This window comes from Panthera pardus, unplaced genomic scaffold, assembly GCF_024362965.1.
Source record: "Panthera pardus isolate Hobbes unplaced genomic scaffold, ASM2436296v1 HiC_scaffold_13, whole genome shotgun sequence".
Classification (NCBI taxonomy): Eukaryota; Metazoa; Chordata; class Mammalia; order Carnivora; family Felidae; genus Panthera; species Panthera pardus.
This window is the reverse complement of record NW_026526688.1, coordinates 95,967,444-96,111,622: the sequence shown is the minus strand read 5'-3', so window position 1 is coordinate 96,111,622 and position 144,179 is coordinate 95,967,444. Positions and strand designations below refer to the sequence as shown.

At 39.1% G+C, this 144,179-nt stretch overlaps 1 protein-coding gene across 1 annotated transcript; it reads right to left on the bottom strand.

Moving 5' to 3' along the window:
• Positions 1 to 40,824: 40,824 nt before the first annotated feature.
• On the bottom strand, positions 40,825 to 143,389 carry LOC128776455 (uncharacterized). The gene is given in 7 exon segments (XM_053900705.1): positions 40,825 to 41,981; positions 41,984 to 42,444; positions 42,508 to 43,273; positions 43,434 to 43,588; positions 47,459 to 47,691; positions 58,637 to 58,873; positions 143,244 to 143,389. Coding segments are annotated over 7 exon segments (2,781 nt in total). The 3' UTR covers positions 40,825 to 41,198.
• Between the last annotated feature and the right edge of the window lie 790 nt (positions 143,390 to 144,179).

The window sequence follows — 144,179 nt, the reverse complement described above, 5'->3', positions numbered from 1 at the left end:
AAATAGTTGGGCAGCAGCAGCCAGATAATTTTGGTGAATTTTCAGGGATTCTAACTTTTTGGTTGTGTTTGTTTTATCAATAATGGACCCTTTATAGCAGAAAAAAACAAGTCAAAAAGCACAACCCCTGCAAAAAACCTTCAGTGTAATAAGTTTTCATTATTTCCAGAGGAATGAGATTGGCTGAGAGCCTCCCCTCTTCACAAATTTAAAACAGGTAGCCATGCTATTGAAGAAAGTGCATTCTAAGAATGCTTCATGGAGTGACTTCTCTTATGTCTATGAGCTGGTTTTCTTATGTAGGCACTTTAGTTGGGGATTCAAGTAATCAGTGAATGTCTAAATCTACATTCTCCACAGAATCTGATCTCCCAGAGAACACTAAGAATTAAATATTAAACAGTGGCAATAATGCTAATCTCAAAGAGTATCTAAAGTTTAATGTGTAATTCTTACTATGCTCTAGGGTGCTCCCTCCAAATACCTGTGTGATAATAGTTACATGGGCAAGCCCATACTTAGCTACTCCTTTAGTTATGACACCTTCCAATTGTATAGCTCCTGAGAAACACTTTCACTGAAATAATCTCATTTAAACCTTTTAACAACCCTGTGTATTATATGTTATTATTATATTTTCACAAATGAGATCTAAGAGATTAGGTGATTTGCCCAAGTCTTACAACTAAATAAGTGTCAGAGCTGAGACTTCAACTATTACATATGAGTCCAAGTTCAGCACTTGCCACAGCCAGAGTTGCCCCCCCACACCATGTAATTACTTTCAACACATAGTTTCAAAAGAACATGGTAAGAAAAGTTTTATACATGTATCTATCATCACAAATAAAAGGAATTTTTAGTACCTAAGACAAGTCACAGTTTGGTGTAGACTGCCCTAAAGTTTAAAATGACATAATAATCAACCTGATTGGAAACAAAATAAAGAAGGTAGAGGGGTGAGAGTATAACTCGAGAAAAACAAAGTGGCTGTTTTTTACTGCTCAATTTTATTTGTTTAAAAACCTAAATATTTATGATTATTTAAAATTGTGTGAAGCCAATACTATGGTTTCAGCACAATGTTTAAGAGGTCTCAAGAGGGGCGCCTGGGTGGCTCAGTCGGTTAAGCGTCCGACTTCAGCTCAGGTCACAATCTCTTGGTCCATGATTTTGAGCCCCGCGTCGGGCTCTGGGCTGATGGCTCAGAGCCTGGAGCCTGCTTCGGATTCTGTGTCTCCCTCTCTCTCTGCCCCTCCCCCGTTCATGCTCTGTCTCTCTCTGTCTCAAAAATAAATAAACGTTTAAAAAAAAAAAAAAAAAAAAAAGAACTGTCATAAGATAACTCTAGGTTTAAAAAAATTAAAAAAAAAAAAAAGAGGTCTCAAGAATATTGGTCTGGGGGCCCTGGGTGGCTTGGTCAGTTGGGCGTCCGAGTTTGGCTCAGGCCATGATCTCACAGTTCATGGGTTCAAGCCCCGCATTGGGCTCTGTGCTGACAGCTCAGAGCCTGGAGCCTACTTCAGATTCTGTGTCTCCCTCTCTCTCTTCCCCTCCCCCACTCGCACTCTGCCTCTCTCTCAAAAATAAATAAAAACATTAAAATATATATATATATGTTTTCACCAACAGGGGGCAGTAGGCATTCTCCACTGGTTTCTTATGCATCATATAAGGACTCCTCACCTCCGAACACCCCACTTGAGGAGTCTAAGAGAAAAAAAAAATGCAATGAAGTGTGTTGACTTAGTGTAATTGTTTAAAGTACTCCTAAATGTCTAGGGCACTAAAGCTCTCTAGCAGAATGCATCATAGTATTGAATTTCTCTACAAATTTTAAATAAATTACAGAAAATGGGGAAAAGAAGTTCAAGAATGTGCAATTAAATTTCATTATTCAAAATCAGAGTAAGCCGTTTAAATACTTTTTATTATTGGAAGTTCAATTTGTACTTATTTCTAAACAAGAGATGCCAGAGTGTGCCAGGGACATTGATGGTAATAGTTAGTTTGCTCACTTTCTTTCTCTTTTTTTTTAATTTTTAAAAATATTTTATTTTTGAGAGAGAGAGAGCAAGAGAGAGAGAGAGAGAGAGAAACAGAGCACAAGCAGGGGAGGGGCAGAGAGAGAGGGAGACACAGAATCCAAAGGAGGCTCCAGGCTCCAAGCTGTCAGCACAGGGCCCAACATGGGGCTCGAACCCGCGAAATGGATTAACCGACTGAGCCACCAAATCACTTTTAGTCGCTCTCTAGAGAGAATTCTTGTCCCTCTACCTCACAAAAAAAAATGCTGAATAAAGAAAATCACACATTTATATCAGTCTGGGTAGTTGAGTTATGAGTTAATTGCTTCAAGGCTAGCAAAAATGGCAGAATGCCTGTATGGTACGGGTTATGTCACGTATAGTGAGAAAGGATGAGGAATGTAAGAAACAGAGGTAGCCCCCCAAAGAGGTGATATGCAGATAAAGCTGCAGCAGCCTGCCCTCCAAAGACTCTTGACTGACCCTTCCTCCTCATCTTCAGCCTCTAACCCTTCACTTTTCACATCTCCCCAAATACAATCAAGTGACATATAATACCTTAAGATGTAAAGTCTATCAGAAAGCACTGAGGTGTTTTAAGTTCTTGAGAGAATTTCAAGGAGAAACAGGCTAATACCTCAGGGCCCTTAGTTCCCAGGCTATGAGCTGATCCGAAAGCCAAAACTTAATTCACAGATAAGTCTCAGCATCTGTCACAGAAACATTTTAAATTGGACTGTGGAGTGCCAGAATACCTATTTCCCCCATTCACGGGAGGCAACACTCTCCAGTCCTGGACCAGACCCATAATTGTTACCTTTTAGGAGAATTACTTAAAAGTATGAGAAAAATAAGAAGTAGTGCTTCCTCGCCAAAAACGTTACAGGCTCTTTCAAGTGAATCATGATGAGAATGTATGGCCTTAGGCTTATAGGCTCTATAAAAGGCCAGAATTATTACAAGGTGGAGGCTTAAAAGTACACCTTAAAGAACAGCAAATGCATTCAATTGGGGGGTAATTTTAATGTTTGAGTGGGCATTAGTACTATGAATTAGATATAATCTAAAACAAAGGCACTTTCTTCTTTAGTATGCCATATTTGACATCTAATGTTATTCTGTCTCTGGGAACTGGATTCTGAGTTTTACAGATTCCCCCTGCCAAGTTCATGCCCCCTAGCTACCCCAGCATGACACTAGCGCTCTGCTGTCTGGATATGTCAGCATCACAGGAAGAATGCCCTAGCATCCAAACCATTACTGGTAAAGATCTTGGAAATCAGCTGGCCACTGCAGGGGAAGCAATTGAAGTTGTTAACTTGTTTTCTCCCAACACAAAAAAGGGCATTTCCTTTGTCCTCAATTGACCAAAAATGCTTTTAAATACTCAAGCAGGAACAGTTTGCAAGTGGCCCGTGTGCCCATGGTAGTTATCAATTCGAGTCCTGTTTCCCAGGTAGGAGAAGCCCATGTGTGCGGTTGCCTTTATGAAAGCACACCTCCTGCAGAGGTGTTGACAGGAAAGAGGAGGAAGGGAAAATAATGTGACCTGCTTTCACCAGGAAGCTTCAGATCATTTCCCTTTGTCTCCATGCCTCTTTGGGAGATTTTGATCCAATCTGCTGTGGTGAGAAGAAACTCTCAACATTAAAAAAAAAACAAAAAAACACAACTTTCATTTTCCTCCTAAGAAATGGAATTTTATTTCTGGATGACAAGGGCTTTGGAAGGCCATGGTGTGGTACATGAGTGATCTTTCACAGCTGTTGAACATCAGTAGACTACACATCCAAAGTATAGAGATAGTTCTTAAAATATCAGCCAAAGGAAGAGTTTAGAGAGAGCAGAATGTCTTTAAGGAACGATTGAATGTTATTGAATCTTTCAAATAATGGTGTAACCTTGGTGACAGAGCAACAATCTTCATGGGCTGTATTTATACAGCACTGAGTTCGTGGAGATAGCACAGGGGGGTCTGGCATGTGGGCCTCCTGTTAGCCATTTATCTATTATTAGTATTGTCCTATACCCATTATCTACTTTTTCTCCAATCCCTTGATACTCAGCAGAGATGCTTTAAGAATGTAACTTAATCTCCTGCCTAGCATGACCTAGAAGTACAGTAGTACAGTGACAGGAGGTTAACTAAGCACTTAAAGAAGGTGCTGTGGACATGGAGGTACAAGTTGGTGGAGGAACACTTCCCTTGATGACAGGGAAGAAGAAAGCTGAAATCCCAAAGTGCTTTCTGACATTTGCCACCCACACAAATTGATGAGTTAGTTAGTAAGGGCCTTTCTGCTTAATTAGAAATCAAACCAAAGACCCTGGTGTCATAATTTATTCTCCTGCAAAATGATGTGACCCAGAAGTTTTAGCCATAGCCACAGAGGAATTGGAGGTTGGCAAATGACTCTCCAACTGAAAACTTCAGACACAGGAGGGGCAGAGGGAAGAAAATGTATCATTAATAAACAGGATGAGGCAAGTGGGCAAACATTCACCTATGATGTCACCTGCTTCTATATGATGAAATATTACATAGCCGGCTTCAGAACACTATATATCATAGGATTCCATTTTTCATTACTTCAGCAATATGAGATACTAAATAAATGTTACATTATTTTTAATAGTTAAATTAAACAAAAGCCCAATTCTGTTTGTTGCAAGCCACAAATGAGTGAAGTACATGGTATGAATGTACCATGGTTTCCTCAACTACTGCCCTATCAGTGGGCACTGGAATTGGTCCCAGCTTTATAAACATCTTTGTTCATGGAACCTTACATATTGAACCTTTTAATCTTTTTAAATTTCAAACATATAGGGGAAAAAATAGTTGATAATCCAAAAACACTGAAGTACCTAACATTATTTTTTAAAGTTGTTAATGTTTTGTCATATTTATGTGAGTTTTTTTAAATGATTTTTTAAAAGCCTCTTTTTTCCTCTTCCATTCCACTTTTTTCCCTCCCTAACCACTATTTTATTTTACTTTATTTCATTTCATTTCATGTTTATTTATTTTTGAAAGAGAGAGAGAAACGGAGTGCAAGTCGGGGAAGGGCAGAGAGAGAGGGAGACACAGAATCCAAAGCAGGCTCCAGGCTCTGAGCTATCAGCACAGAGCCTGATGTGGGGCTCGAAATCATCAACCGTGAGATCATGACCTGAGCCGAAGTCGGATGCTTAACCAACTGGGTCACCCAGGTGCCCCTAACCACTATCTTGAATCAGCTATATATTGTTCTCATCCACATTTTGCTATGTATATATGGTTCTGTGTAATTAAAATTTTTTTTAATATTTTTTTTGAGAGAGAGAGACAGAGTGGGAGTGGGGGAGGAGCAGACAGAGAGGGAGACAGAGAATCTAATGCAGGTTCCAGGCTCTGAGCTGTCAGCACAGAGCCTGATGTGGGGTTCGAAATCATCAACCGTGAGATCATGACCTGAGCTGAAGTCGGATGCTTAACTGACTGAGCTACCCAGGCACCCCTCTGTAATTTTAAAATTTGTATAACTAGGTTCATACTTTAGGTATCTTTTGCAATTTGTTTTTTATTCAACATTGTGTCTTTTAAGACTTATCCACATTGACACATATAGCTCCAATTCTTTATTCTGACATATTGAGTGTAGCACAGTTTATGTATCTGATATTTACTTATAAAATACAATGTTATTCATATTGTTTCCAGTTATTCACTATTTTTTAATGCAATTTCTTTTTTTAATTTTTTTAATGTTTATTCACTTTTGAGAGTGAGAGAGAGAGAGAGAGAGAGAGCGCACAAGCAAAGGAGGGGCAGAGAGAGAGGGAGACACAGAATCTTAAGCAGGCTCCAGGCTCCAAGCTGTCAGCACACACTCACAAACTGCAAGATCATGACCTGAGCTGAAGTCAAACGCTTAACCGACTGAGCCACTTCAGTGCCCCTCCAGTTATTCACTATTACAAAGCATGCTTCATTTATTCTCCTCATACATGTCTTCTTGAGGTTCTAGTTGGTGTATATACCCAGCTATGAAGTTGATGGGTCAGCTACTATACTTTTCATCAACTTCACATGGTATTGCCAAACTTATACTAATTTGCACTCCTATAGCGTGTAAGAATTTGTTTCCCTACATTTTTGCCAATATATTTTCATCTTTGTCAGTCTTGTAATATGAAATGGTATCTTATTATAGCTTTTAGTTCACAGATTTCTAGAGAGGTAAGCATATTTTCAAACATTTATTGGCCATTTGGTTTTCCTCATGTGTGAATTTATATCCTTTGTCTATTCTTTTCCTCTTGGATTGGTTATCTTTTTCTCATTGATTGTGAAGAATAATTTGTAGTAGTTTGAATCATATGAATTTGCCATTTTTGTAGGTAAAAAATTACTGATTATTGGTAATTTTGTGTAGATAAAACAAATGTTTCTGGGTATTAATCTTTTTTTGAGAGAGAGAGAGAGCATGCATGCACAAGTGAGGGAGAGGGGCAGAGGGAGAGAGAGAAAGAGATAGAGATGAGAGAGAGAGAGAGAGAGAGAGAGAGAGAGAGAGAGAGAGAGAGAGAGAGAATCTTACGGAGGCTCCACACTCAGCATAGAGCCCCAAATGGGGCTCAATCCCAAGAACCTGGGATTATGACCTAAGCCAAAATCAAGAATCCGATGCTCAACCAAATGAGCCACGCAGGCACCCCTGGATATTAATCTTTTGATTGTTATATGAATGGCACCTATCTTCTGCCAGTTTATAACCTTTCTTTCAAATGTGTTCTGGACATCCGTTGGCATGTAGAAGTAAACATTAATAGAGGCAGTTTATCAACATTTTCCTTTATGTTTCATGCTTTTTCTGTGTCTTATTACAGGCATCTTTCCTTACCCTTATGCCATGATATATCTGTGGTATAGATTTCCCAGAAATGGGATTTCTAAGTTAAACGATATGTGTGTGTATGTATGTATATGTGTGTGTTTAAATTTTACTTAAATTTCTAGTGCTAATGTTTGTGTATTTCTTTCAAAAAACTATCTAATGAATGAGGAAAAAAATATTGTTATGTTAATTTACATTTCCCTGACAACTAGTGAAATAAAGCATCTTTTTATGGGTTTAATCATCATTTGGATTTGTTCATGTGGGAATTTTCTATTCATATTATTTTCCATTATGTCTGTTGCATTGTTTATCATTTCTTATTAATTTGTAGGTGTTGTTTGCATGTTATTGATATTAACCCCTTATCTGACGTATCTTTGCAAATTTCCCCTATTCTAGCATTTGTTTTAATTTTATCAATTGTATGTCTTTCTATACCAAAATTTTTACATTTTTATGTATCAAATATATCCATCTTTTATCACTTAAGTTTCTTTTTTAAAGTTTTTTTAAAAAATTCCAGTTAGTTGGGGCACCTGGGTGGCTCAGTCAGTTAAGTGTCCAACTTCAGCTCAGGTCATGATCTTGCTGTTCGTGAGTTTGAGCCCTGTGTCAGGCTCTGTGCTGACAGCTCAGAGCCTGGAGCCTGCTTCAGATTTTGTGTCTCCCTCTCTCTCTGTTCCTTCACCACTCGTGTTTTGTCTCTCTCTCTCTCTCAAAAATAAATAGACATTAAAAAAATTAAATTCTAGTTAGTTGACATATAGTGTAATATTAGTTTCGGGTGTACAATATAGTGATTCAACACTCCATACATCACCCAGTGCTCATCATGACAAGTCCCCTCCTTAATCCCCATCACCTATTTCACCTGTCCTCCCTTCCACCTCCCTCTGGTAACCATCAATTTCACTTCTAAACTTCTTGTGTTGATGTAAACTATATAATGGTCTCTTTGATCCATAGCTTATACATATAGTCTCCTGAAATTTCTTCTGAAATTTTGTTTACTTTTGAGTATTTAATCTTTCTTGAATAAAATTACCTATTTAGTGTGAGGTAGATGTTCAAATTGAAATAATTTTTGCATCACTAGGTATCCTGATATGTAAATAAAATCATATCAGGGTTCATCATATCACATAAATGTTACATGTTTGATTTGCTCCACAGCCCATAGGGAAAAGAATCATCACATGCCTATTTGTCTAAATCCATTTCAATGAGATTCAATTCCCTCCATCAGGATTGTTGGGAAATCTAATCTCAGTCATCTTTCAGGGAACTCCTTTCACCCATTTAGGGTCATAAAAGAACTCTAGGGTTTATGATCAAGGATAAATGGGGATGAAGTCCCTGATGATCCAGCAGTTGGGTTTATATCTGAGCACTTGGTCCTCCTGCCCACATAATCTGTTTGTGTGTTGGCAACTCCCCTGGCAATGTCTAGCTCTTCTGTGCAAGCCTTGGCACTGATATTTTTAGTGAGAGCCCCACTTGGGGTGCTGAGTTTCTGGCCTGCTAGACATACACATCCAATACCACTAGAGCCCCCAGTAGCTCCAGGGCTTTAGGAACATGCAACATCCCCATCCTATTGTCTTCTAGAAACCAGTTCTCCCTCCTTTCTCTCCCAAAGTTTGAGTCCCTCTACCTTCTTATTTTCTAAGTATGCAGCCTTGATCCCGGTTTAAATTCTTTGGCTTGAAAATCTTTGGGCTTGAAAAACAATGTTAGCAGTGGGGGTAGTGAGGGGTGAGGGTGCAATGGGGTGGTGAAGGAAGTATAGAGTTAAAAAAAGAGTCTAGACTTCATAAACAAAGACTGGCCAATCATTCGCTGGATAAGAAATCTCACTCTTTAGATATTCATTAGCTCATCTTCCATCCACCAAGAATAACCAGTATGCTTCTTCTAAAACAGCAGAAGCTTAATGATATGATTGAGTTTTCCTATCCTGCTGCATTAAATTGTTGACAGTTCATATATTAGAGCATATACTTTATATATATATGATATATTTATATAAAACATAAAATCTATTATATATTATATATTAAAATAAATTATATATTTATATATATGTATACTTGAAGAAGATCTAAAAGATGTATGCCAAACAATGTAAACATGTTGTTATATCTTTATTGCGGCTATCTCTAAAAGTTGGGAATTATGAAAACTTCTATTTTTTTATTTCTATATCTTTTGAATTATTATTTTCATCTTTGCAGTTAGAAGAATAAATATGTTTAGGAAAATGTCACAAAATGTTAGAAAGGATGTTGGCAGCACATGAAAACCTAAACAACACTTACAAAATCTTTCCAGATATTTACCCTCAGAAACACCCTTTTCAGATACTTGGGGGAAGGGAGCTATGAGGATCGCACGGTGACAAGGGAGAAATGTCTTACATATTCACAAAAGCTGTTAGGTATAATGAAAAGATCCCTGGCCTATTTGGGTTTTCTTCCCAGCTTTGCTGTGAGAGAACTGTGTAATTTTGGTAAGCCTCAATCTCTCCAGATGCTTTCTTAAAACTAGACAATCTCCAAAGTCCCTTCAGCTCTGGAATTTTATAATAAATATGATTTAGAGAATTTTGGTTGGTAGCTGTTACTCTAGTTGCGAGTATCATAGTGTAACTGGCCATAAAACATCCAAATTAGCTTTCTTTGAAAGGGTAGATGTATCTGCCTGCCATTCATTTAGCCCTTCCTGATTTGCAATGACCACTGAACTGAATGCTTACCAGAGCTTTTGCCTGGAAAATGCCCCACTGACTAGAGAGCTGGGATTTTGCCCCCAGTATCATCAGGAGCAAAAAATAGACTGCCACCAGACCCAACAGCTGGGCTGGCTCCTTCTGGGCAGCCTGCCAGCACGTGAGCACAGGAACACACTCACTGGGCACTGGGATCTCCACAAACATGCTCGCTTCTGCTCACTTTCTCTCCTTAGGCCCTCAAGGCCTGAGCAGCTGTGCAACTCATGTCCTGGTCACTGGGAAAAGCCACCTTGGTTCCATGGGGATGGCTCTGAGACACTGCTCTCCAAAGCTAATTGCATTTCTGTAATAGATTTGTTCTCAGTTTCTACCTTTTAATAATCTCACTGAGCTCTGCTCTGGGCAGCACAAATGGGTTTTTAGTCTCCTATCTGACCTAATTGAGTAGTTCTTTCAACAAGGTGGAAGGAGGATCTATTTCCACCTTTCCAATACCAAGCCCAACCCACCTTGTTGTTTGCCTTTCTAGCTGAGGTTTCTCAAAAATAGCATTTTGGAGAACTAGACCGAGGATAGTAAAAGATAATGCTGCTTCTCTATAAGAGAATCAATATTCTTTTATCCCTACAGATGAAACTGCTATTGCACTGGGTGGTTTGGACTAGAAATCATAGGATTTCAGGTCAGGTAGGGTTTCAGTGTCACATTATCCAACTAAATTTCCATATACTCTATTGGTTCATGTTAAAGTATGAGTATATAACCTGCCCTAGTTCTTGCTGACCAATCCAGTTTATGAGTATAATCTTTTAATTTATTAATCAACAAGTATTTACTGAACAACTGTGCCTTACTTAATAGTGGATAACAAGATAGAATATAATGATTCCTGAGTAGCTTGTAGAGTTAGAAATGCTTAGAACCAAAATGACAAAAGATTCAGTCTCATTTGAACCCAGAAAAGAAACCAAACTCCTCATTTCTCCTGTGCTTTTGGTGAGTTATGTTGCATATCCAGGCAAACTGTTGTGTTCTTTTAGTCTTCTGTTATGAGAGCCATAGGAATGGGGGAACAAAGACTATGGGAATATGGGGCCCTGCATGCATTTCAGTTATGAAAATTAAATATTTAATTAAATTAATTAAATTAATTTATATAAATTAAATATCTATCTCAATATATAGAGAGAGCCATTTTAATTGTGACGGTGATCCCGTCATTTCACCTACTGAGGGTATGTTTGAGAGAATGTGACCTGGAAGACATGTGGTGACTTACACTGCATTGACTATTCATATGAAGAGAAATGTAACTTTGTTTTCTATCACTGAGTACAATTTAACTCTCAAGCCCTCATTTCTGATACAATGTAAACATGTTGTTATATCAAAATAACTCAGTCCCTTCTAGTTTAATACTTTGTCTCTTTGGGTATATATTTGGGCAACTGCATTCTTCTCCTTACCATCCTTCTGCCCTTCTGCTCAGGAGAGACCCAAGGTATAGGTCTCATCTGAGCACCATTCTCTGGTCTTTGCTGACCTTCGCTGAGATGTGACTTTTTCCTTCCTAGAGTCTGGGCATTGTGACAGCATCCCAGTGCTTATGGTTGCCAATCCAGACTCCAAATCCACTGTCTACACATTGCCCTTGACCCAACCCAGGCCACTTCTGGTCCAATGGCCCTTCTGGTGCATGTCTGTGCCCTCCCTAGAGAACTCAGGAACCCTCAGCTGGGGATGGGAGAGTGAGGCTATTTTCAGACCCATCCCCACAGAGACTTTGATGCATTGGATTCCTTTGATTCAATGTTTGGGAGCTACAGGGCCATTAGAATTATTAAAAGCAAATGTAATTCATCAGTTACTATTTCAAAATAGCCTACATATTGATCCGCTGTTCTCTCAATCTGTCCTAGTTTATCAGATGCTGAATGCAATTCTGGTGTTTTAAAGATACATTTTCATCAACAATATTGCCCCTAAATGCAAGTCAACCATTTAATTTAGTGCCTAACCAAAGCCAGAGGAAACATTGCCTGAGTTGGATTTAGTTAGACGTGGTGTGTGTTGGTTTCCAGCAAGGTGCCCTCCTACAGGAAATACCACTACTTTTGCTGACTCATGATTTTCACCTTACTCTGATTTTTATGAATGTTTTATAATATTTTGAACATGTGACACCATAGAATCTGTGGTGAATCATTTGATTGCTAAAACAGGGTGCAGTGCTAAGAGAGAACTAATGACAGCAACCAGTTGGTTCTTGCGCATTGCTAGAAGCAGAATTTCTCTGCTGGAGTGTTTAGAGACACCCATTTAAGAAGCCCAGAGGGATGTGGTCTTTACCTACTTGCTGGAGAGCAGGGGCTACCTGTCTTGTCCCTCCTCTGAATCCCTGGAATGTAGCATTGTACTTTGCACATTTTGGGTGCTCCATATATTTGTTGAATAATTAATAAACTTCCAAACAGTTTTATCTCAGTGGGACATAGAATATGCTGGTTATTGAAGTAAAATAGCTCAGTCTGAGCAAAGCTAGTGGAACTTCCAAGAGAGCTGTTCATCAGAGATACTGACTTAAAAAAAAAAAAACAGGAAGTGGGGTATCTTGCTGGCTCAGTTGGTAGAGGATGTGACTCTTGATGTCTAGGTCATGAGTTCAAACCCCATGTTGGGTATAGAGATTGCTTAAAAAAACACCATTAAAAAAAAAGAGGGGTGCCTGGGTGGCTCAGTTGGTTAAGCATCTGACTGGCTCAGGGCATGATCTCACAGTTTGTGAGCTTGAGCTCTGCATCAGGCTCTCTGCTATTAGTGCAGAGCCCACTTGGGATCTTCTGTCCCTCTCTCTCTCTCTGCTGCTCCCCCACTTGCTTTCTTAAATAAACATTAAAAAAAAAGACATAAGGGGCGTCTGGGTGGTTCAGTGGGTTGAGCATCCAGCTTCAGCTCGGGTCATGGCCTCACAGTTTGTTAGTTTGGGCCCTGCATTGGGCTCTGTGCTAATAGCTCAGAGTCTGGAGCCTGCCTGCCAATTCTGTGTCTCCGGCTCTTGCTGCCCCTCCCCTCCTCACACTCTGTCTGTCTCTCTCTCAAAAATAAATAAACATTTAAAAAAAGAAGAAGACATAATACATCTTATACATACCCTGGATTAGAGTGCCTCTTTTGAATTTACAAGCCAGGCAAACTCCCATGATTCCTGACCTCTTGATTTTACATTAAAGAATTACAATTACGGGGTGCCTGAGTGGCTTAGTCAGTTGAGCATCCGACTTTGGCTCAGGTCGTGATCTCATGGCTCAAGGGTTCGAGCCCCATGTTGGGCTCTGTGCTGACAGCTCAGAGCCTGGAGCCTGCTTTGGATTTTGTGTCTCCCCCTATCTCTGCCCCTCCCCCACTCACTCTATGTCTCTCTCAAAAATAAATAAACATTAAAAAAAAGAATTAACGTTTACTTCATACAGAATATTCTGTGGTGCCTAGAATTTCAGCCAACTCATCCCACAGAAATATAGACACAATTCTTACAGAAGGCCTCTGAGTAACCCCATATAGCTCAAGCTGTGAATGATTCTCCTTAGCTCTCATTCAAAGCCATATTCATGCTTATATGCTAGGTATCTTTTAAAGGCCTACTTACATGGTTGCTTGACCCACAAAAATTTGAGGGTGCAAACCTCAGAGCAATGGGGAAGGCTGCCAAGGTGAGCGCGCAGGCTTCTGGAGATGTGGCCACTGAAGGAAAAGGAAGTAAAACTAAGGCCCAGACATGGAACTGAAACCCTGCTTATAGTGGGCATTTTCCCTAATGCAGCTTTCTTTCCTTTGAGGTACCTTTCCTCTTCTCTCTATGGTTCGGGTGTCATCATTCCAAGTGTAATGTCTCCCAACCCCAACCGCTGCAGAGGTAAGCGCCCCACTCAAAACACAGAGAATCATGAACTGGCACCAGAAGCAAGACACTTCTGAACCTTCCTAGCATAGAAGGATGTAAATGTGGGGCTGCTGATAGCCCCATGGAGAGATTCTCATTTGGAGGGTCTTTATGACAAGCAGCCATGCAAGTTAGAAAGAAAAGGTGTTTTGATGTCATCAGGCCCAGGTGCAGTCCCAAGGCTCTCATTCCTGTTCACCAGCTGAAATGAAAACTGGGATTGCTGATGTTTTTCCCCAGGCTGTTTTCAGTAGCTTTTGACATTTACACCTAATAGCCCTCATCAGACCCAGCACCTCTGGCTTCAGATAGCTGGGTAATCTGCCCACCCACCCTGCTTGCTTGTGCCCACCTCTCCCTGGCAGCACCTGCCTCTCCTCTGGCTTGACTCTTACAGCCATCTGGCTGCAGTCTGCTCTCCCTACCCCATGCCTGGAAGGACCTGCTCCCCCCACTCCTACCACCTCCTTCCTGCCCACTTAGATCACAGAATTCTCCCATGATTATTTCAGTCCACATTCATTTTTCACCTTCTCTAACTTCTTTTGCACTTTTTTCCTTCTCTCATAATTAGCAACTTGTTATATAGCGCCTCCTCCATCACTCCCCAACCTCTTATCCTGCTTTATTTTTCTTTATAACATTTAACATCCCTTGGGGTGCCTGTGTGGCTCAGTCGGTTAAGCATCCAACTTTGACTCAGGTCATGATCTCATGGTTCATGAGTTTGAGCCCTGCATTGGGCTGTGCACTGACAGTGCGGAGCCTGCCTGGGATTCTCTCTTTCTCCCTCTGCTCCTTCCCACCCCCTTCTCTCAAAATAAATAAACTTAAAAAAAACAAACAAACAAACAAAAAAAACCTTTAACATCCCTTGACATATTACGCGTATACATGACACTTTTTTGTCTGCTTATTGAGTTTTTGCCCGCTAGAACATCAGCGACACAAGGGCACAGGCTTATCCTAGCCCCCTACCTGGAAAATGATAGATGCCGGATAAGTATTTGTGAAATGAATTAGTGCAGTGCTGCTCTCTGATTATAATTAGAACACATTTTAGAATTCCTCTTTGGAAATCCCTCACAATCGGTTTGTGCTGCTTTGATAGACATAACTCACTCAGCCTTATGTCTTATCTTAACTTTATCCCTCTGCTAATTGTAAACTTGAAAGCAGAGATCAGTTCTTACTCATCTTTGTATCCTTGCTACTCCTCATACATACAGTTCCTTCTCATCCTAGGCCCTATCAAGAGTCTGCAGAATTTCCTGGGTGTGTGGATTCTCTCCGACTAGTCTTCATATATGCTATGGACAGAGCTTTGTCTTGAAATTCTCCTACGTCCCTAAAGGCACCATGCACACAGAGAACTGTTCCGAAAAGCATCATGACTTGCTAGAATGGTCTGAGAGCACACACTGAAGCATCACATGCCATCCATGGCCCAGTGTGTTGCAGTGACTTCAGATACACAGAGAATCATTGGAGAAAATTGACTCATTTCTCTTCCTCCGCAGGACAAGGCCTGAGATGTCCTGAGGACTGGATACCTCAGAGAGTTTGGACTAAGCCACCAGAGTGCACATCCATTCCAGATTCATTTTCCTCCCATCTCCAACACCATAATACTAATAACCACCAGTTATTAGTGCTGCTGCTGGTGAGTACTCACCAAAATGCCAGGAATTGATTTACTGCTTTGCATACATTTTGTCAATTAATTCTTACTTGAGGCGTGGACTATCATTATCTTCCTTTTACACAAGTGGAAACTCAGGCACAGAGAGATTAAGCAACTTGCCCAGGGTCACACAGTGAGTAATTAGTGAGACTAGGGTTTGAACCCAGACTGACTTCTCCAGAGCCTCACTGTTAATCTCTTTGCTCTGTTGCTGACATGTTATCTAGTTAACACATTCAGTGACAAAGGCTCTAGCAGCCAGATTAGCTTCCTGTTTAATGACTAATCCATAAAGGTAATATTATATGAAAAGTTTAAAACAAAACAAAATGAAAAATCACAGCTTGTCGTTGAGTGGCTCTTTCGCTGTGGTGTGCAAGGAATAAAAAAGACTACCGTGCATTACCTGAACCCAACACTCTCATAGTCCAAACTTCCACAAGCCCAGGTCTATCGATGTTTGAAATCTGCTTCTCAGTTCTGCATCTGTGATTTTATAATGACTTCCACATGCATTAGCATTCCATTAATTGGCTACCATATAGGAACAGTTGTCTTATGAAGTGAGGGGATTTTTTTTTCTTTTCTTTTCCATTAAAACCACAGGCCTACAGAATGAAAATGCTCAATCTAATGAGTGCAACCTGGAAAGTAATTTCATGGGCTGTAGTACTTTGATGGTGATAATTCTTGGATGTCAAAAGGATAAGGACACAGTTTTCTGCTTCTAATTTTATTCTTAGAAAATGATGATATTGAGCTATCCATAGAGTGCCCCTGTAGATTAATTCCAGTTTTTCTTTTGTAGAGGAGATTTAAAGGAAGTTTTAATCTGCTTTATATTTAACTCTTATCTCCACACTGTGAATTAAAAATAGAAAGCTGGACTAGCTAGTCTCACCTCCACAGACTCTCAGAGGGCTGAAGTTAGCCCAGGGGAAGGATGGGCTGAGAGCTGCTCCAGCTCTCTCTGGTTTAGCACCCCTCACTGACTTTCCCAATGTCCCCTTCTTTCTAATTTTCAAGCCAAGAACCTCATACTAACATGTCTGAAATGAGCAGTCCTTATTCTATGATTCTTATGGCATTTAGCATTTTGATCAGGAAATTTTTTTAAGTACTATTTATTTAAGTAATCTCTACACCCCGTGTGGGGCTCAAATTCATGACCCTGAGATCAAGAGTTGCTCACTCTTCTAACTGAGCCAGCCAGGTGCCCCAATCAGGTACTTTTCATTTGTCATAAAAAATCCTTTCAGAATCTGCAGACTTGGAAATTGTCTGCATCCTTTAATTGTTTCTTCTTAATCCATACTTGAGGTGGGAAGAGAGGTAAAGAGTACTTTAGGGGGCACCTGGGTGACTCAGTCGGTTGGGCATCTGACTTCAGCTTAGGTCACGATCTTGCAGTTCATGAGTTCAAGCCCCGCATCAGGTTCAGTGCTGACAGCTCAGAGCCCGGAGCCTGCTTAGAATTCTTGTTTCACTCTCTCTCTTTTTGTCCTCCCCCACTCATGCTCTGTGTGTGTGTCTCTCTCTCAAAAATAAATAAACATTTATAAAAATTTTTAAAAAGAGTACTTTAAGTTTTTTTTTTCTTTTCAGCTGGTGAAAACTGCTCTGGAGTACTTCCCCCTCCATTCCCCCCGCCCCATTTTCCTTATCTTCTCTCCTACTCTTTGCCCTCCCTTTTCCCATCTCACTTTTCCAAATCCCCTTGTTCCTTCTCCTTGTCTCTCTTCCCTTGCCATATCACCATCTGAGGCAGCAGGAAAGGCAAGAGGAGTTTAGGAGGTTGGGGGAGCAGGTGTCAGGGCAGTTCCTTCTTTCCTACCTGTCCAGCTCCTTCCTGAGCTTCAGAAATACAGTTGAGGGTCGGGGTGCCTGGGTGGCTCAGTCGGTTGAGCATCCAACTTCAGCTCAGGTCATGATCTCACCGTCTGTGAGTTTGAGCCCTGTGTCGGGCTCTGTGCTGACAGCATAGAGCCTGGAGCCTGCTTCAAATTCTATGTCTCCCTCTCTCTCTGCTCCTCTCCCACTCATTCTCTGTCTCTCTCTCCTTCAAAAATAAATTTTAAAAAAACATTTAAAAAATTTAAATTAAAAAAAAAAAAAGAAATACAGTTGAGGGTCACTGGTCCAAGAAGTAATCATGTAGTTAGTCAAGGTCAGAAAGGGTAGGAACCTCTACGATTCTGGGTTTCTGGCATTTTCAACCTGGCAAAGTTAGCAAGTCTGGTGAATTGTGGCTTGGAGAATTGTGGTAAGTGCAAGGAGAAAGCCAACAGCACAGTATGCAAGCAGAGCATCTCTGTACGTTATTCCTGCCCTCAATTCAAATATTCTCTCCCTCCAGCACTTTCTTCCTCCTGCATCTTACCCCAGGTGCATGTTTTCAATTCTAGAGTCTTAAACCAAAATACCAAAAGAGGCTATTTTATGCTTTGTTAATTGCAGAAAAGTACTGCTCTCAGGGGAAAAAGAGCCTTTATATCTTTTCTCTATTCCCTCCTCTTCACCGCCACGATTATAAGAACAGCAGTGAAAACCAGTTAGTGAGTTCCTGCTGTGTGCCTGACTGTGGGGGTACTGAATGTACATTCAGAGGAAACAGAGCCCCTCAAATTGTGGGGCCATCCAGCCCTTTGGACAGATACCAATGGGCTGCAGGACAGAGCTTTCCAAAAGGGGATTGTTTGGTAGAACACAACACTTAGTTGTGGAGACTGGTGTCTTGAAAAATAAAAAGAATGGAATGGAATGGAATGGAACAAAATTTAAAAAATATCAGAGGATATTGCATGTGGTAGGAGTAAGTATTATTTTGTGAAAATTTGGTTTTAGTTAAATACACACATCTCTACCTATCTAAAATGGAGAGTCTGGTAGTGCTTACTGAAACTCGGGGGCTCCTCCACACTTTCCAATCTCCTTACTACCAGCAGTGTGACTGAGATCTGGCTGCACGAGTATGTCCAAAGGGAAAATGACACTTCCAGATATAGCACATAAACTCTCCCACCCAGGCTCCTCCACTCTTCCTTCCTTCCATATGCCAGCTGGATGACACCAGGGAACCTTGAAGCCACAAACTGTCAGAGCAACAGTGTGGAAGCAGCCTGGGTCCCTGAGTCATCATTTGGAAGAGTGCCACTCACCAGAGTCACCTGAGCAGGGATATCAGCTTTGGGCTTTATGTGAATGAAAAATAAACCTCTAGGGGCACCTGGGTAACTCAGTCAGTTGAGTGTCCAGCTCTTGATCTCAGCTCAGGCTGGTGAGTTCGAGCCTCACGTCAGCCTCTGTGTTGAGTGTTGAGCCTGCTTGGGATTCTCTCTCTCGCTCTCGCTCTTGCTCTTGCTCGCTCTCTCGCTGTCTCTCTTTCTTTCTCCCCTTGCCCTTGCCCCCCCTCAAAAATAAGTAAATAAACATAAAAAATAAAGAAAAATAAACTTCTAAAATATTAAGCCAGATTGTTTCACCTACCTTGTGCATGTGCACGTGTTGGGGGGGGGGTGGTATTTGGCTTATGCTATAACATGTATTTCTTAATGTACATTTTAGTTAAAAACATTTCAGGGGGTGGGTTAAATGGGTGACACACATTAGGGAGGGTACTCTTTAGGATGAGCACTGGGTGTCATATGTAAGAGATGAATCATTGGGTTTTGCTCCTGAAACCAAGACTACACTGTATGTTAACTAACTTGAAAATAATAATAATAATAATAATAATAATAATAATAAAACATTTGAAAGCCATTACCCTAGACAGTGATTCAGATGTGGTCCTGGATCAACTGTATTTGAATCACTTAGGATGTTTATTATAAATGTGGATTTCTGGACCCTACTGAGATCTGCTGAGTAAGGATCTTGGGCTGGGGCCAGGGAATGTTTAACATGTTTAACAAACACCACAGGTGAATCTTAACACTAAGTGTAAAAACAACTATTGCCCTGATATGGTAGAAACATACTTTCTTGGCAACCCTAGGGCTGGTTTAATCCACCAAGCTTTCTACCTATTTCCTTTGGTCACTGTCCAAAGTGTGAGTCTCTCCCTATTCCCCACTCTCTCTATATAATCTTATGACAATAATGCTCTATACTGATTCACATAATCCTTTTTTTTTAATTGTTAATGTTTATTTATTTTTAAGAGAGAGAGACAGAGTACAAACGGGGGAGGGGCAGAGAGAGAGAGGGAGACACAGAATCCGAAGCAGGCTTCAGGCTGTCAGCCCAGAGCCCGACATGGGGCTCGAACTCACAAACTGTGAGATCATGACCTGAGCCAAAGTCGGATGCTTAACCAACTGAGCCAGCCAGGTGCCCCTCACATAATCCTTTTCTAAGAACATCTCCCACTCCTCTCCTTCTTCCTAAACACTTTAACTGTCCTTTAAGAAGCTTATTGTGTAATTAACAAATACATCTATCCCTAAACCTTTTTTCTGAACATTCTTCTGGCTCTCCCCTGAGAATCTGTTTTGCTCCTCAGTGGAAGCTATTTCCCACATTTTATAGACTATCCTGAGGATTGGCAAGTAGGGCAAGTCTCTTCCTCAGTACTCACTGCCACTTCCCAACTGTGACTGCCTTGCTCTTTTGGATAGGCCTGTATGAATTAGTATGCCTTTGGTTGCAAGTAACAAAATATTCAACTACAAGAGCAATAAACAATAAGGACATTGATGATCTCACATTATACAAACTCAAAGGCTTGAGTGATACCTGGCTAATTCAGCAGCCCTTTTCATATTTCCACTCTATTTTCTCCAGCATGTTGAGGTTTATCCTAGGCTTGTTCCCTCATGATCATGAAATAGCTGCTGCAACTCCAGACATCACATCCCTCATAGCTATGTCAGTATTATTGTCTTATAATGCTGTCACAAATTATCACAAACTTGGTGGCTTAAATGGAAATTTATTCTCTCACTGGTTAGAGACCAGAAGTCTAAAATCAGTATCACTAAGCTGAAATCAAGGTGTCAGCGGGGCCATACTCCCTCCACATGTTCTAGTAGAGGATCTGTTCCTTGCCTCTCCTAGCTCATGGTGGCTGCCAATATTTCTTGGCTTGTGGCTACATCACTTCAGTCTCTGCATCCATCTACATTGCCTTCCCCTCTCTGTGTCTTTCTTCTGTCTGAATCTAATTTCCTTCTGCCTTTCTCTTGTGAGAGACATTTAGGATACCTGTCATTGTATTTGGGACCCACCTAGATAATCCAGAGTAACGTCCCTATCTCATGATCCTGCAAAGACTCTGCAAAGACAACTGCAAAGACTCTTTTCCCATACAAGGTAACATAAATTCTAGGGATTAGCAACCTAGACTTTTATGAGGGCCATTATCCAGCTTATGTCTATGTCCAAAGGTAGAAAAAATAATTCTCATTTATAATTTCTTAACAAGGAGAAAATCTTTCCCAAGAGCTACCTGTCTTAGTCGGTTTGGGCTACTTAACAGAATACTCTATACTCTATACTCTATACTCTATACTCTATACTATATACTACATACTGGGTGGCTTAAACAACAAACACTTATTTTTCACAGTTCTGGAGGCTGTAAAATCCAAGATCAAGGCACTATAGACCTGATGTCTGGTGAAAGCACTCTTCTTGGTTTTCAGACTGCTGAATCTAGTTGTATCCTCACATAGCCAAGAGAAAATTTCTCTTGGACTTTTTTTATAAGGCACAAATCCCATTCATGAAGGTTCCTGCTTCATAATGTAACTATTTTCCAGAGACTTCACTTCCTAATACCATCACATTGTGGGGGGCAGATAGTATTTCCACATCTGAATTTTCAGGGGACATAATCTTTTAGTCCATAACACCCTCCACACCAACATATCGCCTCCTAGTTCTGTTTGCTGGGTGTTAGCTCATGACCTCTATGGGGGGAAGGAAGACTCTATCTGCAAAATAAAAATAAATAAATAAATAAATAAATAAATAAATAAAAAGAGGGTGAGGGAAGACTCTTGGTTAGAAACCATCAATATCTGTCTCATGATTCCTGCCTTTAAGGCTCATGCCTTTAGAACACTCTCTGCCCTTCCATGATGTTATTCCCTTTTGGTTTTCTGCTCATTCCTCCTCAGGCATTGAAGACTTCAGCATCTGTCTCATTGTCTTTCTCTGTGGCCCATTTAACCGCTGACCATTCAGTTCTTTGAATTCCTCATGTTCCAGTAACCATCACCATTCCATCCTTGTTCTGTTCCCATAGCTCTACCCTGGACCTGGATATCACCTGCAACTGCTCCTTCTCCAAAATAACACCTACATTAAACTGTCCCTCTGACCACAGCCTCCCATCCTTCCAGCTTACTCACTTCACTCCTCTTCTCTCCTTTCTGCCTATCCAGCAGCCATTCTTGTCTTGAGTTTCCTCCTATCCAGAATATATTGCCCATATTTCTCAGTTACTGTGACCTGTGGTTATTCCATTAATGTTATTTAGCAAAACCCTAATCCTGGACCAATCCTACTATTTGCTTGTCTTTAATTCCTACCCCTTCACTCTCAGATAACTTTACTTCATATTTCACCGTTAAAATAGAAGACATCTGATAAAAATTCTTCAACTTCCCATTACACTTACTTGTCTATGTCCTGAGATGCTTAATCTTCCAGCCTTAAAGTGGAGTAGATCTCCTTCTAGTAGAGGGCAATCCATCTGTTTGATCACATGGAAATGTGACTAAGTTCTAGTCAACGAGATGTAAGTGGAATTGTAGTATAGAAGCATTTAGAAAGTATCATTGGGGCACCTGGGCAGTTCAGTCGGTTAAGCATCGAACTCTTGGTTTCAGTTCAGGTCATGATCTCACGGTTTCAGGAGTTCAAGCCCCACTTTGGGTTCTGTGCTGGCAGCACAGAGCCTGCTTGGGATTTTCTCTCTCCCAATCTCTCTCTGCCCCTCCCACTCATGTTGTTTCTGTTTCTCTCAAAATAAATAAATAAACTTAAAAAATTTTTAATTTAGAAAGCGTCATTAAAAGATAATGGGCACATGTTCCTTTGTCCTATTCTTCTAGTCCCTTCCTCCATCCAGATACCTGGAATGCGGATGTGATCACTGGAGTTCTTTCAGTTGTATCATAAGAATGATGCCCATGGGATGGCAGAGGAGTGAAATAGAACTATGTTTACTTCTTTAAATCACTCCAATTTATGACCCAAACAGGTGCAACTCTTCTTTCAGATTCTAAAATCCACACTCTTAGGATGTTCTTAAAATTTTGTTCTAAAATTACTTCATTTTAATTTTAAAAGAACTTCTCTTTCCCAACCTTGATAAATATTACCAAGTCTGCTTCCACTGACTTAACTCTGGTAGATTCCATGTCCCATTGTCCTTTCCCAATGTCTGGCTTTCCTCTCCATGATAGAGGTGAAGGGGACTAGGGGCAGGGGTAGGGTTGGGTATGGAAGAAAAGGTAGCCCCATTACCCATACATAATTCTAGTCAGCTTTTGGTAATATTTATATCATTCTCTCTTCCCTAATTTTCCCTCTCTCATTCTTCTCTTGTTGCTTTTGTTTCTATGCTCCTTTTACCTTATTTAGAAGTTGACTCAGAGCAGGAAAGATACTCAAACTATACATTAACATCATCAAGCTGTCATTCCTATCTCCCGTATTTTCTTTCTGCTTTCTTGTTTAGTGAAAATATTAAAGGTAAAAAGAGGACTTATCGTTTGATAGCCTTCCACAGGGACATAGAAAACTTCCTCTTAAAGGAAAATACATTTGATGATTTGTCTCAAAGTCTGATCTGAACAGAGAAAAGGTTCTTGCAAAGGGTGGCCAAAAACAACGTATGAGTAGGTGATTTACCTCCACCAACCCCCACACATGTCTTTCACTTTGCTGCCCAAGTGGCAACTCTGAGAGGCAGGCATGATTTGTTTATTCTCCTGCTTACAACCCCTCAGTGCCTCCTTTCCAACTTCACCTTTCACCTCTGGTCCTCCTCACACCCTGTGACACCAGTTACCCTGATTGCTTGCAGAAGCCTGGGCTGTTTCACCTCTCTGGGCTTCCTTTCTGTTGCTCTTTTCTGGCTGACCTCCCACCTCATCCTTCTAGCAAATATCCATTCCCCTTCAAAGCTCAACTCAAGATTATCTCCTTGTCTTTTGTGAGGCCACTTGTCCCCTTTCACCTCCTTTCTCCCAACTGAACTTTTCCTTCATTCTGTCCCCCTTAAAACAAGTATTTTAACATGTATCACACTTTATCACAAAATTATTTGACATGTTTGTATCCTTCTGTTTGACTATAAGCTCACCAAAGGCAGGTACTCATGAACACTTTCATTTTGTAAAAGAATCGATTAACAACAAAATATAACATGAAAATCCCCCGTCACTTCTAATCCCTAAGTAACCCTCCCCTCCCCATCTTATTTGTATTTGAACCTCCATGCCTAGTTCAGCATCTGGCACACAGAAGCCCCCACAACTATGTTTTGAATAATGAATGAATGAATGACTATCCTTCCAAGGTTGTTCTTCTCAACCAGTGACGCATCTGATCATAAATCTGAGTTTAAATAACCATTCACAGCATGCGGCTTCCTCACTCCAAGGTAACATTGTATGTGCTCACTTGTGGTTTATTTTTGCTAATTCACTGTCTGAGTCTTCAGTCTCCTCCAGGTCCTGTTTACTTTGACTATTCAAAGCTCTGCTCCTCTGTTGGAGCAGTTTACATTGGGAGGAAGTTTTCTCTCTGCCTATGCAGTGTAAATTGGTTTCTAAACAATCTAAACAGTCTCCATTAATATTGTACTGTAGAACAAGGCAGGATAAAATATTCAAAGTAGCAAGAGTTACTTTTTAGGATGATTGAATATGATGAAGGAGCCAAGGACAAAGGGTAATTTATTCCAAAGGAAGTCAACACCTTTGCTTTGCACTAGCTCTTGCAGTTAAAAAATAGGGCTGGTAATTGGACTTGCTTTATGAAAATCTCATTAGCATTAGCATATAACTAAAATGCACAGCTCCATAGTTAATTGCAATCCTGCACTGCGGTTAACAACTACAGTGATGACATTTGCATATTGCACATAAAATTAAAAATGCATGTCAGATAGGTGCTCTTTCAGAAAAAAAAAATCCTTGAATAACATTGCATTCACTACAATAATCAGAAAGATTTTGAATTTGAATGGAAATTATATGTATAGTATGAGCTTTAGAAAGACAGAGGAGCCTGATCAAGGAGGAGGGGAAGCTAAATCTGCAACATCACATAGGCAAAACTCCAGCAGCTGGAATCTTCTTCAAGGGCAGAGACCTGTAATATGGAACAGTGTGTGATTTGTGTAAATACAACCCTTTCATCTGAAAGTCTCATTTCACCTTCCAGGCATCAGTCCTATCTTGGTGCTTTTCCTCTAGACTGCAAGTTTCTTGAGATCCTGGGCTTGATCTTTTTAAATCTTTGTATCCCACATTGCTTAGCATGTAGGAGGCACTCAGTTGTTGGAGTTGCAAACCAACTCAGGTCCTCTCTAATTGAATCCAGTAGACGCAAGAGGCTGTAGTGAAGTGGAGTGAAGTGGATGGATGTTCACTTTTATGCCCTGGAGTCGGTTACCTTGAACCAGTTACTTCAGTTTTCCTAAGCCTCCATTTCCTCCTCTATGTTTTCTGCCTTCTAAGGTTTTTGAGAAGATTCAGAAAGAGAATATATATATATATATATATATATATATATATATATATATATTAGCACAACACAGTGCCTGGCATATAACAAGTGCTACTATTATTGTTGCTGTTGTTTTGGGATTAAAGATCATGGGAAAATGAAGCTTTCAGGTTTTGTTTCTGTTTTTGTAGCTTTTCCCATGTTGAAGCTGGAGGTACAAATCACTTTGTATGTCAGTTCCAATGCCAGTCAACTATAAGATGAATCGATGTTACCAGGAGTAACAGTACTTGCCACAAGATCACATGAGGCCCTGAAAAGAGAATGGAGGGGCATAAAACAACAATACCACTCTTTTGGTGGTTGAAACAAGAATCTATTATCAGGCTTTGTACATGATACTCCTCTGTTGACCCTAAATTGTCTGCTTCTTGGAAGACAACAATGTGCAAGAAACCAGAATAAGGAAGGGAAGGCAGAAGATAGATAGAAGATAGATAGGGCTGAGATATTTTATTCATTCATTCATTCATTAATATTTTTGTGCCTATCTGTACCTCTGCAATGCACTGTGCTAGGCACTCAGAGACACAGATGATCATGGATGTGGACCTGACTGATATACAATTGGAAATTCTGGACTAGAAATAAAGTGAAGGATTGGAACTAGAGTTAAAGATATGGATGTCATCTGCATAGAAAAGAGTTGCAACTCTGAACATAGGTGAGGTCCCTGTTGCTATTCATTGGGGAGCCCTCCCACTTAGGGGATGGAATGTCCCATTCTCAGATTCATTATCAGGCTTTGTATATGGCACTCTCAGTGATCCTAAATTGTCTGCTTCTTAGAAGACAGTCATAGTCCAAGAATGAAGCTAATGGTGCCAATGAAGGAAACAGAGAAGAAGAAGTATGGGAAGAAAAAGGGCAGAGAGGCCTGGGAGGCTGAAGGAGGGAAGAATTTTAATGGATAAGGTGGTATTTACCAGAGTCAGCTCTGTGTAAGTTCAATGAGAGCCATTGGATTTGGAGTCACCAGGAGGAGACTAGTGACTCTTGTTTAAGAGGAAGCTACTGTAAGAGTGCCTGGCTGGCTGAGTCAGGGCAGCATGAAACTCTTGATCTCAGCCATGAGTTCAAACCCCTCATTGGGCATGGAGCTTACTTAAAAAATAAAAAATATATGGGCATCTGGGTGGCTCAGTCAGTTAAGCATCTGATTCTTGGTTTTGACTCAGGGCATGATCTCATGGCTCTTGAGATTAAGCCCTGTATTGGGCTCTGTGCTGAGAGCACAGAGCATGCTTGGGATTCTCTTTCCTTCTCTCTCTGCCCCTCCCCTGCTCATGTTTGCTCTCTCTCAAAATAAATAAATAAATAAATAGATAGATAGATAGATAGATAGATAAAATTTTTAAAAATAAGTAAAAATTTAAAAATTAAAAATATATTTGTGGCTCAGTCAGTTAAGTGTCTGACTTCAGCTCTGGTCATGATCTCATGGTCAATGCATTTGAACTCTCCGTTGGGCTCTGTGCTGACAGCTCAGAGCCTAGAGCCTGCTTCAGATTCTGTATCTCCCTCTCTCTCTCTGCCCCTCCCCTACTCACACTCTATTGCCCTCTCAAAAATGAATAAACATTATATATATATATATATGTATACATATATATATATATATATATATGTATATATATATATATATATTTGTTGGGATGCCTGGCTGCCTCGGTTGGTAGAGCATGCAGCTCTTGATCTTGGGGGTGTTGGATATAGAGTAGTTAATAAAAAATTTTTTAAAAAAGAGGGAAGCTAATGTAAAATGGTACGAGTGACCACTTGACATCAAGGGTAGGTAAAGAATGAAAGGATAGGAAGGAAATGTAGAAAAATGTAGGCTATGCTTTGGCAGTAAAAGGAAAAAGCTCAGTCAGCAGCTTGAGGGCATAGCAGAGCTGGAACAGAATGCACATAGTACTGGAGAGACCTAAAGTAGAAGCCAGTGAGAAAAGAGAGAGAGAAGATATGAGACAGCTAGAGGTGGTGATATCCTTGGAAGCAGCCCAGGTCCCAAGCTGCACAGCATTCTTGTGAGCTGTTTGTTCTGTTCTGTGGGGACTGAGGTCAGGACCTTCTCACTTGGGTGAGGTTCCCCTTTTCCTCAGCCCTGCAGCTCAGTTTCCCACCTGTATCCTGATACATATTGAATCATAATTTTCAGTTTTTTCATCTGTCTCCTTTGATGGTGAACTCCTCAGTTGCAGAAGCCACCTTTTATTCATCTGAGCATCCCCAGTGCCTAGTTCAGGGTCTGGCACAGTCAATAAGGATTATTGAACTCAGTGATATAGTCCCTCTTGGCCAGTCTGTTCCATTAGCTGGAGTTCCCAGTAATTACACAGCCCCTATATAAATCCTCCCACCTCTGCCCCCATCTCACATATATCTAACATTGAGGTGAGAGAAGACTGGGTATAGTTCACTCTCCTCCCCATACTTGCAGAGCAGACCAGAAAACATGGGAGCCCGGTCTCACCTTGTACTAAATGAATTGTGTAAGGCACGAACTGAAAATAAAGCCAAGAAGCCACAATCCTATTCTCTCCTAGCTTTCTTTAGAGAGTTTCTTCCCCAGAGTCTTTCTACTTCTCTTTCTACTCCTTCTCTTCTGACTAGTATGTTTTTTTTTTCAACTCTCTATTACCTATATCTATTTCTACTTTTAAAAGCCTGTTTTTAGATCCAAGTCTTTCATTTGCCTTTACTCAAAGGCTTTCTGTGGACACACTATCTCTAAGAAAATAATCTTGAATGATAATCTGATCATTGAAACTGAGCCAGTGTTTTTCACCCCTTTCAATGTTTTTCACCCCTTTCAGTGTTTTTCACTGTTTTCATCCTGTGTGGGTCCAACTCAGACAAGACCTCAAAACACAAAAGCTTTCATTAAAGAACAGACCTTCAGACCTCCAATTTAAAGTTATGAGCCTTTCTGGAAAGGGATAGAGATGAATCCATGAACTCAAAACTGTGTGCCAGACTGTCCTGATATTCCTTAAGAAATCAATAGTTGCAAAGCTTTCCAACTAGCAACAAAGAAACTTCCTTTCTCACCCATGCTTAAAAAATAATTTTTTTTCTTCCAGAAATTTTTTTACTAGTAATCTCTTTAGGTCTAATCCTCTACTATTTAATCTGAACACATTGGCTTCCCACTTTTTGTGAAATTAGGATTGCCTGGCAATGACCCACAGGCACAAAGAGGCAGGCAAACTGGGGTGTAATTCTACTCCTGTTACTGACTGCCTTCTCTGGGGGGGCCACTGCACACCCACTGTCCTGTGAGTCCTGTGAGTTTGCAGATCCTGGGGTCCAAGAAAAGGAAGCATTGTCTCACAGCTATAAATCAAGAATTGTGTTCATGGATTTCATTTTCCTGCTTCTCGCTCATGCTCGTTCTTGTTTTCCTGGCACAAGGGCATTTGCGCCTAGAATGGCTGCTTACCTCAGCTGACTGCTATTTGCCGGCACCCAGCTCATTTTGTTGTTCTGAAAAGCCACATAAAGGAAAGAGTTGGTAATTCTTCCTGATGCTACATTAAACTTATCTGTACTAAATATGTCTCAAACACCCAAACTGCCTTAAAACCTAAATAAACTAAGCTGAACAAATGACTCACTTTCTGGCGTGCAGGGGTGGGACACACACACACATACCCTGATCACCTAACTACACAGCTTTTGTCGATGTTGCTCTACCAGTGACTTCTACTTTCGGCTTCTATCTTGAGTCTTTTGGTTCCTGACCAACACGAGGCTCTACTTGTTTAGTGGGGTTCAGAATTCAGTGTGGAGTGGTTTGGATGGTGGGGGTAGTACACACAGCACTCCTACCATCTTTTTTGAGTGGACCTGCTGGCAACCAAAGGCACATGGCCAGCTGTCTCTTGCACCTGACATGTCTACATAGAGCCTTTCCTCTGGCTCACTCTTTGGGCCTGCACAGTTTGCCATTCTGCCTCTTTCTTTCTGCCAGTGCCTTTGCTGAAGGATAGCCACCCCATTTCCAAAGACGTCCTGCTGGCATCTCAGTCTAATGCAGTTTCTAGCAGCTCACAGCAACACAGAGTCATTTGAACCATATACTTAAAGACTATGTTCTGTTTCCTCTGCAGCTCACCAAAAGGAGCTGCTTGTTTATCCAGCTGTCAGCCATTTCCCATAAATGTCTGGCCCAGTAGACTGTGTTGTGTCAGGCATTGCTTTAGTACCAATGGGCTGGCCCTTGGCCAGGCCCTTATTGTTGACGACTCCATCTTGCTATTGAATGCTAAGTATGAGTCAGAGGTGATGCTGGTGAAACCTTGGGCAGGTCCGGACGACAAGGGCGGACGAAGCCACACAGGGAGCATGGGCCTGACCTCCACTCTGCAGATCTGTGGATAGTTCTGAAGCTGGATGCCACGTTGGTACAAACAGTAGGAAATGCAATTCAACTAGTCCAACGCACTCATCACTGGGCTGGGCTGTCAGAGGGGAGGAAGAAGCGTATGTTGGTTTCTGTAGGAGCTATGGCCGGCAGCCCAGCTTCTTAATTGAGTTTAGTTTGAAAATAAATGCCTCACTGGACAGTAGCACTTATCAACTCTTTTTGGAAGAAAATTGTTGCTTTGTGTAGGCTGATGTGTAACTTTAATAATCTTATCATTAGTTCTGAATACTGTGCTAATTATTAAAAGTTTTCCTTCATCTTTTGTATGTATTATCGTATTTATTCAGCAGCAGCTGGCGAATGATTGTATCATTCGATAATGCCCACATTTTAAGAGGTTAAATTTCCTAGACGCCAGTTTCTAAGTTTCATATATCCTTGCTTGTGCTTTTTAAAGATACTGAAAAATAATATTCTACAAAACCCTTTCCTGCTTTGTGGTGATGAGGTCAGACAGACCTCCCCTTAGGCTGACTAATGCTTCATACAACTTTGGGGTGGCCTTGGAAACTCGGAGACATTTGGGGTATGCTTAGTCACCACCACAGCTTAGTCCCATGGCTCCCGTCACCACATTGGTGAGTTGGTAGTACAATAGAGATGTCACCGTGGTAGGGCCTGGAATGAGAGCCATTCATGGGGCTATTTCCCTGGAAAAAAAGAAGAATACGTTGTTTCTAATTATTTCTTATTAGAAGGAATTTCCTAATGGAAAATGCTCCTCTACTAAATAGGATTTTATCTGTACAAAACTTTATTGCTTATGACTGTCAGGGTCAATTCCCATTGGCATCTGAGCACTGAAAAATGACATCTGTCATCACAAGAGAAAAAAGTATTTTTTTTTTCTTATGTTGGTCAAAAGCCAAGTCATTAATTGCCAACCAATAAAGACAGAGCCAAGGGGAAAGGAGTTATTCAGAGTTCTAATTGCCCCTGAAATTCCAGATAGAAAACTTTACATTCGTTTATACTTTAGGTAGCAGAAAAGTCCAAAGGACCAAGTTCTTTGGCTAAACCAGAATTTGGTTTGACCAACATTCCCTAGGAATGGATCGTTGGCTGGGATTTGTACATATGTTTGTTATAGCTTCATGTGTACTATAATAAGATGAATATATACACATACACATACACACATCAGTCTGATATGTTAATCATAAGGTATCAAATTATTTTCAAAAAAATTTTGGTTTTTTATTTATATTTGAGAGAGAGAGAGAGAGACAGAGAGGGAGGAGCAGAGAGAGAGACACACACAGAATCTGAAGCAGGCTCCAGGCTCTGAGCTGTCGGCACAGAGACCAACGCAGGGCTTGAACTCATGAACCATGAGATCATGACCTGAGCCAAAGTCGGTGCTTAACTGACTGAGCCACCTCAAGTTATTTTCAAAGACACAAACTTTATGTGAGGGTAAAGATCTTAACATGTAAAACGCAAAAAAATATTTCCTGGCTATACTGCTATTTTATGCCAATGGAATATAGAATTTAACTTAAGAAAGTCATAATTTGTGAATTAAAATGAGATGAAAAATGTTGACCAGCTATAGGAAAAGGTCAGCAATTCAAGGTGTGCAGTCTGGATTATTTTCTGTTTCACTGACCAACATTTTGTTTTTAGTTTTATTATATAGTCAGGGTTTTCCCTATACTACAAAACATTGATAGTTTTCAATCCATTACTACCCACTGGAGTATAGTGTAAATTCTTGTGTGTGCTTCAATATTTTTTTTTTTTTAGAAATCATTCTTTGGATTGCTTGGATTGCTATTCATAGAGTGAGAAGGAATTACTTGGTATATTCCTTGTGTTTTTATTAAAGCTAAACATTTTTTAAAAATACACAGGACTAGAAATTTCCTGAGTTGCCTCAGATTTTGGTCAGAGGAGGCAGAAGAAGAGCAGAAACTTGTGGAAAGACAAAATGGTCATGGTGGTAGAAGCTACCACCTTTGTAGGATGACACTCAGAGGTTGTCTTCGATTTTAGTTTATATCTTAAAGAAAATTTTACACTGTTTCACAAATAGATTGACAGCTTACACTTTACAACACAGTGTGTGCAAAGCACTTAACACTTCTCCTGGGCCATGTTGACTTCACACTGGGATACTGGGAGAGGGGATTACCACAGTTACATGAGTCAGCATTCCTCACACCTGTTTATGCTGTGGTTTCAGAAAAGAGATCTGATTCTTTGTTTTTCTCACCCAACACTATAAATTGATTTACTCATTGAGTCAGCAAATATTTATTGAGAACCTATGATGCTAAAATAGTCTGGGAAATAATCTTTCATGATTTATGATATGTGACAGATTAGTATTAATTGTTGAATTAACAGAGGATTCGGAATTACCAATCAATATAAATAAGTCAGGAGTAGCTTAGAATTCTCCCTGAAGCATGCTTATAACCTGGCTATATAGAAATTAAAGTGAATATACATTTTGCTATCTAGGCAGGTTGCTAGTAGTCAAATTGCCGCCATGCATCTTGGAGGTTGAACAGGCAAAGAAGTCCATTAGCAAAGTTCAAGTTTCCAAAACTAGGGTGGGTGCATTCATTTTGGGATATAGGCAAAAATGGATTTGTTTGTGAAGGGCAAAGTGCTTAAATCAGGAAAGGGCTGCAAAGTAGGGACTAGAGTGTTTACATGATCAAGAAGGAGGTGAGCTTATGATTCAGAAGTTCAGAGTCAGCACAACCTAAATAAATCTGGTCTTAAAGGAACAGCTGTTTCTCTATGACTCATTTAAGATGCCTTGCAAAACCAGAAGCTCTAGAACTAGAGCTTGAGGATGGGAAAATTAACTACAAATGGAGCAACTTTTAATAGCTGGCTCCTAATAACTATTGTCCAAAGGAAGCTGGCTTTTTGGTTGTCATCTAGGTATGTTTCCACTAAAATGTGAATGGAATGTATCGCATTTTACAAAACCAAAAAAGCAAAAAACAAAAACAAAACAAAACAAAAGTTCTTAAAATGGGCAAGCTTTCATGGTGTTGTTCTCTTGAATCACTGATGTTAATGCTTATCATAACTAGTAAGGTGAGGATTAAGTTCTTCTAAGAATGATGGCATTTATATGTAAACACCAAATTGATGTAAACTATTATCATAAAAACGAGTGGAAGAAAGGTCATGAGTGAATACCTGGTGGCTAAAGTATGATTTAAATCAGCAAAAGGAAGGTGCTACTATCCAGGAAATGATCTTATAGCTGGTCTCTTGTGAAATAGACACTAATATTTCACTCCTCAACTCAACATATATAAACAGTAGAGCTAAAACCAAAAGAGCTTAGAAGTTGAGAATTTTCAATGTCAATACTCATAACTGGAGAGATAACACTTTTATTTTCTGAATATACTAAAAGCCAGTGTAAAATAGTAGCATTGTTTCATTGCTGAATGCACCTACATCATCTGGTGATTTCTATATGAATGATTTCGATACAATACTATTGCATCGCAAGAAACAGCTCAGATAAACTCTTGGAATATCTCCAGTTTTTGTGATTTTTTTGGTCAAAAGCACATATAATAAGCAAAAAAAGACCTTTGTATTTTGCCTAAGATTATCTCTGTTCAGTGATTCCATTTCTTGCTTTAAATATTGGATCAGTGGGATGTTGAATACCAAATGTATAACAAAAACAAAATATGGTTAAAACTCTTTCTAATGGTTCCCTACCTAAGGGTTATGAACTATGGTAGAGATATGGGGATAGGAGAGCAAGTGTGTGTTCCCAAAACACACGTTGTTTACACTGTAAGTAAATAATATGCATATGTTTATACTCTTATTTTTAAATAAGAAATACTGTGGCAGTTATTAACTTCAGAACATTACTAGGTTTATAGAAGCTTTTATTAGTATACATTTTCTCACTCAACTGAACACTAAAAATATAATTGCAATAAAATGGAGAGTCTTCAAAAGTTTTTTACTTCGAAAGGAATTCTCAAATTACTCAAAATTTTTAGAACAATTCAGGAGTTAGATGTGGAAGGGCCTCCTTGAGGTTAATTTTTTCCCCTATTTTTTTCCTGAGGGGAATATCAGTAGGAGATACAGCCAGAATATTTTGGGGTGTTCTAGATAATATATCTGTTTCCACAAAAATTACTTGCCTACATTTAATTATGTCACCCTTAAAAACAGGGGAAATTATAATTCTATCCATTTGAGAGTGTCTAATCTTTTAAAAACACATTTAGATATAAGCCATATGTTAAACTGAGTAAATCAGGTGTTGAAATAATGTGTTTACTTTCAAATATATTATGCCAGTATTTTTTTAATTTTTTAAAAAATTATTTATTTATTTTAGAGACAGAAAGCATGAGCAGGGGAGAGGGGCAGAAAGAGAAACAGAGAGAATCTCAAGCAGGCTTAACCGACTGTGTCATCCAGGCACCCCTATACCAATATTTTTTTAATTACAACAAATCAGTAGCAGCCAGTGTACATCAGAATACATTATCAGGTCCATAGCTCTGCTGGAGGAAGATATTGTTTTGGCAGTTGGTAACTTGATAAGGTGTTGATAATGAGATGATAGCTATAGTTCGAGGGCAAGAAGCTTGCCTTTAGCCTTGACAAGGAGTCTGTATTATCTGTCTGTTCATCCACTGGCACCAGTGTTAGCCAATTGACCCAGAAGATGGGTTGTCCAGTTGATTCCTTAGTGGCACCTCAACTCCAGGAGCATACTCATCTTTCTTTGGACCACAAAGATGATGCACTAAAGATTATTGGCAATAATTTTAATCTGCACCCTTACTTCTTCCCCTAGCAATGTTCATTCATTTATTCATACATTGAAAAGTGTTTGTGATGTGCCAGAAGCTATGCAAGATGCTGGGCATACAATGATGAGCAAATGCAGGCACAATCAAATAAACACACAATTAACATGTAATTAAAAACTAAGATAGGCACCATAGGAAGGGATAAGGGCCATGAGGGAAAAGATCTGAATCCAGATGGGGATTTAGAGAAGGCTGCCTAAGGAGGCTTGGCTTGAGTAAGAACTAAAGCCATATCAACAGAACTGGAAACCAATAACTGTGTGATTTAATTTTGTTAATTAAAATTAAATAAAATATAAAATTCAGCTTTTCAGTCACACTAGCCACATTCAAGTGCTCAAAAGCCACACATGGCTAGTACCTACTACAGTGCAGGTATAGAACATTTGTATCATTGCAGAAAGTTCTATCGGACAGCACTGGTATAAATGATGAACAGGAATCAACCAGCAGAATGGTGAGCAAAACCATTATAGGTTGAGAGGAGGCCATGTGCAAAGGCTGTATTAGTGAGGGAGACAGTTTACAAACTGAAAGAAGGCCACCATCGCTGGAATGAAAAGGTGAGAACAGTATCAAATGAAACTGGAAAGATAAGTAAGATCAAAAGCTTACAAGGACTTGTAGGCCTTGTTAAAGACTTTGGTCTCTTCCCTGAAAGAAAAGAGATTTGAGTGGGAGATGGGAGATTAGTGTTTACAGGTTGAAGAGAGAAGAGTTTCAGATGGCTGTGGAGAGTGAGACCAAGGAACTATAGGAAGCTTGCTAAGTAAGTTAAGGAATGTTGAGGAACTCTCTCAGTTTGGTGATCGTGAATTCATAATTACACCATTCTTTCTTGTTGTATTAACTTTCTCTGAAAAGGCAGCTTGGGTGTAGAAATAAAGAGAGAGAGAGAAAAAAAAATAGGATAAATACAGAGCTCAGATTCTGCCAGAAGGGTGGGGGCTAGGGAATTCAGGGTACTGGCAAAGGTGTTACTGAAATGACAGGCCATGGGATTTGGGCTGGATAAGGAAACAAGGCATGAAAGTAAAGGACGTCAATGAACTGAAAATCCAAATTCAGATACAGAATAATCATAGTGGGAGGGAAAGACTGAAGGAGAGGCAGGTGTGGTCAGAAAGCAAGATGTTTGAATCAGCAACTTTGTCAGTGGAGCAATGGCAGATGATGACAAGATCCAGGGTGTGACCCCAAGAGTGCGCAGCAGAGATGGACAGAAGTTGAAGCCATTAGAGATGGAAGCCAGACTATCCTATGGAAACTCTGAATTTTGAAATGACTGGGGTTGAGAGGAGTGCCTGCTAGGAGACCAAAGAGTGAATGGGAGGCCCAGAGATGAAAGCTATGGTGGGGGATGGAGCGGGGGTTGTATTAGGGAGTGTGGCACTGACTCAGAGGAGAGGGCTACAAGAGTGTAATGGAGTAAGGCTCTGGAAATGGCAATGGGCACAATGAAATACCAACTCCCCCTGCTGTGTGAGAGAATAAACAACCACTATTTGAGAGGTCCACAGGAGAAGCGGTATCTGCAGGCAAAAGTCAGGTTTCATTGGAGCAAGAAGGTGAAGAGGCTTCAGAGAAGTTGATGATACAGGAGGGTTTGCTGAGTATGAAACCTGTGGAGGGCATAATGGCAGGTATGGGCAAGTGAGGAGGAATGGAGGACTCATTCATAGAATAGTAGAACAATCATGCTAGAGGATTGACAACTAAAATGGATTCTATTTGGGAATTGATTGGTAAAAAATAAGTTGACAGGCTTAGTAGTGATCACTGACCCTAACAGTCCAAGGGTTTGGCTCACTTGGCCTGAGGTTGGGGTGTTTCTGCAGGGATTTCTGCACATGCCACTGTTCTGGATATTCTTGAATCAGAAGTTGCATTTCAGCCCCTGTACAGCTTAATGTAGCTTTGGTCCCAGAGACTTCAATTTTAACACCTGCTGGTTATTGGCTATTTCACAGGTGAGGTGTTAAAGAATCCCACAGATTGGGGTTGAAGGATCCTACATGAGGTGTTAGGGACCTCAGAGGTTAGGGGTTATCCCATCCCAGAGAATGTGGTATAGGCAATCCTAGAAGATGCATCTCCGTACTCGAAATGCCTAGGGTATGCTGGTCCAAGGAATCTGCAATCTGCAAGTGATATATGCCATATCTATCTATCTATATAAATATATATATACACACACACTCACATACATATATACAAGTATAAATATATATATTATTATATATTACATATGCATAAATAGATACTATCTATATTTTTTCCAGATGTGTTATTATTTTTATTTTTTAATTTTATTTTTTATTTTTAAAAATTTATATCCAAATTAGTTAGCATGTAGTGCAACAATGACTTCAGGAGTAGATTCCTTAGTGCCCCTTACCCATTTAGCCCATCCCTCCTCCCACAACCCCTCCCATAACCCTCCTTTTGTTCTCCATATCTATAAGTCTCTTCTGTTTTGTCCCCCTCCCCGTTTTTATATTATTTTTGTTTCCCTTCCCTTATGTTCATCTGTTTTTTCTCTTAAAGTCCTCATATGAGTGAAGTAATATGATTTTTGTCTTTCTCTGACTAATTTCACTTAGCATAATACCCTCCAGTTCCATCCACGTAGTTGCAAATAGCAAGATTTCATTTCTTTTGATTGCCGAGTAATATTCCATTGTATATATATATACCACCTCTTCTTTATCCATTCATCCATCGATGGACATTTGGGCTCTTTCCATACTTTGACTATTGTTGATAGTGCTGCTATAAACATGGGGGGGCATGTGTCCCTTCGAAACAGCACCCCTGTATCCTTTGGATAAATGCCTAGTATTGCAATTGCTGGGTCATAAGGTAGTTCTATTTTTAGTTTTTTGAGGAACCTCCATACTGTTTTCCAGAGTGGCTGCACCAGCTTGCATTCCCACTATCTATATTTTATATACATAGTACTATATGTATTTTATATATATAGTGCTATGACTTATTATTAGAATTCAAGGATTTAGGATTTACTCTGGGTCATCATATACAAGCTTCTCAACCTTTTTGAGTCAACATCATGTCCTTATTAGTCCCTAATTATAGATCAGAAGATCTTAAATCAAATATAATCATTAGGCTTTGTAATTTAAGAACTCTGGTCACAGCATATCTTCAGTTTTTAAGTTGTGAAAATTTGCATAAGCTGCAAGTTATGTACTATTTTTAGTTAGTTCTAACAAAATATAGCTGGAGGTCTTGTCACAAGATTAACAAACATAAATTACTGGGGAGGTTATTTATTATTTTAATTATGTGGCATTATCTTTCCCCACTGACAAAAGCAATCAAAATGACCAAAATTGAACCAGTGAAAATGAACAGATTCCCAAAGTTTATAAATGTTGTTAAAAAATATCGTGCATTTATTAAATTTCTTACATGTTAACCAAAAAGCGTTAGTGAACTAAATACACAGTGGACCCCTCCTTACGGGTTAAAAATCTGGCTAAAAGTAGACAGAATTCTCGAACGCATTTCATCAATCCTCTCTCTTTCTAGATCAGGAAACTGACACTTAGGTCTGGTGCAGGGACCATTTCCAATGACTTTAACCTATACTGACAAAATGTCAGGCAAGACTTTGATAGTGACAGGAACTAGATGGAATGATAATATTGTAAGTGTTAAGTCTCCAATATAGCAGCATTAGAGTCTTAGACTTTGGATTACTATAGCAGTGTCTGGTCCAGTGTTGGAATCCCCTTGGCAATAGCCTTGCAGATGGTCACCTGCTGCTCCTTGAACACTTCCCCTAATGGGAAGTTGGATTCTCTCAGAGCAGTCCATTCTGTTATGAGGTAGCTGTTAATGTTGGAAAGTATTTACACTGAGTTGGTACTGGTAGGTCTATGATTTCCACCCATGGGTTCTAGTCTCTAGAGCCAAGCTCTCCAAGTATTTGCCAATAGCAATTTTGTTTGATCTAATTCTCTTCTAGGAAAGACATCTCTAGTTCTCTTGAGTTATAATGTCATATGTGGGGCAAAGGTGGAGTTAAGAAAAGAGAGAAAATAATGTGCTGTAGCTTATTGTTAGAACTCAAGGAGTTAGAATTTATTCTGGGTCGTCGCATACAAGGCTCTCAACCTTTGAGTCAACAGCATGTTCTCGTTAGTCCCTAATTGTAGATCAGAGGATTTTATATAAAATATAATCACTGAGTTTTGTAACTCAAGTGCTCTGGTTGCAGCACATATTCAATTTTTAAAAGAGAAAAGAGTAGTAACACTGAAAAGAAATCAAATGCTATGAATTATAATGTGAAGGGGAGATTCAATTAAATAAGATGATTTTTTATTTGTAAAGAATGTGGTCTGAGACACCTAATATCAGAATCTATAGACTTCATGTTGCACTGTTATGCCCAGAATTCGTGATCCCCAAAGACCACTAGGGAGCCGAGTCCGATGCAAAAGCAAAAGAGCCTTTATTCAAGCTAGCTCGAGCTCAATCCCCTACCTGCACCGACGCAGCGGTGAGATACCGGGTAGAGAGTGAGAGTTTCAAAAGCACAAAGGTTTTACTGGGGCCTAGGGGCAGTTGGTGAGGTAATGGCTGTGGCCTCAGCCGATTGGCTGGGGAAGGGTTGGAGTCCTGTTACGCAGGTCACTGGGCGTGTTTTGATCAGGAAGTTTGAACGGGTGAGCGGGAGGTTACTCAAGGGGAGGAGGCGTGATCTAGGTGAAGGACATAGAACAAGATGGAGCCGGCTGGCGTAGGCCTGCCCTTTCATTCCCCCCTTGTCATGTAGCTTAGGGACCCAATCATGGGACCGGCTGCATGTATGGTGACAAGGGGAACAGAGTTTGGAGGTTTATGCAAAGTTCTGGGAAGCAAGTGTCCCTGGGGTGGCTCTGGGAGGTCTGATTAAGTATTGTCCCCAAGCTGGTGTCTATGATCTGCCAGGTGATGTTTTGGGGGGTGTGGGGACTCCCGGCAGCATGAGCAATGACAAGCAGAGTTAACAGAGTTACCAACATTAGGTGGGTCAAATGCACTGTAGCTTGAGCTTGAGCGGGTTGTGTTGGTCCCTACTGATGGCCCATCGCGTGACGAAGTCCTTCTGGATCGAGGAGGGGTCCGCTGGCCGAACGTGGGTGTGATGGACCCAGGTCGCGATGCCGTCTACTTTGAGAGCGGTGGGGGTTGTCAACACCACGATGTAGGGTCCCTTCCAGCGCGGCTCGAGGGTCTCTCAGTGGTGCCTCTTGACACAGACCCAGTCTCCCGGCCTGTACTGATGAGGTGTCAGGGTCGGGCCAGCCTCATAGATGGCACGGAGGCGTGGCCAAATGTCCTCGTGTGCCCTCTGGAGACCTCTCAAGGAAAGAAAAAGTTCTAGATCTTCAAACTCAGCAATAAGTTCAGCTCGAAGGCTGGGAATAACAGGGGGTGGCCTGCCAAACATGATCTCGTAGGGAGTAAAACCCAGAGTGTAAGGAGTGTTTCTAACCCGGTAAAGGGCGTATGGTAGGTGAGTCACCCAGTCCCCGCCAGTCTCCATGGTTAATTTGGTAAGGGTCTCTTTTAGGGTTCTACTCATTCTTTCTACCTGTCCTGAGCTCTGGGGCCTATAAGCACAATGTAATTTCCAGCTTGCCCCCACCGCCTTGGCTACTGCCTGTGTTACCTGTGAGATAAAAGCTGGTCCACTGTCTGATCCTACCATGGCAGGAAAACCATACCTGGGTAAGATGTCTTCTAGTAGCTTCTTAGCCACCGTCTGAGCCGTTTCATGCTTGGTTGGGTATGCCTCCACCCTGCCAGAGAAGGTGTCTGTAAATACTTTCCTGGTTTGACTTCAGTGAAGTCGACTTCCCATTGGGCTCCTGGTCTGGTGCCTCTGAGCCTGGTTTCTTTTTTATTTGATGTGGCTCTCGAGTTGGTGAGTTCGCAGGTCTTACAGGCAGATACAACTTGCTCTATTTTGGTGTCCTGTTAGTGAATCTTGATTCCGGCATGTCGGATTAAGTCTTAATTTTCGGGCCCCCATGTGAGTAGACAGATGCATGTGCTCTAATATTGAGACTCCAAGCCGGTCTGGCAGCACGAGCTCCTTGTTAGGTGTATATCACCATCTCTTTATCTCCTGGGCCATAGGGAGTTTCTTGATCTGCTGTAACACCTCTTGGGAGTATTTGGGCAGGTCTGGTAAAACTGGGTCTCCCAAGTCCGATAGTTGTTAAGCCATTTTCTAGCTCCCAACGTTAGCGCCTTGGTAAGGGCGACGAGCTCTGCTTGCTGGGCTGATGTTCCGGAGGGTAGAGCCTCCACCCATACGGTGTCCATTTCAGTGACCACCGCTGCACCCGCATACCTGTGTCCGTCTTGCACAAAGCTGCTGCCATCAGTGAACCAAGTAGCCTCGGCATGGGGAGGGGCCGGTCGGTCAGGTCCGTCCAGAATCCGTGTACTTGTTCCAGGATTCCCGCACAGTCATGTAGTGGAGCACCTAGGTCAGGGTAGGGCAGCAGGGTTGCAGGATTGAGGGCTGTGCTGGGGTGGAACGGCACTCGTGGAGGGTTGAGTAGGAGGCTCTGGTAATGAGTCACATGTGTGTTGCTCATCCATCTATCAGGAGGCTGTTTCAGGACCCCTTTAATGGCGTGTGGGGTCGTGATCCAGATCTCCTGTCCTAGGGTCAGTTTGTCTGCATCCTTGACTAGGAGTTCTGTCACCGCAATAATTCTTAGGCATGGCGGCCAGCCGGCAGCCACTGGGTCTAGTTTCTTAGACAGGTAAGCCACTGGGCGGTTCCAGGGGCCTAAGGCTTGAGTTAGAACCCCTTTTGCTATTCCCTTATGTTCGTCTACAAAGAGGTGGAAGGGTTTCATAATGTCTGGTAGGCCCAGGGCTGGGGCACTTAGGAGGGCCTTTTTTAACTGATTAAAGGCAGTTTCTTCTTTTTCAGCCCATTTAAATGTTTTCCCCTCTTTGGTAGCTTCATATAGGGGCCTGGCGATCTCAGCAAAACCCTCTCCCTGCATATCTGAGCCTTCTTCGCGGATGCCCGGTACCCTAAGGCCCCCAGGGTAGCCAGCAGGTCCTGGGTCCCTCGCTCACAGTCTTTGGCCGTGTCGGCAGCAATCAGGATGTCATCTACGTACTGTAGAAGGGTGAGGCCAGGGTGCTCCCTTCTGTACTCACCCAGGTCCTCATGTAGTGCCTCGTCGAAGATGGTGGGTAAATTTTTGAATCCCTGAGGTAGCCGTGTCCAGGTGAGTTGCCCACTGTAGCCCTCCTCCGGCTCATGCCACTCGAAGGCGAACAAGGGTTGGCTCTGGGGTGCCAGCGGCAGACTGAAGAAGGCATCCTTTAAATCTAGTACAGTATACCAGACCCTGGAGGGTGCCAAGGAGCTCAAGAGAGTATATGGGTTGGGAACAGTTGGGTGTATGTCCGCGACCCTCTTATTTACTTCCCGGAGGTCTTGTACCGGTCGGTAGTCATTTGTGTGAGGCTTTTTGACCGGCAGTAGGGGGGTGTTCCAGGCAGACTGGCAAGGAACTAGTACCCCTAGGCTTCGTAGTCTCCGGATGTGTGGCTGGATCCCCTTCCGGGCCTCCTGAGACATGGGGTATTGTTTGATCCTTACCGGACTCTCTCCTGGCTTGAGCTCTACCAGGACTGGGGTCCTGTGAGCGGCTAGTCCTATCCCTCCCCCATCTCTGCCCAAACCGAGGGGAATTCTTGAAGCCATCTGTCTATATTATCCTCTCTCAGGAGCGCCTCCTAGTGGAGGCGGTATTCATCCTCCAGTTTCATGGTCAGGACCTGGATGGGGTGGCCCTTGCCATCGGTGACCTGAGGCCCCCCTTGTCTGAAAGTTAGCTGAGCTCCAATCTTGGTCAGTAAGTCCCGTCCTAACAGCGGGTAGGGGCATTCTGGTATTACCATAAACGAGTGGGATACCCGGTCCGTTCCCAAATCTACTGTTCTTCGGGTAGTCCATGAATACTGGCTCATACCATTTGCCCCTTGTACCCAGGACTTCTTGCTGGCTAGTTTTCCTTGTGGGGTGTGGAGGACCGAATGTTGTGCTCCGGTGTCGACAAGGAAGTCAACAGGGGTCCCCTCCACTTTAAGAGTTACCCTGGGTTCGGGGAGAGGGTCCGAACCCCGACTCCCCTAACCACTTAGTTCATCTAGCTCTAGGACTTTTACTCAATCAGTCTTGCTTCCCTTACCGCCGGCCCTTTTTGGACAATCTTGGGCCCAATGCCCTATCTCCTTGCAGTATGTGCACTGATCCTTCTGCAGCCTCTGCTTCCCCCCCTTGGTGGTTCCTTTACCTTTTCTTGCGTCGTCTGCCAGCTGCCGGAGATGGCGGTCTTGTTCCTCGGGGGAGTCAGCAGTGGTAGCTAGTAGTATTCTGGCCAGGTCTCGAGTCTGCTTACTGCTGGCAGCCGCCATGGCACGAGGCTGCTTGTCCTCAGGAGGCTCCCGGTTATTATATACCTTTTCGGCTACCACCAGTAAGTCCTGCAGACTTTTTTCTCCTAGTCTATCTATTTTCTGTAATTTTCTCCTAATGTCTATGGCCGATTGGTTTACAAAGGCCATGATAACAGCTGCCTTGCTTTCCGGAGCCTCTGGATCCAAGGGGGTATAGGTATGGAATGCCTCCATGATCCGTTCTAAAAAGGCAGCCGGAGATTCATCTTTTCCCTGTTGTACATTTCCTACCTTGGCCAAATTGGTTGGCTTTCTAGCAGCCATTCGGAGACCCCCCATTAGAGTCTGGCGGTAGACCCGGAGCCTCTCCTTACCTTCTGCCGTGTTGAAATCCCACTGGGGCCAAGTTAAGGGGAAGGAGGCATCTATCTGAGCCTGGTTGGTGGTGGGATTCCCGTCTGTGCCCGGAACTAGTTTTTGGGCCCCATTGAGGATTCTTTCTCTTTCTTCAGTCGTGAACAGGACCTGCAAAAGCTGCTGGCAATCGCCCCACGTGGGCTGATGGGTAAAAAGAACAGAGTCTAATAAATCAATAAGCCCTGCCGGTTTCTCGGAAAACTTAGGATTCTGAGCTTTCCAATTGTAGAGGTCACTAGTGGCGAAAGGCCAATAGTGATGGGGCTGATTCCCCTCCGCATCTGGGGGTCCGGTGGCTCACAGGGGCAGAATAGTGGAGTCGGCGGCGGAGGCGGATTGCTCCCTCTGAGCCCTTTGTCTGGTAGAGGGCGGGCTTCCCACTGGAGCGTTTCCACCTCCCGCTCTCAGAACAGCGTCTGCCTCCCCGGAGAGGGATGATGGTGTTCTTCCGGCATCCTAGAGGGGTTATATGGGGGAGGAAAAATTAATTCTTCTTCAGTACCCCCCTGTAAGACAGGGTAGAGGGGTGCTGAAGGCTGGATAAGACTTTTCTTCTTCTTTGACTCTGCAAAGCAAGAATGGGTTTGGCTCCGGAGGGAGCGGGGCTAGGAAGGGCTTAAGTCAAGAGGGTGGGTAGAGGGGTAGTCTGAGTCTATCCCATAACATCCATCCAGTAAGTCCACAGAACAAAACAGAGTAACACAAAAACAGACAAACAGAGGGCCCCTAGAAAGTCTTCCAACTCCATGGAAGCAAAACTGAAAGCTAGCTTAGACCTTCCAAAACAGATGAGGGGATTCCACGTCCCTCCAGAAGGGAGAATCGGAACGTCTTCCGAAACTCCCGGCCTGTGGTCCTCCTGTGCGTCCACTTAGACCGCGTCGGGCACTACCAGAATTCCAGAAATGAGCTCACACAGAAAAGACAGAACAAACAGACAGACACTAACCGTGGCCAGTCAGGCTCTCCGGGTTGGGGGTCCCTCGGGGGTCTTGGGGATCCCGGATGAGCCCCCAAATGTTATGCCCAGAATTCGTGATCCCCAAAGACCACTAGGGAGCTGAGTCCGATGCAAAAGCAAAAGAGCCTTTATTCGAGCTAGCTCGAGCTCAATCCCCTACCTGCACCAATGCAGCGGTGAGATACCAGGGAGAGAGAGCGAGTTTCCAAAGCACAAAGGTTTTATTGGGCCTAGGGGCAGTTGGTGAGGTAATGGCTGTGGCCTCCGCCGATTGGCTGGGGAAGGGTCGGAGTCCTGTTACACAGGTCGCTGGGCGTGTTTTGATCTGGAAGTTTGAACGGGTGAGCGGGAAGTTACTCAAGGGGAGGAGGCGTGATCTAGGTGAAGGACATAGAACAAGATGGAGCCGGCCGGCGTAGGCCCGCCCTTTCAGCACTAAAACACAAAAGTACTCAAAATATTATAGGTTTGTAATAAAAAATAAAATAAAATTCTTGGTAGTTATTTAACTCTTCCTTTAAAAAAAAGAAGGAAAATGTCTCTTCCCACCTCTTCAAATATTAGTTAAAATTCCAGGAAACAACTGATATGCTAGGATATTCTTAGCTAAAATTTAAATTAGATTTGGGGTTCATGTCTCATTTTCAGTAGGTTTCAGACCATAAAAATAGAAATTTACTTTGATTTTTAACTTTAATTTAGATCCTAGAATGCACTGTATTTCTTTATTCTCTAGAAAACATAGCACTTGGATGCTGCTGAAGGGGAGCAGAATTTATCACCCCCAAATATGCCACTTTGGTCACAAGGATTATTTTGAGCTAAAAGCAATGAAAACCCAGCAGATTCAGGAGAATCTCTTAACCTTCACATTAATGGCCTAAATTTACATTGGAAAGGGGGCGATACCAGGAAGAGAGCTATTACCATAGGTGGACCTTTTTACCTAAGAAACTTAATCTGCATAACAGGGCAATCTTTGTTTTCTAAACTTCTCTGTTTCCCTCTGAATGGCCCTCCTTCCCTTGGTATCCCCAGACTCCTACCCCTTTCTTTAGCTCTGGATGTTATTGAGGCTGCCTTTTGAAATTTTCATAGCTTTATTGGGCTCCCTTATATAAGTAATTTTGTTTGTTTTTCTTCCATTAATCTGTTTAGAATCAATTTAATTATTAGACCAGCCAAAGAACCTATAAGGAAAGAAGGGAAAAATTTCTACTTCCACAGTGGTTATTTAAATATCCACTAATATAATTGTCCTGATAAATTTAAAGTATAAAATTACTTGTTTTCTAAGCACAGAGACAGATGAATACACACATTTATCTGACAAATCTAGCCACAAAAATGTTGATGTTTGTTCAAAGACTGATTTACCTACACACATTTACCTACAGACACTGTAAGAAACCAGAGACAAATAGACTTGAAATGTGATTTTGTTACTTACAAATTGCTTTGAGTCTGGTGGGATTTTCAAATTCTGACCATAACTAGATTTGGTTCTATGTAAATTTGCTCTTAAAAGGCTTCACTTTGTGTAGACCCATAGCCCTTATTCACCCACTCCTTACTTGCCATTTTGCCTGGAGAGAACAGGAGAAATGTAAATTCTATTTATTAGATTGCCCATGGGAAGAAGTAGGTTCAGTGAAAACATTTTGGCTAAATGTTTGCTATTCATTTGCTAGGATGATAGTGATGTTAAACTTGGGAGACGAGTGTATATGCATGTTAAAATTATATTTGATAATTAGGTTATTTTACACAATGACCATTCAATTAATTTAGATTCCACTACATCCTAGGCATCTTGCCAAATGTCAGAATATAAAGATGATAGTTCCCATCCCACACTGTGTCTGGCCAAACCAGTACTCAAGAAATAATTATGATATAGCATTCTATCTTATAGGATGTACAAAAGGTTATAGCATAACATATTGTAACATAGAACGTTTCAAATACAAGTTTCATGTTGAGTGAAGACTTTGAAACTATATACACTAAATCATGCAGAAAATTTTAAAGTTAAAAATATTTGTGGGCCCCTGGCTGGCTCAGTGGGAAGAGCATGCGACTCTAGATCTCAGGGTACTGAGTTCACCAGCCCATGTTGGGTGTAGAGGTTACTTAAATACATACATACATACATACATACATACGTACGTACGTACATACATGCACTTAAACAAATTGTACAATGAAATGAGCCAACTCTTTCAAAATCTTTTATTTTACATGTTTCTTATTTTAAACATAGTATATTGTTTCTAGCTTTCTGTAAGAGTTTTCAGAAAACTTCATTGAAGAGATAGATCATTGTGAGCTGGACCTTGGGGAAATGAGGATTTTCTGAGCAGGAAAGCAGAATGAACTCCAGGCAGAGGGACCTGCATATGCAAAGATAGGAAGCTGTGGTATGTTTGGGGAAAGGGAAGCAGGAACCTGCTAATTGGGATAAGAGAGGGGAAATGGTAGCAGTTGCAGCTAGAATGGGGTCAGAGCCAGGTTGCCAAGTGTCTAATTACATCCTCAGGCAGTGGAGAAACAGTGGAGGGTTTTGTGTTTTGTTTCATTTTAAAATTTTTGTGTATAAATAATTTCAAATTTACCGAAAAGTTACAAGTTTATATAGTACAAGAAACACCAATATATATCCTATGCCCAGATTCACTTATTGTTAATATTTTGTCCCATTTGCTTTTCATTTGATTTCTCACTCTCCTTTTCATTATACATACATACATACATACATACATACATACATACATACATGTGCACATACATATACGTATACATACATTCTTTTTAAAATGCCATTTAAGAGTAATCATGGTCCTCTTCTAGATATTTCTGTGTACTTTTCCTAACAATAGGGATACTCTCTTCATAATCAGAATGGTTATCAACTTTAAATTTAATCCTTTTTAATGCAATTTAAATCCTAATTAATAAAATTTAATCCTAATTAATACAATACTTTTTATCTAATCTGGAGTTCATATGCCAATTTTGTCGACTAAAGTAGTAACATCTTTTAAGGCATTTTCTCCCTTCCAGTATAGGATCCATTCTAAGATAAAGCATTGCATTTAGTTGTATCCTTTTACTCTTTTAATCTAGAACATCTCTACAGCCTTTCTTTGGCTCTTAGAACATTGACTTTTTTAAAATAATATAGCACTCTTTCTTTTTTTAATAGAATAGGCTTCATTTTGATGCAGAGGATTTTATATAGGGGGTGATATAATCGATATGGGTTTTAGAAAAAGTCATTCTAGAGGCAATGTTAAGGATGGGCCTGACGGTAAGGGAGTATTGATTCAGTAATGAGATAGGAGGCTATCATTGGCCAATATTACCTTCGAGGCTGGCTGGAGTACAGAGTCTGGCCCTGGCCAGGATCCCTGGAAGTTGGGGCAGGAGTAGGAATGGAGGGAAGGGATCCAAAGTCTGAGTCCTGGGTAAGGTTGCTTCTAGAATAGTATAAAATGTCAAGTTCACAAAGGTTGATGGAGAAGCAAGAGCCAGATCTAAATCAGTTGACTTGAATTTCAGAAGATAGCATAAATCAGATCTGACAGTGGAGTTCCTTCTGAAAAATAGCATTAAATGCATAGTTGAGCTTACAGTTATGGAAAGTAAATCCCCAAGTACTAAAAATTAAGAGAGAAAAAAAACCTAAAAGCTAGGTGTGAATTGATATTCTAGCAAACTTTCTGGTCTTGGATATAATCTCAAAAGTCCATGCAAATATAGGAAATTAGGCATTGAGTGCCTGTGAAGTAGAGTTAGAACTGAGACAGTTACATAAAGCCAGGACTGATGAGGGCTATACCCTCAATAAAAGAAAAAAAATCAACTATGGGCACTGGGAGGTGATAAGGAATTTTGCCTGTCTTGGCCTGGGCTTTGGGTGGAAGGGGAAAAAAAGCTTCATGTAGATTTGGGTTTGAATTTACACTGTTTGAATGGTTCAGAAATCTTTCAGTCTAGAAATCCACATAAAAAGACCCAGTGAGTGATAACACAGATTTGCCCATTCGAGGCAAATGGAAAACTGCTTAGTAGGGACATACCTTCAATGTAATCCATGTGGGATTCCTACAGATAAAGCCTTGCTAAAGATGAGCTTAATCAAAAACTATAAAACACATGTGGGGAAAGAGGAACTTCATGAATAAGAAGCCACAGAGACCACAAACAGCAGAGTTAAATTCCCAGTACCTTCAGATAATAGAACTACTAGCTTAAGACTATAAAATAAGCAAGAGCACCTGGGTGGCTCAGTCAGCCATCTGACTCTTCATTTCAGCTCAGGCCATGATCTCATAGTTCATGAGTTCTGACCCTGTGTGAGGCTCTGTGCTGACAGGGTGGAGCCTCCTTAGAATTCTCTCCCTCCCTCTGCCCCTTCCCCACTGTGCTCTATCTCAAAAATAAATAAATAAACATTAAAAATAGAAAAAGAAACTATAAAAAGAGCATTTAAAAATAAAGACCTGAAGGAATTAATTTAAACCATAAGAAAAGAATAAGCTACTTGAAGATTAAAAATCAGGAAAATGAAGAAAACAGAACTTCTAAAAAATATATAATATAACGGCTTAATTTAAAAACTCCATTAAATAGAAATTTTTTTAAAAAAAAGGAAAATTAGTAAATTGGAAGATAAAGATATTTAAAACAGTAAAAGATATGGAAGAATGAGAAGAATTATTTGGATTACTAGAAAAAGAGAATAGAGATAATCAGGGAGACACAATATTCAAAGAAATAATAGCTGAGAATTTTCCAGAATAAAGACATGAGTCCTCAGATTCTGAAAGCACAATGAGACCCAAATGAAAATATATACTTAGACACATTGTAGGGAAACTGTGTGGAAAAAAAAAAAAATCAAAGGAAAGAAAATGTAATGCCCCGATTTCGAATCTGAGAGACCACCAAGGACCCGACACCAATGCAAACGCACGAGGGTTTATTTGCAAGCTCGAGCTTGGGCCCAAGGATACCCGACACAGCGGAGCAGGGACTTGGACCCCTAGGTTAAGAGGAGTAGCAGTTTTATAGGGGCCAGTGGCCAATGAGATTATAACACACACAGAAAGTTGCATAGTCATCTCAGTCCACACACAGGTGGCCAATTGAATTACAATTTACCCTATAGTAACTGTTTGAACTAGCCTATCACTCTGGTCAGAATTGGCGCGCAAGTTTGGCAGGCAAAAGGCGGGGTTTAAGAATTGGCGCACAAGTTTGGCGGGCAAAAGGTGGGGTTTACATTCTTTGGCGGTTAGGGGTTCCGCATTCCTATATGAGCCGGTTTCCAGTAAGGGTGTGCTCAGCGGCTTGACTAGGGTGGGGGAGTGTCTTAAGCAATAAGCAGGTCATGTGGAGGTTATACATGAGATGGTGGGTGTAGCACAAAATGGAGTTAGTCTTGCTCTGCTTGTCCAGGGGTAGGAGATTTTTGTTAAATTCCTTGGGTCCCACAGAAAATATATTAAAAGTAACCAGAGAAAAAAGACATGCTATCTTTATAAGTTATTATGCTAAGGGGCGCCTGGGTGACTCAGTGGGTTGAGCTTCCAACTTCAGCTCAGGGCATGATCTCACAACTCCCGGGTTCAAGTCCCACTTGGACTCTGTGCTGACAGCTCAGAGCCTGAAACCTGCTTTGGATTCTGTGTGTCCCTCTCTCTCTGCCCCTCCCCTACTTGCTTAAAAAATTTTTTTTTAAGTTATTATGCTGATAGCAATAGAAGCCTAAAGAATAGTATCTTCAAAATGCTGAGAAAAAAATAACTGTCAGCCTATAAATCTGTACTCTGATAATCATGAAAGGGCATGAGTTAAAAAAAAAAAATCTCTGGGGTGCCTGGGTAGCTCAGTTGGGTTAAGTGTCCAACTTTGGCTGGGTCATGATCTCGTGATTCGTGAGTTCAAGTCCCACGTTGGGCTCTGTGCTGACAGCTCAGAGCCTTGAGCCTGCTTCAGATTCTGTGTCTCCCTTTTTCTCTGCTCTTCCCCTGCTTTTCCTCTCTCTCTCTCTCTCTCTCCCTCTCAAAAATAAATAAACATTAAAAAAAATTCTGTACATACCAACATCCAACATACACATATATTTATTTATAGAAATATACATATACATATATACAATAAACTTGATAGCAGAATTTCTGAAAGATGTACTTCAGGAAGAGAAATTTTACCCAGACAATTTAAGCACAATAAAGAATGATGAGCAAAGTAATTGTTAAATATGTAACTGAATACATATGTAATTAAATAATAATATTTAATTTGGGGTTAATACAGAGAAATAACTAAAATTCAAACAACAATTACATGGAAAATAAAGTTAAAAGGGTGTAAGTTTCTTGTGTTTGAAAAATTAGTAGAGCAACTGATTAAGTATACGAATTTTTTTTAGTGTTATTTTATTTTTGAGAGAGAGCACAAGTGGGAGAGGGGCAGAGAGAGGGAGACAGAGAATTCAAAATGCGCTCCAAGCTGACAGCAGTGAGCCTGATGTGGGACTAGAACTCACAAACCACAAGATCACGACCTGAGCCAAAGTCGGATGTTCAACCAACTAAGCCACCCAGGTGCCCCTGAATATGTTTTTTACATTTAAGGGTAAACATTAAGAGAATAGTTATAGGGTATATACTGTCCAAAGCAATTAGTGGGGGTAGGGGGATAGGGAAAAATTATAATTGATCCAAAAGAGGGCTAGGAATAATTTTTTAAAAGAAGAAAAAACAGGCAAAGAAAAGATCCAAAAAAAGAGAAATAACTTTGATTAGAAATCACAATACATATAAATGGATTAAATCCTCCAATTAAAGGTAGAGATTCTCAGTTGGACTGAGAGAAAAAAAGAACTCATCTTTACACTCTTTATAATACCTAAAATTTAAGAGTATAGTTTGAAGGAAAAGAATTGAAAATAAAATAGGCAAATTCTAAACAAAAAAAAAGCTATGGTTTCTATATTAATATCAAATGAAATATTCTTTAAGGACTGAAATATCATTGGGGATTAAATGATAAGAGGAAGAGCTTCCAGGACAATATAACAAAAATTTTTAATAGATTTTATTTTTAAGTATCCTCTATAACCAACCTGGGGCTCAAATCTACAACCCTGAGGTCAAGAGTCACATGCTCTACTGACTGAACCAGCCAGGCACCCCTAAAACATAGCAATTAAAAAAAATTTTTTTTAAGTTTATCTTGAGAGACAGAAAAAAAAGAGAAGAGGGGAGGGGCAGAGAGAGAATCCCAAGCAGGCTCTGCAATGACATTGTGGAGTCTGATGTAGGGCTCAAACTCACAAATTGCGAGATCATGTCCTGAGAGTTGAAGTTGGCTGCTTAACCAACTGAGCCATCCAGGTGCCCCCAAACATAACAATTTTTAAATAGAGCTAATAACATAGCTTTAAATTATATAAAGCAAAAATTGACAAAGTTGTACCGGGGAGACAGGTATAGAAGCAAACAATGAACAAGTTGAATTGGAGGTGAGTGCCTATGAAACCTCCTATTAGGGAAGTTAAAGGCACTTGAACATAAATGGGATCTCTAGAGAGAGACTAGTTTTAGGTCTAAAAATTTGAAAGCATATGGGGCACCTGCGTGGCTCAGTTGGTTGAGCTCTGGACTTTGACTAAGAAAAAGGCATAACTATCCCCAAATATCAAATGTGTGGCATTATTTTTGTACCACTTAGCACCAGGTATTAACCATTTATCAGCTGGTTTAACCATATCTGTACCCACAGAAATTAGTATTTAATAATTTTGCAATTCTACTCTAAAGAATCTAAATAACTGTCTCCAACCATAAAAAAATTAGATAACTGGACACCTGGGTGGCTAGTTAAGCATCCAGTTCTTGATTTTGGCTCAGGTCATGATCTCACGATTTTTAAGTTTGAGCCCCATATTGGCTTGCTGCTGTCAGTACAGAGCCTGCTTTAGATCCTCTGTCCCCCTTTCTCTCTGCCCCTCCTCTGCTCGCACTTGCTCTCTCTCTCTCTCTCAAAAATAAACATTAAAAGAAAGAAAGGAGGAAAGAAAGAAAGAGAGAGAGAGAGAGAGAGAGAGAGAAAGAAAGAAAGAAAGAAAGATAGATGTATTATCCCAAGCTCAATAGATTCTGAGCTTCTTGAGGAGAATAAGTATATACTCAGCTTTGAAGGACCTTTGTGCCTATCACAGTGCATTATACAAATGCTCAGTAAGGGATAAATTTAACATATTGTCATAGATATTATTTTTTTAAAGATGTACATATTTTTAGTTCTAGAGATTAATATTTACTGAATGAATACTAAGGGAACTATAAGAAAGGTTTGAGATATGGTTCCTACCTTCAGGAATATTATAGCTCAGTTGGAAAATTTTAAGACCTCAATAATTTGAAAAATTAAAAAATAATAATCAGTTGTCTATAATCAAGTGTTAACTACTGTGGTATTTGAATGAGAAGAGAAAGTTAACCAGAGATTTGAGATATCGGAGAAATCTGTAAATAGGTGAAATTTTAGTTGGTACTTTGGTTTTAAAAAAAGAAAGAAAAGAACATTTTGGCTTGAGGAATTGGCATAAAGGTTCAGAGGCAGAAATTTTTGACATTGATGACTCTAGTTTCAGCGCAATATAAGTGCTGAGACTTGGTGAGAGAGAAAGTTGGAAAGATCTTATGCATTACAGAAGTTCTTAAAGTTGTTAGCAGTACTAAAATTGCTTTAGAAGGTAATACAGGATAATGGGCTTTTAAATTGGTCTGACATAATTTTTCTCTTTTTTTAAAAAAAATGTTTTATGTTTATTACTTTTGAGAGAGAGACAGAGTGTAAGCAGGGGAGAGGCAGAGAGAGAGAGAGAGAGAGAGAGAGAGAGAGGGAGACACAGAATCTGAAGCAGGCTCCAGGCTCTGAGCTGTCAGCACAGAGCCTGATCCAGGGCTCGAACTCGTGAACTGTGAGATCATGACCTGAGCCAAGTCAGGAGCTTAACCAACTGAGCCACCCAGGTGCCCCTGACAATTTTTCCAAGCTACTTCCATGAATAATCTGGAAGTGGTTTTTGAAACAAGGACGGAATGGGAAGCAGGAAAATCTGTTAAGATATATTTAAAGTAATCGAAGTATAAACTGATAATGTCCAGGATTAAGGTAAAACCAGGGGAATAGGAAAAAATGGGGTGAATTTAAGGGACATTTCAAAAGAAGAAATGACAAAATTTGGTATCAGATTGGGTATAAGCAAACAGAACTAGATATGAGTCAAAGATAAGCCAAGAATAATGCTGGTATCCTGGACAAACAGCTTTTTGTCAAGAAGAGTCAATAAGCATAAATTCATAGAAATTTAGAGGTGGTAAGGACCTTAGAAATTATATGCACAATGGGGCACCTGGGTGGCTCAGTTGGTTAAGTGTCTGGCTTGGGCTCAGGTCATGCTTTCATGGTTCATGGGTTGGAGCCCTGTGTTGGGCTCTGTGCTGACAGCTCAGAGCCTGGAGCCTGCTTAGGATTCTGTATCTCTCTCTCTGCCCCTCCCCCACTAATGCTCTGTCTCTCTTTCTCAAAAATAAATAAACATTAAAAAAATTTAAAAAAATCATATGGACAAATCTCTCTTTTCAGAGATGAGGAAATCAATCGATAGCTTATGTGACTAGTTCATGGTGGTCAACCCTGGTGGTTGACTGAGGAAATGCCTCGAATCCAAGGAGAAATATATCTGTGATCAGCTGGGATTAATGCTGTTGGAGGGAAATCAGTGTTGGGTGGATAAGTCTGGGGATTCTCTGAAAGGCAGTTGGAGAAACAGGGAGTGAATGTGGTCTTCAAAGGAGAGAGTATACAAAGACAAGAGAAGAGAATTAATGACAAAGTCATAGGGAATATCCACTTATTAAGGACTCAAACTAGAAGGGAGATGGCTCCTAAAGGAATCAGGGAAGGATAGATCAGATGTGAGGAATAAGTGGACGTGGCCAGATCCAGATCCTGTAGTATGTTGTCCTTATGATGACTTCAGTTACTTATTTTATTTTGCACAAAACTGTTTCCTGTATTTTTATGTAAATATCACCATATAATCTGCCAATACTTTATTTCATATTGAGTTTTACCCCATGCATGGTCTTTTTGTTTATTTAATTATTAATATTTGTTATTTTCATAAGCAAACATAATGTTTCACATTCAAATCATTGACAGTTATCTACCTATATACCATTCTTCCATCCCACATCCCTCCCTCCCCATACCTAATATAGCCACTATTCTTTGCACTTTTATATAGTGTTATCACTCTATGTATACACATAACCCCCAAGGGAATGTTTTAGTTACTTTTTTCCTTTAAAGTGGATTTTATGCTGTAAGTAATCTTTGGAACTTGCTTTTTCACACAATATTATGTTAAGAACCATCCATATTGTTGTATATAGTTGTAGTCCATTTTTACTGTTTTATGGAATTCCATATTGGACTATGCCACACTTTATTTTCCTGTCAATGGTTATTTAGGCTATTTCCAAATAGTTTAGTCTATTTAAAATAGTGTTACTATGAAAATATTTACACATGTCCACTGATGTATATTGCAAGGACTTCTATGGAGTATATATCTACTTATATTGATTTAAAAGACTTTTTGTAGGGGCACCTGGCTGGCTTAGTTGGTAGAGTGTGCAACTCTTAATCTCTGGGTTGTAAATTCAAGCCCCATGTTGAGTGTAGAGATTACTTAAAAATAAAATCTTTAAAAAAAATGAAAAATGAAAGTCCTTCTGTAAAACATAGCACATTGGAATGGCATTAGGCAAATGTTCTAATTGTGGAAATTTGAGTGTAAAATAACCAACATCTTTTCCTAAGATGAATAGATTCAAATACCACCCTCGGAGCCTTGTATAGTGTGCACTCAAGATAAGAGTTGTTTACCAAATGTTTTCTTGGGGGCCAAAATTGTAAGCTGTAGCTGGTGACAGATTTTTTTCCCACTGACCCAATTTAATGTCAATGGTATTTTCAGGATACAAAAGGAAAACTGAGGGCCAGAGGCAAGGAAAAGAGATACCGGGTTAACTGAAGCTTAGGATTGCTTGACAGCTAGTGCAGAATAATTCACTTTTATCTCCTTTGTGGGTCTTACCCTACCTAACAGCCCTCCTTGTGTGAACGTGAACAATATGAGCAAAAAGAACCAAGGAAAATGGCTCTGTCAGGTTTGTTCTCTCAGAATCAGTTGGTGGTCTACCAAGAAAAGTTTCTTACTCTCAAGAGGTTCTGAGCTTAAAAGTCTTGTCTCTGTGAACATGTTAGAAAGAACACTTTTCTGCATGGGTGTATGTGTGCACACACAGGTGTGGATGTGCAAGGGAGAAGTAAGCACTGGACAGACACAGAATTGTACTGCTACTCTCTATATTATTGTCTTCTCTTTTTTTTGAAGTATTACAAACATCTTTTCACCTAAGTAAAAATTGCTACTATACATTAAATGACAATAACTTTGTTGCTGAAACTTCCCATTCACTTTTACTTGCAGTAATCACACCAGAAACCATGCACATTTTTTAGTAAAACTACCTAATTTCCTTCTTTGATTGACCATCCTAGCCTTTGTGTCCGATGACAAAGCCTTTGTGCTCCTTTAACACCTACCTCACGTGGTATCATGACAGAAGGGAAAGAATGGTTATCTGACTGTGTATGGATGTGGAAAATGAGGACCATACAAAAGGCCAATGAATTACCAATGCGACACAGGTCTTACTACCTTACAGTGGGGTCTTCTTTGGAAGGACCTTAGGGAAGAATCTTGTGGTCTCTAACTTTTAATCATTTCTGTACTCCCATTCTTCTTATTTTTGTTTTTTTGAAAATAAATTTTTAAAAAAGTTAAATGGTATACAAATACCATGCATTTGGGTAGAACATAGTGCCAATACATCATCAATCATTCCAAGCCCACACATAAAACATACATAAAGAAAATATGATTTCTAAATTGCAGTGTGTGTTCTACAAGGAGATATGTAAATCAAGATAGAAACAGCAGAGGTTTCTTTCTTGTTTGGACAGTACTTTAGGACATAACAAGGAATTATATATAGCCCTTTTCCCTCACTATGTCAAATGAGGATGCATTTCCCAATTTGTTTACCTGCCCCCCAAAGAGCTAGAACTAAGTTGTATTCAATTAAGGTCTGTGCTTGCAAGTACATTACTATAAAGTCCATATTATTTGGACATTCTGTATGTAATCTCTATTCAGCATTTATCTACACATAATATTTAAGGCTTATAGACTTAGCCCTATAAAATAATATTATCATTGCATGTTTATTCGCCTCCAGTTTCTTGTAACAATATATTAAAATTTGATTGCAAGTATGTAGAGAGGAGAAAAGGTGAATTCCTCTTGTAGAAAGAGCATTAACCAAAGCCTTCTGATTCTCATTGAGAATTAATGCAGCAATTTTTCTATAGATAAAAGAACCTCTTATCTTATGAAGAGCTGCATTAATTACAGCCTGAAATTCTGTTTCACGCATCCTCTTTTGGAGCCAAGGAGAGAGCAGAAAAAATGTGTGCTGTTGGAAGTCTGTACTCCCATTTTCTTTTTCTTCTTTGAAAATAGCTTTTCTGAAAGGTAAATAGTACACAAATGCCATGAGTTTAGGTGGAATACAGTGCCAAAGCAATACTAATTATTCCAACAACAGCAGTAGCTATAACTCTAAAAGCAAAAAAACAAATTCCAATGTTATGAGTAACTTTGCTGATCATAATAAAAGAAAATGAAATTTAATGTCAATAGCAGTATGAGTGTAGGAGGTAATTCTATTTCATTTTCTTTTTAGACAAAACAGAAATGGAACATGGAGATACAAGCAAACGAAAAAAGCCCAGGTAATAAAGAATATACTGATATCTACAATCCACATTGAGGCCCAAAGCTTTGGTTTTAGAACTATAAAAGGCAGTTTTCACTTCCTAGAATCTATATTAAGACGTATACTGCCTTGTGTGTCAACTATACTCAAATAAAAAAATAAGAGAAAAAGGACCTATACTAGGACCCAATAGGGTGATGGTGACCAACCAATAAATGGACACAGAGGAAGAAAGTGAGAATAATATACTGAGCAGACATTCACTATAATAGCAATACTATTGTACATGTGAAATTTACCAATACCTGCTTCCTGTTTTCTTTGCAGCTCTTCATGACCTTTGCTCCCTTTCCTATTTAGCACCAATCCTTGCCCAAGCTTTGTCCAATGATTGGTTTGGGTCAAACTGTGTATGTGTGCAGGCCTGACATATAATGGTGCTGCCTACATGCTCAGGTTTGGGGAAATTTTCTTTCCTCATTTATTCATGCATGTAAAGGAAAGCCAGGCTATTCTTATGCACTGTTACTATAGACCATGTTCTCCATACCACCATTCCAGGAAAAGAATCAGGTGAAATGGAATACTTAGAAGATACTGAAGAATTAAAAGTAGTAGCAGATAAGCATAATTCTACAAGTGAGAACCCAGTAACAGTCCTATTACTCTTCTCTAGGAATCCTGAGATAAATGTATTGAATCTGTTAAAATATCTGAACCCAATATATATACTTGACATTCATCAAGGTAAAGCCAGTTTCCCTTTGACAGCTTGGAATGGGTTCACATTTGCAAATGGTGTTGCCTTGTGTGGTAGAAAGGACACAACAAACCTAGGTTTGAATTTCAGATCTGCCATTGATTGGCTGGTGACCTTGCCAGAGTACTCTTCTAATTCTCAGTGCTCTCTCACAATGTGGAAAATGATACTTAACTTGCAGAGCTGTTGGTATGGGTAGAGATACTGTATAAAGTGTCCAGAATAGTACCTGGCACACATGGGCTGGAAAAGCAGATAACTTTTGTTGTCATTGTTGTTTATCATTTTGGCACACTACTTTCTCATAAAATATCTCTAATATTATAAAGAATATAAAGACCCTATTAACTTGAAATAATAAAAATGCCTTAGATTCAGAACCACTTTTCATCCAAAGTACTCAAAATCCATTTCTATTTCTCTGACTAGTTCTGTAAGGAGAAAGATATACTACTGTGGAGAACATGAGGACACCCAAGTACAGGTACAGGAGTAGGACAGGATACCACTGTTTGGCTACAGTCTGGCTTTACCACTTTCACTGGCCAATCCAGGCTAAGGGAAGAAACAAAATGGCACCATGAGGAAGGTGAACAAAAGGAAAAGGATTAAACTCTTCACATTTTAGGCTACCAGGGATGTCTCAAATGATCCCATGAAATACAAATCACTTCAAGTCACCTGAAAAAAATTAAAGAATTTTGGAAAATGAGCAATTTACATAGAAGCTAAGAATTGAAGCAAGGATCTGGATTCCTCTCAAAAATCATTTTTAAAAAATTTTGTCCAGAATTAGCCCAGTCATTGCTTCCGTTCTCAGCTTTTCTCAAGCTGTAGAAACAGAGCCAAACTTAGTTCCTTCAGGTTTCTTGTTGGCTGCCAAATGATGAGGCCCTTCATCTCCTCCCTGGTGTTGCAATCCTTTCTCTGCGATTGCCTCATCCACCACCTGCCTCACGCCAACACTTTGCCTACTATTTTCTTTTCTGTCCCTCCTTCCCGTGTGGCCACTTGGCCAGCTCACCAGCAGTGGATTGGCCAGGAGCAGTGGGCTGTCATGTGACCAAATCCAAACTGCTGTGAAACACCTAAGTCAGAGTTTTCCATGACGCACCTGCTACGTTCACATTGGCTCCCAAGTAAATAAATGGTCAAATCGTTTCCAAAAGTGGTTTTGACAAAGAACAACTTAAACTGCCAAAGATGTGTTGACACATGGGCTGTTATCTAGGAGAGTGAGTAAAGCAACCCACTTGAACAACAAGAACAGATAAGGCCCACCTCTTTGTCCCCTTGCCTTTTTACATTGATATTCCTGTGGAGACAAAGGGAAAGAAGAAAAAGAAACAAAGGCAGATCTTTAGCGCTGGCTGTCCCAGGGTTGATTAGGATGCTGATCTGTGTGGCAGGTTTCTAGGTTCTCACCCAACTTCTTGGCTGCTATTCAAAGGATTTAACAGTGCGCTTTGTAAATAGTAGTGTACAAAGCCAGTCTAAAAATAGTACATTTCCAGGGTCTGAATTGGGTGAGTGGAGTGAGTGGCAATGGCTGTATTGTACAAGACAGATTACAAGTGAGTTACTCGATGGTACTTGATATGCAGGGTTATTCACATGCTTCATCTGGTTTGGTTAAATAATGCAAACACATTTACCAATGTACATGATCGTTTTGTTTATTTGTGCTCTGGAGAGCTTGTGTGTGTTTATGACAGACAAATGTACATGTTCTATTTTCTGACAATCAAACAAAGCTCTCCCAGATGAGGTAAATAGCTGAGTTAAATAGTGGAGCCGACACTCCTGAGAATCGCTGATGTGACACTATGGTGGTTGTTAATGACAGGTTTCCTGCTGCGCTTGCTGCCCTAAAGGATTTTTGCTGAAGGTGGGAATCAACCAGAGTCTCTGACAACTACTGGGACTGCTAGGTCTGGCTGAAATCTCTCTTGAAACTATGTGTATGAAGGCTTATGCCTCACTAGAAATTTTTCACTGTGACAGCAACTGGGCTTGTTCTTCCTCCCTTCGCTCCTGAGGCTGGGCTTTGTGGACAGCGAAGGTGAGGGGCTCCTCCTTAGACCGGAGCAGACATTGCAGATGACAACTCACAGAAGACCCGGTTCAGGGAAAAGTCTAAAGGAACTTTCAATAGGAATATTACTTTCTGAAATGAAGGTTCTGGGAAAGTGTTTTGCAATCTTTTGAAAGTAAAAGCCACTCCTCTTAATGTTTTCAGCCATAAGTGGTGGTTAGTCCTATAGACTTTGAGGAGAGAAATTTTCTCATATCAAAATACAATATAATTATTTCATACATAAATAATTATCTTTCAGGAAGTTTGGAGACTTTATTATTTAATGCAATGTGGAAACTCTTGGGTGAAGCCTTCAGTCATTCTGGCAGGTTGGTTTCCAAAAATTTTACACGATGGAAACTGAGAACGGGGACAGCTCTTGAAGAAATTGGACTGGGGATATACATTATAGAGGATTTAAAAAAACCAGCATGTAACTTTGGGAAATATTTCTCCCGCCCAAATTTTATGCCTTTAATCTCATACAGTAAATTGGGTCTGATGATCTCAAGGAGCATACATGTTGGCACTCCTCTCTCTCCTCCTTATGCTCTGTGACTTTAGGCAAGTTTCATAAACTCTGACTCCCCAGTTTCCTCATCTGTAAAACCGTGAGAACAGTGCCCACCTCATTAAGTGTTGTGAGGATTCAATCAGGTAATGTAAGTAAAGCCATTAGCCCATGGTAATAAATGAAACCATGGTCATCACAATAGGAGGCAATTAGCATTCCTGGTCATAGCTTCTTACCTGCCCAACAACATCCTCGTCTTTCCAAATGGCTATCATCTCACAGTCTGAGCAGTATGCAAATGTCTAATTCCTTTTGAGAATTACCACTGCCATCATTATTATTATCCTGGTTGTTGAAGAATGAACAGTTCAGAAAATATTAAATCAGACTTTCCATGACCTGTCATTTCCCTCTTTATCACCATCTACATGATAATGGTGGTTAATTTCTCTTTAGAGCTATCTTTGAAGATAACATAAATCATTATTTTGGTTATTCTGGATTCTCTCAATCTGGCTTTTATTTCTTATGCTGAAGTATTAAGATTTTTTTCCATAAGATAGATATTTGCTTACCTCCCCAAAGAGTCTGGGAAACAACATAAATTTCATCTCTTTGAGCCTTAATTTTCAAATGAATGAGAGAATATAACTGAACAGTCTTTCTGGTCTGGTGCACACCCTTGGGTGTGAGTAAAGTGAGCTTTGAAAGAGTCTGATGTAGTTATGCAGAAGTGAAGAGTCAGATAACTTCCTGAAGATCATGGTCACAGCAAAATCATTTACCCACCATGTTTGTAAAGTTAAGAAGGGCATATGAAGTAACACTGTAAGTGGAAAAATGAAATTGTGCAAAACAAAATGTAGACAGTACCTCTACAACAATTTTCAGGATTTGCTTTCAGTTTGCAGTGTTGTAAACTTATTCCAGAAAGAAGGATCACCGTTACTTTCACAACTTTTAATGATTATCATTCAAAGTTAACTAAGCTCCTATAAGCAAAATCTTTTCAGCCAAATATATGAAAGTATTGGAATTCACCCATTTATAAAATTCTCACAGCACTATACTTAAAAATCATATCAGAAAGACAAAGGATTCTGATAATTGTCCAAGTTTTAGTTTTCATTGGACCAACTGAATTAATTCCTTTGCTTTCTCTGCAGAGAGGGCACAGTCTTGCCTGTAATGGGCTTTTTCTCAAAGGGATAAAATGTACTAACACAGCAACTAAAAGACTGAGACTTTCTTTTTCAATTCATTTGAGATTGGTTTTGTTTTATTGTAAGCCTATCTACTAATGTGCTGACTGAGTTCTAGGTATTGAGAGGGATTAAAAACTATATCTGTGTTCCTGGATCTTGTTGGGGAAGAAATTACTTTTATCTAAAAACCACTCAAGACAATGTCCCTAAGTATCCAATTACATTTAATCAGCTGCTAAAATAATGTCAGAGATCACCAAGGCTGTGGATAGTCAACCCCAGGTTAGGCTGGTGTGGCAGAGAAGCAGTATTTGGTAAAGGTAGATAATGGTGGCTATTATGGGCTGAATTGTGACACCCAAAATTAATATTGGGGTGAAGTTCTAACCCTCCAATAGTTAGAAAGTTACTGTATTTGGAAATAGGGTCTTTAAAGACAGTTAAGTTAAGATGATGTCATTAGGATAGGCCCTAATCCAATATGACTGGAGATCCTTCTAAGAGGATATTAGGAAAGACCATGTGAAGACATAGGGTGAAGGTGACCATCTACGACCTAAGAAGAGAGACCTCAGAAGAAACCAGCCCTGCCAACATCTTGGCCTCAAGAATCGCAAGAAAATACATTTCTGTTGTATGAGTCTTTGGTACTTTTTTATGGCAGCCCACATAGACTAATGCTATGGCCTTGAAGCAAAAGTGATATTTGTTTAGGTAGAGAAAGGGGGCACATGGGTGCTATACTTCTGTCTCTCCTGTTATTCAATATCTACTTCTTATTTGCATTTTATTTTCCTTGTTTATCTCCTTGCTTCTACTATTAGAGTTAGAATGCTAGGAATTGTAGGGACAAAGGAGATGGGAAAGGAATTGGGGGAAGAGAGAAGCAGAAGCACAGAAAGAAAGAGACTATCTGATACCTGATACCACACTAATGTTTTAGTAGAAGTCATCAAATAAGAAAAAGCAACAAAAAGTAGCACTTATAAAAGCAGTGAGCAGTCTTAAGACTGAGGGAAGGCTTTAAGAATAAGGAACTACTAGTAGTTAACAAGATTATCAAAGATCTGAAATTTATCTGTACTCAATAAGGAAGTCTTTATTGTTCATTTGTGTCCTCTTGGTAAATTTAACCTTTATCTTCTGAAGATAAATTCCAATATTATCATTATAGTTATGACTTATCTGATATTTATAACATCCCAAGGTTGCCTTCCTGCCACATTATTTTTGCACTGTTGAAATATACTTTTTTACAATGGATATAATGATGTAAATATAATATGGAAGCATTTATATCAATAGCAAAGACATGGCTGGGCTATTTAGTCAAATACAACTTGCCACTCAAGTGATTCTCATTACTCATTAAGTATTTCCCACTGATTTGGGGGTTTTCAGTTGGTTGAGAAACATAGTAGAGACAAATGACAACGGATGAAGATAAAATGGTGCCTCAAAATCTGGGAAAACCCTGAAACTCATCTAATATATTTTACCACCCAGACATAATTTGTTTTCAATGGTGATGTAAAGAAATTTGTGCTCAAGTGACTACATGTACACTGTTGTTTCTTAAGAGCTTATGTTTGGTCTAAACTCCTGAAAGCATACTTCAGTCTCAGTAGTGAATCTATAGAAATATGTTTCTTTCATTACGATTTTGCAAGTTGTGTTCAGGGATGGGCAGGAAATAGGGTAGTGGGAAGAAGGGGCAGTTGGTAGACCATGCAACTCTTGATCTTGGGGTTGTAAGTTGGAGCCCCATGTTGGGTATAGAGATTACTTAAAAATAAAATCTTTAAAGATAAATAAATAAATACCTATTAAGAAAGGTGTTTGGTGTGGAAAACATTTCTCCCTTCAGAACTCTTTTTTGTTCTCCCTAGGCCCAAAAGTCCTGGGTATCTTCAGAGGTCCCTCCTAGGCCACGGCCTGTGGGCTTTCCATAAGAGATTCTTGTCTTGGGTTGTTTATAGCCTCTCAGGGTCATATCAGGCCCTTCATCAGCCGCTGGCTCTGCCTTGCATGCTCATCCTTGTTGACCATTTGGTCTAGATCCATGCTCTCCATTTACTCTCTTGGTCTGAGTTCTTTGGCCTTCCTCAATTCCTGGCCTGCCCTTACCCAGTGCCACTTTGACTAGCATCCTATAATTAGGGGACAATCTTCTCTACTCTAGTGCCCAGCCCTGATTTCTAAAATCCCAGTCTGAGCCCTCTGCTTTCCCAGGAGAAAAAGGTGATCATGTAAAACATCTTGAGTGCTTTTCTTTGTATGTCTGTCAAAAGCACAGTATTCAGTTCAGTAAACATTTATTCTATGAAAGGAAGGAAGGAAGGAGTATTAGCTTTGTCCACAGTAGCTACACTTGGGAATGTGGTCTGCGACAATAGGAAAAAGCCAGCTATGTTTCTGTAGCAATTGTATTCTTAGTATTTTTTTCAACCATTAGCCCTACCAGTACCTCCTAACCCATCTGCTTTCATACAGAACACTTTTCTTCATAGAAGGATTGTTCCTGCCACCATATCACCAGAAACAAGGAATTTTCCAAGGGTGGGCAGATACATTTCAGAGAACACAGCTAGAAGCCAAATTTAGGAAGAACAAGGAAGGTCTAAAAAGTACACAGCTTTCCTTATTTATCTCAGTGGTGTTATTATTGCCAAATACCATGTTGAGCCTATGATTTCCATCAGTAATCAAAAAGTCCCGGAATAATCTGAGCAATTGTTCTCAGCTCTTCTCTTAGATGCATCATATCTAGTATAAGATGAAGGAAAAAGAAAAACTAACACCCTCATTATGTGACAAATACTAAGGTAGGTACCTGTAGAAACATTTTAGAACATCTCCCCAGACTATAGACTATCCCCTAGCTATACCACTAACCACAGGTGAGCATTTTTAGCCACGTTTGTGCTATCCAGTCCTACTGCTCCCTCCCACTATCCCCAGCTGCCATACACTCATGCACAATGAACTCCTGTTATAAGGGAAGTAATCAGACTCTTTGTGAGACTTTGGAATTGGGATTATGGGATTCCCATTCCCTCTGTGTTGTCTTAGAAAGGGATACATAGACTCAAAAGCTATGGACAGTCACAATGTCAGCTCTGTTGACCTAGAAGAGAGAACAAAAGAGATATACAAAGAGAAGCTACAATGGCTCCTGATGACTTTTTATGTCTTTTTTTTAAACTTTTTAAATTTATTTTGAGAGAGAGAATGTGTGGGTGTGAGATGGGGAGGGGCAGAGAGAGAGGGAGAAAGAGAATCCCAAGCAGGCTCCACACTGTCAGCATGAGCCCATCACAGGGCTTGAATCCATGAGCCATGAGATCATGACCTGAGTCAAAACCAAGAGTCAGATACTTAACTGACTGAGCCACCCAGACACCCCATGACTTTTATGTCTTGATTCTAGCCTCATTATGAGGCTTAGCTAAAGTCTTGACTTTAAGAATGAAAGGATATCGGGGTGTCTGGGTGGTTCAATTGGTTAGACATCCAACTCTCAATTTTGTCTGAGGTCATGATCTCACGGTTTGTGGGATCTGGCTCTGTGTTCCCAGCATGGAGTCTGCTTGGGATTCTCTCTCTCCTGTCTCTCTGCCCCTACCCTGCTTGCTCACTCTCTCTCAAAATAAATAAATAAACTTAAAAAAAAAGAATGATGAGATATCATTACCTTATAATTAATTCTCTGGTCTCTCTCACTTTTTTTTTTTTAAACTAGCTCAGGTTGGTTTCTGTTACCTGAAATGAAAGGAATCCTAACTAATAAAGCGACACACATGCTTTACCTTCTTTAAAGTGATTTTCACAACAGATCTCTGAGGTATTTTTTATTTCACAGATGAGGGAACTGATATTAACTAAGTTGCATAGGTTTTATACCTTGTACATTTCAGGGATGGCATTAGAATTCAAGTTTTGTGGTCCCTAAAACCTGGGCTTTTTCCACTTGGCCCCTATCCCTTTGGAGGTATTCTGTCAGCTGGGAGAATCTTCCTCCATAGCCTCAGATGTTAAAGTTTTGTAAACTTTGAGGTAACAAAGGTTCCAGGTATCATAATCACCCTCTGGCTATTGATTCCCTGGCTTAACCCAGTCTCTGCTTCCCCTCCCCATTGGGAACACAGACCATGCGTTATTCTGGGGCTGGAGGAGCTGTTCCTAGACTCCACAGGGAGCAGAAACCTTCCCCTAAAAGAAACAAAATTAAACCCAAAAGATTGTACATCCTTTGGATAGGTTTTCTGACCTCTGTTTGTCAGCAGGGCCCTAGGGCATACAGGCTTGTACTGCAAGAGGTCCCCCCTTGTATAAAATTCCCAACCCTCCTTCCACTGGAAAATTTGACCAAGATGGGTCAGTCTATTATTTCCCAGGAAAACAGAGGGTCCTTTATCCTTCCACTGAAAGCAGACTATGCTGAAGCCTGTTTTTTATTTGTTTTGTGATTAATTATTTGGAATCCATCATTCAGATCCTTCCAGAGAGGTAAGGATGCTGCCTGTTTGAGATGTGTGGCCTGTTTGTCCAGGGAGGTGCTCTGCGGTTCCTGTGTTGCCCAAGCCCTTTTTTACCATGATATTTGCTTAAGAACCTATTATATGTTAAAGACATGGACATATTTCCCCTATCTTCCTAATGACTTGGGTTGTAGTTAAATGACCTATTTTGTGCTCAGAGTAGAAACAGAATTTATTCTCCTTCTATGGATCATCAGCTCAGGGATTGAGGTTGAGTTCTTGGTGTTGGAATTGCCTGCCTTCTGAGGTAGGTCCAGCATAGCTTGACAGAGATGGTCGTTGATTTTTATTTCCTGTGTGATGATTTAGATGGCCATTAATGATTGTAGGAACCACAGTAGCCTGGCCAAAGTTACAAAAGGGGAATGATAATTGCAATATGGAGATCTTGCTCCACTCCCATCCCCATCTTCATTTCTCTCTCCCTCCTGTCAAAACTTTGTAGCAAAATGGTGGCCAATACAATAATCTGGATTACTTGTCCACGTGCCACTGATAGTTTCCTTAAGTACCATGGGGAAAAGTAAAGTAAACTAAGATTAACGTTAGGTAAATCTCACTGTAGTATCTGGCACAGAGTAGTCTCTGAATAAATGTTAAAAGAATGAATTATAATAATAGTTTATAAAGCATTGAATGAAAAAAAAAGAATCTATACATCATGATACTCAATGAGAGAAAGGGAAGATAATTCTTTTTTAAAAAATTTTTTTATGTTAATTTTTTTTATTTTTGAGAGAGAGAGAGAGAGAGAGAGAGAGAGAGAGAGACAGAGCACGAGCGGGGGAAGAGCAGAGAGAGAGAGAGAGACAGACAGACAGACAGAATCCGAAGCAGGCTCCAGGCTCTGAGCTGTCAGCCCAAAGACCGACGTGGGGCTGGAACCCACGAAAGATGAGCTCATGACCTGGATGCTCAACCTACAGAGCCACCCAGGCGCCCCGGGAAGACTCTTCTTTATAGAAGAATAGCAGCTAACAAAGTAGAAGTGATGAGAAATTAGGGAAAAAAATCACTATTTTGCAATACCAGTGTAATATTTGATCCAGGCAACGATCATCAATTAATGCTAACACTATTGGGTGAAAGATGGTTAGGAAAAAAGTTATTCACAAGTCTCAAAATATTGACTACCAGATCATTTATTAATTACCAAGGGGAGAGGATACCTTATTATAGAGAAACATAACAAATAATGTCTTAACCAAGCTATTAGTTGAAACACCACCAATAATAGGATGGTGATATTATATCCCTCTTGAGATGCGGCAGTCTGAAGTATACAACATTATCACCTATTAATCTTTTGTCAAAAATATTTAAACTGAATCTAATTATAAGGAAACAATCTCACAAATTAAAAATGTTAGCCTACAAAATAAATGACATGGACTTTTCAAAAAAAGTTAATTTTGTTTAAAAGAAACAAGTTAGAAAGATGGTTCTAGATCAAAGTCAAGGAGACATAACCAAATTCAATGTGTGAACCCTGAATGGATCTTGGATTTTGAAAAAATTTATAAAAAACATTTTGAGGTCAATTAAGGAAATTTAAATACAGAATTATCATTAGATGATATTAATTAGTAGTATTGAACTTCTTATGTGTAGTAATGATTCTAAGGTTATATAAGAAAATGTTCTTGTCTTAGATGTAGAGAGAAAGTGTCATGATGTCTGCAATTTATTTTCAAATGGTTCAGCAGTAAAATTATATACATAGTACATAAAGTATGTGTGTGGAGAGAGAGTGTGAGATTGGAGCAAAATGTTAATAACTGTCAAATCTAAGTGCAAAGTATATACTTACTGTACTATTCTTTCAACTTTTTCATGGGTTTGAAAGTTCTCTAAATAAATAAATTGCAGAGGGAAAAAAAGAATGAAGAATAAATGGACTTTTACTTATGAATGAATTGGAGCTCAGGTAGTTCTTTTCCTGAAATAGGTGAGAGAAATTGGGAAATTAGGCAGAATGAACAGTCAGTAGAGTCATGGAATATCATAGGTTGAAGTTCTTTAAAGCCTAGTGCTTAGAATGGTTCTGAGAAACGATCTCCAAGAAAAAGTTTTCTGGTTAAAAAAATGAGGGAAACAATGTTTGTGCTGTATCTCCCTCTTGCTGAATCACAATGAATACTACTAGTATATTAAAGTTCTGAGTAAAGAAATGTGTTTGATTTTGTTTAATGTCACAGTTTTTAAACTTATTGACCATGGAACCCCCTTTAAAAAACATTACCCCTATTAATTTCCTTAGAAAGGATGTTCCTCAGAATAAACCTAGAGAAACCCTAATCTAACTCAACATCTTCATTTTATAAGAGAAGAAATGGAATCTCAAACTAGTTGATTTCTCAAGGTCACAGAAGAAGAACAGAGCCAAGAACTTGGGTTTGGAGAAAGGTAATGCAAAGACAATGCTTATTGATATTCACAGAGAAGGAGAAAGCTTTCTTACAAAGATCACGTGGATTCAAATATTTAACACTATTTCCACCAAAGAAAACCCCATATTTTATCCCATTTATAGATGTTCTACATATAGGATCTGTTTTGCAAACATGACACCTTTGTTTATAACCATGGAGACATATGTTGTTTGCTCCTAATATTGTACCATACGTGAGAAAATGAAATGCCTTCTATCTGTGATGCTAATTTAAGTTTCATCCTGTTATAGGGACTAAATATTACATGGAATTGTGATAGAATTGCCCTGTCTTAAGTTACAGTATGTACTCTAACAGTTGTGATAGGCTAAAGGGGAAAAAATTCCCGTATTTTATTGCTGTACAAGCCAACCATGTTAAGAACATACATCTGCTTTAAAACTACACAATTTCTTTTCTAGTGCCCAAGCACATTTGCTCTGGGCTCAAGCAGTTATCAAACCAGGCTCTGTCTCTGATGGCTGCAGTTTGCATTCTGAGCATGAGCACAGCCCTGGTGCAGGACAGGCAGTCTCAGTCAACAGATGTCAACTCCCCTTGTAAAGGCGCTGTTCTGTCTCACAACTGGCAAAGAGAACTGAAGGAGTTCCCTTCCCTTTATGGCTTTTATCTCTCTGGTTAATAGGGGATGATGTTTAAAGGAGGCAATTCTTGAGCAATAAATCCAGACTGCAAATAAAGCAAGGGGAGAGGGAGGAAAATTACAATGTAAGAAGTTTCCTTTGTTTACTATGTTTAATTGGGATTCCACACATGAATGAAGAAGAGAAGAGGTTCTCTCCCAGGGTGACTGGGAAGGGGAAAAAAGGTGGGTTTCCTCTGTCTGTGTGCTTTTTAATGTGCAAATTAGTCAGAGCTTTTCCCAGCCCAAGACAGTTTGCAGTTCTGAGTACAGGGCCAGTGTCTCAGTGGGTGCTCAGTAAATATTAATTGAAGAGGACATGGCCTTGAGGAGTGGGCTTAATTACATTTTCTCAGGCACAGCCCTCTAGCGATATACATTAAAGGTCATTCTGTCTCTTGCCCTGGCCCTACCCCAAACACCCCTTGGGTCCATGAGAGAAGTCTCCATTCCCTCATTTGTCTTCCCTCTTATCTGCAGTTCTCCCCAACCCACTCTGCCTTCTGCACTCAGACGCTGATGAGAAAGAACAAAACTAGGAAGAGTAGAAACAACAGCTGCTACAGCTTCACTTCTTGTGCAGTCTTTCTCCATGGAACCCCACAGTATCCCCGTTGAGCTAGCAGGAAGACGAGAGGGCTGAAGGAATAGTCTGGAGAATCAGCTGGGGACTACAGCAAGAAACATGGTGTGGTAGACTGTGCTTTCATACCCAGAAACTCAGCCTTTCTGACAGTGGATCACATACCTGCAATGCCTCCAGTTGAGGAGTATGCACTTTCTGTACCTTCGACGTCAGGCCTGGGCATGTGAGTACTTTAGTCAATGATATGTGGGTAACCTTTGCTATGCCTCATCCAAGCCAAACTATGAACTGAATGTTTGTTTCCACCCAACCCATAGGGTTGTTGAAACCCTAACTCTCACTATGATGCTATTTGAATGTAGGGTCTTTAGGAGGCAATTATATCATGAGAATGGAGCCCTTATGAATGGGATTAGTACCCTTATAAGAAGAGACATGAGAGAGGTGAACTCTGTCTCAGCCTTGTGAGGATACAGGGAGAACTTCCTGTAAGCCAGGAAGGGGGCCTTCACTAGATACTGCATCTGTTGGTATCTGGGTCTTGGACTTCCCAGCCTCCAGAATTGGGAAACCTAAATATTTGTGGTTTAGGCCACCTACTCTATGGTATTTTTGTTATAGCAGCCTGAACTGACTAAGACAGAACCATTGTATGTTTCCAGCAGCTCTCTTGCTATTTTTTCTTTGCCTTAAGAATGCCGTGTCCAAAAATGGCAAAGGCTCTTTCAGCCTGGATCTGGAATGAAGAAGACATGAGGCTAATTTTAATGCACATGTCTTTTTTATTCCAGATCCCAGAAAAAGCCTTTGTAGTTGTAACTGAGATTTGGGGGTGTTTGTTATAGCAGCAGAGCTGACTAATTAATGTTGTTTGAGTAGAGTAGGAAAATGAAGTTTGTGACTTCAGTATTCCACTAGTACTGGTCTTTACCCATCAGGCTGCAATCTGTGATGCTATCTGTGAGAATAATGAAAGCTCCTGTGGCCTTTGTGCCTGCTGTTTTGACACTGTGCCCCAACAGTGTCCTTGAATTAAAGAAAGCATAGTATGTTGTATGATATGGCATTCCAGCTGCCAACATATCAAGCAAGGGGCTTTAAATGAGGGTAGGACGTCTAAGGTTAGAGAAACCTTAACTTTCAGAGACTTTTATGAAAAGCATTATATCTTTCACTTGTCTGACGAGCAATCCAGATTAACCTTCATGCCTTTTCCAATACTGGAGGCACCTACAGCCTTCCAAGAGGAGCAAAGGGACCTATGGCAAAGTAGCATGATGCCCCGGATAACTTTTGACTCATTTGTGCTTTGCCTTAGTGTATATGGTCTTTCCCCAAAGCACATGCCTGATGTAAATTATAACTAAATACTGACTTAGACTAATGTCATGGACAGGAAGAACTACCTAAAAATGAAATTTTCATGAATTGAGTTCGATTATAGCTTTGTGTTATTAAGGATAATTATTTGTTGGTTTAAGTTAGCACTATGCCTTTATGAAGCTGGTTGCATGAAAATATTGAATCACACAGCCTCCTTCAGAAACTCTTTGACTAAAATTCTCATTTGTGAAATTTAAGCAGATTACATCATATCAATAGATTTTGTTAGTTATCATAAAATAAGGAGTTCAAGCTAACAGATGATTATAACCAACAACAGAAATGTAACTGTGAACTTTAAAAATATGCTAATGCTTGTCCCTGTATAAAAATATTAGCCTAAGTTCTTTCTATGGCATATGCGTATGTGTTTATAATCTATTTTTGTAAGAGGGTAAAAAAAATCAGCTCCAAAAATATCACTCTCCCCTTTGACATTTATCAGTGATAGCAATAATGTCAGGGAGCATTAGTATACTGAAGAAGTACACAGATGCTGCCTGAAGTGTATCTTTTGGTTTTATTTTTAAAAAATGATATATATCCTGATCGCTGGCTTAATTTTAAGTGATATTTTAGATCAAATTCCTATATACTACATGGTGACTATGTTGAGATCTGACATCTGGTCTTTACACTTTTGTAGACCCGGGAACTTGCATAAGGCCCAGTAAATAAGAGGGCCTTAAAATGTGATTTGCATGGACAGACAGATAGATGGATGGATGGAGAGATGGATAGGTATGTGGAGGTAAGAATGAATGAAAGAATAGACAGATGGGTCTCCTCTCCTCCCCAAAAGTAAAATGAGGAAAAAAAATGTTATTGTTTTTGTGTTGATATTAATTTAATCCATTTCAGAAAGAAGTCCACATTTTCTTTTAATATAAATAAGATAAATACAAATTAATATAAATTAAATTGTGGTAACCATTATCATTATAGTAATAAATTAGATACTTCTCTCAAGGCATGTTTTGCTTTTAAGTGCCCCTCTTCTGTTACTCCTTAGGCTCAGTGGTGGTAGATAATTTTCTTCATGTCCTCAAAGGCTTTCCTTGAGAACCCTCTCACAGTGACCCACAACAAGATTGGGTTTCATCATCTAGGGAGGGAATATGGCTTGGAGTTCCTCAGTGACTCTAATGTAGTCACAGGGTGTGGAGAAAAGTTTCTGTCATGTTCCTGTAATCCCTTTTATGGGAACAAGGAAATTCAGATTGGAATATAGTTTTCTTGATGATACTTGATGAGGTCTATAATTGTCTTTTTTTAATGTTTATTTATTTATTTTGAGAGAGAGAGAGAGAGGGAGAGCATGCGCACATGCACACACACACACACACACACACACACACACACACAGAAGTGTGTGCATGCTTGTGCTTGCAGGGGAGGGGTAGAGAGAGAGAAGGGAGAGAATCCCAAGCAGGTTCTCACTGTCAGCACATAGCCCCAGGCGAGGCTGGATCTCACAACCATGAGAGCATGACCTGAGCCAGATCAAGAGTCAGGATGCTTAACTGACTGAGCCACCCAATGGCCCCAGGTCTATAATTGCCTTTTTTTTTTTTTTAATGTTTATTTATTCTTGAGAGAGAGAGAGAGAGAGAGAGAGAGAGAGAGAGAGTATGAGCAGAGGAGGGGCAGAGAGAGAGAGAGAGAGAGAGAGAGAGAGAGAGAATCTAAAGCAGGCTCCAGGCTGAGCTGTCAGCACAGAGCCTGATGTGGAGCCTGAACACATGAACCTGAGATCACGACCTGAGCAAAAAGTTGGCTGTGTAACCAACTCAGCAACCCAGGTGCCCCTATAATTGTCTTAATGAGAGGTTGGTTCCCATACACTAGACCTGTTAGGTTTTAATTATCAACTACTTGTTTCATCCTTAAAAATAAAACTTCCAAAAGAAATTTTCACTTCCTTCCTTTAAAATTCTTATATTGAGGGGTGCTTTGGTGGCACAGTCAGTTAAGTGTCTGACTCTTGATCTTGGCTCAGGTCATGATCTCACAGTTCGTGAGTTTGATCCCTGCATAAGGCTCTGCTCTGATGGTGTGGAGACTGCTTGGAATTCTGTCTCTCCTTCTCTGTGACACTCCCCAACTCATGCTTTCTCTCTCTCAAGATGAATAAATAAACATTTAAAAAATTAAAATAAAATAAAATTCCTACATTGACCTTGTACCCCTCATTCTGATTGAGCATTTGAGCTCAATCACCACTCCTTCCTTCTTGAATTTGACTCCTCTCTCAGCTTCCATGACCTCACTCCCTTGTTCTTTACCTATTTCTAAAACCATTCCTTCCTGGAGTCTGCTGCTGGACCCTGTCCTTGATTCATCCTTAAATGTTGTCTTTCCTTGGGGTTTATCCTCCATCCTCTTCAGTTCTTCAGTGCTCTCACCCACTCCTGTGGTTTTACTTCTCACCTCTACACTGGTAACTTCCAACTCATTATATCTAGTCTTGATCTCTTCTCAATTCCAGACCTATGAATCTGAGTGAATCTGAGTGACTACCAGATACCTATGTCAGGATATATATTCACCTTAACCTTCTACTGTGCATCCTATATCTTGATTGGTAGATACTCTCTGTCTTGCCCCCCCCCCCATGCCTGGAATTTGAAAATCATTCTCCCAGAGCTTAACAAAGAGTAAACTAAGACATGAAACATTCCATTGCTTATATTATGGTAGCCATTATTCTAGACTGTAGTATACAGAGACATTTCCTACCATGAAGGAAGTTGCATTGTAGGGGGAGAATAAGAGGAGCAAACAAAAAATGGTAAACAAAGGGAAAGCAAGAGTGCATTTAGGAAGTAAAACACTGTGAGGGGTGCCTGGGTGGCTCAGTTGGTTGAGCCTCCAACTCCAGCTTAGGTCATGATCTCAAGGTTTGTGGGTTCAAGCCCCATGACATCTGAAGCCTGGAACCTGCTTTAGATTCTGTGTCTCCCTCTCTCTCTGTCCCTTCCCTACTCACGCTCTCTCTGTCTCTCTCTCTCTCTCTCTCTCCCTCTCTCTCTCTCAAAAATAAAAAATAAATAACATCTCTCTCTCTCTCTCTCCCTCTCTCTCTCTCAAAAATAAAAAATAAATAAACATTAAAAAAAGAGAAGTAAAACACTGTAAGTGTAAGGAGGAGGGAGAGAGTGATACTGAGTGAAGACTTCAAGAAGAGGCAGCAGCAAGCTCAGCCTTAAAAACAAGTAGAAAATTTTTCAGTAAAAATGGGATAGTGGGAAGGGTGGTATTCCAAAAACAGGTAAAGTATTAAATTGTCCTAAGCTTTAAGGAAAGGGAATAATATGATGTGCTAATAGCAGTGTGTGTGTGTGTGTGTGTGTGTGTGTGTGTGTGTGTGTTAGGAAAGTGATGAATATGTTAGAAGAAGAAACTAGAAAAGTAAGTTGGGACCAGCCCTTGAAAGCAGATGTTTGTTTCATTTACTTGAATGAAATGTACTTTGTACTTCCTGTGAGAAGGGTAGGCCCCTAAATTTCAGGGCTGACATTCACTTATGTAGTTACAAAATAATACAAGTTGACATTAAGTTGAAAAAGTACAGTCACGTGATTTCCTGCCATACACCAGAGAAATTCATAGCAGTAAAACAAGTATTTGGTGAGCCAGTATATTGTGGATCCTTTTCCAAGTCTTATTGCTTTCTTGGCCAGCCCTGGACAAAAACGCAAGTCAAGAAGAAAAAGGGGAGAGAAAAAGAGGAGAAGGGGAAAGGAGAGCAGGATGAGGAAGGGGGTTGGGGAGAAGGGGGCAGGAAGAGATTAGCAACTCTATTGTTCACGTAGAATGTTCTCATACTGAGATAACTTCAGCAGAAGAGGAAACAGATTGATCAAACTGGTTTTAATGAGCCTTATATTCCTGCAATCCTCACCAGTAACATAAAATCTGAGCTCTTCAGTAAGAGGTGGATGTTTTTACTCCACTAGTTTTAAAGGGACATGGAACATGATCACCATTTTCCAAGACAGGATTTACCTGAGACTGACTGGTTTAGAAAATGCCTCATTATGGAATCCATATCTTCTTCAGTCCTTTGGTAAGGAAAGCAATAGACTTTTCTGTAAAGAACAACACCAATAACAGTTTATAAAGAGATAATATGGAAATCTGAAACCATTTGAGAACCCAGATTATGCATATCACTGAACCAGAGGGTATGTTTTACAAAGAGATAATAATATATGTTGTCTGCAAGGACTGGAGTTCAAGAAAGGGAACAGGCTAATGTAGATAGTGCTTGGCTGCCATGATGGACATGAAAACCAAGATGATAGAGAGAGTTCTGTGTTGGGTTACTGTCACCTGAAGAGGACATCTAAAGAGGAAAGTGAATCAGAGGTTGGTCTTCCATGAGTTGCCACCAAAAAGGATGGGAATAGCATCTGTATGAAGTGGCTCCTGGTGGGCGAAGAAAGGTCATTTCCCCTTTTTGTGATAAGCGGTTGTGTGATACACAGGAAAGCATACCATCTATTCATAGAACTAGGATCGGTATATCTGAAGAAACAGTTAATGTGTTTGAATTAAAAACAATTGCACTTATAGGCTCTATAAATGAAGAAATTTGTACCTCAAAGGGTTCATGAGGATTTATAAGTAGAGCTCCAGAATCCAGAAAGAAACAGTGACATTAACATGGTGTATTTAAAGGAGATGAAATCCAAGGGAATTTGCCAGATTCAAGAGGAACTCCTCTGTGTTCTATCCAAGCTGAACATTCCATTTTTACAAGGGCTCCTTTGTTGTCATGTTTATACACAGACTAATAAATGCTTGACCTTTTTTAGTGATGAAGGAACAGTCTGTGCCTCAGGAGCATATTATTTCAAGAAGCACAAATGAAGAGAAAGACCAAACCCTTCTGGGACAGATGGACTAAATATTTTGATATTGGAACCACATGGGGGAAGGCAGGGACTGGGAAGCAGAAATGGAGGCCTGATAAGGAAACCTGGAAACAGCAACTATCCTCTCAAATATTTCCAGGGACTCTAGGTGTGGAGGGCATTGACACTAACCTCACATGAGGGGAGCAAAGTGGGCTAAACATTTATCTTATGTGTACTAAAAGTGGGCAATACATGAGAAAAAATATTTGTAATTTGGCAAAAGTATTGATTTCTCAACTTTTGACTTCTGTATAAAAAGGGACTAGCATTCATCAAGTCTTTACTTTCTACCTAGAATTAAATGTTTTGTGTGAATTTAGTTACTTAATCATCACATTGACCCTAAGATGCTGACATTATTATTTCCACTGCTGTCTTTTTTCTTATATGGACATAGAGGTTACAGAGAGAGTAAGTAACCTCTAAGAATCACAGCGCTAGAGTGACTTTAACCCCATTTAAATTAAGGGTGAACTCCAGAGCATTCAAGGGGTCTGTGGTAGCTGCCCAGAAAGTACCAAAGAGACATAGATATGTATCTTTGAGATGATAAATCACTGGCGATTGTTACAGCAGTGTGGGGCATGCTTAGAATGTGGTGTTTCAGTACTACTTACTCAGTAGTAAGTGTTTTGTAGTTACTCAGTAACTCAGTATTTAGTGTTTTGTCTAACATTATATTGTTTACAGTCATTTCAAGAGCAATGAATACTAATTGATGATGGTGACAGAAAAATTTATTTTAAAAATTGAAAATAGGGGTGCCTGGGTGGCTCAGTCGGTTAAGCGTCAGATGTCAGCTCAGGTCATGATCTCACAGCTTGTGAGTTCGAGCCCCGCGTTGGGCTCTGTGCTGACAGCTGGGAGCCTGGAGCCTGCTTCTGATTCTGTCTCCATCTCTCTCTGCCCCTTCCCTGCTCATGCTCTGTCTCTCTCAAATATAAATAAAACGTTAAAAAAAATTAAAAAATAATAATAAAATAAAAATTGAAAATAACTTTGGATTCAAAAAGACTTTACTTTGGAGGGTCGAAGACCAATGATGAAATGTGGGACTGCAGTTACAGAACTAGAACCACGGGTATCTAAAATGCAGCAGAAAGAAGCAGTGTACATGTGAAAGCCCTGAGTAACATGAAGCGATTGGTCTCGCTGTTGGGCATAATGAACTCCTACCTGCACTCAGTGCCACACTATGCAGAGTTTATGGCACCTCTGAGACTGTTTGTAAAGTGCAATGTTGAATGGACTGATAACAGCTTTGCTCAAGGACTGCAGTATGTTCAGGGGGTGTCTGCCACGCCTGGGAGTCAAAACCAGCCTGCCCTCCTATCTCCTCCTCCCTGCCAAGAAATCTAGGTGCTCAAGCCTTGACTGTATCTCTTCCATCCTCCCCTCACCCAACTCCTGTTTTCGGAAGCAATCAGATAAACTCATTCATTCTGGAAAGTTTAATGTGTGACTCTTCCAAGGGCAGTTGGTTTTAACAGAAAATGAAGCCTCAGAACAAAGGTACAACAATGTTTCAAATTTAACTCAGTATATTCAGGAGTGTGGAAAACCAAGAGGTAGCTTTTTTGTTTTCCATAAATGATCTAATCTTATTTCTCCAGCCTTTTTCACACTGGGTGATGTGAGGGGGGAAAAAAAATCTGAAAATTGCCATTTAAAGCCATCTCCAGTCTCTTCCAGCTTCAGATAGTCTTATTTTGCAATTACTTACAATTTACCACCTGTATTAGTTTTCTGTTGCTGCTATAAAAAAATGAACATGAATTTAGCGACTTAAAACAACATGAATTTATTATCTTGCAGTTTTAAAGCTCAGAAGTCCAAAATGGGTCTCATTAGGCTAACATCAAGGTGTCCACAGAGCTGTTTCCTTTCTGGAGGCTTGAGGGGAAAATCCCTTTCCTTGTACTTTCCAGCTTCTACAGGCTGCCTGTATTCCTTGGGTTATGGTCCTATTCTTCCTTCTTCAAAGCCTGCAACAGCGGATGGAGTTCTTCTTATGTCTCTTTCCTCTGATCTGACTGTTCTCCCTCTTCCACATTTAAAGATTCTGATCACACTGAGTCTGTCCAGATAATCCAGTATAATCTCCCTTCTTTAAGATCAATTGGTCTTAAAGCAGTCTTAATTCCATCCACAATCTTAATTCCCCCTTGCCATGTAATGTAATTTTTCACAGGGGGCCATTGTTCAACCTACCATACCACCTTTCCCAAGTTGTTTCTCTCCCTCTTACTATTCCTTCCTCAAATGGTAGTAGAGAAGGCCTCACACCCGAGGGTTATCTCTCCTCTGAATCATTGCTGGTTTTGACTACAAAGTGTTAGACCCAGCTTGTTTCTGGCCAGACTGGATGCCACTGATTAAATCTGTGACTTGTGAATTGCGTCTGTTACAGTTATCTTATGATGTGTAACAAACTGTCTCAAAAGTTTAGTGGCTTGAACCAACAATGTTTTAACCATTAAACCAACAATTACTTTTCAGGAGTCTGTGGACATGGTGTAGCTGAGGTCATTCACGTGGCTATATTCAGCTGAGAGATTGGCTGGGACTGGAATGTCCAAGATGATCTTTATCCTCCACAGTCTTTTCCCTCATCATTCAGAAGTGTGGCCTGAGTTTCTTTACAGCAAGGCAACTGGCTTCCAAGAGAACAAAAGCAAAAGCTGCCAGAGTAGGGCCTCTTACATGTACCACTTCAGCTACAATCAATTGGTCAAGACAAAGTCCAGGGTCAACCAGATTCAAGGCGAAGGAAAACAGACTCCATGTGTTTGTAGATACAGGTATGAGGGGAAATGATAGCAGCTTTGGCAGGCAGACTTTCACGTAATCTGTTCTCTTAGCTTGATCAGGGCCTGAGGCATTGGCTCTGTGAATCCTGAACTTGACTATTAATGTCAGTCAGCACTTTCCATCATTCAAGGGTGGGCTCTACACTTAAGATGAACCTGGGTGGTGTGCCCTACAGTCCTTTGCCCCAGGGCCACTGAACCTCTAAAATAGTAATCCCCTGCTAAACGCTTCAGTTGGCCCCATGATCCACATTGCAGCCCCAGAGCTAGTGGGAAATCCTGGACACTTTGGGTGCTACAGACTGCTAAAGGAAGCTTGGAAATACTAATGTAGCTCTCTCCAATGAGCTGTGCTGTGCCACCATTTTTACTCTGCTCAGCCTCCTGGTCACAGTGGAGCACTTTGCATGGGGGTCTCCTTTAGGAGTTGGAGTTAGAGATACAGTTTGCCTACCCATGAGTAAGCAAATAATACATTCCTTATCTGAAGGGAGGGGTACAAACTCTCCACTTTTGGATTTCTCCTGAAATCTATCTCATTGCTCCTTCCTCTTGGATTTTTTCCCCAGAAGGTCAAATCAGAGCACTCATGACTAATTGCTTGATTCTCAACATCTCCAGAACAAAAGGACTTTCCTCCTTTCCCTTGCTTATTGGGTAGTGGCTTTTCTCCCTTTGTAATTCCTTTATGAAAGGTAGTATTTGTCCAGTTCACTACTTAAGCTGCTGGGGATGATAATGGGCAAACAAATAAAATGGATGAATATTTCCAAAAACTACCATCCACATTAAGAAATAAAGCTCTCATTAGGATAATTAAAGCATCAGCCATTCAGGTTGATGGACTGGAGGATCTGCCCTGGAGTCTCCCTGCACTGTGACTATAGCAGCCATTTCTCTTTGGAAGGCAACTGTTGCCAATTAAGAGCTTCCAGGAAGCCAGGGCATAAGGGGAAGTGTAGATCACCTCTTCATACATCACCATTATGTTCTTCCCAGTACCAAACACATACATGCCCACACATACACTCGGACAGTCTCTATCACCTGGGCTTCCTAGAGACCAGTCACCCATCCTGCTCACTCCTTGGGTCTTCCCTCCCCTTCAGACAGCAGGGGCCCCAGCTGCTGTTGATGCTGCCCAATAAACTGGCATCGAGTATAAATTGTCAGGAGCTGAAAGTGGAGATACAATCTATCTGTGAGTTACACAAGCAGTGCATTTCCCAAGGACTCTATCTGCTCTGCCTTTGTTGGGGTAGTTAGAAAATGCATGATTTTAGACTTATAGTGTATATATAGCTGGGAAATTCAACAATGGTTATACCCATTACCTTGTTTATATGTGTTAAATGTATTTCTTAGGAGAATCCTGCCTCATTTTGTCATTAGACAAAATTGTATACTGATGTGAAATATCATTGCCACAGAACTTTGAACATCTAGGGAGCTCTAAATCTATGATGTTAAATATTGAGGAAAAGGAAGAATAAGACAACTGCATAAAGCTTAGCCATGAAAAAGATGTTGATGCTCTAAAGTTCCTGCAATGTGTACACAAAAGCTACTTCCAAATTAAGTGGTTTGCTTCAGGAAATATACCTCTGATTCTTCAGTTCTCCTGGGGCCTGGAGATGTGTTGGGGGTACCCAGATTTCTGATGCACACAATCCTTCATAGCCAGGTGGGTAAGAGGACTAGAAGCTAATAATAATTGGATCCAGGCTGAACACAAGATGGAAACCTAGGAGGTGAGAGTCTGAAACTGATGTGAGGGTCCAGAGAATTTTGTCCACCAGCAGAGACCTGCTTTGAATTATACTTTGCTAAGAAGAGGCAACATGATGTTTGGCAAAAGAACTGGGTCAGTAATCAGAACACCTGGGTTCCAAGCCCTAGTTCTGCCACTGACTACTCATGCAAGCCTGAGTGACTCAATCTCTCTGAGCCTCATTTTCCTTATCTATAAAATGAGGGAGGTTGGACTGCAGGGACTTTATGGTATATAGTTCTCCTCCGACAGTGTGCCTACAATAATTATGTGTTAGTGAGAAGAAATAGAAGATATGAGATTATACTAAATCCTGTTCACACTAGTAGGTTGCTGTTGAGATCTCTGACATGCCAAATGAGAAATAGTCATAAGAGTTCATTAAGATCCAAGTATCCTCTTTTTTGTTGAGAAAAGCTGGATTGGAGAACAGAACCATGGCTGAAATCAGGTCTTTTACTCCTTTACCTCAAGTCTATACTTGGGGACCCATGTAAGGAGCACATTTGATCTGCAGAGCACACAGCCTGGTAGTTGAAAGGAGAGTGGGGATCTGCTTCTCACTCTGTGGTCCTCCAGACTGTGTGGGATACTACATGGAAGCTAGAGGAGAGGGGTAGTTTGTCTTACAGTCAGGCGCTCTAAAGAGAAAGCCCAGAGGAGCTAAGCTGGCTCAATTATTTCCTATTATCACCAATCAGATTAGTATCTTCACATTCCTTGGGGGAAAATGAGGGAATTACAAGAACAGAAGTAACATTTATTATTCATTCTACAGAGGAGAAATTCCCATTTTGGAAGCCAAAGCTTTTGAATGTTGGGAGAAAAATAAAATGGTTTTTCCTACAAGTGCACCCACTGTTCTTGGATTTGGGGTGCTTAGAGGGGAAGAAGACATGACAAGTGGGAAGCATGTATATAGAAAGAAAGTTTGGGAGACATGATCTCAAATACAAGTCCATTCATAATGAAAAAGCAGCTTATAGCTTTTGTCAACCTAGCCCTCCCATATTACTATATACTTGGTGAGAAGCTGAAAGTTCATAAAAATGATTAGAAAATTTTGTCATTCATGGCCTTAGTTAAAAGGAAGCAAAATCCAAAGGGTAATGGCCTAAATGAGACATAGATTAATTATGAAGGGAAGAGAAAATGAAAGAGCTCAATGTTTATTATGCATCTCCTTTGTGTCAGGACCCATATTGGGTGCTTTACATACATGAATTATTTAATATCATTGCAGTGACTTCCTTACAAAGATAAATATACTGAGGCTCAGAGAAGTAAAACAATTTTCAAATGTCATGTAACTGACATGGGATAGAACCAAGATAAGAACTCAAGTCTTACACCAGTCTGTGCTTTTTTTAAAAAAAAAAAATTTATTTATTTATGTATTTATTTATATGTGTTTTAATGTTTAGTTATTTATATTGAGAGAGAGAGAGAGAGAAAGAAAACACACATGGGATTGAGCACAAGCAGGGGGAGGGGCAGAGAGAGAGGAAGAGAGAGAGTCCCAAGCAGATTCTGCACTGTCAGCACAGAGCCCAATGTGGGGCTCAGCTTACAAACCATGAGATCATGACCTGAGCCAAAATGAAGAGTTGGATGCTCAGCCAACTGAGCCACCCAGGTGCCCCTATTTTATTTATTTTGAGAGAAAGAGAGAGAGAGAACAGGGGAGGGGCAGAGAGAGAGAGAGAGAGAGAGAGAATCCCCACCAAAGCCTGTGCTTTTAAAAAATATCCCACATTGCAGAGGCTCCTGGGGGCTCAGTCAGTTGGGTGTTGGACTCTTGGTTTTGGTTGAGGTCATGATCTCACGGTTGGTAGGTTTAAGCTCCGAGTCGGGCTCTGGACTGGCAGAGTGAAGCCTGCTTGGGATTCTCTCTCTCCCTTTCTCTCTGCCTTTCTCTCTCTCTCTCTTTCCCTCTCAAAATAAATACACTTAAAAAATAAATTCCATGTTGCGTTTAGAAACACTTTTATCCAAGACAAAATCCCAAACAGCAGAGCTAGTGTTTGGAAGGTATTAGAACAAGTAGGAAAATTGAGAAATTTGGAAACTTAAAGCACCTAGAGAATATTGTATTCCATAAGCCTAAAGCTTAGTTCAATGACCCTTGTATTGGAGAATAAGATGGATGGCTGCCTTACCCTGGGTATGGGAATTTGGCTCCAAAATTAGACCTAACGGATGGTATAATAGACAAGGTGGGAAAAAAGGACTGAGGAAGCACTAATTGTGTCCTACATAGAAACTGGTAGGCCCACAATGAATGTTTTTAGTGATAAGAACTGTGATGACAGTAATTATTCCATGTTTAGGAAATAACAGTAAAGATGGAGGAGGATTGGGAATTCAAGATGTAGTCTTGCTAAAGAGGGACTCCTTATGGAAGTTGATCCAAAGCCTGAATTGCTGAACAAGGACCAAGGGCCACTGAGGTACTTGCTAAGTAAAAGGGCAAAATGGTTAATAGTAATATCTGGCATCAGGGAAATATGAACTAAAAACCGTGGAGGCCGCAGAATGCTGATGGTTGTTTAAAAGAAAAACCATGAAGAAATCACATCAATGTCAGTTTCCTAATTTGAACAAAGTACCGTTCTACTCTTCATTTGCTGGACAATGCTTCCTTTCTGTCTCTGGAAGTAATTGTTATGTTATAGTCTTAGGGTCCATTATAATGCCAAATGAATATGTCTAAATTAATACCTTGCCAATCTGTATCGTCAGAAAATGAGGTGTCACAAAGAAGTGAGTTTTCCAGTGAATTGAAGCTTACACCCTTTAAGGACCAAGCTTTTTAAAAATTAAGCTATTTTATGGAAATTATAATAAAATGGATTCCATTCTTGGCCTCATTAAACAGAATACATTGAACATCATTTAACATATCTTAATGACTCTGAACAAGATATCCTCAGGGTTTGGTAAAATATACAGTGTCCTACTGCAATCTTTGCTGAACCCAGAGGTGCTGCCTATGACCACTACGGTGGCTTCTGCTCTGCAGCCCATGTCCCACATATGTACCGGTTTCTAGTCTTCCTGCTTCAACCCAATAATTCTCTCAATATATCATCTGTAACCTTTGTATGAAATAATAGTTATGGAAATCAAATCACTAATCTTTATAAATTCGCCACCATATTTATATAGAATTTTCTATATAAATCAGCAGGTTATAATAGAAAGCCTTAGAGATGACCTGTGATTATGACATAAATAAATCACACAGACTTTATGGTGGAGAATTTCCTTGTTGTTTGAGTATCTTTTTTTTTTTAAGTAACTCACAGCATATATGCTATTTTAATTTTTTTTTACAGTTTCTCAAATCATAAAGGTTGAACCTTTATTTATTTATTAATTTTTTTAATATAATTTATTATCAGACTGGTTTCCATACAACACCCAGTGCTCATCCCAACAGGTGCCCTCCTCAATGCCCATCACCCATTTTCCCCCAACCCCCATCAACCCTCAGTTTGTTCTCAGTATTTAAGAGTCTCCTATGGTTTGTCTCCTTCCCTCTCTATAACTTCTCCCCCCCTTCCCCTCCACTATGGTCTTCTGTTAACTTTCTGAGGATCCACATATGAGTGAAAACATATGGTATCTGTCTTTCTCTGCCTGACTTGTTTCACTTAGCATAATACTCTCCAGTTCTATCCACGTTGCTACAAATGGCCAGATGTCATTCTTTCTCATTGCCAAGTAGTATTCCATTGTATATTTAAACCACATCTTCTTTATCCATTTGTCAGTTGATGGACATTTAGGCTCTTTCCATAATTTGGCTACTTTTGAAAGTGCTGCTATAAACATCCTGTATCCGTTGGGTAAATTCCTAGCAGTGCTATTGCTAGGTCATAGGGTAGATCTATTTTTAATTTTTTGAGGAAACTCCACACTGTTTTCCAGAGTGTCCGCACCAGTTTGCATTCCCACCAACAGTGCAAGAGGGTTCCCATTTCTCCACATCCTCTCCAGCATCTATAGTCTCCTGATTTGTTCATTTTGGCCACTCTGACTGGCATGAGGTGATATCTGAGTGTGGTTTTGATTTGTATTTCCCTGATGAGGAGTGACGTTGAGCATCTTTTCATGTGCCTGTTGGCCATCTGGATGTCTTCTTTATAAAAGTGTCTATTCATGTCTTCTGCCCATTTCTTCACTGCATTATGTTTGAGTATCTTTTACATTGGTGCTTACCTAAGTTCAGAGCTGTATTCTGGATGCTTATGATTTTTGGTGTCTGATCACCAGATAGAACATGATTGATATTTGCGAGTTTTGTTGTTCTTTATTTTCTAAGATGATGTCAACACTCTAAGAGTCTCATATTATTCAGAAATAAGTTAGAAAATAAGTTCAAAAGGAAGGAATCCTATTGTATTATGTAGTTGTTGCTGTGTAACAAACCGTTCCAAAACATAGTTGCTTACAACTGTACTTGTCTCTTACCATTTTGTGGCTTACTAGACAATTTTCCTAGTCTCTGCAGGTTCTTTTGTGGCTGGACTCACATGTTTGGGGCCCCAGCTGTCTCTAACCATGTCATCTCATCCTCTAGCAGAAAAGCCCAGGCTTTTTAACATGGTGGACAAGAGCAAGTGACCCCATTATGCAAGCACTTTTTAAGCCTCTATTTGTGTTATGTCTGCTAATGTACCAGAGGCCAAATCAAGTGTTCTTCTTCCTACCACCATCTTGGTAGAGTAGCTTTTCTAATTACCTCTACTTCCTTTTCCTGCATTCACTTCTCAGTTCTTGTTAAATAGTTTTTTTTTTTAAATGTTTATTTTTGACAGAGAGAGAGAGAGTGAGTAGGGGAGGGGCAGAGAGAGAGGGAGACAGAGGATGTGAAGCATGCTCTGCGCTGACAGCAGTGAGCCTGATGTGAGTCTCAAACTCATGAATCATGAGATCAGGACCTGAGCTGAAGTCAGATGCTCAACTGAGTGAGCCACCCAGCTCACCTCTTGTAAAATGGTTCTTGTACCATTGAACCCTCTTGTAAAATGGTTCTTGCCGCAACTATTCTAGTAATTAGGTTAACTAGCTACTTCCTAATCATCAGTGATGTCTTCCTATCTTCCTTAAACATTTTAGGAACATTTTATTTTATTTTTTAAACATTCCTTAACATGTTCCTTCCTTAAACATTTTAACATTTTATTTTATTTTTTGAGAGACAGACCATGAGCAGTGGAGGGGCAGAGAGAGAGAGAGAAGACACAGAATCCAAAGCAGTCTCCAGGTCCTGAGCTGTCAGCACAAGCCCAACGTGGGGCTTGAACCCATGAACACGAGATCATGTCCTGAGCTGAAGTCAGATGTTTAACCGACTGAGCCACACAGGTGCCCCAACATTTTAGTTTTTAATATAATTAATCTTTTGTTAAAGTACCTTTTTTAAAAATTAAAAAAAAAATTCCAAGTAATCTCTACACTGAACATGGGGCTTAAACTCACAATCTTGAGATCAAGCATCTCATACTCTATTGACTGAGCCAGCCAGGTGCTCCCACAATTAATCTTTTTGAAACTCACTTCTTATAGCTTCTGTTACAAGTAAATATTCATTTTCATTTTTTTCCTAGTTCATTGACTGCTTTGTCAATTTTTTTTCCAGAGTTCTGTTATTCCTTCCATGAATACAAATTTTTTTAACATTTATTTATTTTTGAGAGAGAGAGAAAGAGAGAGAGAAACAGAGACAGAACATGAGAGGGAGAGGACAGAGAGAGAGGGAGACACAGAATCAGAAGCAGGCTCCAGGCTCCAAACTGTCAGCACAGAGCCCGATGTGGGGCTTGAACTCACAAGCTGTGAGATCATGACCTGAGCCGAAGTTGGATGCTCAACCAACTGAGCCACCCAGGCATCCCTCTATGATTAAAAGTAGGGTTTGCCTGTCTTCACTTTCTCTTTCATACATTCTCTTGGTAAACCTATTTACTTCCATGGCTTCATTACAAATCTAGGTAGATGATTTCATAATTTATATCCCCAGTTCCTAAATTTATTCTTAAATTTGGTTCAATTTTCAAATGGCCCACTGAATATTTCCACCCATATGTTTTATCTATAGTTCTTCTGAAATCTATTTTGAATACAAGCAAAGAAGGCAACCAGTAGGTCATTTGATTCTAGATTTTCCTTCAGGTAAAAAGGACTGGGGATAGTGGAGGGAGGCAGCATGAGGCTAAGTAACATTTTTTGAATGCCTACTGTGTGCAAGGCATTGTTGTCTGTCTTAATTGACAGAGGCGAACATCTTCTAGGATTGCTTTCAAATAATAGATAAAGGAGGGGCTGGTCAGATGCAGATATGGAATCTGCACAGGTAGGACTGCAGACAGCCACTGATACCCTAGTGAAGGTTTCAGTTACACCAAAGAAAGTGAGGCTGTAGAAATCTCTGTTGTAAAAAAATAAAAGAGGTGTCTGACAGCCTCAAATGACTTTCAGAAAGTTTCTGCTAAAGGTATCTTAGGGTTTGCAAAATAGAAATAATCTTCCCTTAAGAAAGGTCTGGCTTAGGGGTGCCTGCTTGGGATTCTCTTCCTCGCTCTCTGCCCCTCCCCCACTCTCTCTCTTTCTGTCAAAATAAATAAACATGAAAAAAATTTTTTTAAAAGGTCTGGTTTCTGGGGGAAATGGATTATAAAATAAAATAGCAGTTCTCCCTTTCTCCCTTTGCCTCTAAAAAAAGATCTTAGAGACTTCTAGGACCCAGACTAAATTCCTGGTAACATTTCTTTTGTTCTTTGAGTAAATTTTTCTCAATGAAAGTACCCTTAAGATGGACATACTTCTGGTTGTTTCTTGTGCCAGATTCCTTGATTGAACTCTTATTGATATACCAGGCGTGGAACTGAATATGTTTGTAGCTGTACCTACTACTCTGACATTGCTCTTCTGACAGAACTTGGATAAGCATAATTACTCAAGTCATCAGGCTTGAACAGATTCTGAAGATAATAGGAGAGGACACTGATGGCCCAAGAATAGTTTCTAAAACTATGTTTTTCAGGATAACTTTTATAAGTACAATTGTGTCTTTCCTTAAAAGTAAAATAAAGCTACTTTTTCTGTGTGTTTTTTTTTTTTTCATATCAATAATGCATACAGAAGTTTCCGAAGTCCAAACTGGAACATGGTGTGATAGAGTGCAGACTGATAAGAATGAATGAAACTCCATTCTCCAAGAAGCAGCAAGCTACTAGCTTACCATATGGCTTGAATTCTATTAACTTATCCCCTTCCTCTTCTTTTTTTTAATTGGGTTGCATAAGAATTTGTGAGAGTTACTGATTCTTTTTTTTTTTCTATTTCATTTGTGTATACTGCTGTAAATATTCTTGTAGAGCAATTGTGATGGTTCTCATTGACCATATTCTCTGAGGCCTCATTCTAGGAAATTGATGTCTAAGTATTGTGTATTAGATATGAAGTATCCTGTATTGTTCATGCCTCTTACTACATTGTCTTTCTTATTGTCAATGGCTAGAAGTATCATCGTTAGTGAATTTGGCTAACAGTGTTTGGAGCAGATGAGATTTTAGCTCACTTCTTGATAGCTGCATTGGCTCAGTCTAAGCTAAAGTCTTATTTTCATTAAAGGGAGCAGACATGCTGAGGAAGAAGGTGCTATTTTTACATAGGGACTTTTTCTACTGAAACCACATGATAACACTATGCTGTTAAAATGATCTCAAGCATGCTGAGTTAGCTGCAGAAACAATATGCATGTTGCCAAAATCAAGGCAGTACTATTCTGAGCTTCCTCTAAGGTCCTCTAGCTCTCCTTGGTGGTCATGAAGAGGAGACTAGGGAGGAGCAGGTGGGAATATATAAATTATAGGTAAAGTGAAGGTCACATATGGTTATCTACAAGAGATTATTCAATTTCTTGATTATTGCCACCACTCACTGAGATATGAAAAGTTTTTTTACTCAGATATTTGCATATTACTGTTATTTGTTGGGTATTCTAGATTTTTTTTTTAAGTAAAGATATCATAAAACAGTACTGAGGCTAACTTTAGAACATTAGAAACAGAAGAGATTTAAGCAGAAGCCATCCAACTCCAGTAAAACAAAAAACAATAATAGTAATAATTATTATTACATATAATTCTATATAATTATGGTATATAAATATACTTATATAAGTATAATGCTACACTTAGCATTTTCCAAAAATTACTTCATTTAGTCTTCACAATAATCTTGCAAAGTAGCTATTGTCTCCATTTACAAAAAGCAATACTTCCTTTTCTTTTCTTCCTTCCTTTCCTGATAATAACTGTTGCATTATAAGTTATACTCAGCTAGAAAGTGATTGATCTGGAATTGAAGTGTAAGTATAAATCCGTATCTCTGAAGTCTATGCTTTTTCACCAGGCCATGTAACATCTAAAGAATGGCATAGAATTAATAAGGAAACTTGCAGATTTCTTGCATATACTATTCTTATTTTTCGTTCTTTCTCATCCATATTCAAAAAGTATTAATGCGGGGGCTCCAGGGTAGGTCAGTTGGTTGAGTATCCGACTCTTGATTTCAGCTTAGGTTTGTGGGTTCAAGCCCTGCATAGGGCTCTGAGCTGACAGCTCAGAGCCTGGGGCCTGCTTCAAATTCTGTGTCTCCCTCTCTCTCTCTCTGCCCATCCCCTGCTTGTGCACTCCTGCTCTCTCTCTCTAAAAAATAAATAAATAAATAAATAAATTTTTAAAAACAGAAAAAAGTAGGGGTGCCTGGGCGGCTCAGTCAGTTAAGCGTCCGACTTCAGCTCAGGTCATGATCTCACAGTCTGTGAGTTTGAGCCCCGCGTTGTCCTCTGTGCTGACAGCTCAGAGCCTGGAGCCTGCCTCAGATTCTGTGTCTCCCTCTCTCTCTGACCCTCCCCTGCTCATGTTCTGTCTCTCTCTGTCTCAAAAAAATTTTTTTTTCAATGTAAAAAAAAAAGTATTAACGAGAACAAGTTACAACACACCAAAAATGGAAAAGTAAAAATTTCCCTTCTTGGTGGTCTTCAATTGCTAAATGCAAATCACCATTAGATTTGGCTTCCCTTGTCTTCAAATGCTGGAAGATTCTTTCCTCAGTCACACCAGAATTTGAATCAACTACTTGGTCACAGACAGGTTTATACTTGACAGAAAATCTTTGGGGAAGTTCTTGAACAGATAAGGATGTTAACATACAGGAACTCACATCACTTCTCCCCTTCTGTCTGTAAAGCAGATTTCCTTTTGTGGCCAACAAGAATCTTGTGCAGATTTGGGGTTTTGAATAAGGAGAGCACTGTAGCAACTTGATGGGGAATGGCAGAGTTTATAGCTACCTGAAGTGAATACCTCTGGAAGATGACAGAGGAAGGGAAGATGGGACCAAAGTGAGCATGTCCTGCATTTGGGAAGAAACTGGGGAAGTTTGCAGACAGAAGATATGAGAGATTTGGGGAGTATCTGCCAAATATGTGAGAAACAAAGAATTATAGAGAGAAAGATTTAATACATTTACCAAGTGTTATTAATAAATTCCCAACCCCAGAGTCATTTTCCTTAAAAAATCTGCAAAAAGATATTAACTGATGTTCAATTATTTTTGGAGACTCAACTATAGTTTTTTGTTTGTTTGTTTTTGCTAAGACTAGGCCACCATGTGAATTAACTTTATATGGGCCTTACCCTCATAGAACCATGAGATGTTGAAAATATTTGCAAAGATACTAGCAAAATATATATGATGGATATAATGAGAGAGCCTAGTATCAGACATAAGGAATTCTGGCCTTTTAAGAAAGAGAGAACCCCTTAGCATTTTGCAGGCTCTATGCCTATGCGAGAAGGATTGGATTTACCTACTGAGTGTATATATGCTTTCCCCAGCAAATCCTTCTGACAGCAGGAAGTAGGGAAGGTGGGGGAAAGCCTTCTGCTTTCTAAGATGATGGTCTCTCTAGATCTTTTTTTAGCAAGAGAAGATAACTTTATAACTATAATTGACATTGTCCCAAGACATACCAACCTGGGATAAAAACAGAGGCATGATAACATTAACAAAACAGTATTTCTTTGATCCAAGTCCTCAATACAGCAGAAAACCCATCCTCTCTCAAATTCTTCCTTAGATTAGCCAAATTTCTTTAAAATGTTATCTTCTAAGAGTTCTTAAAGAATCTCTTAGCCTCCTTTACTCATTTCTAGCTGTGGCTTCCTATGGTGGTATTTTTTGCAAACATTGCCAATGTATCAATGATTTTGTGAAAATTGATCTTTGCACACTCATTTTTAAAAAAGGAAAAAAGTAGGGGTGCCTGGGTGGCTCAGTCGGTTAAGCGTCCGACTTCAGCTCAGGTCATGATCTCGTAGTCCATGAGTTTGAGCCCCACGTTGGCCTCTGGGCTGACAGCTCAGAGCCTGGAGCCTGCTTCAGATTCTGTGTCTCCTTCTCTCTCTGCTTCCTCCACCCCTCACTCACACTCTGTCTCTCTCTCCTTCAAAAACAAATAAACGTTGGGGCGCCTGGGTGGCTCAGTCGGTTAAGTGTCCGACTTCGGCTCAGGTCATGATCTCATGGTTTGTGAGTTCGAGCCCCGCGTCAGGCTCTGTGCTGACAGCTCAGAGCCTGGAGCCTGCTTCAGATTCTGTGTCTCCCTCTCTCTCTGACCCTCCCCCGTTCATGCTCTGTCTCTCTCTGTCTCAAAAATAAATAAACATTTAAAAAAAATTTTTTTTTAAATAAACAAAAATAAATAAACATTAAAAAAATTCCATAACTAGCAAGTATACTTTAATAAAACCACAACTTTAGCAGAAGTTACTTATTTAGGTACCTACTAAATACCACTGATATTTTCTTGATTCACTTTTGGTTTTAAAGCAATTAACAATTAAAAAATAAATTTCTCTTTTAAAGATTGCATTCAAAGTCAATGAAATATTTTGCATATAAACTAAAATTTGCAGGTAAACAAAAGTGCCACACAACTAAAAACAAATGGTCACACAGACTGGAATAACTGAAGTAACTTGAGTTCTGTTTCTTCATCATTATTTATTACACATCAAAATTTTAAATGCAATGAAGTACCGCAGGGGCTGGAGGATTCAGCATTAAAAGAAATGTTTGGGGCTGAGTCCATGTGTATCGAAGGCAAATTGGATAATAGGGAGTTCTCTGAATTCATTTCTAGGTAGAATACAATGTTTATTGAAGAAAATGTAATGAAAATGTGCTAACTTGAAACTTACTTATGTATTAAAACTCAACAATAACTGCAGCAAGTGCTTAGAATTTAGGCCAACAAAAGATTTTTTCAGGGAGGACAATTTTATCATTTACATTGTTTAGAATTGCAGAGAATGGTGACCATAAAAAGTAGATCAACTCCTAGTTTTATTATAGTTTTAAAATTCTCTAGACAAGGTTCCCCCTTACTGCCTGCCTTGGGGAGGCCTACTTCATGGCTCTCTCTTGATAAGGGGCTGGTAAAGCATTCCTGAAGGATCTCTGCAACAAGCAAACTAAAGGTGATTTTGAAATTAGCTAAATAAATATAACAAATATAATAAATAAATATCATAGGCAACTAAATAAAACAACTATAATACATAAATTAATTTATTAACAACCATAACATATAAAATGGTACATAAAACTTTTATTTTTACATAAAACTTTTTTTTAAAGATTGGGGTTGAGATAGTAATTTAGTGATAAAATACCAAAAAATTTTTTTCTCAATTTTTAAGACTTTATTTATTAGCCAAGTTTTGTGAGAAAAGTCATTTAAATATGTATTATAAATACCGTGTGTAGGATTGCAGCAAATGCTCCCTTTGACTTTCTAAGCATCCATCTCCGGGTAAATTGAAAGAGTTGGTGTGGAATGATCTTTAAGGCCCTTTCAGTTCTAACAATCTATTATGTTTTTTGTGAATGAAAGAACTGTTTTCCCTTTCACCTCCCCCCAATTCTCCTCCCTTCTCCATACCTCAGGGGTTTGCTTGGAGAGATTAACCTGCACAGCCTTTTGCATTTCTATTATCTCCACATCGGAAAGGTGGGAAGGTATGGGCTAGACAGTAAAAGGGAAAAAGCCATAAATACTAAAGTTTTTTCCGGGTCTTTGTGAGCCTAAGGGTGTCCACAGAGAGGCAGATTGCTCTGGAATGGATGCCATTTCTTATGCAAGGAGTAGGTCTCAGGATACAAAGGAAACTGATACCTCCCTGCATAAAAATGTCAATGAAAGGTACCTCCTTCTTGCGAAGAAGCAACTCTGAAATTATGTTGCATATGTGAAAATGGATTTTTGACTCTACTGCCTCTGAAAATTAGTTTTTGTCCTTGGAAAATGGTGTGTGTGTGTGTGTGTGTGTGTGTGTGTGTGTGCGTGCGCGCGAGCGTTTGTATGATGCCACAGACATCCACCGGACTCCTTGCGAGGATATGAAAGTGTACCTTAACCTCTCCCCTCACACTGGAGGGAAAACTTGAGATGGTTCAAATTTGGAGTCTCAAAGCCCTCCTTCAACTGTCCTGCTGAAGGCACCGTGATACTGCTCCGGACAGAACACTCACACTTTGGAAAATATACTGCTGAAGATTGCTGGGCCCTCCCAACTGGAGGCCAGGTGAAAAGACAGATGAATCTTAGGGTGAGATCAGATCCTAAGAGTGTAGTTTTCTTCTTTTTCTTTCTCCTCCTTGTCCTCCTCATCCTCATTTTTTAAGTAAGAGGTACCCCCCAAAAGACAATAGATTAACAAAGCTCTAAGTTTCTATCTCCCATTCACAACCTTTAACTAGTCTTACCCTACCCTCCCACCTCACCCAGATAACTTTAAAGTAAATCCCAGGCATGTACAATTTTATTCTCAACTAAAAAATGATGACTTTTTTTTACGTGACCACAGTATTCTTATCTTACCTAAAAACTTAATAATATTTCTCAAACCATCAAATATCCAGTCAGTGTTCAAAGTGTTCACATTTTTTGATTGTCCAATGACTGTTTTTGTTTTTCTCTTTTTAGATTTGTTTGTTTGGATCAGAATCTAAGTAAGTAAGGCTTATACAATGTGAACGATTGAGCTTTCCAATAAGTCTCTTAATTTACAGGGTCCCTCTTACCTTTTCTCCCCTGTTGAGGTAGAGTAATGCAATAACAATAACAATATCTAATAACAATAAAATAACAATATCTAATAATTATGGATCTAGTAATAATAATTACTTAACATGTACTTTGTTAACATGATGTATGAAGTACTTTACACATATAACTCATTTAATCCTCACAGCAATGCTATCGATTAGGAACTACTATTTCCCAATTTTGCATTTGAGGAACTGGGGCACAGAGAAGTTCAGTCACTGTCATAACAGTTTGTAAATGGTGGAGTCGGGATTTTAATCCCACTCTCAATCACACACTGCTTATTAACAGCTAGCTAACATTTATCTAGCATTTACTAGTTTCAGGCACTATTCTAAGTGCTTTACTTAAGTTAATGCATTTAAACCTCACAGCATCCCTGTGAGGCCAATAGGGTAATGGTCTCCATTTTACAGATGAGTAAGCCAAGACATGAGAGTTTAAGCAACACCATGCCCCTCTACCCTGTGATTATACAACAAACAAATCATACACCTGGGATTCAAACTCAAGTTGTTTCCTGTCACAACCTGGGCTCTTAAACCTATGTACCTGTTTTCCTTCAAAGTGGTAAATTCTCAAAGACCTGGAAAACTAAGTTAACACCTGAAGAATGTCTGAAGAGACCTCAGATGAGGTTGAACTTTAGAGCTTTTCCTTGGATTATGGGAACAGTCATCTTTAGCAAACAGCCCAGAAACTTCCTTTTTACTTTGGGCTAGTTGGGATGTACATGAGAATGGCCTATGGAAAAGCAGCTCCCAGATGGACTTCTTAAGAGTAGATCAGGAGACTACCCACCTTTGTTCCAAAATCCTCAAGGAGAAGGCCCTTGAAGGGAATGGGGAGGCTGACACTTAGTTACACCCTTTGCTGCTCTCTCAGTTCACCTTTTTACCTGGTCCCTTCCTTCTGTAGATACTTCACCATTCACATATTTCAGGAAAACTTTAAAAACCATGCCATTGTATTCAATAGTGTTCTCTTCTAAACATCAGTTCAAGACATTTATAAATGGCTTCACTCTCTTCAGCCCTAGAGGTCCAGTTAGTGCCCAGCTACAAGATTCTATGAGGGACAGCACAGCTCCACAGAACCCCCCTCATACTGTCCCATACATTGCACTCCCCTTTCTTCCATCTTTTCTCTCTGCTTCTCCCTTGCATTTTGAATACTTATAAAGATTTCTATGGGTAGCAATGGCTACACTCATGTCCTTAGAAGCTCTGCACAGGCAGGCTTAGTCCAGGCAAACCTCAGACATTGTTTTACCTTATCGCAGAGTAGTTGAGAGAGAGACCTATCCACTTTGGAGGTAGAGATTTGTTTCAGTTCTGGGACCTGGTCTCCTTTCACAGATGCCAGAAAAAATATTGAGGCTTCAAGGAAAAAAACATTATTAATGGCTGCTGAAAAGAATTAATACATATTTAATTGAAGTTGGAGATGTTAAAGAATAATTTTTTTAATTAAAATCAAGACACTCGTGCAAATATGAAATGAACAACTGCTGAAGATTCTACAGAACTCTTTGATTAATGAGGAAACCAGTAAGATATTACAACCAGTTTAAAGGAAAAATCTGAAGAAAAGACACTTCTATAACAGATACTCAGTAAATCAGGAATAAGAAAATGAAATTGCTAATGGATGCAAAACTTCACAGGCCAATAAGTGTAAAGGTTAGAATTTTCTTTTCTGTAAGGGAAAATCAAATACATCTTTACAAAACCAAACCATTTGCATCTCTGTGGACAAGAATAATTTGCATTACTATCGTTTTCTACAACTTACAGAGTTGTAAAATAGCTTGGTCAAAGGCAGTGAAAGGCATAGATCCCTATAAAATCAGATAAGCCCCAAAGGTCTTCCAGACAATGCCTCTTTCTCCATGAAATGGACACCCAGTAATCTTTTGCCCACTTCAAAGTCTTTCACAAATTTTCCTGACAGATTCATAAATAAAAACTTATTTATCAAGTACAGCAACAAGGAGAGATGATTTCGTGAGTAGAATTTTTAAAGCTGTAATGATGCTCACAGAGGAACTGTTAGCCACTTTCCTGCCCTACCTTCTTCCTTTTCCCCCTAAATTGTCTCTTTTAAGATGTTATCACAGAAGATTTAATACTAGAGTAATATAGAAATATTGAATATTGCATCCAACAAAGTTTGACTTGAAAAAAGTGAGTATATCCCTGCTGGCAGATGGTTTAGTCCTGACAGTTTCATACCACCTACAGGAAGGTGGTTACTTAACTTCCCTGTTGCCTGCAGTATAGTCTCAAAATCAGGCAAACTCAGAGCAGTTTCTCAGCATACTTTACATTTATTAAATTGCAATGACATTTGCTATATCCAACTTGAAGTTAAAAATATTAGCCAGTGGACAGTTCATCAGCCTAGAAACCTCACTCTTCCTTCCTGTTTTAGTGGCAGAGGCCATACTGGGATGTAAAATGCTCACAGGTTAACCCTAGTATCTCTTCAGAACCTCCAGCCTCCAGACACACTTGAGGTAGTGTTCTTTCCTGCTGGCTCAGAGCTTCAATTGGGCCAGTCAATACCTGCTCCCTCCCACTTGTCTGGATCTTCTTTTCATACCAGGAGCCAGAAAATGTCAGAATCACAGTGTTAAAGCATCCAAGAATTTCCCTTGGCTCAGGGGCAAGGGATCATGACCATCAGCAGCCAAATACCAAAGTGTATGCCCAGTAGGAGTGATGATCCAAACAAAAGTGAATACAAGATACTGAAACTTCAAACAGCAGCATAGAAACAGCGTCCTGGAAATAATTCTCAAGTGAAAGTACAATGAGATACTATCCCCCCTCGCAAAATTGGAAAATATTTTAAAAAGTAAAATACCCAATGCCAATGAGGGTGTGGTTCGTGGATGTATAGTGGTAAAGACATTTGGGAAATTAAATAGCTCCATGATCAAGAGCCTTAGATTTCGTACCTCTTGATCCACCAAGTCCTCTTCTAGGGAAATTCAAAATAGTGAAAAGTTTATGCATTAAAAGGTGTATTCCAGTATTACTTATAATAATAAAAAATTGAAAACAAACTTAATTCAACAATAAAGATTAATAATCATAATTTTTGTATATTTTGAAATAAGATGTGAATATTGAAATATTAACTATGATGAGCTTAACACAGGAAAATTTGTGATAATAGAATTTTTTTTAAACAGTTTTAACTGTGGAAAATAGCAAACAGATAAAAAAGTGGAACCCTCATGTACCTATCACCCTGCTGAGCAGTTATCAACACAGCAAATTAATTTCATCTACCCCCTCACTCTCCCACTCAGATTATTTGAAGCCAATCTGAGATATATCATTTCACATGAATATCATGTGATATATCATTTCAGAATGTACCTCTGAAAGAAAAGGATTCCTCTAAAAAAAAAATCTGCCACCTAAAAATTAGTAATATACCCATCAGAAAGTAGAGCATTAACAATATCCCAAACAAATAACGACAACTATTATATTTCCTTTATCAGTTATTTAGATCCTATAATTAATTCTAGTTGCACTGAGTCTTATGTCAACATTCTGGGTTTACATAGTTAAGAGTTGCTTGTCCAAAGAACGAGTCTTGGAAATCCTGACTCAGAACCTTGGCACAGACTGAAAGTTGTCTAAGGGCTATCAACTCAGAAACCTTGTATTTAGGAGTGTTTTTTGAAGTATCAATAGTTAGGAGTACCCGATACAGTCCTTTCCTTGAGGTTGTAAGATTTCTTTTTTGAAGATCTGATCTGTGGCTTGTAACTTAGAGCCGTCAGGTGAGCATGAGGGAAAAGCAGAAAGCACCCCTAAGACTGAATGGCTATGGTTAATTTATTGCAGTAACTAATGATATCAGAATGGAGGAGAACAAAGTTGTCTAATGTGTACGTGTTTCACAGGGTTTGATCAGTGTCTCCCAGAGGATAAGAAGGGCAAGGACAGCAAGGACAGTGCCAAATCTTAAGGACCTTCCTATAAAGTATACAGCCTCTATAATATTTATGTTAATAACATTTACCTCTACAAAATTTACCTTAACTTAGGGAAGGCTGAGAATCCCTTTTGAATGGACAATTCTTCCTGTGCTACTCTTACCATAGTATTGAACTTATTAAACAATACTGAGCTCCCCAACAAACCTAACTATTTCTGACATTTTTTATAAGGTAAAAAAACAAATCTTTGTGATTTTCCAGAGGTTCTTTGGGAATGTCCAAGGTAGTTTTAGGTGTAAAGACATTCTGAGAATTTTATTATTTCTGAATCTGAATCGTACAAAGTCAAAAGCAATAGATTTGCCACAGGAGATTTGGTCCATAATTAAGATAGTATTATGGGTACTTGAGATAAAAAGTTTATTACCTATTCATTACAGCAACAATATTTTATTAAATTTTTTTTTAATGTTTATTTATTTTTGAGAGAGAGACTGAGAGACAGAGAGACAGAACTTGAAGCAGGCTCCAGTCTCCATGCAGTTAGCACAGAGCTGGGTGCGCAGTTCGAACTCACAAACTTGGAGATCATGACCTGAGCTGAAGTCGGACACTTAATCAATTGAGCCACCCAGGAGCCCCAAAATATAACATTTTGAAATAGACCTAGAAGTAGGTAAAACAATTTTAAGGAATCTTGGCTCTTTTCGATGTGAGGAGACTTTTTTCTTTGTCCTTAAAAAAAATAATCATAGTCATGATAAAATCAACACCAAGTACAGAAACTTATTCTGGTTCAATAAAAATCTCTGCTATCTGTATGTATTACACAGCAGGTAAATAATAACTGCTTATTACCCCTTGTTAAGAGCTCTAAGACTGGTTTATTGTTTTAATAGAGAGAAAGCCAAATTCTATTTTTGCATTAATTCAATATTTTGCAATAAAGGATTCCAAGTTCCTTTTTAAAAAAATTATCTTTTGAATAAGCCCATCAAATCTGAGAGAACTTTGCCAAAATTTTAACATATTTTATTGCTTGTTTTTAGACAACCACGACAAATATGGTTTACTTCAATAAACCTTCTACAGTTTTCTGTATCTATTCAAGTTTTGTCTTTCCCTATCCTATTTCATGTTCTGGAATACACATTTTCCTTTAGAACATAACTCACTTTTTTTTTGAAAAACAAATTCCTTTACTTTGCAATTATTCGTTGTTCTTGTTTGAATTATTGCTTATAGCATTGTCATTATTGCTCCTAGTATGGTCTTAATCACTCGTATTAACTATGTTAAAAAAGTTTGTTTAAAAAACATAACCCCTATTTTACAGAGAAAACTCAGAGATGGGTAATAATTGATAACTGAATGTTCTATAAGAACACAAATAAACATTTATTAACATGATCCAAAGGTTTGCCACTCTATAGTATAGTAAAATAAGAAACAAATGTGTATACATATTTAAAAAGTATAGGGGCACCTGGGTGGATCAGTTGGTTAAGCAGCTGACTTCGGCTCAGGTCATGATCTTGTGGTTCCTGGGTTCCAGCCCTGCATCAGGCTCTGTGCTAACAGCTCAGAGCCTGGAGCCTGCATCAGATTCTGTATCTCTCTCTCTCTGCCCCTCCCCACTCCTGCTCTGTCTCTCTCTCTGAAAACTAAATAAACATGAAAAAAAAAATTTTTTTAATGAATAAACATTAATAAAATTAAAAAAAATTAAAAGTATATTTAGTGGGGCACCTGGGTGGCTCAGTTGGTTAAGCATCTGACTTTGGATCAGGTCATGATCTCACTGCTCATGGTTCTGAGCCCTGCTTTGGGCTCTGTGCTGATAGTTCAGCCTGGAGCCTCTGTGTCTCCCTCTTGCTCTGCTCCTCCCCCTCTCACACTTTGTCTCTTTGTCTCTCAAAAATGAATAAATGTTAAAAAAAATTTAAATATATTTAGTAATCAGTGTTTTAGCATACTATCTTAGAAATAATCTAAATATCCAAAGATTTAATATTAATCCGATATTTTAAGGTTAACTTAAGGATATTAGAAAGTATATTTCAGCCAACATACTATAGAACTTGACTGTTGATGTCAAAAAGATTGTCAAAATTATCATTTAATTTGTTTACACACATGAATTTGCATTTTTCGTAATCCTTAACATTATACATAGTAATGTTAACCTACTTCATCAATAAACTAGTATAGAAAGTTGGGGAGGTTCAGAAAACAAATTCAGATCTTCTAAAAAATAAAATGTACAAATACATTTACTACTACTACTACTAAGATCAGGGGGAAAGTGTAGATTTTTTTTTCTTAAGTCATTATTAAAACTAGGGGGAGCCTGGGTGGTTCAGTTGGATATGCATCCAACTCTTGATTTGGGCTTAGGTCATAATGTCATGATTCATGAGTTTGACACCCAGGTTGGGCTCTGCACTGATAGTACAGAGCCTACTTAGGATTCTCTCTCCCTCTCTCTCTGCCTCTCCCCCCACTCATGCTCTTTCTCTCTCTCAAAAAACTTAAAAAAAATTAATCTGATTTATATGAAGAGTCATCTTAATCATGTGAATTTAGATTAGGTATTGTTTATATTATATATTATATGTATGTATTTAGATTATCATATGAAATGCTTCTGAGTTAGCACTGTTTTTTAAAGTAATCTCTACACCCAATGTGGGGCTCAAACTCATTACCCTGAGATCTAGAGTTGCATGCTCTACCAACTGAGCCAGCCAGGTGCCCCCGAGTTGACACTTTCTGAAAGAATTTTTTAAGAGGCTAGAATATTTAGAGTATTAGAAATTCAGTTTATTTTCTAGGAATTCTGGAAATATCAGATTTATGTAAGCATACTCTAAGTATAAATAATTGGTTTATCCTTTAAGTCAATTAAAACAGAACAGAGTTTCTTTAATTTAAAAGAACTTATAATCAAATGTATTAATATCCTCCAGAGGTAAAAAAATATTTCACACACACAATGAGAGATAAAAGCTTTTCTCAATTACAGAGAACTGGCTGGCTTTAGCTCTATAACCTCAGCTACAGGTCAAGAGAAAACATAGAAACAAAAAACTCACCAGTCCAGTTTTCAAAGAGTTGTAGGCACAAGTCCTTTCTAATGGGCACAAAATATTTTCTTAATTTGATCTCACAAGTAGACAAATGGACCAAAAAAAAAAAAAAAAAAAAGACTGACAAAAAGGATTAGCTATCATCTCTTGCATCACAGAGATCATCAAATGGTCAGATCATAGAGCCAAATTCCCTATAATAATCATCCATGTGCACAGGGTCATTATTTCTTTCTTTATTTTATCTTTGAGAGAGAGAGAGAGAGAGAGAGAGAGAGAGAGAGGTGGAGGGGCAGAGAGAGAAGGAGAAAGAGAATCCCAAGCAGGCTCTGTGCTGGGGTTGGAGTTCAGGGGCTGGTCTCACCACTGTGAGATCATGACCTGAGCTGAAATCAAGAGTCAGGCACTTAACCAGTTGAGCCACCCAGGCACCCTGAGTATTTTTGAGAGACAAATTCATAAGTCGCACAAGGAGAATAAAGTTTAGTCTGCCTAATTCCAACACTTGCCCACTGGAGAAAAAGTTATGGTCATCTGAAATTTGAAAGCTCAATAATGCCATGGTATTGACTAGGAATGGGTGGTTTGTTATCTAAAATCAGAAACCCTTTATAAGGTCACTATTTTTCCACTGAGGTAACTATAAAATAACCTAAGAAGAATATATTACAGTAAGTATTGGACAAAACAAGAAAATGTGTGCCAACATAAAAGTTAGTTGAAGGAGTTCTTATGTTTAGACAAGATACTTAATGAAACCCATGTAAATTACTTCTATTCTTACCTTGTGAGTGTAAGTGACTTGTACTATGTGGTTGTGACTCGTATCAAAACTGGAAAAAAATTCAAAAAGTAAAAACATTACTGTTATGTTACCACATGTAATAAATCCTTTATTTTGAGCATAAATAACTATATATTTTATTAGTAGGAAAAATGGTTTCTCCTCATTCTTGACAGATAAATGTTTAGCAGATATTAAAGGAATACCAGTTTGCATTATTGCCAAATTTTGAGCCCATGTGTCTCATTCTAGTTCTGCTGACTGGTTCCAGTTCTGACATCTGGAGCCACACAAAATAGATTTAATCCAGTTTCCATATGACTGACCTTCAAATACTTGAGAACCCCATCCTTCTGCAGTCTTTTCTTCTTAAGATTGAATAAGCATGTCCCTCACTGGGAACGTCTTCAAGATTTGTCATTTTCATGATTACCTTCCTGTGAAGGCCTTCTAGTCTGTTGTGTCCGAGTGTAACTCCCAGTATCAAATGGCACATAACAAATGTCTAATGACACAATTATAACAAACAGTCATCTTGCTCAACCTGTTTTGCCAACTCTGTGTTAAATAACAAAAGAAGTTGAAGGAAATAAACACATCCCATATCCCTTTAATGGAGTGGTTTAGTCTCTTAAACTTCCTGGAGGGGCGCCTGGGTGGCTCAGTCAGTTAAGCCTCCAACTCTTGATTTCAGCTCAGGTCATGATCTCACATTTTGTGAGTTTGAGCCCCACGTTGGGCTCTGTGCTGACAGTGCAGAGCCTGCTTGGGACTCTTTCTGTCCCTCTCTCTTTGCCCCTCCCCTGCTCACACTCTCTCTTGCTCACATGATCTCTCTTTCTCTCTCAAAATAAATAAATAAACTTAAAAAAAAAAAAAAAAGAGTTCTTACCAAGCTCAGGGGCACCCAGTCAGGGTCTAGTCAAGAGATAGAAACTACATCAATTCTTTGAAGGGAGAAGATTTAACATATAGAATTGTTAGCAAAGTAGTAAGTTGTTTTCTTAGGTAACTAACAGAGTAGAGAGGAATACTAAAGCCTCACACAGTAGTAACTGTAGGAAGCTGCTACTACCCTGTGTTAGCCTACCTTGTGTTAGATACTAAGACAGGATTAAACCTACAAGGACTTCACTAGGGGATATGCCTGTGTGAAAGGAAACCTGGAGGAAGCTGAGAGAGCTGTAAGACTGAGATATCTAAATTGAGTGAAGGAGAAAAGAACCATAAAATCTTAGGTTGTTTCTGCTATGCCAGAGGGAAGTCATTGAGCCAAAGTTGCCAGTCACAGTAGTCCCAGGTGTCCCAAGAATCTGCCTTAGTGTTCTGACACAATCAGCATCAGGAACTGGCCAGGGGAGGCATGGCTTCAGAGAAGACACAGCAGTGGAGGGATTTCAAAGAGCAGTATTGGGGGGTCATTGGGCAATTAAGCTTAGGCTTGCCAGATAAAATATAAGATACCCAGTTACATCTGAATTTCAGACAAACAATAACATTTTAGTATAAGCATATCCCAAACTATTACATAGGATATACTTACATTACAAAGTTATTTGTTGTTTAAATTTAACTAGTACCCATCCTGTATTTTTATTTGTGAAATCTAGCACCCCTGATTATATTCTGTATAGCTGAAGGTGTGTAAGGGGCATTCTTATGGTTGTCACACACTTTAGAGCTAGGAGAAGAAAGGTAAGAGGTTGGAATTACTAAAACTTCAACATTTAGAAGAGGGTCCTGAGAAGCTGAAATTCAGACAGCTAAGAAAAGGGTTCCCTCCAGCTGGGGCTAGTGGTGGGGAGGGGATGAAGCTGGTTCTACAGATGCTGGAAAACTACAAAGCCGATTCATCTGCTGCTATGGGAAGGAACTGTGTTCAGGGATGAAGACATGTTGCTGGAATGATACTGGACAGGAACCACAAGCAGACGGGAAGCAAAGAGAAAACAAACAGGGAGAAGCAAGTCCCTGTCCCTCCTCTGGTTCAGCAGTCTCCCTCAGCATCCCCTAACAGGGAGCTCTAGCAAAGCAGAAATGCAGAGTATACAAGACTGGGTCTGAAACTGAATGCAAAAACTTAATAACTGGCACATAAGCAGAAGATTTCCAAAGATCACACTCAGTTAATGTAATGCTGAGAAATGATTGGCCATTGGCACCATACAATTTCAACATGACCCCAGCCTTATGGTTTTCATGGTTTCCTGGCGATGGGGTTTAAGACACACTACCCCAAAATGTGGCACCATGGCATATGATATATTTTCAGCTGAAGGATCTTGAGAAATAGATGTTGGAAGGACTCGTTGGCCTCTCCTAAAGTCAGTCATAAGACCCTCATGTGAGAGGTGCCTACACCATACCCAGAGGAGAGAAGCATCCTTATCTCTAAATTTAGGGGATGCAGGCTTTACCAAATGTCCCCCAGCTTACTACTCTTAGCACATACTTTTTGCACTAGCACATTTTCCCATGATTTTCCACTCTGCATCAAACCTAGTATAAAAATGTTCAGGTTTAACTACTTCTTCAGGTCTTCTTCTGCAGAAGAAACTTAAATAAATTTGTATTTATTTCTTTTTTCTTATTAATTTGTCTTTTGTTACAGAGCCCCAGCTGAGAACCTAGAAGGACAGAAAGAAAGATATTTTCCTCCCCTATCTTGTTTTACAGGAAGATGCTGCTCACCAACTCCCATCCACATTTCAGGTAGATTGCGTTAACAGCCAACGTGACTAGAGATGATTTTACCTTTCCTTTGAAATCCTCTTCCTAAAAAAGCCCCATTGAGTTAGCATCTCCAAGCCCATCATGAAGGTTAGTAGAGGGATAGGAAAGACTAGGCAGTCTTGTGTTATGTAGAAAACACCACTAAATCTAAAAGATTCCACTCAACATCATTACCCAAGGAAAACAGGTATGACTAAACATGGGTTGTCAATAGATTCTGCTTCCTTAGGAAATGGGAGACATTATAAGGTATTATAGAACATAAAGGAACAGGATATGTCATACTTGTACATGCCTTATGATTTATAAAACATTCTCCCAGAAACGATCTTGTTTTGATCCCTGCGTATAACCTCACATGGAGTCAGGGAGTTGATGCCTGACCTCAATCCAGAATATAATGAGTAATCTTTGAAAGTTTTTGAGTGAAAAGGTGATATAGTCAGATCGGTGCCTTAGAAGAGAATTTTGCCAGAGGGCAAAAGATGAGACCTTACCAGTAATTCACTCAAGAGGTAATGAAGCCCTAAGAGAAGCTAGTACCTTGGAGCTAACACCAATCCAAACTAAAGCATTTTCTCCAAGACAAAAACAGGATTTCAAAGGAGATAAAAGGTAATAGGGGAGTTGTATCTAGTTTTCAGTTCTCTTACCCCTTTTTGGCATTCCTGCTCCATTCACATCCATGCATTCACATGCAAATAATGCATATCAACCTTTCAAATGTGAACAGATGGAAAGAAAAATAGAGATTCAGAGCATTTTGGGTGGGATTTATGTGATCCAAATGAATGAGAATAAAATGTAAATAGCTGGGAAAAAAGAATTTTCTGATTGTACAATAATTATTATTTTCATTTCAAGAATAGGGTTTCAAGAATAGAACAGTATCCTCTGCTAATTGCTTCCTATATTAGTTATCTATTATTGCATAACAAATTTCTCCAAAATTTAGTAGCTTAAAACAACAATAAACATTTATTATCTCTGGCAGTTTCTATGGGTCAGGAATTCTGGAGCAGCTTGAGGTCTCTCATGAGGCTAGAATCAAGGCATTAGCTGGGGCTGCAGTACTCTGAAGGCTTGTTGAGCCTGGAGGATCCCCTTTAAAGATGGCTCCCACATTGGACTTGGTTTTGGGGGGAGGGCTCAGGTCTTTTCCAAATAACCTCTCCCAGGACTGTGCTAGTGTTCTTCTGACATGGCAGCTGGCTCCCTGCATGCCTCCCTGCCCCAGCAAGTGACCCAGGAGAATGAGAGCCAAGCAGAAGCAATCCTGTTTAATCACCTGGGGTTGGTTGCAACATAGCATCATTTCTACCACATTCTGTTCATCAGAAGCAGTTCACTAAGTCCAGCCCACATTCAAGAGGAGGGGATTTAGGTTCCACCTTTTGAAAGGAGGGGTGTCCAAGATTTTGTGAACATATTTTTAAAACACCACACTTATTTAACTTAAAACAGGTTTTGGGGGCTGCCTGGGTGTCTGTCAGTTGGGGGTTGAGCATCCGACTCTTGATTTCGGCTCAGGTCATGATGTGAAGGTTTGTGAGTTCAAGTCCCATGTTGGGCTCCATGCTGAGCGTGGAGGCTGGGAAAGATTCTCACTCTCCCTGTGCCCCTCTCCCCTGCTCATGCAGGTGCTCTCTCTCTAAAATAAATACATAAATAAAACAAAAACAAAAACAAAAACAGGTTTTGGTATTTTGGTGCTGTAAATAAAATTCCCAACTTATTGAAGAGCTTAACAAAAACAAGTAATCTATTCATTAACATCTGCAGTTCTTTAGTCAAAAACCACTTGTTAATTTGCTTTGAGCTGAGAGTGGCGCAGTCATCAATGAGAAAAGTGTAACCTTGTCATCTCAAGAGGAAAAAAAAAACCTAAAAATCCAAACCATAGTAGGTTCATCATTTGAATAATTTTCCTTGAATTTCCATAGCAAGGACAATTTTTGAAATCCAAGCCTTAATTGTCAGAGGAAGGTGAAAACTCTCACTAGTTCCTAGGAGTGTAAGTGTGAGTGATGGAATTATAATTTGATGCTTATGAGGAAATCAGGAAGAATGTCCATACTTGGACAACTGAAACATCATTACACCCAAACAAGAAACATTTCTGCATTTATATCTTTGTCCATTAGGTCATTATAACAAAAGATCGACTAAGTGGCTTAAAAACCACATTTATTTCTCACAATTCTGGAGACTGGGAATTCAAAGATTAAGGCATTGGCAGATTCCATGCCTAGTGAGAGCCTGCTTCCTGGACAGCTATCTTTTCACTATAACCTTATACGGTGGAAGGAGGAAGAAAGGGTGACCCTAGAGATCTGAGCTGTCTTTTATAAGGATGAATCCCATACAGGTTCTGCCATCATGACCTAATCACCTCTCAAAGGCCCCATCCCCTAATACCATCACTTTGGGGTGAAGATTTCAACGTATGAATTTGGGGGGACATAAACATTCAGTCCATTGAAGTTTAGCTAAGTGGAAAACAAAAAGGGTCCTGAAGGTTTTGAGAATGCTGTCTGGGAGAAGAATCAAAGACCAGCTGTCCTAATGACTTTGGTTGCCTTTCACCTTCATTTTTTTTTTCTTTTTTTAATTTAATTTTTTATTTTTTAAAATTTACATCCAAATTAGTTAGCATATAGTGCAACAATGATTTCAGGAGTAGATTCCTTAGTGCCCCTTACCCATTTAGCCCATCCCCCCTCCCACAACCCCTCCCGAAACCCTCAGTTTGTTCTCCATATTTGTGAGACTCTTCTGTTTTGTCCCCCTCCCTGTTTTTATTTTATTTTTGTTTCCCTTCCCTTATGTTCTTCTGTTTGTCTCTTAAAGTCCTCATATGAGTGAAGTCATATGATTTTTGTCTTTCTCTGACTAATTTCACTTAGCATAATACCCTCCAGTTCCACCCGCATAGTTGCAAATGGCAAGATTTCATTCTTTTTGACTGTCGAGTACTACTCCATTGTGTGTGTGTGTGTGTGTGTGTGTGTGTGTGTGTGTGTGTGTGTATGGATGGAGATATATATATATATATATATATATATATATATATATATCCATATATACTTGAACTCACAAACCTTCACATCATGACCTGAGCCGAAATCAAGAGTCGGATATATATATCATATATATATATCACCTCTTCTTTATCCATCTATCCATCAATGAACATTTGGGCTCTTTCCATACTTTGGGTATTGTTGATAGTGCTGCTATAAACACGGGGGTGCACGTGTCCCTTTGAAACAGCACACCTGTATCCCTTGGATAAATGCCTAGTAGTGGAATTGCTGGGTCATAGGGTAGTTCTATTTTTAGTTTTTTGAGGAATCTCCATACTGTTTTCCAGAGTGGCTGCACCAGCTTGCATTTCCAGCCTCTCACCTTCATTGATGTAGCAGTTAAACTTAGAACCTTGACTTCTTTTGCTACCTGCTATTGCTTCCCCTTTTGGAAGTTCTGCAACTGTAGCTATTAGATCTAAAATATAGGCAACGTTGTCTTCTGCTTCTTGGTTTGATTCTTGACTTGTCAGAATTTCTTTGCTTCTGAACTAAAATCAGGAGTTATCTTCAGAGAACAAAACCCAGGAAGTAAGGCAAGTGTAGCTAAAAAGCAAAATAATACTTTGTCAATAGCAACAGTATTAATAGGAACACTCTCAAACTGGTGTCACTTCCTTCCCTCAGGAGAAGAGGAGAAACATGAAATCCAGTGACTATTGCTCTCAAGACAAAGGAGAGAAATTATGTACTGTGGGCAGGTGAGGGGTTTTTGGAAACTTAAAAGGCAGGACAAAATGAATTAAGACTGAAAAGCAATCCAGATCATTCAGCATTGGCTGTTAACTGAGTGTCTACTTGTAAGTCATGGGACTTGATGGCAAAGGGATGATGATGCTTGGTGTAAACTTGTAGGAGAGAGGCAAGCAATGGGAAAATTGAATTCTAAGAATTTAAGACCCTATGAGTATAGGGGATCCCAGAGGTATCCTCTCCCATTTGGCCTCTACACCTGAATTTGTTCTAGAAGAATAAAGAGTGTATCGATCCAAGTCAAATTAATCTACCTCCACAAACCAGACTGATTTATAACTTTACACTATCTGTTGGTGCTCGTGGTATGATTCTCTCCAATTACTAATTAATAGCTCATTACTAATTACTAATTAATGGCTCGATGTGCATCAAACAATAATTTCAAGAATCTGTTCATAAAGTTTTGGTTGTTTCCATGATAAAGAAATTAAGGTTTCATCTTGGTCTAAATCAGTGTCTTTCTTTTTATCTCCAAGCCCTCAGAGATCTGCCTTCTCATTTTCAGGAAGTTCAGTTCTCTCCTTTTTGCATTACATCCTTGCCCCTACTACCACCTTCCTGTTGGAAACTTCTAGAGGAAGTTTAATGTCTGAGTCGCTAAGCAAAACTTTAAAAAACTTTTACCTCTACTAACTTCGGTTAGGAGCATTGTAAGGGAAGTTTGACAGTATTTTTATTTTTATTTTTATTATTTATTTGTTTATTTATTTTTAAATTTTTTTTAATGTTTATTTATTTTGAGAGAGAAAGCATGTGAGATTGCGAGTGAGGAGGGGCAGAGAGAGAGGGGGACAGAGGATCTGAAGTGAACTCTGAGCTGACAACAGAGAACCTGATGTGGGGCTTGAACTCAAGAACCATGTGATCATGACTTGAGCCAAAGTCAGATGCTCAGCCAACTGAGCCACCCAGGAGCCCCTGATGGCATTTTTAAAAAGTGAATAATCCAATGTAGAAAGAAGAGAAAATTATGTCAATCAGTCAATAGACAAACAAACAAAAACAAGAAATGTTAGCTTTCAGAATAAATGTTTCCTGGTGTGGTGCAATAATCACAAAAATCAAGCGTATATACTTGTATGCTTTATGTACACAGATTTACTCCTGAATTATGTATGACCTTGGAAAAATCACTTAATTTTCTGGGTCTTAGTTTCCTTATCTCTCAAATGAGAAACTTGGACCAATTACTCTAAAGTATAATTCTAAAATGACATGATTATATATCAACATGCCTCAAAAATCATTGACTGTGTTATATTTGCCACTATCCTTAAGGCCTAACAAATTATGTTCTATGCCTGGACATGACCCCTTCTAAAACTGGTATGAAAACTGTTCCAAAAGGTACTTGAGAAATAATCAGCCATTTGAGGGGCAGCTGAATAATGGATGGCTGTCAATCTTCATAATATGACTGCTCTCCTCCTCCTAGACTTACCATTTCTTTCCTTTTCTATTTCCCTCAATGCCTCCCCATCCTAGTTTCCTAATACCTCTCCAGTGTTTGAAGTCACAGAGAGAATCACCAGTTTCTTCAGAGCTATTCCAGGTAGTATCACCTGGCAGTTCTATCATGTTAAATGGTGGGTAGCAAAATACCTTACATTTTAAAAGTAAGGATCATCTGGTGGGAGAGGTAGAGATTGTTTTTGAACTTACTTAGTTAGTCCCTTTTGCTTCTCAAAATAAACATCTTTGTGCTCAGCTAAAAGCTTTCCAAGATGTTCACAAGAGAAGGGGAAATTCTTGCCAAAAACTTAAGCCCAGCCAGACAGGGATACTGAAATTTTGCTGCCTGTGGAAACACGTGGCCAGGCAGGACTTTGGCGTAAAAACAGTAATCTGTGTTTAAATGATGGCAGTGTTGACTTCTGGTGGTTCAGAAGCTTTGTTCAGGGTACCCAGGCACAGTGTATGGGATCTGACAACTCCATCAACAGTTCCCATTCAGTTACAATTCACAGCATACTCTTGTCTATTTACAGAACTTAAAACTCGGCAAACTTTGGTCCTTATGGTTGGAGGGGTAAAGAGAAACACCTCTCTCACTCTTCTCACGGTTTTAGTTCTGCTTCCAATTCTTAGCAGTTGCAAAATTCTTCAGATCTAGGCCCCAGAGCCCTGTCTGCATTTGACAATGTTGTGACCTTGGGTAAGACACCCAACCATCTCTGAGCTGCAACTTTCTCATCCATAAAATTGCAATAATAATGCCCATTCTACTTTCCTTACAAGCATATTATGAAGATCAAATGAAATAACAAATGAAAATACTTTGTACATTAAAAGGTGCCGGGTAAACACAAGCTATTTTTAATTATCAGGTGTCTCCTCTTCTCTGCTCTTTCCTTTTCCTCATCTATTTTGGTGGTTTTTTTTTAAGCATCTTTGTGGTCTTTTCTTAGTCCAAGAATCTCAATGTGGTTAATGCTCAGCTTCTTAAATGTAGGCTTGTTAGCAACCAGGAAACTGCATCTACACTGGCTCTGTCCCCATTTAGAGACCAACTACAACCTTTAGTAAATCCTCATTCATTCCAGCAGGCATGTTTGGAGCACTTAAAGACACCATGTCCTGTATGAGGGATACAAAATTAAATGGGCAGGTCCAGGACTCAAGGAACACACCATCAGATCTAAGCATCTCAGACCTCTCAAATAAATTAATAAGCAGGTCTATATCAGCTGTAACTGGATCTTCTCTCACTGCTCCATTTGGGCAAATGTTGAATTTTAAAGTCCTTCAGTCCTGCTGGAGAAAACAGCTGACTTTATCCAAGTCTCCTTGAAATTATTTTGCACATCCTTTTGTTGACTGGCCCCCATACTCCCTTCTCTTTTTTCCTAATTCAATATCTAATTTAGTGTTGAGGTCTCTCCAGCATTGGATTCCATGTTAGACAATGAGAACTGATTCCACTTGCAATCACACAGCTTAACTATTAGGTCTAAGAACTTAGCCCACCTGAAGCAACATGATGTATTGTTGTACCAGGGAATTCTTGTCCAGGAAGATAAACTGGTAGAGCAATAAATAATTTCATTGTTTACACCAGGGAATTTCCAAAAACCAATTCATTTGAACAATAAACTGATCATCTGGATAAACAACCCTCTTCTCAAAACAATAGATTAGTTACCTGGGCAAATGTTCTGTTACCAAACAACTGTTTACTTGTCAAGACTTTCTTCAAGACCCTCTCACTGCTGTATCCATCAATCTCAACCTACTATATCATAAACTTTTCCCAATTTTAACCTGACCCCCACTTTAAAAAACCCATACCCCAAACCCTAAAGTTTTCTGCCTCTGACCTCTTCTGAGATACTCCTAAAATTGTTGAGGTGGTCTTCTTCCTCTTCTCAGTAAATTTAACAAATTTAGCTATGCTTGATCAATAGATCATTATGGTGGCCTCTTAGGGAGTTTGCTGTTGACAACTTGGTACACCAATGAGCAAAGCAAGAAAAAAAGGTATTTTTAAAAAATTTAACACCTGCCATTTCTTTTAAAAGACCTCTACACCATCATCATATGAAAATTCAGAATTTTGGTTGGAGCTCTTTATTTTTTTTTATTTTTATTTTTTTAATGTTTATTTATTTTTGAGACAGAGAGAGACAGAGCATGAACGGGGGAGGGGCCGAGAGAGAGGGAGACACAGAATCAGAAGCAGGCTCCAGGCTCTGAGCCATCAGCCCAGAGCCCGACGCGGGGCTCGAACTCACGGACCGCGAGATCGTGACCTGAGCTGAAGTCGGATGCCCAACCGACTGAGCCACCCAGGCGCCCCTGGAGCTCTTTATTTTTATTATATAGTTTGGAATAGTTTTTATTTTGAATTATATATGAGATGATAAACCATAATTATTTTATTGCTTGGAACTTCTGGAGGATTCCATTCAGTCCTGAGGACTTCCAAAGATCTTTCTGCCATAAAGTACTCTCCTTTCTTTCTTTTTTTCTTTCTTTCTTTTTCTTTCTCTCTTTTTCTTTCTTTCTTTCTTTCTTTCTTTCTTTCTTTCTTTCTTTCTTTCTTTCAAGCACTCTCTTTTCTATCCATTGTATTTCTGTTGTATGTTGGAGATTGATTATAGTTAGTTCTCTTCATACTGAAGTATTTGGCTAATATTTGAGGAATTTACCTGAAAGTCTTGAGAGGGGCTATATCAAAGTTAGTTCACTGTTCACACTAAGCAAGTGTGGCTTGTAATCTGGCTCTTCTATCCAGTTAGAAACCTGGAAGTTTATCAAAAATGTCACACATGGAAATGAGCACTTGTGACACTTGTTTAAAGTCATGAAATAGCAGTCATCTTAGAGAGAGGAGCCTGTGAGTCAGAAGCCAATCTTACAGCTCAGTCTGAGCCCTTCTGAACCTAGCCGACTTTGAGTTTATAAATGGAGAAAATTGAAAGCGACATAATGATCATGATTGTTATCATAATCTGTGATACCATGGATCATGATATCATGATACCATGGCCTATATATTTCCACAGCTTTTTAGACTTCAAAAGGAAATAGTTAAATTCAATCCTCATCTTTTGTTGACTTCTAAAGACTTATAATCTTTGTAACTATGCATCCCTTGGTAAGTTGAATTTTAATTTTATTTCCCCTGGATACTTCTTATTTTTCTCTTGGATACCTTTTATTTTAGGTTTATTTCTGAAAATTCAAAGGTTGTTGCTATTTAAAATTAGAGTATTTTGCATGCAGAATTCTACATTGCCTCCCTTCCTAAGCAGGTAAGACCAAGATTTCTTGAATACTTGTGTGCCCAGTAGAGACCCAGATGTTTTTAAATACATTATGTTGACTTAAACAACCATGTGAGGTGGGCAATAATCTCTCTATTTTAAAACTGGTGAAACCAAAGCTAGGAATTTAAGTAGATTATTACAGACCTTGCAAGAAAATGGTAGAGTCAGGATTTAACCTAGGTCTACCTGATTTCAAAACATTATCTCATCTTCACCTTACCACAGTGTCACAGATGTTATTCTAACCATTTTGAGTTATCTTTATCTTTTAATTTCATCATTAATAAGAATTAGTGAATGATACCATTTTCAAAGAATACATAAGGGTTTTTTAAAAGCAGGAACCCATGCTCAAATAACATCTTTATATACTGACATGCTAATCAAGACCCAGGATCTGACTTAAGCAAACAAATTGTTATCCTAGGGTGAAACCGTGAGGTAAACTCTAATTCATTAATTACTATTATTTTTTTAATGTTTATTTATTTTTGACAGAGAGAGAGACAGAGCATGAGCGAGGGAGGGGCAGAGAGAGAGGGAGACACAGAATCCAAAGCAGGCTCCAGGCTCTGAACTGTCAGCACAGAGCCTGACGCAGGGCTCGAACTCACAGACCGCAAGATCATGACCTGAGCCGAAGTCGGCCGCTTAACCAACTGAGCCACCCAGGCGCCCCTTTTTTTTTTTTTTAAATTTTTTTTTTTTAACATTTATTTATTTTTGAGACAGAGAGAGACAGAGCATGAACGGGGGAGGGTCAGAGAGAGGGAGACACAGAATCCAAAGCAGGCTCCAGGCTCTGAACTGTCAGCACAGAGCCTGACGCAGGGCTCGAACTCACAGACCGCGAGATCATGACCTGAGCCAAAGTCGGACGCTCAACTGACTGAGACACCCAGGTGCCCCAGCTAATTCATTAATTATTAAATTTGCTAATGTCTTCTCTATTTGAGAACATTAGTTTCTGTTTCTGATATATACATAACTGTCTTAATGTAATTTTAAGTATTTCACCAATGGGCATATTATGTATTCTTTATCTTATGAAGATACTTTTCTAACCTTGAAATTATAATTTGTATCCTATTTTATCTTATAAAATAATCAAGCACCAAAACATTATTTTTTAAATCCACTTGATTCACAGTTAATATAATAGGAAACTATAGCATCTTTATTTAAAAGAAGAAACATCTCTACTATATTCAGTACATCTGCATTTTTTTAACTAAAGATTCAAGACACTACAGAGATGAAGTTGTATTGCATAATATAATAGGACACTATAGCATCTTTATTTAAAAGAAGAAAAATCTTTACTATATTCAGTACATCTGCATTTTTTAAACTAAGGATTCAAGACACCAAAGAGATGAAGTTGTATTGCAATATTTCTCTTTTTAAAAAAATGTTATTTAACAATTTCTGTGAGTGATTAGAAGGGATTCTCTTCCACCGCTTGTTTTCATCTTATGTTTTTTTCCTCTTGGTCTGTTTTCTATCCCATTTCATTTTTACATCTTCGTATTTTTAAGGACATTTATCACATCCTGAAAATGCTGCTTGTGCATCTCTATTCTGTTTATGTGTAGAGTAATGTCAGTGGCATTTTAATATTTCACAGCAGCAGTCATGACCAGACATTACCCCGTTTTCTTTTTTCTCCTCTATCTCTTCCTCTTTATTTTTCTTAAACCTGAATAATACAGCACCTATATGAAATCAAAAGAAAGTTGATTTTTAAAATGCATAACCATAGCTTTCAGGAAAAAAACAAATCAGTACCCTGCTCCACACGTAGTAAGCTAGCACAAATGCTAGAATGAGAAGCCAGTGAAAAGGATGCAGGTTTGTTGGGAGAGAGAATCTGATTGGTGTGACTACTTGAGAGAGGTTATAAGGAGTGTGGAAAACCTAACTTTTCTTGAAATGAGGAATGCCCTGTGGGGATTTCCCACACAAAGCAAATAAAGGCTCACCAATCACCTGTGTATTTCCATTCTACATACGGAGCAAAGTAGCAATCTCTTGGTTATTTATTATTATTTTTTTAAAGTAAACTCTACCTCACCTGCCCCCTGCAACGTGGGGCTCAAGGTCAGAAGTCTGAGATCTCTTTAAGAGTTGGATGTTCTACTGACTGGGCCAGCTGGGCACCCCTCTTGGTTATTCTTTAGTAGATTTCTTCTACTGTGGCAAAAAGCCTGAACTAATGACCTTCTGGATGCTTATTTAAAATGACGTTTCTGAATAGGTAAAATACCACAACTACTGTCTTCAACTCAGGCATAGCATAAAAGCAAAGAAACAATCACTGGCTTCTTCATTTACACACCAGCACTTCAGTCTTTCTTTGGTCTTTCACTCCGGTGTTCTTAGCCTCTAAACTTTAAATGTCTCAGTAGTAAATGTGATAAGTAGCTTAATCTTGATGAGAGAAATATATGAGTTATTAAAGCCCTGAATTACCATGAATAAAATAGTACTTTGTATTCGTAGAATTTTTTTCACATTACTATCAACCAATATTTTTTGAGAACTATATGCCAGGAACTGTTTGGTGATGGAAGATACAAGTAATGTACAAGATGAGCAAGTCTTCTGCTCCCATGTATCTCATATTCTAGAATAGCGGGGGATGGGAAGGAGACAGACAATAAACAGTAAACAGTAAATGAACAGAATATTTTCAGATAATAAAGACAATGAAAGTGATGTAATAGAGAATGACTCTGGACATGACTCTTAGATTAGGTGGTCACAAGAGTCTATAAAAAGAAGGGTGGGCAGAATTTCTTAGACTTTGTGGAGAACTTTGAAACCTAGCTATTGCATCTTTCTTTCTAGATTAGGTATTTTCCTTACCTTATAGAGGAGAAAACATAGGTTTTATGAATTAATCTATATTTATGGATGAGAAGACTAAGACTAATAGGGGTTAAAGTCTTGTTGTCACAGACAGGTGCACAGTTATCCCATATAGTGCCTGAACAGATATAGCCCTGTAGGCAATACATTGGCCATCAAATAATTTCCTTGTGCTTTAATTAAAAGACAGTACCCTTTCTCAGGGCAAATTCCCTTCTGCAGTGTACAACCTACCCAAACATATGTAACATTCCTGTTCACAAAGCTGGTATATCTGGGAAGCAGAGGTGATTTCCTACAAATCTGACTGGATAGAAAAACAAGTCATCTAGGAACAGATGGGTTTTCTTCAGGGAACATGCAGGTAATTGAGGTCCCTTAGTTATTTAAGTTAGGTTGAATAATTACTTTCTGGGGAAAGAAGTGGTGAAAATTTGGGGGACCTGTCAAAGGTGGGTTTTATCCTTTGGCAAGCAGGGCTTTACACAGAAAAGGGTAAGGGAATCATCAATAGGGAATTTCCCTAGGGAAAGGAGGGATCTTTCTCTCTCTTTTTTAAATTTTTAATTCTAGTATAAGGTACTGACCTCTTTTTTAAAAAGAAAAGAAAAGAAAAAAGCTTGCTTATTTATTTATTTATTTATTTATTTATTTATTTATTTATTTATTTATATTTATTTATTTATTTATTTATTTAGACAGAAGGAGGGGCAGAGAGAAAGGGAGAAAGAGAATCCCAAGCCGGCTCTGCATGGTCAGCACGGAGGGCTCGATCTCATGAGCCATGGGATCATGAAAATCGTGAAAAAAATTATAAAATTATCTTGAGGTATGAAAGGGTAGAACGAGGAAGTATTGAGGTAGAAAGGAGAAACGAAGTCAGTGGTATGGACATATAAGATGGCAGATCCTACCAGTTAAGATTGGGTTCATGCACAAGTAAGAAAGACCCCGAAATAGTGGTTTAATCTAGATAGCTTATTTCTCACTCATAAAGAAGGAAGTCTGGAGGTGGATAGTCCATGTCAGAGACCCAGGCTGCTTCTATATTTTTGTTCTGCTATTTTTAACTTCTGTTCTCAAAGTAACATCATGGCTTAAGATTATATCCACATTCTAGGTCGCACTAAGGAGAAAGGAGAGTAAAAAGATGTATGGCTTCCATGAAGACCCACATGACATTTCTGCTTATGCCTCATTGGCCAAAATGCAGTCATGTGACATATGTGCAAGGGAAGCCCGGAAATATAGTCTGTTAGCTGAGTGGCTGTATGCTCAGCTACAATTAGTTCTCCTTTTAATAAAGAAGCAGAGAATGCCTATTAGAAGGCAACCAGTAGTCTCTGCCGTGCCATTCAAACCCAGATCTCCTGTGTCAGATCTGGAGATAGGTGGTATCAGTGTGTGAGAACTGAAATAGCAAGTCATTAAGAATTGTAATATTTGGTAAAAACAGAACTACCCTACACCCAGCAATTGCACTACTAGGTATTTATCGAAGGGATACAGGTATGTTGTTTTGAAGGGGCACATGCACCCCAATGCTTATAGCAGCACTATCAACAATAACCAAAGTATGGAAAGAGCCCAAATGTCCATCAATGGATGAATGGATAAAGAAGAGGTGGTATATCTATACAATGGAGTATTACTCGGCAATCAAAAGAAATGAAATCTTGCCATCTGCAACCACGTGGATGGAACTGGAGGGTATTATGCTAAGTGAAATTAGTCAGAGAAAGACAAATATCATATGACTTCACTCATATGAGGATCTTAAGATACAAAACAGATGAATGTAAGTGAAGGGAAGCAAAAATAATATGCTAGCTAACTTGATTGTAAATTAAAAAAAAAAGAATTGTAATATTTGGGAACTGGGTCTACTACTTACCACCCATGTGACCTTGAACAATTAACATAACCTCTTTTAGCCTTAGCTTCTTTCCTTATTGGGAGAGAGAAGACAATAGCTTACGTACAGGGTTTCTTGATGGTTAAGAGGTTTTATCTATCTATCTATCTATCTATCTATCTATCTATCTATCTATTTTTAAAGATTTTTATTCTTAAGAAATTTCTATACCCAACCCGGGCTGGAACTTAAAACCCTGAGATCAAGACTCACATGCTCTATCTACTGAGCCAATCAGGCACCCCTAAGAGGTAACATTTATAAAAATAAAGCTCTAATAGTACCTGGCATGTGGGAGGCACTTAGCAAATCTAATTTTTCTTTCTTTTATAAGAAAGATACTTCATTACAGTTTCCCCAGCTCTGCCTATTGCAGCTCCTTATTTTTTATTTTTGACTGTGTTTTTTTTTTTAAGTTCTTGAGATGAGTCTGTTTATCGCCATCTCTCCCTGTCCTGTTCTCCACCAATCCCAAATTATGTGTTAGGAGACCTGCTTATGCCTCAAAGTTCCCGCGCGAATGCAGCTGGCTGGAAGATCATTTATGGGTGATTTGGACATGGCCTAGATGAAATCCCTTTTGGGGTGGGATAGCCAGAGAACCGGTAAATTGCAAGGCTGCCATACAGTAATGTTTGCAACCTGTGATTATCTAGGCTCTGTCTGGCATAGAGCACTTGGCCCAGGGCTAGAGGAGGGGCTGACATCTAGCCTGATATTCTCTTACCTCAACTGAGAGAAGGGGCTCTTTTCAAAATACTCTAATCTGTAGGTGCAGTGTATGCCTGCGGGGGCCCTAGTCTCTGAATCTTACAAAGGACTCTTCCCTTCTGGCTTTTGCCCTGCACAGGTTGCCTCTCCTCTCCTCTCATCCCTTATCAGAGCAGGTGTAAACCTCAGCCATGCTCCTTTCTCCAGTGCCCTGGACACCTTCCCTACTCTATATACCATCAAGAAACATAGGCTTGGATCTGCTTCTTCAGTGTGGACCTTTCCTTGCTGTCTCCATTACCTATGAGTCATGAGTATGCATAGTGGTCACTTGGCTCCAACTTTTTCTCTTTGAAAAAGAACAGGCACAAACTTTATGGCTTAAAAGTAGAAGTGTCAAGATGGTGTTACAATTATAGCACCAAAGTCTGGAGAAATGCCTCAGACATGGAAAGCATTAAAATATAGAAAGCTGGTTTTCCAAAATAGTTTTATGGCACTGATTTAAATGGTTTGGATTTTTTCCCTTTTCTTTTTAGGTTTATTTTAAAGTTTATTTTACTTTTTTCCTCTTTTGATAGTAATCAGTCATCTAAAAGATAACTAGGAGAGGCCTTTGGGAACAGTAGTTTTTAAATGATGATGAGGTATCTAAGTGATTTTAAGAGGGGAAAAAAAAGGAAACTACAAGTACAATGACCCAGAAAATAGCTACATGCATGCAAGGAGGTATAAAACTCCAGAGCTTAAGTTCAAGGCCATTTCTCATTGCTTAAAGGCTAAAAACAACACAGAAGAAAATTCCACAACCCCAAACAACAGCAGTATAAAAAACTGTCACCCAAAGTCTTTCTTCCCAGAGGAAAAATGTCAAGGATATTTCTAAGTTAATTGGACAAACCATCAAAAGTGACTGTCCTTTTTAGATGTGTCCTTCCCTTTAAAGACTTTTGGGTTGACATCTCTAAATCAGTCTCTTCACGAAGAAGGTATTTTGTCTTCAACAAAAATGTGTAGCAAATCATATATTGTTTTTAATTTTAAAGTTTTTAGAGCTTGTTTTTTTTGAACTGCCAACAATGTTAGGTCTCCTACTCTGGCTAATTGCTAATGTAAGAATCATAGAATCCTGAGCACTGAAATTCTAGAAGTCCACCTGGGTGGGCCGTTTGTCAGTGTCTGTAGCTGAATGAAGAGCTTGTGATATTTTTGTTGTTTTTTAGCTCCATCATCTTCTCATTATATTAATTAATGCCACCCACAATGAAAAGTAACATTTTCTGAACTAGGGAGAGGAAAATAAGGTAAGATACTAATATTGCTAGCCATTTCTTTTGGCTATATATCAGCACCTGAAGCATATGCCATAGCATTTCCCATTTCATATAAATATAGCCTCAAAAAGTGCTCTTTTTTGTCCCACGCCTACATTGCAAAAAGATAAAAGTCAAAATTTTAGTTTAAAGTTCATTTTTTTTAAGTTTATGTAACCAACTTGTGAGAGCTAGTATTATAACTAGAGCTAATTCAAGTTAAAAAGTCTAGTTATGGTATCCTGTAAAAAGAGTAGCAGACAGATAAATGTAGAATGCAGCCTCAGTAATAAATGACTCTGAGCAAAAGTGTCAGGCAGTTCACAAAACAAAAAGCAAGCTGTAAACAGCACTAGGCAGAGGGCAGTCTTAATATGCATGTTGTTTTTTGAAATGCCTGCAGGGCATCAATCATTAGTTACAACACTCAGATACACAATATAGAAAACCTCTCTGATAAAACCTAACGGAAAGGAAAATTGGCATATGTGTGTAAATAGAAAGGTTTCAATGATACCCCAAAATATACTACTTTGGGTGGTGTGGCGTTAAGTCCTGAAGGAAAGCTAATTGGCCACAGAAAGCATCTACTTTTTCATTCATTTAGCAAAGATTTATTATCTCCTGACTACCAGCCACTAGTATGTCCTGGGACCACAAAGATGAAGGAAATGTGATCCCTGCCATGTAAATCTCAGGTTTTATCAAAACAAATGCCGCCTGCATATACTCAACAGACATGTATTCATATGTGCACCAAGAGATAGTACAAGAATTTCACAACAGTCAATTTGTAATTCACCAAACCGAAAATAACCCAAATGCCCACTAACAGAGAATGGATAAACTATAGGGTATGCATACAATGAAATACTATTTGCAGTTAAAATAATAGCATCTGCAATAATATGGTTGTATTTTACAAGAGTGTTGAGCAAAAGAATGTAGATAAAAAAAGTCATACTGCCCGATTCCATTTATGTAAAATTTAGAACAGGCTAAATAAAATGTGGCAAAAGAGCACAAAATAGTGCAGACAACGAGGCTATAGAGGTTTTAACTGGTTGATGTACAAGGGGGCTGCTACATAATGTTTTTAAGTTTTTTCTTTATTCAATTAATTTTTTTATTGAAGTATATAACTGACACACAATGTCTCATTAGCTTCCAGTGTACAACACAGTGATTCAACAACTCTATGCTATGCTCACCACAAGTGTGGCTACCATCTGTCACCAAACAATGCTTTTACAAAACCATTGACTATATTCCTTGCTGTACCTTTAATCCCCATTACTTGTCTTCCTTTTTTTAAGACTTCGTTTTAAAAACTTTTTGAGAGAGAGCAGCAGGGCGGGGAGGGGGACAGAGGGAGAGAGAGGAGAATCGTAATTAGGCTCCATGTTCAGCCCAGAACCCAACATGGGGCTCAATCCCACAACCCTGGGATCAGTAACTAAACTGAAATCAAGAGCCAGACACTCAATCTACTGGGCCACTCAGGCTCCCCCTCATGATTTGTTTTCTAAGCTGGGTGGTCAGTAGACAGTTGTGATCACTTTGTTAAAATCTATTGATCCATACACTTATGTGTGTATTTACAACTTTCTATTAAAAACTATACTGAATAATAAATGCTAGCTGTTTAAGGTATATATCTTAATGTATATTAATTGTTGGCAGTATTTTCATTCTAGAACCTATTCTTGGCTCCTCAATAACATGCCTCAATTTTGCTATGCCAGGCTATTTTTCCAAAGAGGAGTTTTTGGAGATATATCACCAGAGATGTATTACAAACCTTTAAAGAATTACTGTTTTTCTTCCAATTTTGAAAAAATTAATGACATTTTTATCCAGTCATAACTTAATAGTTACTCTAGAATGTTTAGAATTCTGCTAAAAATTTACCTAAAGACAAATTAGTGTATAAAAACTTGGCTAATTTTTAAAAATCAAGTTCAGATCAAATTAAATCATTTTTTGATGTTTGCCTTCTTCATATCAAAAACCTATGAAGAGGGCTTTGCCAGGGTTTTGCATTCTGAGAGATGTTTGTAGGCATAAGAAAGTCACAACTCTGGGGCACCTGGGTGGCTCCGTCAGTAAAGAGTCCTACTCTTGACTTCAGTTCAGGTCATGATCTCAAGGTTGTGAGATCAAGCCCCATGTTGGGCTCAGTGCTGGGTGTGGAGCCTGCTTAAGATTCTCTCTCTCCTCTGCTCTTCCCGTGCTCACTCTCTCTCTCTCTCAAAAAAAAATGGTTAAGTTAAAAGAAAAAGAAAGTCACAACCCTCCCAACTACTCTTTACTAGCTTCTGCTTATATGGGCAGAGGCCTTAGATGGAACCAAAATTTGTCGTTGAAGAGGTTAAATTGGTGTTGGATGTTGGGGAAAGAATGATAATTCATATTTGTCCTGGTCTAGGACCTTGAGTTGACAAGTTTTGTTCACCTTAACTAGTAAGCTTAGAATTTCCACAATGCAATTTCACCTAAGTCCATGAGTATGTTCTCAGAATGAAATGTACTTGCATGAGCATTCTGGAAGTGGAAAAACGACTGTTTCAGGGCACCTGGGTGGCTCAGTCGGTTGAGCGTCCGACTTTGGCTTAGGTCATGATCTTATGGTTCATGAATTTGAGCCTCGCATTGGGCTCTGTGCTGGCAGCTCAGAGCCTGGAACCGACTTCTGATTCTGGTCTCCCTCTCTCTTTGCCCCTCTCCCATTCATACTCCGTCTCTCTCTCAAATAAATAAACAAATAAATAAATAAATACAGAAAAAAAAACCCTCCTGTTTTCATCTAAGTGGGCTGGCTTAGGGATTCATGCAGTGTTTAATTAATTAATTAATTAATTTATTTATTTTATTTAGTTAAAAAAAATTTTTTTTTTAACGTTTATTTATTTTTGAGACAGAGAGAGACAAAGCATGAACGGGGGAAGGTCAGAGAGAGGGAGACACAGAATCCGAAACAGGCTCCAGGCTCCGAGCTGTCAGCATAGAGCCTGACGTGGGGCTCGAACCCATGGACCGCGAGATCATGAACTGAGCTAAAGTCAGCCGCCTAACCGACTGAGCCACCCAGGCGCACCATGCAGTGTTTAATTTATAAATGGTATTTCATAAAGCAGAGAATTCAAGAGCTAGAAAATGTTGTGTTACAGAAATAGTAAATAAGCAGGAATTAAACAGCCCTTCAGGTACAGTACATTATGACACAAAAACAATGCTAGAATAGGCCTAACTTAAATCATATCTGTGTCCTTTAAGTGCTACTACATTGTTTGCTTTAAAAAAGGATAAAAAATTCTCAGTCTATAAATCTCAAGGAGCAGGTGGACTGACATAAATATTATATCCCCCAATACACCAAAGCATCCATTAAAAAATGTTTAATTATGGGAGCGCCTGGGTGGTTCAGTGGATTAAGTGTCCGACTTGGGCTCAGATCATGCTCTCACAGTTCACAGTTGGGCTCTGTGCTGACAACTCAGAGCTTGGAGCCTGCTTCAGATTTTGTGTCACTCTCTCTCTTTGCCCCTTCCCCATTCACACTCTGTCTCTCTCTCTCCCTCAAAACTAAATAAACATTTTTAAAAAAAGTTTAATTATGGAAATTTTCAAACATACACAAAAGTAAAAGAAAAGTGTAATGAACCCCATGTACCAATTATCCAGTTTCAACAAAAATTAACATTTTATCGATATTGTCTCATCTATCCTTTCCCACATACTTTTCTTTTTCTCTTTCCTTTACTTCCTTCCATCTTTCTTTTCTCTTTCTTCCTTTTCTTCTTTTTGCTAAAAAATTTTAGAGAAAGTCTCAGACATGTCATTTCCCTTGTAAATACTTTAGTAAGATATCTCTAACTAATAAGATGTAAAAAAATAATAATAACCACCACACTGTTATCATACCTAACAAAATTATGAGTAATTGCTTACCATGTAACACTGAGGCCATCATCATATTTTCCCAGCTGTCTCAAAGGTGTATTTTCTAGTTGGTTTGTTTAAATTAGGATCCAAAAAAATTATTCACACAATGCATTTCTTTGTTAAGGTTCTTGAATCTCTTTTATTCTGTAAGAGCCTCCTCCCTCCCTATTTTCCTCACTTTTTTCTTTTAATGCATTAATTTGTTATAGAAACTGGCTCATTTTTTTTTTTCTTGTAGAATGTCCCCCATTCTGGATTTGGCTGTTTCCTTGTGGTTATATGACTTGTTCTTCTATCCCCTGTAAGTGGTGGTTAAACCTGGAGGTTGATTTTTTTTTTTTTTTTTAAGCAAGATTGCCATTTTAAAACTTAATCTGCTTTAGTTTACTATGCTCTTGGACCTGCACAATTTCCTTCTACATCTTTTTTGTTTTAGTTCCTATTTTCTATAATATTTTATTCTGTTAGTGGTCACCCAGCCACCTATTGGTAGAGTTGAGAAGAGGCCTAAACTTTCCAGGCCTCGCCCTGGGCCCTTTCCATCACAGAATGCCTCCAGAAGAAGAGCTCCCTTTTTCCATTTCTCACACACACCTTTTGAAATTAGAACCCTGCAGCGGTCTTAGAAGAAGCAGAGTACCATTCTTCCCAGTCAGGGTTTCATAAAACCCACAGTAAAGGCAATGTGTATGTTATTGTTTCAGCTGAAAATTTCCTTTACCATGCAGCAATTACTTTTACAGTATTGAACAAAACTGAATGCTGGGCCAGCGGAAATCAAGTTTCTTGTAACTGACTAGCATTCTTTTCATTTTTTTCCTGCTTAATTTTTCCGGTCAGCTTGTCATATTTTTACTGTGACTGTCTTAATTATTATAGTATTAAATTCCCTAGTATTAAAATTCTTTTTTCTCAAGACTGGCAAAATGTTGGGGCTCCTGGGTGGCTCAGTATGTTAAACATCTGACGTTGGCTCAGGTCATGATCTCATGGTTTGTGAATTGGAGCCCTGGGTCAGGCTCTGACTGCTTCAGATTCTTGGTCTCCCTCTCTCTCTGCTCCTCCCCAATTTGCATTCTGTTTTTGTCTCTCTCTCTCAAAAATATATTTATAAACATTTTTATTTATGGCAAAATGTTGATACTTGTTACAGTTAGATAATGAGTAATGGTGTTTGGTATAATAATCTCTTTTAAAATAAAATAATAAATCTAGAAAATAATTATTTTATTTTCTCTCATCTTGCCTAAATGAAGTGTTCAGAAGAGAGCAAAACCTTAACCCAGGTTACTGTCACATTGACTCAGAGGTTTTGGAAGCTGTCTTGACTTGATGACTCAAACATGCTCAGGCCTTTTATGATATAGAAAGACCCCTGCACATGGTGCTATTTATTATACTTGAAGTCAGTTATTGTGATTTTAGCCTTTCCTCTGTGGAAGCCCCTCTATTATCAAAAGCTACTACACACTTAATGTTCAAAGACACATAGTAATGGATATGAAGTCAGTGCTGTTCTCACTCAGGGAGATTACTGCATTGCTGAAGAGTGGAGGGGAGGAGATTACAAGGCACCTGTCTGAGCCCCTGCATGGTTGTACTGAAGTGAGGTAATAAAATTCATCAGGCACATTTTTTTGAAATGAAAAGAAATGTAGCATTTTGAATGCAATTATGGACCTTTAAAGGCAAATAAATGAACATTAGGGAAGTATGATAGCTTCTTTACTAAAACTAAAGATCCGCATTAGGAAGAAACCATGTTAGGAAAAAACTCCCCAACACCCTACCCTAAGTGTAGCTAAATTTTTGTGAAGAGCATTCAAGAAGTTAAAAACTGTAGGTAATCAAGTATTTCCTAACCAAAGATTATTTCTTGGATTCGGGGACTTTCTTCTACATCTTTTTGTTTGTTGGTTCTTAACCTCTATTGTGCATGGCATTTTATTTTGTTAGTGGTCTCTTCAAAATCATGTAGCTTTACACTGGATGGGTTTGAGGCAAACCTTACCTTCTCCTGAATCATATCAAGACTTTTTAACCAGATTCATCTTCTGAATTCCTAATATCTAATTGCTTAGATTAAATTCCGTTATAACTAGCATGGTGGCAATTTTCAGTTGTTTTATTTAAACGGTGTCATGAAACAATCAAAGAGGGGCCAGAAGTCATAGTTCCATTTTAAAAATGAATAAAACAGGACAGTTTAGGTGTAGTTTTTCTTGCTGTGGTTGTTTATAATTTTGAGGTGGAGACAAAGTAAACAAGTTAAAGGAAAATGGCAACCTTCATGTTAGATGAAAAAATGACAAAGTCCTAAAACAGCTCATTTCTTTTCTTTCTTTCTCCACATACAATATCCAGAGACTTCCACTGGTAGAGTTAATCTTTCATGGATAGACCATAGGAAACAAGCATAGTCTAGGGTTATTTATTATGACCAGATCAGCAAAATGCTTCAACCTCCTCAAAGATGGAAATGTTTGATTGAATAGAACCCTTGTGTTGAACTTGAAAGAACTATACTTTCCCAGCATTTTTACTTAAATGAACATAAGTTTGCTGAAATTAGATATTCAGAAATAGGTTTTACATTTGGACAACAGTTTATAACACTGACTTACCTCAAAAATGTATTTTGTCATGTTAAAATATTCATATTGGGATTTAGAAGCATTTCAAGAAATTCCTATAACTACTCATCAGCAGAAGTTCTCATGACTGATAATATTTATGTTTCCTTCTGATTTCACTCTCATTCAGTGTTTCTAATTGACTGCTCCTGGGCACATTACAAAATGAATTTAATAAATAAAAAAACTTTGATTTCATTGACTTAGATTTTAGTTTTATATGTATTTTATTTTTATACCTATTATGATTTTCAATATGCAGCAGCAGGAAGTTATAGGGTGGTGTTTTCCAATGCAAACTAGAGAAATTAGAGATTGCATAAACCAGTTCCTCTGAAGTGTAAAACTGGTGTCTTACAGCAATTGAATATTCTGCTATATATAACCAGCATGTGTGTGCGTGTATACACACATATATATCCATGTAAATGTACATATTGATATGTTTACCTTAGTAAAATCATTGGGACTTCTAAGAAGGGTATCAGATTGAAAGCTTGGGGATTCTTATTAAGAATGTTGGATCCTAGTAAACTTAAGCCCTGGTGAGTAAAAATAATACAATGAAAGTGTAGAGCATTGTTCTATATTATCAAAGAACAGAGACTAGGAAGGGAAAAGAGCAAGGTAACTTTTTTTTATATTTCAATAAGCAATAGATAGCTTAAGAATTAACTAAAATATTCACAATATTTACGGTTTCTTCAATGTATGTTTTATTTTATTTGTTGCATTGGAAACCCTTAAAATGAAAGGGACTCAAAAAAAGAGAGAGACAAATCAAGAGACAAGCTCTTAATTACAGAGAACTGATGGTTACTGGAGCAGAGGTGTGTGGGGGAATGGGTGAAATAGGTGTTGGGGATGAAGGAGGGCACTTGTGATGAGCACTGGGTGATGTATGGAAGTGTTGAATCACCATATCATACATGTGAAAGTAATATAACACTGTATGTTAGCTAACTGGAATTAAAATTAAAACTTATGGGCACTTGGGTGGCTCAGTCTGTTAAGCCTCTGACTCTTGATTTCGGATATCAGGTCATGATATCACAGTTCTTGAGTTCGAGCCCCGCGTTGGGCTCCACACTGACAGTGTAGAGCCTGCTTGGGATTCTCTCTCTCCCTCTCTCTGCCCCTCCCCTTCTCTCTCTCTCCGAATAAATAAATAAAACTTAAAAAAATAAAATAAAAATTTTAAAAAATGAAAGGGACTCTTTGCAGGAGAAGAATCTAGAGAAATGGAAATACTTATCGTATGTCCTACACCAAAGGAGGAACTATAAGTGGTAAGACAAGTGGGTATAGCTGTTGAAAGAGGGCCTCTAGACATATCCCAAGGGGCTTTGGGAAAAATGAAAGATATTAGCCTAGGATGAAAAAAGCAATAGAGAAATGAGAAGGAATCTTTAACCAGCCTGAGGTTTAATTATTTCCTCAACAGGGTGGTGACCTCAACTCTGGCTGCACATTAGAACCACCTGGGGTGATTTTTCAACACACCCATGCTAGGCTGGTATAACTAGGTTGAGGTGAGGCCTGGGCATTTTAAATGCTCCCAGGTGTTTCTTTTGTGCTATCAGGGTTTAGAACCACTGACTTAAGGCTTTTCTCACTTAATATCTTTATTTTTGCAAGTTCAGCATCGGAAGATTTTTCTTGCTAGTTTATTATGTGCAATTACTATATCCTGCTGTTACATGACTAATGATCCCTTGGTTCTGTGGATCACAGTAAGTGTACTTCTAAAAAACAGCTAAATATGATTAGAATCACTACACCCCATTTTAAGATAATACTTAAACTTTAAAGAAGTAAATACCCAGAACCAATCTTTCTCACTAATCCCTAATTGTTACCAATTGATGTTTATTCTGTTTGGTTATTGATAATCAGACTTCTTTAAAAAGTTGCCTTCACTCTCTCTATCTTTATCTTGGAAATAAACCTCTTTATATTAAACATTAGCATAGTCGTAGATGACTGTTTTCATCCAAAAGAAGTTTCTACTTTCTGGAAAGAAAACTGAAATACTTGTCCATTTTTCCTTATCTCTTTAATTTTCTCTTTTATATCTTCTGTGGGTCAAAAATGTAGCACATTTTTTTCACATTCATAGTCAAAATACAAATTTATTTCCAATATATCTGCCATATAAAAGAATGCATATATTTGTTACAAAACATTACATTTTAAAACAGCAGGGGCGCCTGGGTGGCTTAGTCGGTTAAGCGGCCGACTTCGGCTCGGGTCATGATCTTGCAGTCCGTGAGTTCGAGCCCCGCGTCGGGCTCTGTGCTGACAGCTCAGAGCCTGGAGCCTGTTTCGGATTCTGTGTCTCCCTCTCTCTGACCCTCCCCCATTCATGCTCTGTCTCTCTCTGTCTCAAGAATAAATAAACGTTAAAAAAAAATTAAAAAAAAAACAAACCAACATCTACTAAAAGAAGTGATAAAGTTAGAAAATTAACCATTTTGCAACCATCATAGAAATAATTAGGGCCAGAATCGTCAATGGATGTTTAAACCACTGAATTCAGCTTTGACAGGATATTTACTCAGCTTTAAAGTACTTCCTCACAAATTACAATAACAAAGGGAAAAATACCGGTAACCTTATAATGGAGAAACCTGGTGGACACTACCTTAACCAAGAGAGAATGCAAAAGAATGGACAAACTGGTGTCATATGCCTCATAATGTGATATACTCAGAAGGACACGACATCACCTATGTAGCATTCCTGCCAAAATGCACAGCCTGAAACTAATCATAAACATGAATCAGACCAACCTCAAACAAAGGACGGATGTGTTATCGTTGACCTATACTCTTCAAAATTATTTGTGTCGTGAAAGGCTGAACTGTTTTAGATTAAAAGAATTTAAAGAACACAACATCTCAACTAAATGCAGATCCTGGATTGGATTCTGGATAGAAAAGATAATTATTTTTTCTATAAATGACATTAAGAGGATAACTGGAGAAATGTGTATATGCATTGTATAGTACTGCCTCAGTGTTAAATTTTCTGATTATGATCATTGTAATGTAGCTACGTGACACAAAGTCAGTGTTTTTTTTTTTCTAATTTTTTAAATGTTTATTTTTGAGAGAGGGAGAGCAGGGGAGGGGTGAGAGAGGGATCTATTGAACCATGAGATCATGACCTAAGTGGAAATCAGGAGTCAGATGCCTAACTGACTGAACCACCCAGGTGCCCCACAGTCACTGTTTTTATGAATTACATGCTAAAATTATTTAGGAGTAAAGAATCGCAATGTCTGCAGTTTACTCTCTAATCTTTATTAGAAAAATAAAATAACAATAATTTATATATATATAAAGAGGTTTGTAATATATATAAATATATATATATAAAGAGAGAGAGACAAAGGTAATGTAGTGAATTGTTAACAATTGATAAACCTAGGTGACAGATACAAGGAAATTCATTTTACTATATCCATAACTTAAAAATTTTTTTCAAAACAAAACATTTGGAAAACCCATACTGAATAGCCTTTTAAAGAGACACACACAGTTTTACAAAGCTCTCTAGTATATTTTCTTTTTTTCTTTATCATTTCCTGTTAAAAGATAAACATTTAACAAATGTCTAATGATTTGTGAAGAGACAGTAAAACTCTAGGAAAGAATCTTCCTTAAAATTAAGAAATCCTTTTATAGTCCAATAACCATCTCCTATCTTATTAGTTTAATAAATTTGGGGGTTTTGCTGGTTATTCTTTGTTTTTTATTGTAGTAAAATATACACCTTAGCCATTTTCAGTGGCATTAAGAACATTCACATTGTTGTACAACCATCACCACCATCCATCTCCAGAACTTTTTCATCATCTTGTACTGAAATTCTATACCCATTAAGTAATAATTCCTATCCACACTTTTATATAACTTCATATATTCTGAATATTAATCTTATCAGATATGTGATTTACAAATGTTTTCTACCATTCTGTGGGATCCCTTTTTACTCTTTTATGCACAAAAGTTCTAATTTTTATGAAGTCTAGTTTGACTATACTTTCATTTGTTGCTGGAGCCTTCAGTATTATAGCCAAGAAATCATTTCTGTTTTGTTTCTTAAAGTGGTGAATAGCCATAGATGTGTGTGTGTGTGTGTGTGTGTGTGTGTGTGTGTGTGTGTGTGTGTGTTTTAGAATAGGACTGATAATCCTAGTTATTTATAAATTTCTGGAATGTGCAACCCATACATTTTGGCCTCAGCAGTGTGTAACTTTAAAATGAAATTATATTTCCTTTTCGTACTAAATTATCACTGAATCATTTGCTGAAATGTAGTCCTTTTAAGTCTTCCCTCTGCTATTTTTGGAAATTTCTCAGGGGATTTCCTCATGTGCTTCAGAACGGATCATTCAGGTTTTTGTTTGTCTTTTATTTGTTGTTCTTGTTGTTTTTCCATTCAAGCCTCTTCCTTTTGCCTGTGTTGCCAGTGACCGTTGTGAGATGTCCATTCTGCTGGGCACGGTGTCTCCAAGTGTATCTGCCACTGAAGTCTCCAACTTGCCCTCTGACCCAGAGAAATGGGGAAACTTCACCTCTCCCTCACCCCTGATCCAGGTACCTTGAGCTTTTTGGCACAGATGCCTGTCTTGACTTTGCTGCCCCCAGGCAGGCATAGCATGTGGTCCTACAGGCGGCAGGATGGGAAAACCCTGGGTGGCGTCTTGTGCTGAGTCTCAGGGTGGGAGCTTGGAGTACTATGAAGTAAAAAATTATTCTAACACTTATTAAAATAGTAAAGGAGTATTTACTCAGGACTGTTGGAATAGGTGTCTAGACTATTCCAATAGGGTAGAGAGATCAGGCTTAACTCTGAATACAGCAAGAACAAATGGATATTTATAGCCAAGAAACAGAGTGGGAGAGGTCAGTAGGGAAAATTACTGAGAGAAGTCATCAAAGGTAGGGGGATTCTCATTAAGCTAACATAACAGCTTTCTTGCTGATAGCAGGCCAGGGTGAACAGTTATAAAGGGTAGGAATTGAGGAATCTGATCAGATATCCAGCGATGGGGGATTATCTCTAACCTGACTTAACAACATTCATCTTATATTTGGGGTGTTCAGGCCCAGCAGGAATGAGGGCCAAGGCCAAGGCCTAGTTAAGACAAAGGCTCAGAGGACCCTGTCTACAAGTTTGGTCAAGAAGTGCATCTTTGTCAGTCCTTCCTCTTGTTCAAGGAAAGAAGAGACATTCTTTCTTTTATTAGACTATATAAGTCCATTTTCCATTAGCTGTCTTTTGTTCATTAAGGACTAACTGAGCCATCTGTTGAGACTTGCAGCAGTTGAAAAGATTTCTAGATGTTGGGCTTGAAACATCCTTAGATGGTAGAGTGAGGACAGCAGTGGCAATCTCATGGATTTCCTGGTTTGCAGTATGAATGTATTTGATGATAGGATGGACATCAATGTCACATCTGTGGTTATTTCCTGAAGCAGAGCATGAAGATGCAGGTTTTCCAGTGAAAATTGAGTGGTTCATACAGCAGCAGTAGCTCCAAGCACAAAAGTTGCCAATGTTCAGCTTCAGCTTGCAAGCCTTCCTTAGATACAAGGTAACCTAGAATCCCCCATAAGGATCTGGGTAGTCAGCTTTTTGTTCTCGGTAGCTCTAATGCATGAGAGTGGGAGAAAAATTGAAAACATTAATATGGAGAGTTATAGCCAGATATTGGAGGAAACTAGAAGAATTGAAAATTTGGTCAGGACTGACAAAATATGCAGGACAGCAGGATCCAGTCCAATTTACAGGTGGATAAGAAACAAAGACAAAAAGAATAGAACGAGAATCTAAAACCCACAAAGGAATGCTAAAGTTTTCTTGTAATTTATGAAACATAAATATTTCCTATAGTATATGAAACAGGAAATCTCTATAGTTATCCTCCTTTTTTTTCTCAAGTAAGCTCTATGCCCAACGTGGGGCTTGCACTCATGACCCCAGGATCAAGAGTCACATTCTCTACTGACTGAGCCAGCCAGGTGCCTCTAGTTACCCTCCTTTTTAATTCTTGTTTACAAAATAAATCTGGTCTCATCAGATTTGGCCTGATTATATATATATGAGTACAGTGTTAATGTAATTGACCATATATGCCTTAAGTCTGTTTTGCTAGAACTTTAAATAAGGAATCTCAAATTAGACTTTTAAAAACCTTTTGAGAATAGGAAGCCAAGCCAAGAACTCACCACCAAACTTTACCTGCAATACCTATAAATCTGGATGCTTTCCTCTCTTCTCAAGTTTCCCCAAATAACCTAGGTTTTCTGGGCCTGCCAGGAAGTGACTTTCCTTACTCACCTGTAAAACCAGGAATTCTGTAACTCGAGTACCAGGTTGGTTTTCCCAAGAGGGCTTTGTAAGAATCAGTTCCATAAAGTCAGATTTAGTTCCTTAAAACTCTATGTTCATATCTGTTTATGCATATTATTCTGAAATATGACAACCCAGTCAAAGCTTGATTATATAACTAATTTTTTTTCATGTATGCTGTGTACCCAACATGGGGCTTGAACTCATGACTCCGAGATCAAGAGTTGCATGCTCTACTGACTGGGCCAGCCCCGTATAACTAAAATTTCTAATTATGCTCTATTATAAGGATAACAGATTCTTATTGAACTTATGCAAATAATTATTTTGTCATGGAAATAAGAATACTCAATAAGAATTTCTTAATTCTGGAGGGATCAGGCAGAGAGAAAAAAATATGTGTTCAATTTCTGTTTATAAAAGTATAATCACTAAATTGTTGTGAGTTATACATAGCTTAAGAGAAAAGAAAGAGGAGTACATTATATCCAACATAGAGAACATTAAAGATCTAGCAAAATTCCAAAGAAAAAGTCATAATCATCCTTAATCAGATCACTCAATCCCATGTAATTAATTCTTGTTCTGCTTGAACTTGGGTTAGAAGTTTTAGGAACCTAAACTAGCTTCTCAACTAGAGTTTTGGAAATCCTTACTCAGTCCAGTGGTATGGTCTCAAAATTATTTAAGCAATGGCACCAAAATCCTGTATCTCAGGGTACCTGTCATATTCTTTTCCATGACTCTCTGAGACAGTTTCTTTTTGTTGAAGATGAAGCACTCTAACCTATAAGTAATTTCAAACACTTTTCAGAAAGTGTCAGAGTAAAACAATAACTATCTGTGAACAAAAGACTTAATATGGCCATAGTTGAAGATCCCAGGTGAATTAATTTGACCAGGGATTTTGGTTATTTCTGTAGCATACAACATTTAAAAATAATAACTGGAATTATAACTGATAACACCAGAGGCACCTGGGTGGTTCAGTCAGTTAGCTGTCCGACTTTGGCCCAGGTCATGATCTTATGATTTGTGAATTCGAGCACTGCTTCGGGCTCTGTGCTGACAACTCAGAGCCCGGAGCCTGCTTCTGATTCTGTGTCTTCCTTTTTCTGCCCTGCCCCACTCGTGCTCTGTCTCTCTCTCTCAAAAATAAGAGTAAACATTAAAAAAAATTTTTTTAATTGATAACATTATACTGGACATATCATGGACAATGAGAATATTGATAAATTGCTATGAACTTTGTATAATTTCTGAAATATTTATATTAATGAAATTTACCTATACAGATATAATCTAGGGAAAGTTACCCATCCCTTCTTGACAATTATTTTTTTATGCCATTCAACATACAAATAAACCTAATTATTTTTTAACATCTCACTTTTTTTTTTTTTTATGTTTATTTATTTTTGAGACAGAGAAAGACAGAGCATGAACGGGGGAGGGTCAGAGAGAGAGGGAGACACAGAATCCGAAGCAGGCACAGGCTCCAGGCTGTGAGCTGTCAGCACAGAGCCCGACACGTGGCTCGAACTCACAAACCTCAAGATCATAACCTGAGCCGAAGTCGGACGCTCAACCAACTGAGCCACCCAGGCGCCCCATTTAACATCTCACTTTTTACAAAGTGAAAGAACAAATCATTTGAGATTTTTCCAGAAGCCCTCTTGGAAATCTCAAAGTCAGTTTGGGATCAAGATTTCATTTAGGGTTTGATTTTGGAAAGGCAAAACTGTCAAAAATGTTAAGAGGTTTGTACTGTTGATTAAATAAGATACTAGGTCACTGTGAGACAATCTCGAGCTACCTATTTAACCAAAGTGAGAATAAAATAATTCAAAAATAACTATAGGAGGTAACCTGATTATAAAAAACCTTAGCTCTTTTAAAAAGAGAAGACTGGGGTTCTTAGGTGGCTCAGTCAGTTAAGCAACCGACTCTTAATTTTAGTTCAGGTCATGGTCTCATAGTTGGTAGGTTCAAGCTCTACGTTAGGCCCCATGCTGATAACATGGATCCTGCTTGGAATTCTCTCTTTCCCGTTCTTACCCCTCCCCCACTCATTTTCTCTCTCTCTCTCTCTCTCTCTCTCTCTCTCAAATAAATATTATTAAAAAAATAAATAAAAACGTGAAAAGACTGAGTCCTTTTAAATAATTGAGGACATGATAAAAGTTAACATACAGCACATGAAATTATTTGATAAGACACAAAATCTTGGTTTCCTAGGCATGTTATTCAAAAAGTAAAGAAAAGCCTTTTACAGTCTCTTATTAAGAGCAGACAAAATAAAAAAAAAAAAAACTTTATCATTTTTAACAGGGAGAAAATCAAAATCTAGTTTTATATCAGTGTGCTTTTGATATCTAAGTTCGTTAAAAGCAAACAACCTTATAAATGAACTGGCTTTGGCCGGCTGAATCTGAGCCAGCTTTGACCACATGAGATAATATTCCTTTTCCAAGGTTCCTTTTCTGCAAACCTTCTACATTTTATATCCATTAAGTTTTTATCCTACACTCTTCCTCTTATTCTTGAATAACTAATCATTTAATGTAGGACAAAATTCCTCTTTTTCCCTTAACTGAAACACATCCTACATTCCTTGCTTTCTTTTCATGCAAAGATGTTTCTCTTTACCCTTATTATTTGTAGTAGTTTTATTTACATATACTTATAATTTTTAGCCAGTAGTAACCTTTTTTTAACAGAGAAAATTGGGAAGTAGACACTTGTGAATTGTCTGTTGCATACCACCATTCTGCAGCAGATTGGCAAATTTTATGAGTATACCATTTGTATTAGTCAGGGTTCTCCAGAGAAACAGAACCTATATGATATATATGGATATGTATAAGAGATCTATTATAAGAATTGGCTCACACAGTTATGGCAGCTAAGAGGTTCTACAATCTGCCATCTGCAAACTATAGAACCAGGAAAAGGCAGTATGAGAAGATAGTATGAGTCTTAAGACCTGAAAATTAAGAAACCAATAGTCTAAGTCCCAGTATGAGTCCAAAAGTGTAAGAACCAGGAGCTCTGATGTCGAAGAGCAGTAGAAGATGGCTCAGCTCAAGTAAAGAGATGGAATTTGCTTTTTCTTTACCTTTTTCTTCTATTCAGGCTCTTTTTGGATTGGATGACTCCCACCAGCACTGATAAGGGCAGTCTTCTTCACTCAGTCTACTGATTCAAATGTTAATCTCTTTCCAAGACATCCCCACAGACATGCCAGGAAATAACGTTTTACCAACTATTTAGATATCCCTTAGCTCAGTCAAGTTGACGCAGAAATTAACCATCACTCTGTCTCACAATTTTATAGGTATATGCTTCCTCATAGTACCACTTTTCAATGTGGCAAAAATAACTTATTAACAGACCCAAATACATTTAGCTTCTATGTGCCATAAAAAAGTAAGAAGCCAAAAGTATATAAACTTAAATTTATGCTTAGTGATGAATGTTTCAATAGTATATCTTACTTAGAAATGATTTAGATACTTAACAAATATCTATTACTTAACCTAGCTTAACTCTAAAGTTGCAAGTTACCAAAAAGACTTTGGAAACTAGTGTATATCATTAAACAAAGCTAGCCATCATCTCAAGTTATTCCCGTTAACTATTTTTACAGCATATGCATGTTAGGCAAGTATCACAAAAACAAAACCTATAAAGGTTAAATACACGGTTTTGGTTTTTGTTTGTTTGTTTGTTTTACTGCAATGCTTGATATACATGAAGTATGCATAATGGATATCAACAAATTCATTAAAAAACTTTTTTAATGTTTATTTTATTTTTGAGAGAGAGAAAGAGAGAGAAAGTGGGGGAGGGGCAGAGAGAAAGGGAGACACAGAATCTGAAGCAGGCTTCAGGCTCTGAGCTGTCAGCACAGAGCCCCACATGGGGCTCAAACCCACAAACCATGAGACCTGAGCTGAAGTCGGACACTTAAACGCCTGAGCCATCCAGGTGCCCCTCAACAAATTCATTTTTACTGCATCTTGTCCATTTGTTCTTAGGTTGAGTTTATAGTTTTTATAATTTTAAACATCTAGTAGATATAATGTCACCTTATTTGACTAGTAATCGCAAGTAAAATAAAAAATATATGTTTCTATTATACTTAATGTTGAATCTCTGCATTATTAAACCAATAATACCAAACTAGTCTCATCTATCAAGATTTACTCAAGTCACATGAACTTGAAAACCATTTTGGTTAATTTCTGTGTTTCTGATAGTTTTAGGAATATTTTATTTATATAAGTGCTTACTCATCTCTAAGCCAGTTTGAATAGAGTTCCTTTGTGGGATTTTTGTGAATTAATTTGGTAATACCATCTAGAGGTAGAAAACTATCACATATACATGACATATATACATATATAAATATACATAAGCATACAGATAGACACTAATAGAGACCAAATAGCTTTCATTCTAAAATTTTAGCCAGTGTTAACATTTTAAACAGTAATGTAAAACTGACTGGTTTATATGAAATAGTTGGGGCACATTGTTTTTCGACTTTATATTTTTATCTGAACTGTGTTTCTGATGAATGGGAAGAGTTGAGCTTAGCTACTCAATAGAGGGCTAAAGGACTTCACCAATATTTATGGAGGAAACTTTAAGATTTTCTTTTGCTCTGATATGTGATTTTAAGGAGCCTAGGAACTAAATTGTAGGTGAGAGACTGAGGGGACATCAGTAGAGATGATGGAAAGGGAGATGTCTTAGATGAGCCAGTTTCAGAGAGATCTTAAGTTCCAAATTATCCTTTGTAAAATTATGTCAACCAGAAAGAAATTTGGCAGAATTAGTGCTATAGTGGTAGAGCATATAGTCAACAGGAGTTTGAGAAGGGGGTTTCAGTTGACTGAGACATTCCCACGGGAGAGGTAGGATCAAATAGAGAAAACAAAGAGTCTTCACAAGGATCCAGGAAACAAATTTCCAGCCTAATAGTCAGGAAATAAATCATCACTTGAAACAAAGTGCCAGGAAGAAATTTGCAACCCAAGAATCAGGGAGTGAATCTCCATTTGAAATTTCCAGCCCAATAGTCAGGCAGTGAATCTCCATTTGAAAGTTCCATAAAGAACTTCCAGCTTAGGAGATATCTTTCAAACAAAAAAACCTGTGACTTAATATAACCCAGCCTCAGAGAGTAAACCCAGAATCCTAAGAATCAAAATCTGTCTTTACAGTGCTCAGTGGACTGTCATCCACAAAACTGGCTTAGTAGACTCACCAATGGATCCCCAATCAAGAGTGAAGACAAAGGCTTCAAACATGTGCACTTGGCATCCTTGATGAGAGGTCCAGGGATTTGATGATCATTTAGATCCTATCTGAGTGGCAGCACCATAAAATTATTTTGACATTTGTTAAAGCAGTGAGGAATACTTTATTCAGGACTATTGCAATAGGTGTCAAGACTATGGCAATAGAATAGAGAGATCAGGCCGTGCTCTGAATACGGCAAGGACAAACGGAGATGTATAGCCAAGGAGCAGAGTGGGCAGTCTGTGGGTGGAAAATTACTGAGAAGAGATATCCACAATAGAGGGATTCTTGTTAAATTGACTTAACAGGATTCTTGCTGAAGGCATCCAGGGTGATCATGTATGAAGGGTGGGAGATTTTCTCTAAACTGACTTAGTAGGACTCTATTTATAATTAGGCTATGCAGCCAGAATGGAGGCCATAGTTCAGGATTGGTCAAGAAGAAGGTCAGAGGAATCTGCCTAAAGTCTTATTAAGGAGAGGGTCTTTGTCAATATCTGTGAGGATCTGCACTTGCCCATGAGTAGTCTGGTGCTAGAGAGAGCATGACATTAATTACCAAATAAAGAATACCATGAGAGGCAGAGAAAGAGACAAAGGAAGAGAGGAAAAAGCTTTATATTATTGTAGCTTTTTAAATTTATTTTATTTTATTTTTTAAGCACATTAAAAAAAAAAAGTTTATTTTTTTGAGAGAGCACGCTCATGGGGGAGGGGCAGAGAGAGGAAAGAGAGAATCCCAGTCTCCACGTTGTCAGTGTAGAGCCTGATGTAAGGCTCGATCTCACAAACCTTGAGATTATGACCTGAGCTAAAATCAGGAGTCGGACCCTTAACTGACTGAACCACTTGGGCACCCCTACATTTTAGTAACTTTAGTGGTATTTTTTCCCTTGCTTTTTGAACAAAGTGCTCTGCATTTTCACTTTGTACTGGGCCCACAAATTGTGTAGCCAGTCCTGTATACAACCCAGGGAGCATGTACACATACTCATCCATTTTCTTGGAATTCTATTTCCTCAAGCATAACCTGGAGCAAAGTTCAGCCTGATAATTCTTCTTGCCATAATCTGGTTTCCTGATGTCCTTGCAAACAAATGCTTGGACAAGGCCAATCACATATCTTCAGATTCAGAGAAAGGGATGATTTTTAGGCACTGAACAGTTGAAATTCAGATTATGGAGGAAAATATTTTCTGTATCCAGAGAGGCAAGATTCTGCCAATAATGACCTAAGTTAAAAGACTAAGCAGAATGTTAACATCAGTTTTTGCATTTGTGTAACTTGCTGATTCAGAGCTTCCCTTGAGTGGTTATGCTATAGTCTGAATGTTTATGTTCCCCCAAAATTCATATGTTGAAATCCTGGCCCCAAAGGTGATGGCTTTAGTAGGTGGGGCCTTTCAGAGTTTCTTAAATCATAAGAGAGGAGCCCTCAGAAATGGCATTGATGCCTTATGAAAAAGGCTGCAGGGAGACTCCTAGGCCCTTCCACCCTGCAGGACAGTGTGAGAAGGCCCCAGCTGTGAACCAGGAAGAGGGCTCTCACCAGAACATGATCATGCTGCTACCTTGGTCTTGGAATTTGCAGCCTGAAGAATAGTGAGAAATAAATTTCTGTTGTTTATAAGCTGCCCAGTCTGTGATATTTGGTTATAGCAGCCCAAATAGACTAAGACAGGTGGGGACTGACTGACCTTATGTTTGTATTATTAAAAGATTTACCAAAATAGTACTTCCTGAACAGAAATGAGGACGTGACCTAAGGACAAATTCGAGTTCTGTGCTCCCACCTAGAATGAAGAAGCACCTCCCTTCCCCCCCCCCCCCCCCCCCAGCAAATTGCAGATTTCCAACTTTAAACACTTGAAGATTAAGCCTCCACTAGTTCCCGGATAGTAAAAGCTTTTGCTGCTGTAATTATTCCATTAAAATTCTTTTATTTTATTTTCACCAGGCTTTATAGTGTGCACTTCATCTCTGACTCACACCTTTCTGTCTTCCGAACTTTCCTTTCTTCACCTTCTTACCTTCTTCACTTTCTCATTTGTAGAACAGGACAAACTTCACACCACAGGTGAAAATGAGTAACTATTATTGAAAATAAAAATTAGGGGCACCTGGGTGGCTCAGTCGGTTAAGCGGCCAACTTCGGCTCAGGTCATGATCTCTCGGTCTGTGAGTTCGAGCCCCGCGTTGGGTTCTGTGCTGACAGCTCAGAGCCTGGAGCCTGTTTCAGATTCTGTGTCTCCCTCGCTCTGACCCTCCCCCGTTCATGCTCTGTCTCTCTCTGTCTTAAAAATAAATAGACGTTAAAAAAAAAAAAGGAAATAAAAATTATTTCCTGACTTATCCTTTCTGTCTACATTTTAAATTTATTTTATAAAAATATATCTTAGTTTCTAAGTAAAACAGGATAACAAATGGATTAAAAGTCTAGTGTTTTCATTCTTAAAAATTACTATTTTATGAAAACTTCTGCACCAGTGTACCAAGTGATTTATTCATATTGCAGTCTAATCTTCCCTTTGCCAGAATATTTTACAGAGAACTGCCCTTTGCCCCAAATTTATGCCCCAACATTTCCGTTCTTTCTTCTTTATGAAACATTTTCCCATTTTAGCAGGCTTTACACTCTGTTGATATAAACATTTGAGCTTTAAAGTTTTTATGCCTGAAAATGACATCGTGTCTGATACTTCATTTAGCTTAGAGACTTCAAAGCCCTAACCTCAGAATAGCAAATAGTGTTCTTTTATTTTATTTTTTTAATGTTTATTTATTTCTGAGGGGCCCCCTGGGTGGCTCAGTCAGTTGAGTGACCGACTTTGGCTCAGGTCATGATCTCACAATTTGTGAGTTCAAGCCCCGTGTTGGGCTCTATGCTGACAGTTCAGAGCCTGGAGCCTGCTTCAGATTCTGTGTCTCCCTCTCCTCTTCGTGCTCTGTCTCTCTCTCTCTCTCTCAAAAATAAATAACGTTTATTTATTTTTGAGAGAGAGAGAGAGAGACAGAGACAGAGTGGAAGTGTGGGAGGGGCAGGGAGAGAGGGAGACAAAGAATCTGAAGCAGGCTCCAGGCTCTGAGCTGTCAGCACAGAGCCCCAGGCGGGGCTCCAACCTGTGAACTGCGAGATCATGACCTGAGCCGAAGTTGGATGCTTAACTGACTGAGCCACCCAGGTGCCCCATGATGGATTTTATTTTGAATGTTTTTATTTATTTTTGAGACAGAGAGAGACAGAGCATGAGCAGGGGAGGGTCAGAGAGAGAGGGAGACACAGAATCTGAAGCAGGCTCCAGGCTCTGAGCTGTCAGCACAGAGCCTAATGTGGGGCTCAGACTCATGAACCACGAGATCATGACCTGAGCCAAAGTCAGATGCTTTACTGACTCAGCCACCCAGGCACCCCAGAAATAGTATTCTTTTATTTTATTTCCTAAATGTTTATTTTTATTTATTTTTAAGAGAGAGAGAGAGCACAAGCAGGGAGAGGCAGAGAGAGAGAGAGGGAGACACAGAATCCTAAGCAGGCTCCAGGCTCTGAGCTGTCAGCGCAGAGCCCAATGCAGGACTTGAACCCACGAACTGTGAGATCATGACCTGAGCCACAGTTGGATACCTAACCAACTGAGCCACCCAGGTGCCCCAAATAGTGTTCTTTTAAAGAGCTAATGCCAGCAGTTGATAGTGGCTCTCTGTGGTGCATTGAGAAGTACTGCAAGGGCATATCTGAGTTTAGCAAAACAGAAAATCATGGTAGATTAGTGCTGTCTACCTGACCGAGGAATGGGGGGGGGGGGGGGTAATGGCACAGGTGCCAATATCTTTTTGGTTTGGAGATAACATGGGTGCTCACAGACTTTAGGTAACACAGCTGCCATATACAGAGTCTGAATTTTTTAGTAAGTTGCTTTTGAATTAAGTTCCGTTCCAAGATCTGAATTGGGTCAGACTAACCTCCAGTTTGCGGGGATTCCTAAAGGCGACTCACCTTCAGAAGACTCAAATCAGGATAATCCTAGAAATGGACTAAAAGGAGAATCCTGCCTGTTGAAATTGACCTTAAAATAGCTCTTCATTTTCAAGGCAACCTCAGTTTCTTCCAGGACTAACAGAGGAGCAAGCCAAGCAGTTATTATATATCTAAATCAGTGTTTTGAGCCAAATATGAGAATGTACGTTGGGTTAAAGGGCATAGGGAATCCTTTCAGTGACATTGTGATGGCTCTTCATTTTGTATTCTTTGAGTAGGGAAGTCTCCAGAAGGAAACTCCTCAACACAAACCACAATGGCTTCCGTAATGGGCAGTGATGTTGAGTGTCATGTTGCTTGACACTCAGACTTTTTGAACTATGTGTCAAAGTATTTGTATAAAATACTGCTGTTGGGAATCCTCCTGTAAAGATGTCTATAAACATTTTCACCCTCTTATAAATAATTACCATAGGATGAAAAGACCAAACAGTAGGAAGGAGTTCAGTACTCTATATTGTTGTGCCCTATCCAAATCTGCTCCAAAAGTCTCTATGGAAGAACCAGGAATATGATTTTAATGACTTGGTTAGGTTCTTGCATTATAAGTTTGCATTATACAAAACACTATGTTGAGAAAGCTTAGTGCTTTGAATCACCCAATGCACTTTATACATTTATTTAGAGAAGAATAGTTTAGTTTTAATTATTTATGATAATAGCTCTCAGTGCACTAGTAAATGTCCTTGGGTACATATTTTGTAAAAGTAATGAAGTCTTTGTAATGTGAGCTTTCTCTTTAGCTATAAGCTGCCCTCTCTTTGCTAAACACCCAGGGCAGAAGAGTGTGTCTGTGTTTGGATATAAGAGTGTATATAAATTACCGGGCTTGAGATTTAGCAAGATGTTACTGAACTTCATCAAGAATTTCTAAGACTTGGGGTGCCTGGGTGGTTCAGTTGGTTAAGCATCCGACTCTTGATTTCAGCTCAGGTCGTGATCTCACAGTTCATGAGTTCCAGGCTGGCATCAGACTCCGCCCTGGCAGTGTGGAACCTGATTGGGATTCTTTCTCTCTCCCTCTCTCTGCCTTTCCCCTGCTCGCTCTTTCTGTCTCTCAAAAATAAATAAATAAACTTAACATTTAAAAAGAAAAATTCTAAGACTTACTTCTGAATATACTCACTACTGCCAGCCTCCAATTCACCCTCCTTCCCAACCATAACATTAGCAACCTCTGGAGAAAATATAACCATGAGGCAGATGAACAGCCTGTCAGAATACTGTTGTTGTTGTTGCTTCTCAGTGTTTTTCATGTTGTTCTTACTCTCTTGCTACAGTCTGCTGGTATAGTGAGAAAACACGCAGCAAGAAAGAATATAAATCTATTATATTTCCCTCTGGTTTAAGTTACATATATGGTAGCTTATGGATAGGTCTTATTATGTCAAGGAACCTTGTCTCTTTTCTATTATTCCTTTCTTCTACTCTTCTCTCTCTGTCTCCTCTGCCTGTAATTAGCTTTTGGTTTTCCGAGTCTATGAAACTTCCACACACCAAAAACAGAGTGTCCAGAGGGCAACCAACACGCACATATCATCCATTTAGCTCACAATTTGAAAGGCTAAGACCACCAAAATTACAGGTTCTATTTTACACTTTTTTAGTAGCTCTCTTTAAGTGTGTGGTTACAGAAGTCTAGTAAACCCTGATGATGGTAATGATTGAGATTCACATTACAGTGAATAGAGAAAAACCCTGCCACACTTTGATTTAATATCTGCAGTTTTGCCCTTTGCAGGTGACCTAAAAGTTAGTATGTTATAGTTTATGCTAGTATATAGTATGCTGGTATGTTATAGTTTGCAACAGGAATCCCTATTTCATAGGGGTTTGGTGAGAATTACATGAGATGATGCCTTTAAAGTAGTCTGCTGGAAAGAATCGGCCAACCTTGAAAACTGGTGGGTGATAGTCACTTGGCTAGTGAATACACCTAGTCATATTTTAATTACTGATGTTGGAGATTTGAAGACTCAATAAGTCTCGAGATATACCTCTTAATAGCTCTTAAAATTTAACTGTAAAATGTTATTGCATTTAGGT